This window comes from Haemorhous mexicanus, chromosome 6 (genome assembly GCF_027477595.1).
Source record: "Haemorhous mexicanus isolate bHaeMex1 chromosome 6, bHaeMex1.pri, whole genome shotgun sequence".
Lineage (NCBI taxonomy): Eukaryota > Metazoa > Chordata > Aves > Passeriformes > Fringillidae > Haemorhous > Haemorhous mexicanus.
Genome location: NC_082346.1, coordinates 62,487,682 through 62,630,619, shown reverse-complemented (window position 1 = coordinate 62,630,619; position 142,938 = coordinate 62,487,682). Strand labels below are relative to the sequence as shown.

Sequence of the window (142,938 nt, the reverse complement as noted above, 5' to 3'; positions counted from 1 at the left end):
AAACAGATGAATGAATAAATTAAAAAATTAATAAATGAATAAATTCATGAATCAATCAGTAAATAAATAATTATAAATAAAATGGAAATCTTATATACATTGTAATTCTGTATAATATATATTTATATAGAATTATATAATAATGTATATCATATTATATATAAAATTACATGATCTCTATACTATAATAAATAATATTTATAAATAAATAAATGAATATACAAACAAATAAATGAAATAAATGCACCTCTGGCCATATGCTCTTAAAGCCCATCCCATTCCAGCCCGCTGCCATAGCACTGTCCCAGGTTGCTCCAAGCCCCATCCAGCCTGGCCTGGAACACTTCCAGGGATCCAGGGGCAGCCACAGCTTCTCAGGTTTGTGGCACACCCTGGGCTCTCTCACCTGGGCTGGCTGTTGCACAGAACTGTGGGGAATGGGAGAGAGGATTCCATGCCTTTGGGAATACAAAGGACAAGCACTGCTGACAGGAAAACACTTCTGTGCAGCAAACCAGAAGACACACAGCTGCCCACTGGAAGATTTTAAATATACATGATGGCTATTAAACATGCAATCAGAGTCTTGCAAAGTGCAGCAGGAGAGGAAAGGTTTTATTTTATTATTATAATTATTTTCTGTTATATTGGCATTTTCTGAGCAGCCTGAAATTGGGCAGGAAGCTCAGGGGAGTCTGGGAAGTGACACAGGCAAAATTCCTGCTGCTTTTGCCCTAAGCTACAAATCTCTCTGTGTTAAATGTTTTCTTTAAACACAGATGCCCTCACTGCTTTATCCTGGGGCTATGAAATACTGAGGCATTGTGAAGAGAAGGGAGACAACCCCTTTTCCAGGGACTCTCCAGCTCTGTGGCAGTGCCAGCTCTGGCTCTAGAGCGTGGATTGGAGCACATGCTGAAGTCCCAGTGATTTCTGCTTTACTAAACATGTGTTCCTTAAATATGTGTTTAAAGTTAGGCATTTACTAACCTGGGACCTAAAAGATAATTTTGCCCCAATCCCTTTCCATGAGCAAGGACATTTCCCACTATCCCAGGCTGCTCCAAGCCCTGTCCAACCTGGCCTTGGATACTCCCAGGGATCCAGGGGCAGCCACAGCTTCTCTGGGCACCCTGTGCCAGGGCCTGCTCACCCTCACAGCCAAGAATTCCTTCCCAAAATTTAATATCTTGGAGCTGCTCACCAAATGGTCTTCCTTGCAAAGAAAAATGACTTTTCATTCCAGGTTAAGCAACACTATTCCTTTTTTTCTACAGCCCTGCAGTTTCTTTTTCATTATGTCTGGGAGAAGGGAACACAAATAGAGAGACAGGAGAAACCTGACAGAATTCAGCCTAATAGGGAATATGGGACAGCATTTTTGCTTTTAGATCTGCACTGAGCCTCTCATCTTTATTAGAGGAGTTGACAACTGAGCTTATTTCTCTGTGTGATAAATCCACTGTAGTAAAAGGCTGTTTCCAGATGGCAATAGCTGGCACACAGGAGTAAGATATAAGCAGAACATCAGATACACAGATATAAGCAAAACATCAGATACTCCCAACCAAAACTGTTGGCTGGTCAGAAATTCTTCAGTTTTAATGGTGTGCAAAAAGCCACGTGAAACACATTCCCTCAATAAAAATTGTGGGGGATGTTATTTTCAAATGAGCTCTTTAATTAAGAACTTTTTCTTCAGCCTCAAAGTTTTCACTTGGTCCCGGATCAGCAGAAAAAAACCAACACGGCTGATTTTATCATCCTGACATTGGAGGATTGGAAAGCTGGGGGTGGGTGGTGGCAGGGATAATTTAGGTTGTAAAGTGCTAATGACCTCCTGGGATCATCAGAGTGTTTGTTTGGCTTCCTTTGGCTACAAATGCCTTTGCCATGAAGGCACAGAGCTGCTCTCAGGGTGGGGAAAGGCAGAGGATGCAGAGGCTGTGCCTGTGGAGGAGGTCTGGTGGCAGCAGCACTTTGCTCCCCGTGGCATGGACAGGGAGCTTTCACAGCTGGAACAAGTTTTTCAAAGCAAGTTAAATCTCCTGCTCTTCATTCCTGCATCATCCACAGCTCCACGCTGGGATGGTCACCCTCACATTCCCAGCCTGGATGGGAGGTGGGCAGGTTTGGGAATTTGAGCTGTGTCCTCCTCCCCTTCTTCCCTCTTGCCACGACTTTCTCCTGCTTCTGGCTGCAAGTCTAAGTCTAATAAAACAAAACCCTGTGCATTATGCAAAGCCTTTAATTTAAAATGCTATCCATAAATCCGGTCAGTTTTATTTTGCCACGGATGGGGTTTTAGCTATATTTTGCTGGTTTGTTTTTTTTCCCCCTTAGGATTTCTGCTCTGAATCCTTTTAGAGCTGTGGTTGGGGTTTGCTCTAGGGAATGTCTGCCCTCACCCTCCAGCCTTCAAACTCCTTCCCTGTGTAAACCCTTCCACGCAGCCACAGAAATGTGCTATATATTATGTGCTATATATTTTGTGCTATTATTTTGTGCTATTATTTTGGTTTTGTGCTATATATTGGTTTTGTGCTATATATTGCCTCTGTGTTATATATGCTCTGTCTGCTGTACACGGCCTGTGTGCTTTGTGGCCATATATTAACATCCCAAATACATTTTCGTTCCATAATTGTTATAGAGACTCCTACAATGGTTTGGCTTGGAAGGGAATTCAAAGCCCATCTCGTTCCAACACCCTTGCCATGGGCAGGGATACTTCCCACCAGACCAGGCTGCTCCAAAACTCATCCCATCTAGCCTTGAACACTCCCAGGGATGACAATTTTTGCTCAGAACCCCCCAGGTTTGGTTTATTTTACAGAGGCAGCCCCGGGCCTGTCCTCAGGCCCACCCCAGCCTCCCGCCTGCCGCAGGCCGAGCGGTTTTTGCAGGCCGAGTGGTTTTTCTGAGGAAAACTCTCCAAAATCAGCTCTGGCTCCTACTCAGAGCGTATTAGTGTGTGGATTACGTGTAATGCAATCCATTCTGCAAGGCAGCCGGGATGGCAGCCGGGATTACAGCCCGAAAACCCCCTGGAAATGCGGGTTTAGCAGCGCTGGGCCCTGAGGCCGCTCGCGGTGCACGGAGAGGAGGGAGCTGAGCTGAGCTGAGCCTCCAGCATTCCCTCCCCAGGGACACCCCTCCGAGCATTTCATGGAATCACAAAATATCCTGAGCTGCAAAGGACCCACAAGGATCAGAGTGCGATTCCTGGCCCTGCACAGACACCCCAAAAATCCCACTGAGGGCATTCCTGAGCTCGTCCCAACTCTGGCAGCCTCGGGGCTGTGCCCATTCCCTGCTGTGAAAAATGCCTAATTTATGATTGGCTTTTTGCAAATATTAAAATGAATATTAGATGTGTTTGTGTTAGAAAGTAATGCTGTATTAATTCTCTTAAGTAGTGTGTTAAATATATGTTTAGGTTATAACAAAATGTTAAAATAGAAACTGTGCTATGCAGGATACTTTTTTTCTAAAGAAAGGACTCGCAGTGAGATAGCAGGCATAGGACACCCAAATCTTTCAGGGAAAGAGAATTTCTTGCTCCATTATCAGAAGAAATGAACTTCTTCCTGCCTCGCTTATCCATGAAGACGCCGTCAGGATTCAGAGGAAGAAGTTGACACTGACTAGACAGAATCCTGTGTTTGAATGGAATTTATGCATCATGGATGAGGTGTATGAATATACAACAGGATGTTGTTTTTAAGGGTTAATCCTCTGTTAACGTGGGTCCTTTTTTGGGCTTATTTTGCCCAGAAAAGGTACCCGGACCATTCATAACTCTTTGTTTCTATTGTCTCATATTGTCCTAATCCAAATTGTCCAAATCATTATCACTCTAATTGTGTTAATATTTTTATAACCATTTTATTACTATTAAACTTTTAAAATTTTAAAACAAGTGATTGGTATTTTTCACACTGAGGAGCCTTTTCAGAGCCCCACCACCCTCTGGATGAAGAATATTTTCCTAACATCCGACCTAAACCTCCCCTGACTCAGCTCCAGCCATTCCCTCAGGTCCTGTCACTTGTGAGAGTGAAGAGTTGGTGCTGCCCCTATATAGGAATGTTCCCCCTGTTGACAGAGTGACAAAACTATCCTCTGTCCTCTTAAAAAGGAAATAAGCCCAGAAGTTTTCTCTCCTCAATGAGGTGAAAAGACATCTCATAGGACCTGGGGGACTTCACCTCAAACTTAAGGAGAGACAATTGGACAGGAGCCAAAAAGTCCTGCCTGAGCAATTTACTAGAAAAAGAAGAGAACAAAGAAACCAATGGCTTTTGTGGGGTGTTTTACCAGGGGCAGGAGGACCTCTTGCACCTGGCTTGGTTTTTCTCTGTAAAGAGTTTTGTTATTTTGCCTTTTAGTAAAACCTTTTTGTTTCCAACACTCCCACAGAAGCCATCCTGCTGGTTTTATGCCTTCTGAGGTGGCTGAGCAATCTTGGGTGTGAAATAGATCTCCAAGAGCTTGTGAGACCTGGCTTGAGGAGACCCAAATTTCACCCCTCTGCCTCCCCATGTGAGGATTTTGGAGGCTGCAATGAGGTCTCCCCTCAGTTGGTGTTTCAGCTCCTGGTGCACATCCCAGCAGGAATGATGGGGGATACATCCCTGCCATAGGGTGCAAAGTCCTTTTACAGCATCCTCAGGTCCTTGGTGAATCCTCTCTCTGCTCAGTCCAGAACGACACAGCTGGGACAAGGTCAGCTGTAAGGTTATGATGTTTGTGGGACTTTTTTTTCTCCTTTTTTCCCCCTCCAATCCAAACCCACTAACTATTTTTATCCCTGAGCCATCATAGCTTTGTCCTTTGCCTTTTTGGAGTATCATGCTAATTGGGTTGGAACAGAGGCTTTCATTACCAAAAGCAATAGCTCACAGAGTGGCACCAATTATTTCCCAACCAACTGCAGGATTATTTAATCCAGGGCTGGATTTTGAAGCCAGTGACACAGAGGGATGGGGATGTCCCACTGGCCTGGCTGTGGAGTCACAGGGATGGTGATAATTATCTGAGAGAGGGACATAGGCAGGGCATTGAATGCTTTTCAGGTAGGATTTTGGGGGTTGAGGAAATGTCAGATTTGATGAAAGGTGACTTGCTGCAGAATCCAGCCACTGTCAGGATTTCCTGAGGCTGAGGTATGACCTGTTCAAACCTGTGTGAGTCTGCAGTGGAAAATGACAGAAGCTGGAACTGCAATGCTTATAGGTAATGGAAGAGCTGGTAGGGGGATTAATATCCCTGCTTTCACAGAATCAGAGAATTATGGAATGGTTAGGAAAGACCTTAAATCTCATCCAGTTCCACCCCCTGCCATGGGCAGGGACACCTTCCACTAGCCCAGGCTGCTCCAAGCCCCATCCAGCCTGGCCTGGGACACTTCCAGGGATCCAGGGGCAGCCACAGCTGCTCTGGGCACCCTGTGCCAGGGCCTCCCACCCTCCCAGCCAGGAATTCCCAATTCCAATCTCCCATCCATCCCTGCCCTCTGGCAGTGGGAAGCCATTAGTGGGAAGCCATTCCCTGTGTCCTGTCCTTCCATGCCTTGTCCCCAGTCCCTCTCCAGCTCTCCTGGAGCCCCTTTAGGCCCTGGAAGAGGCTCTGAGCTCTCCCTGGAGCCTTCTCCTCTCCAGGTGAGCACCCCTAGCTCTCCCAGCCTGCCTCCAGCCCTTGGAGCATCTCCATGGCCTCCTCTGGACTCACTCCAGCAGATCCACATCCCTCTTATTTTTGAGGCCATGGAATTAAGTGTAAGGTTAAGCTTAATTAGATCTCTCTGTTAGATGTTAGGATGAAACCTCTCAGGAGGGCTGGAGCACCTGAGGGTTTCTGCTTTCCAGCCCCAAAAGCAATGGGGATTTTTTCCAGCCTGCCCAGTCAGCCCAGCAGCACTCAGCCCCTCTGTCCCCCCTCCCAAATTGGGATCACTGAAGGCAAATGGTAAAGTCACTAATGCATAGAGGAGAACCAAAATGTCCTACAGAGGAAGGATTTGGTTGGCCAGCACCTGTCCAGGTTGACACAGAGGAGTGGAAGCTGCAGAGCAGAGGCTGTAAAATATCCTTGATCCAGGACAAACACTGCTCTGAGGGGCTGCAGGGCATTAGGAGGGTACTGAGCTGGGCTGTGGAATAGGGACAGAAACCCCTGAGCTGCCTGGTGCCTGCAGAGCCAGCCCTCTGCTAATCCCTGACCCTGGGCAGCTCCTGCAGGGAATCCAGGGGGTGGACACAGATGCTCTGCAGGAACACCCGACACATTGGGTTTTGTTCTCCAGAGAGCTGCTCCTGGAGATGGGGAGAGAGGGAAAGCAGTGAGGACTCCTCTGTGATTAATGAAATCAGGGTGCACACATCCACAGGGATCACATCAGCCCCGGTGGGGATGTTCTTCAGGGCAGGATTAATCCCCTGTCTGTCTCCTCCAGCACCTTGCACTGATCCTGGCCACAGCCAGATGTTGCTGGGGAAGGTGTAAGAAGTCTGGGAGCAGGCAGACAGCCCCCTACCCCCAGTGATTTCCCTTCTCTGCCCTATTTCTCTGCCATGCAAAGGGGACTGTGATGGGTGCCGTGCTCTGGGCTGGAGGCTTTCATTATTTCTTTTTGGTTCTGAGTTGCAGGCACCAGAAGATCTGCATTTGGGGCTGCTGGCTGAGGTTGCAACGTGACCCACAACACTGGGGACATGGTGGGGACAGTGGGCTCTGAGACCTTGGCTGTGCTGCTCACTCCTGGGGACACCACACTGGCCCAACCTCTTGTCCAGGAGCATGGACATAGACTTACAAAGTCCAGCCAGCTCAAGGAGGGGATCAAGGAAGGGAATAGAAGCACTTTTCTGCATTTTTTGGTATTTGAAATTCTCCCTGGCAGCTCATACTTGGCAGGTTAAATCCCTTTTACTCTTTCTCTTGGCACTAAGCCCACTGGAGGCAGAGCTGCAGGCCCAGCTCTGTCCCCAGCCGTGGTCTCAGAGGACATGGACATGGATTTTTCCGAGTCCTTCCCTCCAGCAAAGGCAAATGATGGGTGAAGCTCAGGCTGGGGACAGGCACGGGGTCTGCACTGTGTGCTCCTGCCTCCAGGGATAACCTGAGCACCTTCCCAGCCCCAGGGCAGGATTGTGGCTCCATCTGCCCCTACTTCCACCTTATTGCCCTCCTTGGCACCTGGACCCTGCCACTCTCTGCAGTGCAAAGGGCTGGTGCCCATCACACTGCTGCTGCTGCTGCTGAGCCTCCTTGACTGCAGCTCTGCTGTAGAAATGCTGGATTTTTTTTTTCCCTAGAAAAAAGATTCATATTTTCTTAGATCTGCAAGGCTAATTGAGCAGAGGAATTGATTACCATGGCCATGAAAAATGTCTTATCTCTTTAAGTCTAGAAAGGACTCACGCTGCTGTAGTTATGAAATACTTGTGAAGTCCCTGAGGTGTGTTCTGCCAGAGACCAGAGCTGCTGGTGGGGTCCCTTCCCTTGAGAAACACAAAATCCAGGCAGCTCTGCCCATTGCCTGCTGCCTCTCCAGCAGGGAGCTGTGATTTCTGTCTCAAGTGGCTCCATGTTGCTCCAATCACAGGACTTGTCCTTGTCTATAGTGGTGGAGAACACAGAGGCAGCTTTTAAATTGCTGGGATGAGGCTGATGCTGGTGTGTCTCAGCTCAGCAGTGCTGGTTATCCTGGCTTCACCTCTACCCCTTGGCCTGAAAACGTGGGACGTGCCAATCCTAACCATGCTAGAAGCAGAGATACTGAGACACTCAGATTCACAGAGTCACAGAATGGTTTGGTTTGGAGGGCATCTCTTAAAGCTCATCTCATTCCACCCCCTGCCATGGGCAGGGACACCTTCCACCATCCCAGGGTGCTCCAAGCCCTGTCCAGCCTGGCCTGGAACACTTCCAGGGATCCAGGGGCAGCCACAGCTTCTGTGGGCACCCTATGCCAGGGCCTCCCCACCCTCACAGGGAAGATGTTTTTTCCTAATATCCCACCTGGACCTGCCCTCCTTGAGCTTAAAGCCACTTCCCATTGTCCTGTCAGTCCATCCCTTGTCCCCAGTCCCTCTCCAGCCCTCTTGGAGCCCCTTTAGGCCCTGGAAGGGGCTCTGAAACCACTCTGGAACCTTCTCCAGGCTGAAGAGCCCCAGCTCTCCCAGCCTGCCTGCAGAGCAGAGGGGCTCCAGCCCTGTGATCCCCTTCATGGGCTCCTCGTGGTTTCTGAGCTCCAGGAGGAAATACAGTGAGAGATCATCCCCTGGTGTATTCAGGCAGCTCTGATGTTTCAGCTCTGCCTTCTGCTGGGAGCCTCAGCATCCCTTTCTGACACACACACCTGTGCAGAGCCACGTGGAGAATTACAGGCACCAAGTATTACAAAGCCAGACTTGGGGATATTCTGTGTATTTAGGATGAATCCTGAGCCATTATTAGGATGAATCCTGGGCCATTAGCAATAGCTCCATTTTTTTTTTTCCCCACCAGGATAGTATCAGCAGCCTAAGTGGATGCTTTCTATTTAATTTTTTTTTGTGTGTGTATTCTTTGTGGTGAGAACAACGTAGTGAGCAATCTGTGTGCTCCAAACAAGATAATGCAGAGATACAGCAAACCCCCTGCTTCGCTGGAGATTGCTGGATAATATATGGCATTCTGGTGAGATAATAACCCCAAATGGAGTGAGTGAGGTTTTCTCCCTGCAGCATTTACATCAAATACTTACGGTAGCCTTTTGTGGACAGAGGAGTCAGAGGTGGTATCATCTGACTGGAGAACAGAAAAGACTTGAAATAGGGGGATAAAAAGAGCTAGTCATTGAGATGATTTCATTTTCTTGAGCTTGCAAGGCTTGGGAGGCCGTGGGATAAAGGGGATGGAGGGAATAATTGGAGTTATGAAGTGTGGGCAGCGAGCTTGCTGCTGGGGAAGTTAATGAGCTCTATGAAAATTAAATCCCCAGCATGAAAACTCACTATGAGGATGCTTCCCCTTGGTTTTTTTTTTTCCCCTGCTGGCTGCCAGCAGGTACTAGAAAATGGGATTTTGCCATAGATGATGCCAGCAGCCAACCTGCTGTCACCAGATTTCTTTCTTGGAAAGGGAGCAGAGTTTCTAGGGAAGGCAAATGCAGAGTCTGGAGTCTGCCTGCCTTCCCTAAAGCACTGACCTGTGCTGGCAGGAGGGTGCAGAGTCTGAGGGTCAGCGCTGCTATTGAGGTCTGGGGAAGGGCTGTGAAATTAAGGGGGTGGGTTAGGGCTGGTGTAAAACGGGGCAAATGCCATATTGCAAAGGGTGAGCTCTGGGATGTGAAAGAGATTTTCTGCTAAACTGAGGGCTGGTGAGTGGAAATTAAAAGGAGAACAAAGACCTTGGTGCATTCCCTATGTGCTCTTGATATGGGATGCTGCTGGGAAACAAGGAAAATGGGACCCTAAAGTGCAAAAAAGCAAAATAAAGATGAGGAAATATTTAAGGACTCTGCTAAATGCTGGGAAGCGTTTTTGGGAATGTGCCTCAGAGTTCTGGTGGTTATCCCCAAAAAGGGTGAGTTGAAATGAGAACAGGTGCAGCACAGGGGCGTTGGGAAGGGCAGGGGAAAAGGGCCTATTTTAGGCAAGGAGCTGAAAAATATCATCTGTGTTTGTCCAAAGATGTTGGGAGAGGACACCATGCCTGTCTATAAATACAGAGGGAATGTAAACACCAGGGAGGGAAGCAAACTGATTTAACTGGAAGGGCTGTGTCAGCAGAAAACCAAATGGCTCTGAAGCAGGCAGGAATAAATCTGAGAGGGGATCAGCACATGGCTGTGGGATCCTGGGGTGGCTGGGGCTAATGGGATTTCTGAGGGTGAAAGACCTCAAAACTAATTTTGAGGCAGAGCTTGTTAAACTGATGAAAGATCTGACAGGGCTGTTCTCTGCTGGCAGCAGAGTGGAGGCTGAGCTGGGAAATCCCTTTGGGGGTGAATTACTGTGAGCTCCCTGACTTGCATCCACAGCATCCCAGTGACCCTGAGCCTATGGTAATAGGAGTAGGGACTATTCATAGCACTACAGGGTTCTTCAGTTGTATTTTCCACGCCTATCCCATGCTATTTGTAAGGGGAAAAAAAAAAAAAGGAATATTTGAAATTAATACAGGAATATCTGAAAATGCCTCCTTGCCCCAGGCTGGATGGATGTCAGGATTAGCACAGGGGCTTCCAGCAAGGTCCCTGCTGGAGGTACAAAGGAGCTTGTGAGGGTCCTGTGCTGATGAGCAGAGGATGCTCGTGCTGGGGGATGCTCAGGCCTGCCTGAGATAGGATATGTGGGCACAAACCCACTCTGAGCTGCTGCATATTGCTCCTCTCATGGGAACCACAATATTGCATTAGCACCTTATGGTAGCAGACCAGAAGTGGGCAAAAATTTACTTTTTTCTCAGTTAATCTGAGCATTTCCTGCAACCTGAGAGCCTCCAGACAGATGGGTCACAAAGTTCTTGGTGTTTTTTGGCATAGGCCCTCGCTGGGAGGTTTGTGGGCTGCCAGCCACGCTTGAGATTTTGTAAAGGGTCGTGTGAGGGAGGTGGGAGAGGCTCCCCAGGGGCAGGAGGGTGTTTGTTCTATAGCAGGAACAGACCCAGGAGTGATTTCCCTGTTTTTTTCCCCTAGGCATTTCAGTTTTGTTAATCAGAGGAACTGTTAATTCGTTGGGCTGGAATTAACCTCGTGATGAGGGTGTTTGGATAAAGCCTTTGGGAGGCTGTGCTGGTTGGGCACAAAAGGGGTTTGCTGAAGCTTATGTGGGGTCACAGTGGCCTAATTAGGATTTAGGGGAAATGGTGTTTTTTTGTAAATGGGTTTTTAGGTAGAGGAAGGAGGTGGCTGGAATGTGCTGTTAGATGTGGAGTGTAGCATTAAATGAGGATGTAAATGAGATGACTCTCATTAGAAAAGGGCAAGTTTGATGAACAGTTCCTGAGAGCTTTCCCTGGAATGATGCCTTTGACTCCTGCCTCCTGCCTTATTATGGCAGGACAAGGAGGCTGGGAGGGTAGGAGGGATAATGAACTGCTGGGAACACTGGGAGAGCACAGCTTTGATGCTGGTAATAAGGAGCAGTCTTTTCACCTCTGAGCCCAGCACTGGTAAATCTGAGCCTCATCCCCAAAATTAATCTGCTTGAGAGTATGGCAAAAGCACCATCAGGGGCTGAGGTTTGGCTGGAAGTTATGGTCAGTGTTGGTGGAGGTTTCTGGCAGGGCCCTGCTGGGGCTGGCATGGACAGGTGAGTCTCTTCTGAGTGTGTTAATGTTCAAGCCTAGGGTTGCATGGGAAGTTCTTCCCAACATCTCCCAAAATTCTCCCCAGGAGCATCTCAGCACCCAGGCCTGCCACAAGCCATGGGGGAGAACAAGGCCAGAGTTACCTCCTGCACTTGGGATGAAGCAGTGCTGGCTTTTTCCTGCCTAAAATAATCTTGACTATTAAGCCTTGAGCCCTAGACCTTCTCAGCCTGACAAGAGCACTTCAAGATGATTCCCCTTGAGCTCCCTCCTTGCTGAAACAACTTGTGTGTGCAGGCTGTGTGCTCCAGCCCAGCTGAGTGCAAAGGCTCCAGGGATGAAAGCAAAATCCCATTTGTCTTTCCTGACTGCAAACAGTTAGAGGATCAGACATCTCCATCCCATTTAGAAGCAGGTTGAGGAAATTTTTAGGTGCAGGGAATGTATTTTGCTGAACAAGGTGTTTTTTTGTTACCTCTCCTTCAACTGAAGATGAAAATCTTCCTTCTCATCAGCTGCTTTCCTGAATTTGGAGATCACCTCCTTTAGTTTATTGGAAATAGGCTGACAGACATAGGGAGAGCCTCAGGGATTAATGGAGTCGAGCTGTCCTTATGGAATCTCTGCTGGATCCTCCAAGTGAGGCTGAAAAGAATTTTCTGAGCTCCTCAGCCCTCCTGGAGGAGGTTTTAAGCTCTGAGACACATGTCCAGCCAGATATCCCCAGGTGATGTAGGTGTTCATGGTTCTCCTGGATAACTTTCCTTTGAGACAGGGAGATTGATGCCCCGAGCATCTGGGAGACCATCAGATCAAAGCATTTTCCTTCTGGGCCTGTGTTCTTCTGGGTTAGAAATGAAAGCTGTCTCATGCTCCCTCCAGGCTGCTTTTCCTCATCCCTCCTGCATCCCTACCCTCTAACTGAGGGTTTGTCAGGGCCAGGATTAACCCCACAGCCAGGGCAGGTTTAGGCAATGAGGTCCTGGTGTTGGTTACACCCCTCAGCAGGAACTGACATTCCCCAGTGCTGGAAACTACAGGAACCAACCCTCAAATTGCAGCAGCTCCCACGCTGCTCCCCTGACTCCAACTGCAGCCATTGGCAGCCCTGTAATTGTCACTGTAATTGCAGGGGACTTGGAAACCCTGAGCCCTGCCAGAAACATAGCTTAATCTTTCCTGAGCTGTTGCTTTTGAGGGCTGAGCGTGGGGATTTGCTCTTCTCGTGGTGGCAGGGGATCAGTCCTGATCCCAGAGCTGGCAGGGAGGGTCTGGGTGCTGCTGCTCCCTCCCAGGCCATGACAAGGAGCCCAGGTAAGCTCGTTACAGGGGCTTATTCAGCAGATGGACGAGCTGTTGCCAGGTAGATCTCATTGCTCATTAATATGCCATTGGCCTCATTTGTGTGCCCTGCTCACCTCTGGCTGTATCCTCATGTGGTGCAGGGATTGTGTTTCCAGCCCAGCCTGTCCCTGGCATCCTGTTCCCATTGTTCCTCACCTTCCCAGATGGCAATAACTGGTGAGGGACCTGGATATGGCCATACCCAATCCTGGGGCTCGAGAGATGTCCCCAGTGTGGCACTGGGTCACAGTCCCAAGGCTATGGAGGAATGATGTCCCATCCCTGGATGAGGGATGGAGTGACAGGACGATGGGAAGTGGCTTTAAGCTCAAGGAGGGCAGGTCTAGGTGGGATATTAGGAAAAATTTCTTCCCTGTGAGGGTGGGGAGGCCCTGGCACAGGGTGCCCAGAGCAGCTGTGGCTGCCCCTGGATCCCTGGAAGTGTCCAAGGCCAGGATGGACAAGGCTTGGAGCACCCTGGGATAGTGGAAGGTGTCCCTGCCCATGGCAGGGGATGGAATGAGATGAGATTTAAGGTCCCTTCCAACCCAAACCATTCTATGAACCAATGATTTGACTGCAAGAGGTACCAAAGGGTTCTGTATCTTCTCCAGCTGTGCTCTCCCAGTGTTACAAAAACCCCTGGGGAGGGTGTTTGTGAGCATGCTGACATGGGGACAGGTGGGTGACACAAAACACCTCGGCCTGCAGCACAGCAGGGAGCAATTTGGGGCTGGGAACCTGCTGCATTCACCTGCAGCTTCTATCAAAACTCCCCCAAAAAACCAAAGCCTGGCAAAATCCCTCCTCCTGTGCCATTCTTTCTTAAATGTTTGCCACCAGTACATTTGGTTCTCCATTTTCCCTGGTACTGAAGTGAGAGATTTCATAATGATTCACACTGTGTTCTGCTGAGCAGCTTCAAGCAGCAACTGGGGAGTCTGTTAAACAGGCATCCAGCCCGGAATATTTTGTACACTATCTAAATGCAGAGCTGTAATTAAAAGACATGCTTGAAACAAATGACAGAGGGCTTGGGGTTTGTGGTTTTTTTCCCTCCCTTTTTTTTTTCCCTTCCCCAAGGGAGATAGGAAGGCGGGTGGAAGTTGCACTGAAGTACCAAAAGGCACAACAAGCACAATTGAACAAATAATATCCAACAACACAGGTCGACAGAATTGCTTTCAAATGCTGCATGTTCAGTTATCACCCAGGGAACTTTCTGTCTGATTAAAAATAATTATTGCTGGCATTAAATCTGTTCAGAATTACTCAGCGCAATTCGTCTCCTGCCGCATGCCGCTACCATATGCCTGGTCTGTTGAGTGAAAAATGTCTCTTTTATTCAGAGAAATAATGCTTTGTAAATATTTAGAGATGAATGTTCTGGATCAGTGAGCGGCTATTTTTTTCCTGATGACAAATATGTGCAAATGAGCTTGTTTTTGGCAGTGGCTCCATTTGAGGCAGGCACTGTATGGGGCCACATTAATCCCTAAGTGAGCGTGCAGGGGATGTGCCAGGATGATTTACCATGGGGACACCAGAAGGGTCACAGAATCATGGAAAATTTTGGGTTAAAGGCCATCTCTTTTCCAAAATTACTGCAATCAGCAGAGATACCTTGCCCTAGAGCAGGTTGCTCCAAGCCCTGTCCAGCCTGGCCTTGGACATTTCCAGGGATCCAGGGGCAGCCACAGCTTCTCTGGGCACCCTGTGCCAGGGCCTCCCCACCCTCCCAACCAGGAATTCCTTCCCAATATCCCATCCATCCCTGCCCTCTGGCACTGGGAGCCATTCCCTGTGTCCTGTCCCTCCATTCCTTGCCCCCAGTCCCTCTCCAGCTCTCCTGGAGCTCCTTCAGGCCCTGCCAGGGGCTCTGAGCTCTCCCTGGAGCCTTCTCCTCTCCAGGTGAGCACCCCCAGCTCTCCCAGCCTGGCTCCAGAGCAGAGGGGCTCCTGCCCTTGAAGCATCTCTCATGGCCTCCTCTGGACTGACCTCCTCCTCCATGTCCTTCTGTGGGGGGTCCCAGAGCTGGATGCAGCACTGCAGGTGGGGTCTCATGGGAATGAAACAGAGGGGAAGGATCCCCTCCCTCACCTGCTGCCTGAGCTGCTTTGGATGTAGCCCAGGACACGTTTGGCTTTCTGGGCTGCCAGTGCACATTGCCAGGTGATGTCCAGCCTTTCATCCACCAGCACCCCAAACCTTTCTTGGCAGAGCTGCTTTCAGTCCCTTCAACCCCCAGGTTGTAACACCAAGGGTTGCCCCAGTCCAGGCAGAGAACCTTGCACTTGGTCCTTGCACTTCTTCTGCTGAGCAAAGATTTTTTAAAATCTTTTATTTAAAGATTTTGAAATCTGTTAACATACCTGCAATGCCTTCCAGCCATCCATAGTTGCAGGTACCTGGAAGTTGGGCAAATGCCATGGATTTCCCTTGTTCCTGCTGCTGAAGTCCCAGGAGGATCCATGGGACATGGGCAAAGGTACAAGAGCTGGATCCCACACTGTGCCTGGATCTGACCCTGCTCCCCAGTATGCCTGGAAGGAGGGTTTGTTTGAGAAATGGGACACATGAACCTCTTGGCATGCCCACACTCCTGCCTGATGCTGACAGAGGCTCGTGGGACTGGATGGGATCATGGTTTATAGCTCCTGGAGCCGCGTGATGGCAGCGGAGCTGACATTTTGCATCTTTCCCCTTTTACACTTCAAAAGTGCTGCAGGGGAAATGCTCATCTCGGTGCCAAAAAACGTATTTGCTGAGCACATATAACCTCCAGGACAGCTGCTCTGGCTGGGTCCTGGTGATTAATGGAAAGGGAACAGGGCTGCTGGAGGATGCACAGAATATTTAAAGCAATGCAGTTGTCACATGTTTTGTCCAGAGGCGTTAAACGAGATGAGATCTCTCCCACAGGTGAGATAACGGGCTCTGCGAGGGGTGAGAGTTAGCCAGACACATCCCTCCGCTCCCAAAATGCCTCCCAGGGAGTGGAGGTGTTGGAGGGCACATCCAAAAGATGAATTTCTTTCCCTCAGGATATGCACAGGAAGAGGGATGCAAATCCCAGGCCTCCAGGTCTGCCACCTCTTCACCTCTGTCACCTCCTTCTCCCAGGCACATTCCAAGTGGCGGGAGATCCTGGCTGGTGCTGCTGGCCTCCGTGAACACCCTCTGCATGTTTTTGCTCTGTATTCCATTTAAACATGGAGGCAAACAAGGGGCATTAATGAATTCCTTCGTTTATGATGACAATACGTTTTTGAGTCCTTCTATTGATTTGCCGAGCAAGCTGATAAAAAGAGCAAACCTTGCAGTATTTACCGCCCCGAGCCTAAGTGTGATGTCTGAATCAACAGAGCCTGTTTGCTTTTCAAAATTCAAATGAGGACAAAAATAATCTCCTTTTCAGGAGGCCAGCAGGCCCCTGCAGGAGGGGTTTTTGCCAAACTCACTCGAAGAGGTGTCACAGCCTGGTTGGTGTAACTGGGATTTCCCCGAGCTTTGGGGTCTGTGCTGATGCACACAGCGGCAGACGCTGGGTCAGGCTGTGAAAACTGGAAACCAGAGCAAAAAAGCTTTTGACAGTCAGCTGAGTCATCAGCTCCACGTGGTTAATTAGGCATAGTTCCTAATCAAAGTCATTATTTACCTTGGAAAGCAGGAGACTGGGCTGCTCTAGCCTTCGCTGAGTGCAGGGCTGGGCTTTGATGTGTTTTCTAGGGAGGACAGTGGGAAATGGAAGCACATGGTTCCTTTGGGTGCATGGAGACCAGAAAAAACCCATGAAATGAAGAAATTGGAGTGACTGGGAGGGTCAGTGTTGCTCCTGGTGCTCTGGATTTCCTCCACACTGTGCCATGTTCAGTGGGAGCTGCAGGATGGAGAAGGATGAGCAGTGTGAGCCCAGCTGGCCATAGGCTGGTTTAAAACCGCCCCGCTCAGATTAACTACAAAAGAAAAACAAACCAAAAATCCAAAGAGGATTAAAGAATTTCCTTTTTCTCTCTGGAATATTGGAGACCACAGGCCATGCTTCTGCCTCTGTGCTCACCCTGAGAGCAGATGGAGCAAACCCATCCTCTGCTTTGTGCTCCAAAATGCAGCAGCATGCTCAAGCCTTGACCAAAGAGGCAAGTCAAAGCCTTGATTTAAACCAGCTTGTTCAAATATTTTCATGCTCCTTGTGGTTGGATTCCAGACTTATATTCCCTGATTACTTTAGCCTGGAAAAAAAGGGAGAAAAGAAAGGCCCAATTCAGTGATGAGGGCATGGCACTGCTGAGCACAGGGTGCTACAGTTTCCCCAGGAATTCTTTTGGGTCTCAGAATGCCCTGCAGTAAATAAAAACAACCAAAGATTGGTAAAGATTGAGGGAGATAGTTTTGCCTTCTTAACAAGTTATAGGATGCCTTCTGGGAGAGTGAAGTTTGGGAGATGCTCCACGGACACTAGTAACTGTTGTGGTTATTAATGAATATCCTGGGCTTTTGGCACCATCAGATTGGTTTTGTTCAGGATCCTGAAGGGACTTTGGGTTTCTTGACACCTCCATGGAGAGTTGGGCTGTGAGGAGTCTTCCCATGTTTTTTGTTCCTCTGAAGTGGCAGCTGTGGGAGGGCAGGGGAGGCTCTGGGACTGTGCTGGCTCCATCAGTGACTCCAGCTTCACTCACAAATTATTTATGTTCATTACTGGCTTCTCATTCTTGGTGTCATGGACATGCTCCACCAGCAAAAACCTTCCAGTGAGCTCATCTTAATGTCCAGATTCATATATTTATTTATTTCTTTTTTTCTGCAGCCAGGAATGTGCTGGCAGGATGCCCTTCAGAAGCCACGAGCTTTGACATCCAGGGGTGACACTGGAAGGTCTCCCCCATACCCTACACGTGACAGGCACTTGTGTCCTTGTTCCCTTTGTTGGAGGCCTGGAGATTCCCTCATGGTCACAATCATCTCTCCAAGGCCACAGAGTAGGCATGGGATCACTGGTTTTTGTTTTTTTTTTTTTTTTGCAGATGATTTTTAGGAGGAAGGAAGCAGCTGATGGTGGTGTGTGCTCTTCCCAAACAAAGATAAAGAAGGGAGCTCCAAATAACTCTGTTCTTGCTGGCAAGGGGTATTTTTAACCAGCAACACGACACAAAAATAACACAGACGGCTGGAAAGAAAAAGGAACGGCTGCTTTGCTGGGAGAGGAGTTTGCTCTGTTTCATGGGAAAGGCAAGAAATATTTATTTTGCAGCCCTCTCCCAGCTCCTCATCAGCCATGCCATTCCCAGGAGGTGTTACCCGTGGTGTTTGCATGGACATGGGGGATGATTTTAAATGGCTGCTATAAAGTAATAAAGGTTGAAAGGTCAGGCTTGGGTACAAACAGCCCCCAGGAGTCTGTTTGTACACCCTGGCCATGCCCTGAACCAAAGAAAGAATTGGTTGACTTTATGGGCTCCTTCCTCCAGAGACACTTTGGACATCTGAGTGTTCTGGTTAATGCTGTCAAAAGGCAGAAAATACAGCTCTGACTCAGTGCCAAACCAAGAAATGACCTTTTTCCAACCCTCCTTCCTGCAGCCTTCCTTCCCCACTGCTGGACCGTGCTGGGAGCAGGGCTGAGCCTGCCCATGGCAGGGAGAGAGCTCTGGCACAGCCTTTAGGGTATCTGGGCTTTTCTAGCTCTGCTCAGAGCCTCCATGGCTTTGGGGCAATTTCTGTGCAGGCTTGGCAGCTGGCTTTTTCCCTTAGTAAAGAGCAGGAAATGAGCTGGGGTGAGGATGGGATGTGCAGCGTGTGGGGGAAGTTTTGGAAAGAGGCTCAGACCCCAGGGCTACACAAGGCATGTGGAGACTGTCAACATGCCTGTTGATATTCAGGTGGAAAAGTGGGAATATCCCCTTGCAGGTACATGCCTGTGGAGTTTTTGTTGTCTTTCTGGTTTGTTTTTTTTTTTTTTTTTCTGTTAAGATTGGGATTAAATATTGAATGTCTGAGATGGTATTTTTTGTTTGGACTTAGATGTTTTTTAGTTTTTATCTATATCATAGTTTCACAAATTGTGAGTTCTAGGGTACTTATTTTAACAAATTAAAAATGGAGCTGTATTTTTTCCTCTGTGATGTTTTTTAAGGATAAACTGTCTAATTAAGAAATGATACTTACATTATTTTTATTTTTAACTTAATAGCTAACTACTTGTGGTCTGTAATGTGGACTTTTAAATTTAATTACACAATATTACTTAAACTCATGAAGAAGAAGGTGAAGAAGGACTAGTCTCTGCTCTAAAACTTTAATCTTGTTTTATATATATATTACTATATTCTAAAACTTCAAACTTAAAGGTTTTTACTATGTGATACTGTACACTTCTATTTAAACTACATACTCACAATCTTAGTTCTATCATTCAGTTTTGGAAGCCTTCTTTATGGCCTCAGGTTAAACGCAGTGTTTTCTTGGGGGTTAGTGTCTGTCAGCACAGAAAGTTTAAAATTCTCAGTAACCAGGGCCCTAACACACACAGAGGGGAAATGAAGGTTGCCTGGTGTTTGTCAGAGCATCCTTTGGGGAGAGCAGTCAGGAAAAGGAGCAGCTGTGGAGGAAAATCCCGGTCTGTGCTCACGGAGCAGCCCCAAGGCTCCGGTGCCTCCAGCTCCTCCCTCCGTGGTCCGTGATGTGAGTCAGGTCCTTCCCTCTGCCTTCCCCTCGGGGATGAGTTATGGAGCTGGGATAACCTCTAACGTGCCCTGGGGACTCTCCCAGCTCCTTGTTTGAAGTGTTTCATTAGCAGGGATCGGGATGGAGTTAAAGTGAAATGTGGAGGTGTCTGCTGGGGGTTCCAAGGAGATCCCCCAGGAAAAGCACCCTCCCTGCATTCCGTGGGGAGGGAGCCCCATAACTCAGCTTTCCTCTAACTGCAGCAACCCCCAGTAAATCTTATTTGTGTTTTAAGGCTTAAAAGCTCCAGTGGCTCCATTGCTGCAGTGTTGAAGCACCTGGAGGGAGCCTCTGCCCAGCTGATCCTTGTGGTGCCGGGGCTGTGCCTGCAATGGGGTGGCTGCCTGCAGCCTGGCCTTGGAGCAGCCCAAAGGCAGCAGGGATTCAGTCAGAGTGAGGACCAAAAGGCACCTTTCTGGCTCAAAACTGGCCCCTCGCTTTTCTCAGTGCTTCACAGTTAGAAGCACAGAATCATTTAGGTTGGAAAAGACCCTTGAGGTCATCCAGCCCATTGTTCACCCAGCACTGCCAACCCCACCACTCAGCCATGACCCCAAGTGTCATGTTTCTGGCTCCATTTGTTTGTACAAAGGCTTGAAGAGGTGAGTCCTGGCCTGTAAGTGGGACATTTTTACCTTCTGGGGTGCAAATAATGACCTCAAGCATGATGGGCTGAGTCTGGTGGGTGCTGAAATTTCCATAAATAACTCCTTTATTGTGGGAGAGGCACTCATACCAAGCCCTCTCCCTTTCAGGATTACTACTGAATTGCATGGTGTGGTTTTTAGGGTTGTCCTGTGCCAGGAGCTGGATTTGATGATCCTTCTGGGTCCCTTACAATTCAGGATATTCTGGGAATCTGTGATAAAGAATCTCTTCCCCATAACCAGAGTGCCAGAATTGCACTCAGGTTGGTGAATCAGAGGCAAGCAATTTATGTCAAGATTTCTCCTGTCTTGCAAATTATAATGTACTCTGTTATCCTTATAGGATTATGATTATGTCTAATAAGCAGGAATTTTGGGTGCTGGCAGCTCTTTAAACTCCTCTGTAGGGATTTCTTTGCTTGTCCCGAGGCAAAGGCAGGCAGCAAAGTCACATGGACGGAGAGGGCTCTGTGGTGGCCCAAAATGAGGTGGAATTTGGAGGTCAGGATGAAAGGGACCATTGTGGGGGCTGGTCTGCTGCTCAACACGTGAAGGGCATGGTGTTCAGCAGGGCTCATCATGTGTCAGCTCTGAGCACAATTGCTGACCCTTGATTTGGGGCCAAGGGGTTTGTTTGATCCCAGGGGTGATGCTCAGCCCATCCAACAGCCCAGGGAGGCTCCAGGGTTTGAAGTTGTGGGGTTTGGCAGAAGTTTGTGATCATTCAAGGCAGCACAAGGCCTGGGTCAGGGGAGGTTTAGGTTGGAAATTAGGAAAAGATTCTTCATCCAGAGTGTGGTTGAGAACTGGAACAGGCTCCCCAGGGCAGAGGTTGTGGCATGAAGCCTGTCAGAGTTCTGGAAGTGTTTGGCCAGTTCTCTCAGGCACATGGTGTGACTTTTGGGGTCATCCTGTGCAGGGCCAGGAGCTGGACTTGGTGATCCTTGTGGGTCCTTTCCAAGTCAGGATATTCCATGATTCTATGATTCTGTATGAAGCCTTTTGGGCACATGGGCTAATTAAATTCCTCCACTACCTGCAAAAGAGTCCTGCATGGGATATTTAATTGTATTATTAATTTCTCATAGGTACTGAGCAGTTAAAAAAGATGAGATCTCAAAACACCAATGTCAAATATAAAAGAAAAAAAAAGGAAAAGGTGAATGCTTTCTGTGATTTGCTGATCTTTCCAGTGTCATTCTTAAGATTTTGGGGGCCTTGGGGTAGACTTTATTAATTGCAGTTGGTAAGACTGGATTTAAAGGGCTATTATTGGTATATTGAATTTCTGGTATTTAGTTATGTGTCATTTGTATGAAAATTGAAGCCACCTTCTCCCTCAGATCTCCTGCTAATAGTGTTGTTTTAATTTAGGCTTGTTAATGGGCCGTGTAATTTAAGGACAAACCCCTGTGTTTGAAGCATTCCCAATCACTTCAAGTCCCTCATCAGCACTCAGGACTTTCCTGCCTTTGCAGAAGGAGGCAGGTGGAAAACACAGGGGCCTCCAGAGGCAAACTGCAGGTGGATTTCTCCACTCCAAGAAAGGGTTCTGTACATGTACCTGTGAGTGCCCAGGATATCAGGGATCTGTTCTTGCCCCATCCCTGGAGTGTCCAAGGCCAGGCTGGACAGAGCTTGGAGCAGTCTGGGATAGGGGAAGGTGTCCCTACCCATGGCAGGGGGGTGGAATGAGATGACCTTTTAATTCCCTTCCAAACCAAACCATTCTGTGATTCTGTGAAGACATGGAATGTCTTTGGGAAGGTCTGTCTCCTTGTTGGAACAGCCCTCAAACCCCAGAGTTCTGGGATAAATTGTTGGGACAGGGTAGTCATGCCCAGCTCAGCAGCTGATGCTCCAACTAGGAATTCTTCTCCAAGATTTCATCCCCTGGGCTTTTCCTTCCACTGCCTCCCTGATGGTCTGCTGGGCTCCTTCAGCACCAGGAGGAGAAGGAGGAGAAGGAGGAAGGCTGTCACACAGCACTTGCTCCTCTGAGGATTTTACAGCACCCATATCTGCTCCTGAGCTTCTCACCACATCCTTCTCCCCTGCAGGAGGGTCTCATGTTCTGTGCTGCTGTCTGGTCCCATTTCCCCACCACAGCTCCCACCTCACTCTTGGAAGGGAGGCTCTACATCTCCTGTGGCTTTAATTCATCCACCTCTCACCGTGAGAGACACGAGAGCACCATTAAGCACATGAACACATCACTGATAATTTATGGTCCAGCTTGGGAACTCCGTGGCTTCTGCTAAGTGGTTCTGCAAGTGAAATAAATATCAGCCCTTCAGGATTCCAGCTGATAGCTTTATTTTAGGTGTTTTTCCCAAGGGGAAAGCATAGAATCTACACTTTAATTCTTCTCTGGTACCTGTTCCTCCTGAAAAATGTTGTTGAACTGAGTTAGGAGGAGAAGAATGCATCTTGGTGCAGAGTCAGTTGCCACCACCTGGGATTTATGCCATGGAAAACACCATTCCATCAGGACGTAGCTGCCGTGGGCACCTCATCAGCATGATGGGAAGTTGCATTTTTCCTGTTGTGTGGATGCAAAATGGGCACCTCCACGATAAATCCAGTGCCAATGCCTCACTGGAGGATTTCGTGCCTGTGGTGGTGGGAGGAATCTCATTAACACGAACTTCAGAGGATCCAGCCCTGCCAGCCACAAGACAAATGCAGCAGTGCTATCATCATCTATCAAATGGAGAATGACCTTTGCTATCCATTAGGATGAAATGAAAAGCTTTGGGCTTTAACTTGGTTAAAATGCACATGGCTGTCTTTTTAGATCCTGGAGCCGGCTCATTGCTGAGATTAATCAAATTGTGCATTTTGCAAGTGCTTAAGCAGTATTGTTATGTAACTCCATCTCTGCGTGGCTTCAAGACAGAAAGCAGAATAATTACACTGAGCCTGCCTGTGGAATCATCCTGCTGTGGTCAACAGCTGAGGAGGCAGGAGGGGTTTGGAGCCAAGTGCCAACCCCATGTTCTTAAATCTTGAATTCAGCTTTCTTCTGGTCAGAATTAAATATGTGGGTCTCTAAGTCTGTGAGTGCCCAGCAGGGCTCAGCTGAAGGACATGGGTGCATCTCATGGTGGTCTGTCCTAAATCTCCCCACAGAAAGGGATGTAGGAGTGGGTTTTTCTGGTATTTCACTTTGAAAAATGATGATGTGGCAAGGAAATGTAGCCATGCTGAAAAGAGGGAGAAGAAGGCATTGCTCTGCTGGCATTGGCCATTAGAGAGGGGGCCCACAGAAGGAAGCAGGGCCTGGTGGGTGTCTGGAGAATGGGCTGGATGCCAGTGAAGAACATGCCTGGAAAACCCTCTTTCTACCAGCTATTTAAGCAAGAGAGCTCTGACCATGGGTCTCTCCTCTTTGATCACACCTTGTCTCTGAGACAAGCACAAATTCAGCCCTGCCTCAGTGTCCCAAAGGAGCTAATCCAGTGTTGTCCCTCAAGGGATGGTGTTGGGACTGGTTGGAGCTGGATGATCTTCAAAGGTCCCTCTCAACCCAGCCCACTCCATGGTTGTAAATCCTCACAATCCTCCTGAGCTCCTTGGCCTCTGTGTGTATCCTGCACCCAGTGGCTCCTTGTGTGTGCCTTCCCCTCCCTTTCTCCTCTCAAGCTCTTCCCTGCTTTTCTCCTGGTCACAATGGAGCCCACCTCCATCCTGGTGCTATGTGGGCTGATAATTTGGGACCATCTGTGGCATGGGCCACTCTTGATTCTCCCATACTAAAGATCAATCTACTTTTTCTGCATAACCTCTCCAGTATTTCCATTTTCTTGGCAATTCTTGGCATAAGGTGCAGACAATTCTGCCAAGCCAGGCAAGGCAGTCAGATGGTGCCTAATGCCTTCTTGTCTTCACCTGAGAGCTGCACCCACCTCTGCATCCCTGCATTTTCAACCATTGCTGCTCCATGGGAAGTTGGATCCTGTTGTACAGCCAAATCCCATTCCCAGCTAACTTGAGCAAAAGCAGGAAACACTTGGAGCAAACAAAACAAACCCCAAAAGTCTGTGCAGCTGTGTGAATTAAGTTGGATAGAATCAGTCTGAGGTCTCACCTTACCGTCCCTAGTTGGAAAAACTGCTGTGTTTATAGGTTGTAACCCCACCTGCATTTATTTCAGTGTCAGTCTAAGCAGATGCTTTACTTAAGCCTATAAATATCTTTTTTTTTCCCCTGCTTAAAGTATCTGCTTATTTACAAACAGAAATTAAATCCAGTTTAGAGGATATGATGTAACAGGGTCTTACACTGAAATAACGACAAGCTTTGGGTTCCAGCTGGTGTAGCTCAGCTGGCAGATAAGACCATAATACTACTGCACAGAGACCAGTCTAGAAGCAAACATATATTCTTGTAGCTTCAGTGCAAATGGCAAGAAAAAGTGATGATGAGGAGAGCTGGAGCCTTGTAAATCAACAGAGCACCATTGGCTGATCTGACAGGAGTTGAACAAAGGGGAGCTGATAGCTCAGTGGAAATCAATCCCTTAATGGACAGTTCCCTTGTCAGTTCCTGGAGTTGATGCAAGTCTCTGGGAGGATCTAAAATGATTAGCTGGAAATACATCCTTGTTTGAGCAGGGTCCTTGGGAAGTGCCTCTTTAGCTTAATTTGTGTGAACTTGCAGTCTGACATCAGATAAATCACCTCTAAAGTGGGCTCAGTCCTGGATTTCTGTTATACCAAATCTGGAGGAATTTCAGGTTGTTAAGCATTGGAATGGAGTGCCTGGGGAGGTGGTGGAGTCCCCATCCCTGGAGATGCCCAAAGAATTACTGGATGTGGCATTCACTGCTTTGGTCTGGCTGACAAGGAGGTGACAGTCACAGGTTGGACTCGATGACTTCAGAGGTCTTTTCCAACCTAAATGATTCTGTGATATAGGATGTGCTATTTATGTCTGAGTGCTGGTAATAAGCAAGTTTGCATCATGCAGTCACAAATCCATATGTAAAATCCATATGTAAAATCCATTTCCAGTGTGGTCCTGGAGGAGCTGCGTGGCACCGGATCCACGTCCTGCTCGGACCCTGCTCTCCCCTGGGAATGCCTCTGCTCTGAGAAGCTGAGCTAGGAGCTTTGAATGGGAACCAGTGACTAAATATTAACTCAGAAAAAACAAAGACCCTATTTAGATGTAAATGGAATTAGGGGAGGAGAGGGGGAAGCGGGGGGGAGAAGTAGGAAGGAAACAGAAATACATAAAATAGGAGACTACAAGCAGAATTATTTCTTTGCAGATTCTGTTTTCCAGATTTCCCTCAGTGAGTTATCAGCAGCACTCCACATAATTGTGCAGCCCAATAGCTGTGAGGCACGAGTCCATTCTCCAGGAATGGGGGGTGCAACTGGATGATCTTTAAGGTCTCTTCCAACCCAAACCATTCCATAATCCTGTGATTGCAGATCTGAGCATGGACATCAGCACTGGGCTGCTCCTGAGTTAGAGAGATGCCTTGTGAAGTCTGACCTAGAACAGAGACTAGACAGGGTTAAAGAATAAAGTAGGGATTTATTAAAAGGCCTCAATGGATCCACCTTGGGCAGCACACGAGCCCAGCCAGGGCTACAGCCAAGATGGTGAACCCAAAATGGTCACAAAATGCACAACTGGTCACAGGGTCTCTCACTTTTAAAGTTCTGCTCCATTTGCATATTGGAGTTAATGGTCTAATTCTAGCTTTACCCCATGCAGTCCCATCCTTCTTGTTTTTCTCTCTTCAGTCCATCGTTCTTTATGCTCTTGGGACTGATATCTGGATGGGTTGTCCTTGGTCCCCAGCTAGAGCAGGAATTGTTTTGTCTCCCTACTCTGTGCACAGAGCTTACTATCCCTTAATATGAAGCCCAGACCCACACACTAAAGTAGCACAGAATGTGAAAAACAGAAAAGCTGAGGCATCAAGAGCAACAGGAAGATGTAGCAGGAAAACCCTGCAAATCTAACAGAGTAGTTTCCTCTTTGCCAGTAACACAAGATGCACCTTGCTGGGAAGTGTCAACACTTCAGCATTTGCAGAGCAGGGTCTGTCAGACCTCTCTGCACGAATGCTAATTGCTTTTAGTGGTGAGGCTGCTCAGCTCAGTGGACAGATCCAGGAGCCTTTGGACCTGTCTCAGCTCCTCTGTGATCAGCCTGTCCTTGAAAAGCAGGTTGTCCATTGGTGCCACCCATCTGTCCTCCTTTGGGTGGGGAGCTGTCACCCCTGGGTCTGAGAGTTTGCAGCTCCAGGAACGGCTGCAGCAAGCTGGAGATCAGATCTGAAAAGGCAGAGCTCATTTGTCTCCCTGATCAGCAGAATGAGTGCTCAGGATGTGCAAAATGAGGTTAAAACAATGTAATATATATTGTTCCAGCTTTTCTCCCCCTCTTCCTTTGGTGTCACTGGCAGTAACTGACCAAGACAGAGAGGAGATCTGGGAGAGAAGGAAAACTGTGTGCTCAAGGTCAGTGTCTTTTCTAAGCTCCAGTGGGAAAATAAAAAAGCAAAAAGTCAAACCTCTGCCCCAAAACCCCGAGCCCACGTGGCAAATTAACACCTCTAAAAGGGGTTTCTCCACTGCTGCTCACATCAGTCCAAGTGTTGGCATCACACCTGTGCTTGCACAGCTGGCTTGGCTGCAGGTGTGAGGAGTTACCTGTGTCCTACCCTTGACAAGCAGAAACACCCTCTTTTTCTATCTTATTTTTTCCACTTGCTGGGAAAATGGGGGCAAATCCAAGAGTCTGTCATCCAGGTGCATGGGATTCAGCAGCTGCTCCACACTGGGGGCACCAACACAAGCAGAACGTGCTCAAGAGCTTGGCCAAGGGACCCTGCTCTGTCAGGGCTCCCAGCAAACCTTGTTTATTCCTGCCTTGAATTTCTCCTGTGGATGAAAAGCATATTATCCTTGGAGACACAACCCAGAGCTGTGCTTGCAAATTGAAATCCTGGGCCCTGCATGCTTCCTGGGAAGCATCAGATCAGTGGTGAACACTCACAGCACGCTGCCCTTCACAGGGGCACATCTGCAGGGGCTTTGCTGCTTGCAAGGGTCTCCTGCTCTACAGCGGGGGAAAACGTGGTTTTCCTCTGATGGTTTGTTGGTTTTTTTGGGTTTTTTTTTGGTGAAAGGCTTTACAGGCTGGGATTTGGAAGCATTCCCAGTTTTTGCAAATAAAACAGTGAGTCTGTCTGAGAGCGTTGGAAGAGGAATCTCAGGAACGTGGGAGCGTTCTCCCTGGAGCCGCTCTTGAGTTTCTCCTCTTGTTGCTTCAAAATATTCCTAAGGCGGTGGTTGTTCTGCACACCTCCAGGTGCTGGAAACAAAGGAGATGTGAGACCTTACAGCAAGTTTGTCTGGCAAAAAATTCAGGCCAAAATTAAAAGCAGGATTTGCTCCTGCAGTTACAGAACCAAAAGAAGGAAATATCAAACTCCGATTCTGAACCATAAGTGAGGATAATGATGGAACAAGTTCCCCTGAGAAACTGTGAATGCTCCAACCCTGGAAGTGTTCCAGGCCACGGTTGGATGGGGCTTGGAGCAACCTGAGGTAGTGGAAGGTGTCCCTGGCCCATGGCAGGGGGAGGAATGAGTTGATCTTTAATGTCCTTTCCAGCCCAAACCATTCTGTGACTCTGTGACAAAATATGAGCAGTGGTTCCTGTGTTGGTGACTGCAGTTTGTGAGAGACCCTCAGCACATCATTTTGCCCCACTTTTCATATCCCACTCAATGTCATGACAGCTAAAGAGCCTCCAGACTCGGATGGCACTTGGGGAAGCCAGGAGACATCCAAGGAGCTGAGATAAAAGGCTGCAGTTGTCTCCCAGGCTGTCTGCATTAAAATGAGAGACGTTCCTTGCTTGTTGTTCCCCATCCACATGAAGGATATGATGAGTTCCATAAAATTTTATGGAACAAAAGCTCACGGGCATTTTATTCGCTTTTTTGTGACTTAGGAGTCACAGACAGTTCAGGAATGTGATGAACCCTGAGAAGAAGTTTTATCTTCTTAACCAAGGACTGGAGCCGCGCAGTACCACCGGCAGGATAATCTATTTCCTCCAGGCTGCTGCCTTAAAAATGTCAAAAAGTTAAAGGGATTTGAGTAAAAATAGAAAACGACATCCTGGATGATGGGGGAAGGCTTTGTGTCCGGTGGGAAGCCAGGGAAGGCAGGAAGTCACCAGGCAAAGCCCAGCACCAACAGGGAACCTGGATTTCATGGGGACCTGTGGGCTGGGATGGGAGGATTAGGAACAAACCTTGTGGAAAGTCAAAAATCCCACCTGGCCGTTATTTTGGGGGGGAAATGGGGTGGTTTCTGCTTGTTCTTGCTACTCTGCCGTGTGCATGGGGCCAAAATGAGATGGGTGCCAGGGCTGGGTTGGCTCTTGGGGGGACAAAACACCTTCTGCTTCCCACAGCAGCATCAGCATAAACAGAAACCTCTGGGATTTATTGCTCCAAGGCCATCCCAGCAACCAGGAGCTCTTAGAATTTCCATTAGAGCAGCAGTGGATGGGCAATGCCAGTGATCCTGGGATGGAGATGTGGAGCCATGGAGAGCTGAGGGGTGGCCTGTTTCCAGGGCTTGGTGCTGAAATGTTGTCTTGGTATAATTGAGTGAAGAAGACTCAGCCTGTCCTCTAACAGCAAATTAAACACAACTTTGTGGGTTTGGTGGTTTGCTGCCAAGGGCCAATACAGCTCCATATTAATGGCTTATGACAGGATTATTCTCCCTGTTTTTGGCAGGAAGCAGCTCTTTGGCCTTAATCCTGCTTGTGGCTGAGGGAAGAAACCCAGCACATCCCATGTATTTACCAATGGTGGAACTCCCAAATATTGCTTAAATCCCAAATTTTCAGAGAGGAGCAGAGCAAAATGACCCTGCATCAATCCAAAAATGATGCCAGGAGGCAGAGAGAGGTGAGGACCCTTCATGCCCATCCCAGGGTGAAGCTCAGCCTCCCCCAAGAACAGGAATTCCCCTGTGTAACTGTGGGCATCCATCCTCTCAGTATAATATATAAACTTCACAATAAATAAAAAAAATTAATATTTTATATAGGTACAAAAATAAGATACGTAAAAATATTTGTGTGAGGTTGTTAAATCAAAAACCTCTAAAATTATTTTAATATCAGTAGAGAGCTCAATATTTAAATGCCTAAAAGGGGTAAATCCCCCAAACAATGGGGTTGGAAATGGGAAAGCAAAAGGGGTTTGAAGCGGTAGGCTTAGGAGAGCAAAGTACTCAGCACACAACCAGGTCAAAACCTCTTTGGGGGGCATCTGGATGAAGGCTCCCACAGCATTAATCCTTTTTAAAATTCACAAACTCCAGCCAGGGACCTCAGTGGTCACAGAGGATCAATTTAGAGTGAAAATCTCCAAATTACACACCCAGCATCCCACCCTTCCCTGTGCTTGCAGCAATGAGAGAGCGGCCAGAGAGGCTTCAAGGGCTTGATTTTGGGAAAAGCTGAGTTGTCAGCACTGGCAGCAGAGCTTCACTGAACTGAACTGGCAGCATCACTGGAAATAAAAGCAGGGTTGGGTTTTTTTTCATAATTTCTCCCTGCTTGTTGAAGTTTTGGCTGGGTCTGTGAGGATCTGCTGGTGTGGGCAGCAGGGCTGGGCTGCACTGGAGGCTGCTGGACTGGTCAGTGCTGGGGGTGGGGGGAGGACAAAGATACGTGTGTGCAAACCACCAAAACCTCCAGGAAAAATGAGGACAGGCTTGAATTTTTATAAGGAGGTCAGCACAGCCGTGGCTTTGTGCTTCCCACGACCGGCGGAAAATGTCCCTTCTCACTGTTACACATTTGCAAAGAGGAGGAGGGGAAAGAATAAAAGTCAAACTTTGTCTCCTTCGCCTTGCCGTGCCAGCCGTGCCCTGTGGGCATAGAGGAGGTGACAGGGTGGCTGGGGTGGAGGTGACACCCCGCAGCACCAAGCTGCCATCGCTGCATCCATCAGCAAGGCACAGAGACCATGCGAATTTTGGGAGGTAGAAATGTTTATCTTGACTTCACGGAGTAACCAGGAGTCAGAGCATGAACCGCTAACGAGAGGGAGAGAAGAAAAGAAAAAAAAAATAATAAAAAAGAACCCCAAAGCCCTCAGGACGCTTCAGTCTGCTTTAGAGTTCTCATGTGGCACGAAACAGAGACATCTGCACTTTTTCTGTGTTTCCTTATCTTCCCAAAAACAGAGGAGCATTTGCCCACAAGAACACAACATTTGTGAGAGGATCCAGGCACAGACACGCTGAAATATTTAAATGTAGCACCATGCTCAGTCAATGACCTTTGCATAATTGCAGCTCTTTCTCTTTCTGATCATGGAAATGGCCTGTGGCTTCTGCCTTTGTGCTGCCTGCTATAGTCTCCATATGCTCCATTTGCATCCTGGAATTATCGATTGCCCTGTGTCTCAAATGTAAAGATTTATAAGCAGCCCTGGCAGGGTTGGGGATCCCAGGTGGGGGGGTTGAGGTCACCGAGGCTTTGGCTGCTGCAGATGGGACCAGCAAAGGGTTTGGCTGCCTAGGGCCTCGCTAATGAGTTGCAGGTTGGGTCAGCTTTTGGATGAGGAGGCTTCCTATGGCTCTGTTCCCATCTCTTCCCCAAAATCAGGCGAACATAACACGAAATAAATAAGATAATACATAAAATGAATCTTGTGAAATGAAAACTTTTGGGGCAAGGCCAGGCTGGATGGGGCTTGGAGCAACCTGGTCTAGTGGAAGGTGTCCCTGCCCGTGGCAGAGGGTTGGAACAAGATGAGCTCCAAGGTCCCTTCCAACTCAAGCCATTCCACAACCCTGTGATTTTGCCACCACCAGACTGGGATTTATAAGGTTGCTTTTGCTTTCCTGGATGCTTGGATTTGACTAAAACATATGACCCAAGGACTCCTTCACTCCAGAAGGCAGATGGTGATTTTTATTAGCAAGTGGTTTCCTGCTCTTTTGATTCCTTCAATAATGCATTTTCTGTTGCTGGGGTTGGATGTACTCCCTGTATATGATTGCTAACCCTTAGCAATGAATTCATGTTGATTTTCTTTCAGCTCAAAGGCTTTCCTCATTCATCTTCTCTCTCTTAATGGCAACAGCAGGTATGTCTGCGCTCTTTTTGTACCAAAAAAATGTATCACACACTTTTCACAGATTCTTCTGGTGTTTCCAGACAAAATCTTCCCCTCTTTAACAGAGCTGGTAAATCTTAGCCACGCGAGTGCATTTTCCCTGCCCAAAAGGCAGGAGCTCTCAGCCTCTTCCATGATAACTCGGCTCCTTTGTTAAGGAAAGCATTATCTGATGAGCTACAAGGCATCTCCATCTCCCAGCCATTCCAGGAGCAATCGGGGCTCACTAGGATGGTGTTTCTGAGCCATTACCTGATTGCTGTGAAGCACCGTTCCAGCCCGTCCATCTCCTAAAGAGCCCATAATAAAGACAACTCGACCGGAATCCCGACCCTGCCGACAATGGCGAGCCTTTCAGCTTGTAAAGATAATGACTTACTAATTACCCAGACGGAGGAGAAGTGACCATCTATAACCACCCCTGCAAGCTCCCACAGCCGGCGGGAAGGCAGCGCTCCGGATTTTGGGAGCTGCCGCTGCACGTTGATTTTACAGGATGCTGCAGGATGTCGCTCCTTCTGCCACATCCTCCCGACATCTGCGCGCCGATGGTGGTCGCTGCTTTTTGGTGGTGTGTTTGTTGTGGTTTTTTTTTTCTTCCGATTTTCCTCCCTCTTGCTCAGATTTCAAGGGGTTTAGAGGCTTTAGAGGCTGCAGCATCCTTTTTTTTTTTTTTTTTTTTTTTTTTTTTTTTTTTTCTTTTTTTTTTTTTCTTTTTTTTTTTCTTTTTTTCCTGAGTTTATACACTGGCTGGCTGAAGGCAGCCTGGAAGCCTGCCAGGGGCACCTGGCAATGCACTCAGTAAATTACAGCAGTGAAAAGAATGTCAGATGCTCAGAGGGAGTTATAAGGCTTTACTGGTGTATACATTTTGGAAGCCAAATGCTGCTTTTATTACATATTCAGGTATGACCTGGCATCTCTTTACCCTAACAAGATGTAGAGGAGGAAATGATGAATTGCCAGGTCTTGCTGCCCACGAAGACAGAACTCCCAAGTTGCTGTTAACCACAGAATGGACTCACAGAGTAGTTTGGGCTAGGAGGGATCCTTTAGGGTCATCTTGTCACCTTCAACTAGAGCAGGTTGCTCAGAGCCCTGTCCAACCTTTGCCTTGAATGTTTTCTGTGCTGGTCACCCACCACCTCTTTGGTCAACCTGTTCAGTGCTCCACCACCCCCACCATAAAACCTTCCTCAAAGAACACGAGGTCCCACCAAGATCCCACAGCCCTTTCTGTCCCACCGAGTCCCAGAGTGTTTTCCTTTTCCAAAATCAAAATCTTGCTGCAAAGATTGCCAAAGGCAGTGATGAGGAATTTGGGGAGACAAGGGGATGGGCTCCCACGGGCTCAGTGCTTTTGGCTGTGGAGCTGAATCCTGCTGGGGAACAGCCCAGGCTGGATCTCACTGGAGATGTGGAGGAGGTTTCTGTAACCTGCTGATTATCTGCTGGCTGAATGGGAGCTGGGGGAATGTCTCTCGTTTCTAATATGCAATAATTTCTAAAATGCATTTCATTCTCTGTAGCAGAAATATGTGGAAGTGATGTTTGATTTTAAAGTGTCTTTGTGGGTGTTCATGCTTTGCTGGTGGGTGAAATATTTTGGCATCTGCAGACTGGGGAAGTTTTGGGTCTGAGATTCATAGTGCTGGTACTGATGGCTCCCATCATCCTGAAACTCCTCGAGCATCCCCTGCAAAGGGGATTTCTTGGCTGATAAAAATTGGTTGGGTGATACCAGCAGCTAGAGAGGGTTTTCAGGGGTCAGTGCAATTGGATGACAAACCTTCACCAAGGGAGCCTTTCACATCAGAGCCAGGCTGAGATCACAGATCTGTGCTGTGCCAGAGCTCCAGTGCTTGGAAGGCAGAGCTCCTCTCCTACCCCATATCCTGCAATGATTTGGGTGCTCTCATCATGTCTGACTGGGGGAAGCCTGGTTGATTTATGGGATGGCTGAATTTCTCTTTGTGCATGCGGACCCAGCCATCTGCTCTGGAAGCTGCTCCCCTGGGGGATAGGGACCATCACTGCCAGGGATGGCTCCTGCAGGAGGATGATGTGGTCCAAGCCCAGGGATCCATATTCACCAGTTTTGTCTGCTGGGATAAATGTCAGAGTAGCAGAATTTCCCTTAAATTAGGTACAAGTAAATTATAGGGAAACTGTGCCCATCTTTTGCATCCCACCATTGTATTTGTGTTAAATTTGCAATGGAGGCAAAATTAAAAAAGGGGTGAAATCTTGAAGAGTAAAAGTCCATTCCCAAACCAGCAGCTGGGACAGGATAGAGGGATATGGTGATTTGAGAGGGCACTTGGCTCTGGGCTGCAAGGTCCTCAGCAGGAGTTGGAGCTGTGGCTGGACCTGAATCCTCCTGGGAAAAGTGTAATAAAGGCAACACCGAGATTTGGGATGCCAGTGTTCTGATTTTGGCAGGCACACACAAAAGGTGTTTATTTTCACTGCCCCTTAGCTAACACAAGTCCTTCAGGAACTGAGCTGCAAAGTGAGTGCTCAGTGCTGGTGTCCCAGGAGAGGGGGGAGCTGTGGGGCACAGGAAAAGGGACTCAGAACATCCCTCTGGAATAACTCAGGTTCCTGTAAAAGACCTACAGAACCATCTGGGCACATATTTTGTGACTTAGATCATTCTTTTTCAAGAGAAGGACCTGTAGTGCCTGTCACACCTGGGGATGCCTTTCTGGAATGACAATAGCTCAATTAGAGCCAGCCATTAGACAGATATGGCTAAGGTCATCTTCTATCTGCTTTACTTGGACATTTTCTTGCTGGGTCCTTCTAGAACTCCTTGCAGTCAGCTTAAATTTTTTTTGGCTTGTCAGCAGACTTTCCCATTAGGAGTCAGGAGTCTCCTCAGGAAAGGGGGGAGCTGTGGGGCACAGGGAAAGGGAATCAGAACATCCCTTTGGAATAACCCAGGTTGCTGTTAAAGACCTACAGAACCATCTGGGCACGTTTTGTGTTTTAGACTTAGATCATTCTCTTTCAAGAGAAGGACCTGTAGTCCTGGGGCTGCCTTTCTGGAATGACAGTAGCTCAATCAGAGCCAGCCATTAGAAGATGACCTCAGACATCTCTGTCTGTCTCCTTTACTTGGACATTTTCTTGCTGGGTCCTTCTAGAACTCCTTGCAGTCAGCTGAAAATTTTTTTGGCTTGTCAGCAGACTTTCCCATTAGGAGTCAGCAGCCTGGCCAGGGCCCCACAAAATCCCAGCAATAACCTCTCCCCACTGTGAAAATGAAAACTGATTTCCAGCCTTTGGTTTCTCTTGTCTCAGCTGCTAATCCATGCAGCCCTTTCTTTATCTCATGCAACTTTTATCTCTTTGACAGCTCTTGTGGTGCCAAAGCTTTGCTGAACCCCAGGTATGTGATACACATGCAATCACCTCCTCCAACATATTCATTGACTGCTTTAAGGGGTGTGAATGCGTTATTAACTTTGACTTGTTTCTGCAAAAACTTCCTATTGCCCTTTCCCTGGTGTATCAGATCTTCCCAGTGCATCTCAGGTATCCATATTTACCTGAACTCCATTGGATTTTCATTTGTGTAGTGCAGGTCAGACTTTGACTCTTAAAGTTTAATTTTTTAACTTGCTTCTTCAGTAAAGTTTAATTTTTTAAACTTGCTTCATCAGTGGTCAGTTTGTTACTTCTCATCCTGCAGACAAGTGCAACCCTTCACAGAATTGTACAAATGCAAATATATATAATAATATATTTTTACAATGTTTTATGGAATATAATTATACAATTATTCATATAATTGTATTTGAATTTCTTTTCAAGTCTTGGGCCAGTGATATCTCACTCTGGAAATGTGCTCCTCTGCCAATTTACCTTTTTATTCCAAAATTTTCTTGGTGATATTTATATTTAAGAAGCTCATCAAAGCCACTGCAGAAAGAAGGGTTTTTCTCTGGGAGTCTCATGCCCAAACACATGGGGAGCTCATTTACTCAGCCCACCAGTGTTTTATTTCACCCCAAAGCTCTTGCTTTCACTGCCTGCTGGTCCCAGTGAGTCCCTGGTTGAACTTCTGTCTCTGCTTTTTTTATGAGCATTTTTATGCCTCTGGTAAACTGCTTTGAAATATCTTCTCCACTTGCCTTGCTGTGGTTTTATATTTGCCAGTGTTTGTGCTATATTCCATTTCCCTCATTTTTGACAGCTATCTTTTTTGTTCCTAATAGCCTTCCCCACTCTGCTACTTAACTTCTTTGCTTTTAAAAATTCCTTTAGGGTCTTTATTAAGGAATGTTACACATTAGGCTGGAGCCTGTACCGTATCTTTAAGCTGCTGCCAGGGTATTTGAAAGCATTTTATCCTTTTAGCTTTTCCACTTATTTTTTAATGCAATTCTTCTGTCTAAATTTTAGGTGGTACGATGAGTCAAGACCATTACACGCCATGGTGGAAAATTAAGGCAATAGAACAGATTCTCAAATGGAGTAAGGAAAAGGAAATCTGTTTTAGCCTGAACTAAGTTAGGCACTGAACCCCTGAAACACGGCCTGAGAGGCTCCCCCAAACATGCTAATCTTGGTGTTGCATCAATATGAGCAATCACATCTTATTTTCCCTGTAATTTATTTATCAAATCTACTTTTAAAACACCTGCTGCTCTTTCTTCTGCTATTTCTACTTGGTGGCTGCTTGAGAGCCTTACTCACCTGCCAGCTGGAGACTTTCCAGCCTGAAAGGTATCACCCACCCAGGAGATACCTGCTTGATCCTAACCTTAGAGCTGAGAGAGTTCTTCTCCTTTCCTGGGGTTTATTCCCCTCTCTGGAGCACCAAATCCAGGCTGTTGCCATCCCAGAGTTTAATTTTCCCAGCCCCAACCATCCCCACTGATGGCTGGACATCAACCTGATCCCAGGCCTGGAAACCTCTCTATGAACCAGGACTGGGAGTGGAAACTTTTATCCCTATTTATGCTCTGATCCCATGTGCCATGAGTTCCACGTGCAGTGGAAGCTGCAGGTGTGATCCAGGGGCTGTTCAGAGGATCCCAAAATGGTTTGGGTTGGAAGGGACCTTAAATCCCATCCCATCCGACCCCTGCCATGGCAGGGACACCTTCCACTATCCCAGGGTGCTCCAACCTGGCTGTGGACACTTCCAGGGATCCAGGGCAGCCACAGCTGCTCTGGGCACCCTCCTCACCCTCACAGTCAAGAATTTCATCCCAATATCCCATCTAAACCTCCCCTCTTTTACTTTAAAAACCTCTTTCAGTACTTTTGAAGCCCATTCCCTAAGCCCCAATTCATAAAAGCACTGAAGTACACTCAGAGTCCAGCACATCTGGAAGTACTTTGCTAAATTAGAGACTTATTAATCTTCCTGCATTTAAAATAACTTTTTATTACATTTTAAAAATAAATGGGCATGTACTATTTCTTCATGTTTGAGATTTTTTTTTTCCCCAAACATTGATTTTTAATGCTTGCCTGGCTTGGCTGGATATTCCTCCACTCAGCCAAGCAGCTGCTCGTGCTAAACCTGGGAGCAAAATCCCTCTTTCAGTGTTGATGCAGCCTAGAAGGAGCTCCAAGTTATCTGTGACTCCCACTTTTAGGTTTTTTTTTTTGGTTGGAAAACAACCCAACCTCCCTTCACTGCTCTGAAAAGCCACCCTGAGACACCCCAAATCCAAAAAGGAAGGATGTTTTGAGCTGAAAAGTAGCAGAGTGCAGCTGTGGGATTATTTCCCAATTATTTCAATGGGTTTGGGGAAAAATGCCAGCCAAGTGTTGCTTGTACCAGTTGCAAAAGGAATTTTTTGGAGCTGGGGGAAATAGAGGGTCTGGGATTTGGGGTTGGGATCTTTGTGGCACAGGGGGCTGTGTAGTGTGTGGCAGAGCTGCTGCCTCCTCCTGGCTCTGCTTCATTAGCCAAAACGTAGAAATTTTAAATATTAAACAATTCTAAGCAGGTTTCCAGTGCTGGCAGCTATTGGTCTTTGGGAATTGAAATGAGAAAACCTAAAATTTCACAAGAAAAGACTCAACAGCCCTCAGAACACCTTATGGAGCTGGGGCTGACTTCTCTCAGCCTAAAAAACCCTGTGGGCAGAATGAAGAGATTGGACATGGACAAATGAAGCACATTTCCAAGGAAAAAAAATAATGGACCAGCCCAAGGTCAGGGTTTATGTCACAGTGTCCCACCACAGGTCCATGGCAGGTGGGTGCCCCTCACCCCAGCACAGATGTAAACATTCCTCTGTGAATCCCACTGGGATCTTTTTTCCCCCCTGAACATTCATTTTTCAGCAATGCCAAGAAGAGCATTCTCTGTGTTTAATAATTTTTTCAGCAGTGCAAACCAGTGCATTTTCTATAGTCATGGAGTGGGAGTCACTTCTCTGTTTAATGACAGCAAATGCCCTGGTTTGTGTGCTAGGAAAGAAACCTGCAGGTTTGGGAAAAGGGTGCAGAGCTGCCCAACTTCCCCCCAGTTTTCCAAAAAGAGAAAATGAGGAAGTGGAAAAGAGGGGCAAACTCAGACCTCCAAGGTCCTTCCTCATCCCTCCATCCCCAGGTGGGAGCAGTAAAAGATGCTCCAAGTCCAGACCCATCACTGACTTGTGGAAGCCCATCTGAGCTGAGCTGCTCGGGAGCATTTTTTGGAAATTATTGGAGTTTGTTAATGTCATGTGAAAGCCAGGCTGCTGGGAAGGTCTTGCTTTCAGGGGAGAAATGCAGAAATTGAAGAGGATTCAGCCAGGAGCTTTGTTTTCCACGCTGTTTTGGGGAATTTATTTGTTTCCTTTGACAGTGACTTACAGCCCGGCTTTCTTTTCTATTTTGTTAGAGCAATAAAGAAGATAAATCTATAATAATTCAGCTTCCTGTCTTCAATAAAATCTTGTCTTCTTCACAGAGCCCCTGGGAAGGTCTCCATTTTGCAGCCCTTCGAGATTGGTTGTGTTTTTCCATTTCACCTCTTCACCGGAATGACAGAAAAATAATATTACCAGTAAAATTAATAGCTAAATACAATTTCTGGCAGAAGGAAAGCTTTCAGCAGGAGCAGCTGGGACTGTGCCGGCCCCAAGGATGCTCTTCAGCAAAGGTGGATGCTCCCATTGCTTTTGTCTTTGATAATGGGTTGGAAACCACAAATATCAGCTAATGAGAATTTCTATCTTCAGCACAGATTAACATCAAGCCAATCTTTGCTGGTTTTGGGCTTTAGTCAAGTGCAGAGGACAAAGGAGGAGAGAAGGGTGGTGAGGCAGACACGGAGGCAGAAAAATATCCTTGGAAGTCATCGAATGGGTTGGGTTGGGAAGGACCTGAAAGACCAGTAAAGAACAAAGGGGGTGAGGGCATTTCCATCCCCTCAGACAGAAATTTCTGTCCCCTCAGAAGGAGGCAGAAGAGGCTGGAATTGGGCTCCAGGGATGAGGGACAGGATGTAGGACAGGGGAGCAGGACAAGGGCAGGGTCGGACGGTGGGAGCCCAGGGAAGGGGCAGGGGCTGGGCGGCGGCGGCGCCGCTCCCTCAGGGGCCGGAGCGGCCCCGGGAGCTCTGCGGGGATCTCGGGAGCTCCCTCAGAACCCCCAGCCCAGACAGGAGGCGACGCGGCCCCGCAGTGACCCAAACCTGGGGCAGCGCGGGTCTAGAGACACGCCGTGGATCCCGGGGGCAGGAGGGGATCTAGAGCCCCCCAGGTGATGTGGAACCCGGGCTGAGGTGACCCAGAGCCCCCGCTCGGAACCCCTCGGTGATCCCGAGCCGTGGCTGCCGGTGCGCGGCCCCTTTAAGAGCGGCCGGGTCCCCTTTACTCTATGTTTACATAACACGGCCGGGCCGTACCACTGCCGCCTGTGCGGGGGGGGGCGCGGCGCGCGGGAGGGGGCGGGGCGCACCCTCGCCCAGCCCCGCCCCGTCCGCCGGCCGTTAATGGACGCGGGGAGGGCGGGGCCACTCGCAGCCTCGCGGGGGGGGGACGGCGCTTGGTCGCTCCTCCCGCCCCCCCGCGGCGGCGGGTTGGTCCGTCCCCCCTGTGGCCCCGCCCCCCGCGCCCCCCGCGGTGTAGTGGCCGTTGCCGCTGGCCGGCGGCGCAGAGCGGAGCGGAGCCCGCTCGGGACGTGCTCCCGCACCGGCGGCCGGGACGGGGCGGCCCCGGCTACCACAGCGGCGGCCCCATGTTTTCCTCCAGCCAGGAGGAGCTGTGCGCGCTGAACAAGGAGCCCGTCAAGTATGGGGAGCTGGTGGTGCTGGGGTGAGTGCTGGGCAGGGACTCCGGGGAGCGGCGGGGGGGAGAAGCGCGGCGGTCCCGGGGCGGCGGGAGCGGCGGGGTCTGCTCCCTCCCGGCCTGCGGCTCAGCGCCGGCCGCGTCTCCGCGCTGCGAGGGAGCGCTCGGAGCTGGAGGGGGGCGCGCGGGGGCGCGTGGCGCTTCCCGCCTTCTCCCCGGCCGAGTGCGCGGCGCGGCCGCTGGAGGCGGGGGGGTGATCCCGGAGCCCGAGGGGAGCAGGGAGGGATGGATGGGGGGGGGTCCCGTTGTCTGAGCGGAATAGGGAGGGATGGATGGGGGGGTCGCAGTGCCTGAGAGGAGCGGGAAGGGACGGAGGAGTGAAGGGGGGCGAGGTCCCGGTGCGTGACGGGGCGCGCGGTGCGGCCGTTGCGGGCTGCTGGCAGCGGAGGGGAGCGGGGAGGGTTGGAATGGGGACGGGGACCCGGCGGCGAGGGGAACGGGAAGGGATGGGGCAGAGACGGGGACCCGGCGGCGGTGGGGAACGGGGAGGGATGGGGCAGGGACCCGGTGCCGGGATGGATGAGGGGTGGTCCCAGTGCCGGAGGGGCCCTCGCGGCTCGGCCCTTGCGGGGTCCCGGTGCCGGAGGGACCGACGGAGCGGGGTCCGGCCGCTCTCGGGTATCGAGGTCACGGCGGGGCTTGGGGAAGAAACTTCTTGCGGGGCCTGGGGGTGCGGGGTTATGGCACACAAACGCCCCCGCTCCGCGCTGCGGGCCCCGTTCCTCCGCCGATGCCGCCGTCCCTCGGCCGCTGGCTGCGGGAGACGGCGTCCTCCTTGCAGATGGCAGGGAGATGACTTTGGAACGAGGAAGGTGAAGCGCTTATATTCAGATTCGTCGTGGAAATGTTTATTTTCTCGGCTTGATATGGATCTTAAAGTAATCCGCTTGGCATTACGCTGTTGCCCTGCTGTTAAAGCTCGCAGCCGCTCTGCTGAGCGCCGCGGAGGCAGATGAGGGAGAAGCGTCTAAGCCCTGCTTGCTGAGAGCCCTCGCCAACCTCAGAAGAGACGCTTAATTTTGGTAGTTCAGTACGTGGTAACGTGTGGTTAATGGTGTAGTTTTTCAGCGCTAAACACAACGGAAAGGTTTGGAGCCAGCCGCGAAGCAGCACGGTCACAGCCTCGCTGCGTTACTCAGCCTCCCCCAGAATCTGGTACATATTTGCTGCAAGGTCGTAGAAAACCCTGTTCTGGTTTCTTCGGGGTTTTTGTTCTGTTTCGGTGCTTTCCTAAAGAGCCGTGTTCACCTTTGCAGAAGAACTGTTTGAAAAAGAGCAGTCCAGGCTGGGTACTCGTATCCAGTAGTGCAGCTTTTTTCCTTAAGGATGCTAAATGTTTCCTGTCACGAGACTGGGTCAAGATGCAGTTACCGTGGAATAAAACACAGCTGCTATCATGAACGGGGTGTAGCTGGTACTTGAATTCCTTGTATTTAAGTCCCTTGATTCGTGAGGAATACCCATATCACACTGAATTTAATAAAGGAACGTTCTTACTGTTTCATTTGTGGCGATGGAGGGCGAGCTCAGCTGTGCAACACTGTCTCTGGCAATAAAGTCGTAGTATAATGCAGAATCTTTAATTAAATTAGAGTGCATAAATTGATGTTGTGCTGCAGAGCCTCTTTGTGCACAGCTGGAAGCATTTTCCTTTCTGTTGCTTTACTATTTTTAGCAGCAGTTGAAAGTGCAGAAGTATGAAATGTTTTGGCTCTGATCTTAACCTGGCAAAGTCTGGTGCGCTTTGCCTTTAGTATGGGGACTCATTGATCTCGGCTTATCGGTTCTGCTGGGCTCTTGATCTTCACTGTCTGTGTTGAAACACGCCAATAAAATCGAAAAAAAATGTATATGGCTGCTGAGTTTGGGTCCTGTTTGAGTTTCAGCCGTTCTCTAAAACTACTGAGGCTGCATCTTGTAGGTGTAAGATGTACTGAAAATGCAAACAGATGCTGTTGTCCTTGCAGTGCAGCCAGGGACAAGAAGTCTGTGCAAGGGAGCTGAGTGTCCCTGTGGCTGCACTCAGACAATGGGGCATTGGCTGTCACTGCTCACACAATGGGATGTAGGGCTAGGTAGACGTGATGGAAGCAATCCAGGAAATCTCATGACTTCAGTAACTGTATTTTTAATTTTTAGACCGAAGATTGTTGTTTTAAGAGCCCTTTGCAGCTTCAGGAGTTGACTACTGCATGTCCTATCAGAGGTGTCTTAAATATTTGTAGTGCCATAAATAATGCAAACATCCCTCTCTTTGGTGACTCAACATTTGTGACTAGGAACTCTTGGAACAGCTTAAGCTGTTCAGTATGCTAAAAAAAAAAAAATCACTTAATACCTGTTTTGTATTAAAATCTTGTAATCTGGAGTTTCATTTAAATAAGACAATGTAAATCTGCTCTCCTCCCTGCAGTGAAACTGAGACCTGGGGACCAGCAGAAGCGTTCTGTTGCAGCTCCTGTTACAACTGCCTGATTAAAATTGATAGAGCAGCCTCGCAGCTAGGTTTAAAAAAAAAAAAAAAGCTGTTTTGAGACACTGTGTGGGTTGTTTTTTTTTTTTTTTTTTTTTTTTTTAAGCCTTGATTGTGATGTTGATGAATAACTTGTGTCTTGAACTGTGAGACTTTTAAATTAGGTGGTGAAGAGGATGATGAACAAAGGAATTGGCATACCTGGCAAATTGCTGAGCTCCTGTTTTTAAGATGACAAAACTTTCCCTTTATCTTCTGCTCTCACTCTGCCTTAGCACTATTAAAGTGGGGTTGCTGTACCTTGACCTTTAATTCGAGGGAAAGGTGTTTTTTTGGCAGGAGGTGGCTCTCCCAGCAGGGCACGTTCCTTTTGTCTCAATAGTTGGGATTGTTCAGTCTGCACTCAGTGTGAGCCTCAGTAAAGCCCGAGGCGTTTGGTGTTTCTGATAACCTTCTCCCAGCTCTGTGCTGTGTCTGTGCTGGCAGTGATGTGGCAGCGTGTGTTTGGTTAAGGTTTTGCCGAGGTTTACATAATCAATGTTGTAGTGAATAGAAACAGTTTATGTAAATCGAGCCAGACAGGTCAAGATGGCTGGTAAAGAAGAGATCATCTGCTTTATTGTGAATCTGCTTGTGTACATCTGCTCGTAGCATCATCTGCTCACAAAAGGCTCTGGATTTCTTGGTGAAGCAGAAACATTCATATTCTAATTCTTTTTGAAGAAAAAAAGAAAGCAGCTTTGTTTGAAGTCCTGTCAAAGTAATGGCTCATTATATATTTCTTGGAAGGTGGGGCTGGGGGGAGTTAAGGAGATGCTGAATGCAGTACCAAGTACCTGAATAGTGTCAGGGTGTTTGTTACTGCCTTTGTCAGTAGCTTTTGTTTGACTTCCCTGGTGCCTTAATGTTTTGAGGTGCATGTCCTGGCCCCTTTGTCCCCTAACTTTGAATTGTGCCCTGAAGCCTTTATTCCAGCAGTGTCACTTCTGCTAAATGCTGGAGGAGCCGGTCCCTGGCTGCAGGGGGTGGCTGTCACTGAAGGCAGGTGTCAGTGGCCTGGTGCTCTTAAATCCTTTGGGACTGCACGCTGGGGATGGGCAGCTGTGACCTCCCAGGAAAGTCACTTGATTAAAATGGTGTAAATTGAAGGAGGAACAGCAAAGAGACATGAGCTGTAGTCAGTGGCTGAGTTCTGAAGCAGTGAAAGATTTGTACCTGCCATTGAATGCTTTTTTTGGATGGAGTTTCAGGTAGTTGTGTGCATGTAAAGGGAATATTTCTTACTAACCAAGGGCTTTCTTGGTGTTTGCTACTCCTTAGCAAGGAGGTACAGCCTGGTGCATCCTCAGCTGAGTAAGACTTTATTGTACAGACTTACTGGATTTTGCAATATCTGTTGCATTTTTTAAATTTAACCCAACAAAACTTTAAGGGCTGTCCCTCAGTGTTGTTACAGTAGTCATTTTGAAATTGCTGCCAACATTTTACATGTAAAGTTTTCATTGGCTACCATTAAAATAAATGAATTGGTTAATTTGGAGGCTTCAGTGCTGAAATAAGACTCTGTGAGTTATGTGAGCATTGTTTAATGTGGATTCTTGGACATCCTTGAATAAACAGGCTGTATTTTTGCTTAAATTTAAACTTTTGAGAAAGTAGAGTAAAAGGGTAGGTCTTGGAGTAGTAGCCTGGTCTGGTGGAAGATGTCCCTACCCATAGTAGGGGTTTGGAACTACATGGCCTTTAAGGTCTTTTACAACCCAACCATTCTGGGATTCTACAAAAATTCTCACTTGTGTTCACAGTCAGACATTTTGTAGTAATTTTTTGGGAAGCTCTTCTCGTTGATGGACCACTTTATAGTTGAAGCAACTTTAGATCTGAAACAGTCTTTTTGTGTTAATCTGAAGGGACATGCATTTTTAAACTCCTATTTTTCATACTGTCTCTTTCTGACTGATCGGAGTTCCCACTACCACTGCCTTCTTGCTGAGTAAATAAAGTTTCTGAAGTGTCTTCTGCTTATAAACACATTTCTGTTTTTTTTAACTTATCTGTCTGGCTTTTCACATCACTCTTGCTCATCTCTTGCTCTGCAGTTCAGGAAGAAGCCAGTGCAGGTTTCCAGTGATGTTGACAAATGCAGAAACAGTGTGGGATCTCTGCTTGTCCTTGAGTGCTGTTTGCTGCTGTGCATGGACTGAAGGAGGAGGAGGGAGAGTCATTCTGGCAGTGGAATTAAACTGGGACTTAGTTTGCACATAGATGGATTTGCTGATGCCAGGCTGAGGCTTGGTTTAATGACTTGGTGATTTCCTGCACTATCTGCTATAGATATATTGGTGAAACTGCTTAGGTGATTCAAGTTCTGCTTTTAAGCCTTATTTGAAAATGTACTTTAGGTTTCATTTAAAGGAATGACTGTAGCACATAATAGGAACTACCAGTTAAATGTGTTCAAGGTCATGATTCTCTGAGAATCATTGGCTCTAGCAGTCATAGCTGGAAGGCTGCTGTTCTGGAGAAATAGATTTTGGTTTTTTTGTTTTTTCTTTTTTTTTTTTTTCTTTGATATTGACTGTGGCTTCTTGGTGACCTTTATGTCTTGTGCTGGGTTTATGGTGGATTTTATATGTGCATATTGCAAATGTGTGATCAGGGTCAGTTCAGAACTTGCAAGGAGATTAATCAAACACCAGAAGAATTGTGTCTGAATAGAACATTAACTGCAGCATAGGAGAACAGTGGAAAGGATTATATCTGAGGAAAGGTCTGTGGATATTTTTGGAAAGCTTGTGTATGGCTGGATAGAGCAAATATTTTGCTTCATTTAAGCTAAGAAAGAAAACATACTTGAGTTGGTTTTTTGCAGCTATCCTATTCCTTGGAGTACTTTTGACTTTCTCAGAGTGCAGATTTGTATCCAGCTGTAGGCTTTATTCACAGCGTCTCAGTACTGATGTAAAATCAGAGAGCAGAAACGTCAGACTCTAAAATCTGTTTATTGAAGCAAATCACAGCATCAAACATCTGCATGTTTAATGTTTGTTAGAAAAAGGAAACTGAGTGCATTCTCGAAGTTTAACTAATCCCCTTGGTGTGTACAGGCAGGAGGTCACACATGTGGAAGTGAAAGACTCAGGGTTTTTTCTTAAAATATGGAAGACCGTTTACTCTGAATAAACAAGTCTGGGAAGTGTAGGACTTTGCCTTTGATGCACTTCTTGTGTAGAACCAAGTAGCTGTTCCCCTTCAGCCCTGGCAGAATCAGGGATGAATAGTTTTCCATTTTCAGCTGAAATTTGTAAATGGGTAAATACTGTAACAGTCCACTTGGTTACTTAAAAATACGCATATAAACCAAGAAATTACTTTCTAGGCTGTTAAGGTTTGGGTTTTGTTGCTGAAAGCAGTATCTTGCTTAAGTTATTTCATGTTCCTTCTTAACAACAGGCTGTTCTTTAACTGTGATTATAAGGTTGTTTGAGAACAGATTTTTCCTAAGAAGTCAGGAACTTATTATCCAGTTCAAACTGAAATTGTGGCTGGTTTATGCTTACAGATCTAATGCTGCTCTCTAACTTGCTGGGTAGTGACAGAAGGTATAAACTTTGTTATCTTAAAGCATCAACTCCTCCTTCTGTACCCTAATGAGATGTGGAGTGTAGTACTGAGCCTGTGCCTTGCTATAGGTGGGGTTTGTTGGTTCAGGGTGCCAGCACAGAAGTTTTACAACTGCTTGTAAAGTCCTACAGAAGAGTCTTGTTTCCTGTTGGTATTGTCTGCACGTTCCCAGTTTGTCCTGAGCATGTGTGGCTGTAAAACCTTGCACAGATGACTCCTCTGGTGTGTTAGTTGCAGTCTTTGTTTAGTGCTTCTTGTGGTGTCATCTCAGTCTGGTTATTCTGCACTGTCATACTTGTGGCTTATTTGTCCTGTGGTCAGCAAGGCAAGTGAAGTAGAGGAGGATTTGGTCTAAGCTCCCAGCTTGAAGCAGGATCTTGAGCTGGTTTCCAGTGTACTTTGTGCTGTCAAATCCTTTTTTGCCTTTACTGTTTGATACCCTAAATCTCATTTGTGTTGGGGATGCTTTTTCCTTTATCAACAGAAATCCTTATGTTTATTCTTGCTCCGTCCCAAGGTCACCACTGGAAGCTTGCATGTGACTTGTCACGAGTTTAAACCTTGAGGGACAGGAATGAGGATGCTGGCATAGGGACTGTGCCTGCTTCCAGAGACTTCTGAGGCAAAGCTGCTCATTCTGTTTGTTTGATAAAGACATCACTAAATGGTGCCCTTGCATTTTTCACTTCACCTGCATAGACCAATATTTTGAGGGACTCCTGCCTTTCCTTCAGAGAGCTTGTTTCCCTCCTGATAAAGTGCAGTTCAGAATTTTATGCCTCCCTTATTTTTGCATCATACTTGTTTTTAGGCATCTCCTGGTGTAGCTTTATACAGGTTAGTCCTGAGTCTTGAGTTCATAGTGACATCCCCATACTTTGGGGGACCAATTCGTGCCTTGTCTGACAAACTGTAAGTAACATCTGAGATTAGACTGCTTTAATCCTATTACTTGCTAGCCTGGAATAGTCTTGGTGCTCATGTTAAGCAAAGAGTACAGTTGAGAGCAGTGGGGGTTCCAAAGCAGAGATTAGTGAGCTCTGAGGGCTGAGCAGGAGCAGTGCTGTCCCAGCAGCTGTGCCCCCTCTGTGCTGGCTCCTCTGTTTGACCTCGTGATGTCACCTCCTGTGCAAACACTCTCCCTGGGTCTCTGCAGTGTCCATGACTGAATAATGATTTAAAACCAGACAAAGAGCAGGGGAGGACAGTGGGCAGTAAACTGATTGTAGGGTTTTCTTAAAGTCTGAGTAGGCATCGTGGTGCTGGGAGTTCAGTACTAGGAGTAACCTGTGTTTGGGTTTGCCTCAGAATAAACATCTCTCCTGCCCTTCCCACAATCAGCACTTGTTGGCTGGAGTTAAAAGATCTTAGGGTTCAGGAAGACAGTCCTTGTAGGAAATCCCTGTATGGTGAAACTTCAGCAGTTTTAAATATTTGGTTTTTGATGACTTGTCCCTGAGGGGCTGTGTGGTGGGAGGATGCAGCATTTTAGTGTGATGGGGTTATGAGTGATGTGTGAAGAAGGTGACTCTGGACTTGCATTGTCTTCATCTAGACAATGCTTCTACATTTACTCCTTCTGATTAGTGTAACCTCTGTTCCTAAAAATAGCAACTATCAGCTGGTTTGCAATGAAATTTCACTCAGTCCTTCATGTTCCAGCCTTGGAAGTCCTCGTGTGAGGTCACTGGGAAGCACGCCCATAGCTGGGTAGTACAGCAGTTATTGGCTCATGGAGAAGTGAGAGTAATTCAGCTAAAAGCTTTCCTCTGTTTCACAACAGAAATGTCATCTGGAGGGAGCACATTATAAACAGCAGTTGTGAAAATGGATACAGACCACATCTGCAGAGCTGAAGAGTTTGTTGTGTTAAAAGCAAAGTGGTTTGGAGATGAGCTCTGTTTGATGAGGAATGATGTGAAGGTGCTGATAGCTGAAGGACGTGTTTAGGCATCCTGCTTTCAATAGCAGCTTGTTTATGCAGGAGAGAAGGAAAGCAAGCAGGCTCTGTTTTGTGTTTCTGGAAGTGATTTACTTCAGGTCATTTAACAGTATAATTTTCTATATTTCATGCTGACCTCACTGTAGATACAACTCATGTTTCAAGGAGGATGGAGTAGATGTGGGCTGTACCTAATCTGGGTAGCACAAGGCTTCCTGTTCTAGGGAATTGGTACAAAAGCCACACGTGCCCTCACTGAGTGTTTGTCCATAAAGAGCTGATGTTCTTCTGTCATATTTATTGCTTGTATTAACTACGATACAGCTACATTGCTGTGTAGGAACTGATTATGTTTACCAGAGGTGCCAGCAGGCAGCTGTGCAGTGAGTCAAGTACTGTGTAAAATGTCTGTTGTGCTGCCTCCCCAAAGGAGTGGGGACAGGCAAGAAAAGTTAGGAGACAGCTGGCACATAGCAGGTTAAAAGGAGAAGGCCAAGAATCATTGTGGTCTTCTCCTTGAGTACTGTAATGTTAACTGAGCCCTGTTGCAGAATTTTTTTTCTCTTTACATTCAAGGAATTGAGGACAGAAAGTTCTCAGTGTTTCTTTCTGAGGAATGCTTTTTAACTTTCTGAAGCACTTACTGAACTATAATGATGTGTTTAGTGGGCTTTCAAATTACTCTTCACCCAGAAATGTGTGTGCTGTCTTTAATTTAGAATCCAGTACATAAGCTGTCATGAAAGAATTTTGTTCTTCAAACTGGCTGACTAGCAATGCCTCAACAAACAGGTAGACTTCAAACTTCTAAGGTATATCCTCTTAAGGCATGGAAATGTCCTGGGTGAGGACAGAGTGGGACTGACAGTGAAGACAATTAGTCACTGTCTGAAAGTAAACAAATTGAAGTGAATAAAAGCTTAAATCTCTGCTTGCCTGTTACAAATAATCTGGAGCCCAAACGTGCAAACCCTGGAGCATGTGCCCCTAGCAGGAGTGAAAGAACTGTTTAGTCTGGACACAGAAGTTAATGGGCTGAAACTCTGATATAAGCACAGCTGTATTTCTTCACGTGCAACAGCATGAATTGATTTTGATTGTTGGTGTCTGATTTAGTGCTGGTGGAGGCACAGCCTTTGAAACAGGAGTAGAGTTTGTGTGTGTCCTCCTTTCACAGGAGACGCGGCGCTGGTGAAAGATAGCTAGGGCTGGGAGGTTCCTGCTTCCCAGCACATCCTGTGCCAGGGTTCAGCACCTCACAGACTGACTGTGTTTTTTATAGAGCATTGGCTAATATACCAAAATGTTGCTGTACTTTCAAGTTGCCTTCCCCCTAGTGCACGCTTGACCTCTGAGAGCAAATAGCTGTGCAGCTCAATACTTGGATTCAAAATCATTTTGGTGTTGAAGACAAATCTTTCAGACTTGATAGGATTCGTTACCTTGTGCTTGCCCTAACCATCCTGCTAACATACATGCAATACTTAATTTGAATTGCATTCTGAATCTTAAAATTTGCTGGAGTAGTTTCTCAGTGCATCAGGGAGTTTTTGCTTCATGAGTTTGGTGTGTGGCTTTCTCTGCTGGGCAGTGGGCAGAAGTCCCATTCCAGAGCCATGTGTGATGGGAGAGGTGGCAGTGCCCTGCTGCAGGTCTGAAGAATTTGGAGGAATTCTTCCTAAGTGTTCCCTCATCTGCCAGAAGATTTAATTAAATGGGCTGTCAATACCTTGGTGGCTTTTGCCAAAAGACTGCTGGCAAATTAAGCAAATGGAATGATTTGGTGTTGGGGCAGATCTGTGAGGAGGCAGATTGCTGGTTCATGTGAGCAGCTGAGTAACTTCTTCCATCAGAGCAAAAACTGGAGAAGGAAGTTGGGCAACAGCTAAATGGACAAACCTTGAGTGGTTGTTTTACTCCACTTTTGTTTTAGGCTGGGCTTCACTGGAGGAATGAAAATGAAAGATGAGAGATGCCTCAGAACAGTACTGGTGGTGCAGCTGCCCTTGGAGAGTGCTGGCAGTCTGGGAAGTTGCAGGATCTGCCTCCATGGGCAGTGGCCATGGAAGCTGCAGTGCTTTATTCTTACTGACTGTGCTGGGATTTGTTCCCTAGGTGAGATGCCTTGCTCAAGGTGCCAGGGTAGAGACTGCAAGCTGCTTGTTTGCTTTTAGAGATGTACACTGCAAATTTTCCCTGTAATTTCCATAAATACTTTCTTAATACCCAAATGTTTTTTTTTCCTGCCCTTTTTGGTAATGAGTCCCTGTGCCCGTTTAAAAGACTTGGATGGAGCTTTCCCAAGATCTCTGCATATGTTCCTTCTTTTGACTATGAAAGATAACTAAGCTGGGTTTTTTCCAGTAGTTGCAGTCTGCTTGCTGTCAGAGCAAAAGAGCTTTAACTTTTGACTTGGGTTTGGTGCCTTTTTCCATGTTTGAGCACAAAATGCTGGAGTTCCATTGCTCACTTAGCTGTGCCTTATCTCTGGTTGTGCAATTCCACTTCCAGCTGCAAAACTGAGTGCATATATCCAGTTTTATTGCAAGTTCAGAGTTTCCAGCATGCAGAGACTGGTGTTACCCAGCAAACAGCTCTCCATGTAAGGATGCAGGGAGACTACAGAAAGTACAGTTCCCTCTGTAAGCAAAGCCAGGGTTTAAGTGATTAGCAGGGTCAAGTCAAGCTCTGTGTACCCTCCTAGTTTATTATGTGCAATGTGACTTCACATTCAGCTCAGGAATTGGCCTCTGATCACATATTGCTGGTTTGCACCTTCAGCTCTTTGGAGGAGGCTGGTTTATGTTGTGGCTTTACCTACTGGCGATCTCTTGGTGTAGAGAGAAAAATGGTAAAATGATGCTTTGTGAAAGGGTAAGCAGATTGAGGCAAAAGTGATTTGCTCTTTCACCCCTGGGCATTCTGTGGCCAGTGCAGGTGGGAAGGAAGGAACTGGATTTGGGGTTGGCTGGGGTCCAGTTGCAGACACTATTCAGACCCAAGCCAGAAGGAGTATGGTCTTATTTGTAAGTTTTGGGCAGAGATGACAGTTGAGAAAAAACAGCTGTCTCACTTTTGTGAGCTGATGAAATTAGTTATGAATATGTCAGGTGGTAAAAGTGGGATGCTTTGTGCTGTGCAGAGACTGAGAAATGCATTGAAGATCAGTTTGTCATGCCTGAGTCAAGAGACCAAAACATTTAGCCGAGTTAAACTAAGAGAGATAAGAATGTATGATGCTCTTTAATATCCAGAAAATAAGTGTATTCATTTGTAAAAACAAGTCATTTATTGTAACCACGAGTCCAAAGGGAAGTTGTCCCACCTCCTGCACCATTCTTACTTGTGCAAGAACTAAGTGGAGCTTGTGTAAGTGATTGTGAGCAGCCTTTGGTTTACTTAGTCATTATTAAATCTAAAGGCTGGTCTGGGTAGGGATAACACACGTTTTATTTTCCTCCTAGACTTTTCCCTGTATTTGGAGAAAGACAGTTTATTTGATGTACAGACCTATGCAGTTTGACAGTTACTGTCAAAATTTGGAAAATATGGTATAGAAGCAGAACTTGACAGGACCTTTTAGTTTCCTGTTATTTGTTGTTTGTTTTGGAAGAACAACAGTCCACATAATGACTGTTTAGATGGGCAGTTTGTCTTGGCATAAATGAATCCTGGTTGAAATCTGGAGAAGTTCTGAACCAGGTGCTTCTTTCACTGATGGTCATAACTGCTTGTAGTGATGCTTCAGGTTTTAGCTTTTCTATTTTTTGGATTCTGTGCTACTTTAGTGTGTGGGTCTGGGCTTCATATTAGAGGATGGTAAGTTCTCTTCACAGAGTAGGGAGAGAAAACAATTCCTGCTCTAGCTGGGGACCAAGGACACATGATCCAAATCTCAGGCCCAAGAGCACAAACAACGTGGGCTGAAGAGAGAAAAACAAGAAGGATGGGACTGCATGGGCTAAAGCTGGAATTGGACAATGAACTCCAAGATGCAAATGGAGCAGAACTGATCAAAGTGAGAGACCCTGTGACCAGTTGTCCATTTTGGGACCATTTTGGTTCATCTTGGGTGCAGCCCTGGCTGGGCTCTTGTGCTGCCCAAGGTGGATCCATTGAGCCCTCCTAATAAAGCCCTACTTTCTTCTTTAACCCTGTCTAGTCTGTGTTCTAAGTCAACTTTCACAAGGCATCAGTAGCCTCTGGAACTGCTGCTGTTTGTGGTGTGGGATAAGCTGTCTAAGGATCTGGTGTTGAGACAGAACAAGGTGTCAGTTTTGGGCTGGTGATGCCACAGCTGGAGAGAAGCAGTCACTGCTCCTCTCTGCTCCTGGCTGCCCAGGCAGTTTTCTTGCAGGACACTGAAGCCTCAGCTCTGCTGGCACCACGGGCTCCCTCTCCCAGTCATTTTCCATCTGCCTCTGGTGAATATGCTGTGATTTACTGAGGGATGTAGTGACAGGTGAGGTTGTAGTCTGTAACTGGAAATGAAGGATGTCACTGAACTGATTTTATTCCACAGCCTCCCGATGCTATTTGAGCTCTGGTGAGGAGAGGCTGTAAAGATGAATGAGCTTCCTACCCCCCTCCTTGTTAGACATCAGGGAATCCATGTGACTGCTTCTCACCTCTGAGAAAAAGCTTCAATTGGAGCTGTCACCTTAGTAGACAAAGAAGGAATCCAACTGCAAGACATGTACCCAGAGGAAATCATGCTTTGCTGGTTCCCTGGCTTATCAAACTCCTTGTTTTTTCATTGTTCTCCTTGTCACTACCAGTGCTTCACCTCTGCTGCCTGCAGTAGTAATAACAGTGTTGGGATGTTGAGTTTGAGTGAGTGGGAATAGACAAAAATGTTCTGCTACCCCAGGTAACTGAGGGATGGGTGTAGGGGAGGTTTGAGTGTAGAAGAGAATAACTCTGAGTGTTGTCTTTTCTTGGAAAACCAGCTCTTTGGAGTTATTTTGAACACAACCTGAAACTGCTTTGAGAATTGTCAGCAATGTCTCATGTAGTTTAGCAGCCTCATATTTTTTGCCTCATGGATGAGCTCAGTTCAGAGCTAAGAATAGTATTCTGTGTTACTCAAACATTTAAATTTTCTGGATGTGGAAAGTCCTCTTTTCCTAGTGGTTGTAAAATAGCCTAGTGGAGGATTTTTGTCCTTGGCTGAAACTCTAAAAGGAAAAATTTGGGATTTGTCCAGACATGAATGCCTCTCCAGTAGATTTCAGGCTTGTTCCTTTCTAATGGGCAGTTCCAGGAGATTTGCTGCTGAGTTTCACAGAGATACTGAAACAAACTGATGGGGTGTGAGTATTTCTGGATGTCATTCTTATCTCCTGCTCCCCCTCAAGGTGGTGCAGCCTGAGAGATTTCTACAAATGCTTATTTTTGATAGGGCTGTAGGAGGAAAGGAAAACTGTCCCACAGTTGTGAGACACCCTTAGAGATATTACTATGAGTATAATGCCAAAGAATTGCCAGAGTAGCAAGGGTTTATGTTCTGAAATGCACATGCAGCACCTTCAGCTGGGCAAGGGAGGACAGGAAAGAATTTGGTATCTGCAAAACCCACATAAAAATGTGATAGTACAGACATAATCTGAATCTTGCATATCCTCATGCACTGCAGTGGCTGCAGAGCTCTTCAGCATTGTACCACTCCCCTCTTTAGCTGGAAATAGTGCAGCATGGCCAAGGTGCCCTTATGGAGAGTGATGTCAGGTATAAAAACTTGAGGGCAACAGGGAATCTCTGCAGCCAGGCAGCTGTAATCAATTACTTGATTTCTGTGTCTCTCAACTAGCTCCTGCAGTCATGCTTTGCTGGGCAATGCACTTCCAATTTCAGTCTTGGGCTCATAAGCTTTATTTCCACAGCTGAATTTCCATTTGGCTTGCAAAAGCTACTTTTGAGTCCTGTAATGCTGTTTGATATTATGGCCTCTTCTTGGGGAAACATTGCTTTAAACAGATCCTCTGTTTTCTTGGTCTGGTTTGCCCCATAGGGTGTCCTTGCCTTTAAAATCAAAGGAGTCTAGAGAAATAGAGAGAAACATATGGGGTGGCTTGTTTTCTTGAAAGTTGGTGAACAAAAATAGTAATAGTATGCTGTCTGTCTTTGTGGGTGTTGGCAGAGAAAAAGAGCTGGATTTCCAAAGGAAATAATTTGAGGGAGAACTATCTGTGGTTTTAAACTTATTTTCTTTTCTACAAGCCATTGTGCCACTTGTGCACATTACTTAATATCTGTTGGAATGAAACTGCAGCTTGCAGAGTTTAACCAGAAGTAGGCAGGCTGGAATGGTCCTGCCAAGGAGCTGAGTGAGAGTTTTCCTCTAGGAAACTTCTCTGCTTTAGAGCCTTCAGTGTGGCTTTAGGGTTTCAGAGCCTGCATCTGTGTGTGAACACAGTCTTGTGTGGTTGTTTTGCACAAAAGTCTCTTGCTGTTTCAGTGAGGAGGAGGTGCCTTCCCATCTGCAGAGCACAGCAGTGCAAGATCTCCTGTTCTGGCACTGCTGCATGAAGCTCTGTAGTGAGATTCTTCAGAGATCAGAATCTCTGAGCATTTGGACCTGGAAAAACATTAGGAGTTCATCACTTCTGTTGTTTTGATTCATTCTTAGTAAGTGGTGTTTTCTGAGGCCTGTGAAAGGTCAATGTTTATTTTCTGTAGCATTTTGGGAAGCCCTCTTAAGGGAAGCAAAATCTGAAAATTCTGTCGGTGAAAGTGTGAACCTGAAAGATTTTACTGTCATGAAGGTACATAGATCAGAATTCATTCTGCTGATCAGCAGTAAACACCTAATGGCTTTGCAGAAATCTTTTCCTGGCTAGAGATGTCTGATTAACTTTGTTACAGATGATGATAAAAGCAAACACCCAAGGTTGCTGTGAATTAGTAAGCTGTCAGCGTGTTTTAAGTCTGAAGAAGATATATTGAAGTCTAGCTCTCTGCACTGCTGCACTGTTAATTTCTGGTTTATTAAGACTTTTTTTTAATAACCCCCACAGTTACAGCAGTGCTGTGATGCCTGTGTACCAGTAGGTTTCAGGTAGATCTTTCAGACAGGGTATGAAGAATAATTTATCCTGGATAAATTTTGGATTTTAGGACACATAACACACTTGCTAACCAAGAACAGGCAGAAAGGTAATTCTTTGCTTTTTCTCTTTACTTACCCACTCTAAACATGCTAGGAGCAGGCAGTGCAGTAGATTATCTTCCCTTTGACAGCATGTGCCACGGAGCAGTTGATATAGTGCAGAATCAGTGATATTAAGGAAGCTGCTGTGTTCAGAGGCAGCAATGCTTGCAAGTGCTGCAAAGAAGGAAACCCAGTTCTTTATTTTTTGTTTCTGAGGCAAATATTTGGGATTCTCTTCAGCAGCTGGGGTTGAACTGGGACCTGTGCATTTGTAAGGGTGTTTTTTTCCCCTGGGAAATTAAAAGGAATGTTAAAATTGATGGAATTAGACTTGGATGTTGCAGGTCAGGATGCAGTAGTTGAGTGCCTCACTTTCTATTCAGTGCACTGCTGGTGAGATCACCTATGTTCACAAAATGGATGCAAATTTTATCTCTTCCTCTGTGCTAAATGGTACTGAAATCAACCTAAGACTATTCTTGTTATGCTTGAGTGTTTGAAAAAGCTGTAACAGACATCCTGGAACTTCTTCCACTGTCTGTGAAATCACAAAAATGACATTGTCACTGCTTGTATTTGGAGGTGAACTGAAGTTATGAGGAAACGATCACCTTTTCTTATGAAAATGTGAGCTATCAAATAGTCCTTGGTAGGGTTTTAGGGAAAGAACGTGATTTCTTAGGAAATGACTGTTGGGACTGTGCTTTTATTTTCAAAAGGCTCAAATGGTCCTTTGAGTGAAATGTAGTTTCTCCATAATGTATAATGTAGTGCAGTTTCACTGTAACGTGGTGTTATTACTGTTCATTCCTCAGGCTAAAATTTGAGCAGTTTGGTTTTGCACCTTGGAGCATGTGGGAAGTACAGATAGACTGGGGACATGTTCAGAATGTCAGGGCAGGTGGGTTTTGAGGTCTCTTGTCCCCTTGCATGTTATGAAGTCTAATTTGTCTCAGTTTTGAAACTTGCAGCCTTTTCTTGATGTGATGTGTAAGAGCAGATTGTAAATAGTTTCCAAACAAAGCTGTGTGGTTCCTAAGCCTCTGATGATGTGGATCAACAGGATTCCTCCTTCCCTTCTTTCCTCCTGTGCACTAAACCCAGCTGTGTGTAGTACTTTGCTTTGAGAGGGATTTTGTGTTTTTCTGACTTGTTTTCAGTGCAGTGAAAGTCAGGCCTCGCTTTCTACTGTATCTGTGTGTATTTAACCAAACACCCTATCCAACAATTCTGGTGGCATTTCGTGGATTATGGATCCTTCTCAGATGAGTAGCATTTCCTCTGTGCTATGAGAGGTTTAGGGTTGGAAAGAGGATTCTCTAAACATGGTGCTTTGCCCACCTCTTGTGCTCTTTTAGCTGGAATAAAAAGCATGCTTTGAAATGAACCTGATTGGATTATACCCTGTATTTTGCTGTGCACTAACATTGCTGGTTTTCTGCAGTGGTGAATGGTTTTAGCTGGCAGCTTTGGAGATGGGCTTAAAGCACTCAATAAAATTGCCTCCTTGTTAAATGAATGCTGGGGGGAGCAGTAAAAATGTTGAAAATAAGGATTGTTAAGGAAATCATTATGTGAAAGAAGAGGTTTCCTTACCCCTTACCTTTTGCTTTCTGAAGGGAAACCTCTTGCATTCTAATGCTCTGCTGGCCTATTACTTCTATTTGAATTATATAATAATATATTAAATGTGGGGGTTTTTTCCTGTTAAAGTTGCTACATTTCTTTTTCCCTGATCATATCATGGTTATCTGTGTTTTATGTTGAGAGGCTCAGGTCATCCCTGCCTAGGGAGTTTTTAGCTATTAAGTTGTTTGGAACTTCAGGTTATTTGACTGCTTTACCTGAAGCTTATCCTAATGCTCTAGCATTCTGCATCAGCATGTTCTTGGGTTCTTCCAGTGTCAGCTTTTAATCAAACTACTTACATAGCTGTCTTTGATTTCACAAAACCAAAAGTAACAAATTATTTTCCATAAAAATGATCTGGGACAAGTAACAAGCCACTTGCTAAGAAAAAATCAAGGTGGGTAAGAAGAAGTTTCTGCAGAAAGTTTCTCCCAGCCCAGGAGAAACACCAGCTCTTCTGTATTCCTGACTGCATCTCCCTGGTCTTCTGTGCCAGTAGCTGCAGTAATAAAGCACTGACTCCTGTGCCCCTCACTTTTGGGACTGGTTGCTTCTGTATTATTTTACTCCAGAATTTCTTCTTTTGCTCCTCAGTGAGAAGAAGAGTATCAAATAGCCAAGAGTTTTGGGAATCTTGGAGGAAGCTGGTTGTGTGGTGTAAATAAAGCTGTTTCAAAGCAGTTCTTGCACAATCCATTTGGTATTTGCAAGCCAAGAGCATCCTTTAATTTTCTGTGTAGAGTGAAATTAACACAGATCAGGTGGGTTTTTCTTCAAGTGCCTGTATTACGTAAGCTAAACATGCATGAGGATTAGCCAGCTGTATTTTCTATAAATATTCTCCTGAACCAAACTTGATTTTTTTATTTCTCTTATGTTACAGCTGTTGTAATAGCAGGGCAGTCCTGCTGGTGCTGGAGGGGGATGTGTAGAGTGGAATAATTAAAAAAATATGAGTTAACCTGATCTCTAGGCTACCAAATCCTTTCATCTCTTGATGGGTGGAGGTGGGGGGAACAGGAGGAGGCCACAGCAGCCAGGAATAGCCTTTCCTCCCAAACCAGAAGAGTGACCAGTTCTGCTCCAGAACACCAGGGAATAATTAAGGTCACCCTGGAGAACCTCAGCTACTGCACATGTGACTTCTTGTGGTGTTTCCAGCAGATAAGGTTCTACTTAATTTGTATACTCTGGGAAGGAGGAAAGTGGGTTCTAGCTTATCTGATCTGCAGTAGGTGCCTCTGAAGGCTTTTTTTTGTGGTGTACATAACCTTTTACTGTGTGCTCAGCTAATCCATGGGGCTGGCTGGGTGGATGTGAGCATAAAAGTTTTGTGAGTGTAGTGTGAGGCTTTGGGGTGGCTCAGTGCTGGGTTCCTGATGGTAGAAGCAACTTTAGAATGGTAGCTAAAAAAGTAATTAAAAGTAGCTCCTAATCATGAGCCAGTGATGCAAATCAACCTTTTCTCTGAAAAAATCTGGGGTCATGGCACAGATCAGGCCAGGCTGCATTTCACTGAATCACTGCAGCCCCTTTGAAGACTGGAGGGCAGTACAGGGAGCAGGTAACAAAGCAAGGAGTACTAATATTTGGTGCTGGGGAGGAGAAGGCTTGTGGTGAACCCACAGGACTGATCACTGTGCCAGGGAGTGTTCCAGAAGTGCTGGAGAAAGGAATGCTTCCTGAAGTGTTTTATGACAGTAAAATGACTTCACAAATGCAAGTTTTAAGAACAAACACTTGTCTCAGAAGCAAAGGAAAAAAAACACACCAAACTGATTATAGCCACAATTAATAACTCCAACATACCTTTCTTATGGATAATCAAGTTCACAGATGCAAAAACATTGCTTTTAATTGGGTGAAGAGATGAGATTATTTGGGACTTTGGAACTTGTTGGTTTGGATTTTCTTGCTCTGCAGGAAGACTGGCTTTGTTAAGCTGTACAACTGGTAGTGATTAGAAAGCATTTATGCCTATGGAGATGTCTTAGCCAGCAGAGTCTGAGGTGGGACTGTGTCTTTCACTCAGAACTTCCTCCCAGGTTGCATAAACCCAAGGGCTTGGATCAGTGTTTTTTGTTAATCAAAGGATGGAAGCCCTTTGGTTATCCATGAGTTGCTTATTGCTGTAGCCTTTCTACTTAATTCTACTTCAGTTTTGTATTTGTAACTACTTAAAACATTTTCCTTCAGAAAGAAAGCAAAATCTGGTGGTTTAATTAAATTTTAAGATTAAAATTAAATTTTAAGATTAATTTTAATCTTCTAGCACATGAGCCTGCTGTGAGAAGGAAGATAGAACAAGTTGTTTAAGCTCTTTGGTGGATTTGGCAGGAAGTGCAGGAGACTTGCTTGCCCTGGATCTCCCGTGCTTGACCTGGATCTCCCGTGCTTGACCTGGATCTCCCGTGCTTGACCTGGATCTCCCGTGCTTGACCTGGATCTCCCTTGCTGTGTGCATGGGGAAAGTTTTAACTCTAAGGATGTTGTAACACAGTGGGGAGGCCTGGATCTTCCAGACTAAGTCAAACAGGGGTGTCATGGGTCAACTGGATCAAACCTTTGGGTTGGGGATGGAGCAAGTGACGCTGCCAGCTCTGTTTTCTGTCCCTCAGAAAACAGCTGTACACTTTTCCAAAGGTGCAGTGGGGAAAGGGAACTTTCTGCTCATTCAGGGCTTGTTGAGCTCCTGGGAGTGAGGGCAACAAGGATAAAACAGCATAAATAAAACAGTATCTTCCTTCCAGGCCTCCAGGAAACCTCAGCATTAAAGGTGTTGCCTGCAATGTGCTGTAGAGATCTGTGCAGCCCTGACTGTTGAAGGAGCAGCCATGTGTTCACTGCCAGAACTCCCCAACAGGAAAGGGATTAGCAAAGCTCTGGTGGTGGAGCTGCTTCTGGGACACACTGGTGCATGCCATCAGCTGGAGACAAGCTGAGACCGAAATTCATAAGGAGTTAATATCTGTGACACTGATAGAGCACCAGAGAACACAGTTCAAAGGAGGAAATGAACCAGGAGTATCCTGTTGGTACAGAAGTACTCCTTAGCTTTGCTTTTGCTATTTGGCAACTATTCCCCATGAGATTGAGTTTGAGAATAGCTTCACTGTTCTGTTTCACTGCAATTCTCAGATAAATTGCCAGTTGCAGACAGCAGCTGCTTGTTTTCTGAAGCTGTGATGCAGAAAAATGTGTTTGAAATAATTCTTGCCTTTTTTTTTTAAAGTAAATCCTTAGCCATTCTTTTGCTGAAATATTACTAGACACAAAATGAATTGTTGAGGTTGATACAAGGGAAGGAGGGCGTAAAGACTGTGAAGAACTGGCAGTGGTATTATATAAAGGGAGACACAAATACTCTTATTTTGTTGTCAGCTTGGTGTATGTTGAAGCTCTCTGTTTGTGTTTTGCTATAAAAATGTGACTTTTTCCCTTTCAGTGTGTGTTCAAGGGAGGGGGTGGAGTGCTGGATGCTTCAGCAGCAGAGGGTTTTCCAGTTAGTCAGGACTTGAATGTGGAGCTGTGAAAAGCTCTGGGACTGGGTGTTATAAAGGTGAATAATGAATCTTTAGCCTTCATATATGGTGGATGTCATGAAAGCTGTAGACTTGTAGCACTTCCAAGGGACTCTCTCCTGCTCCCTGCTGTTTTCCATGTTGGTGATACAAGTGTTTCTGTGGCTTTGCAGTGGGCTGGAGAGTGAGGAATGCGGTTTTAAAACTGAACTTAAAACATAAATCTAGTTTTGTTTCCCCTTCATGTGAACCAAGGAGAGAAGTAGTGGGAACGAATTAATAAATGAAAGGTGAGACTGCTGCTTTTGGCAGCACTGTGGGACCACACTGGTTCAGGGAAGGTGAAAATACAGTGTAAGCACAAACTGTATTTTACTATGTGTGGAGTATGTTCTACAGGATTCTACCAAATATGGGATCAGAATGTACTTACAAGGGAAGATTTACTCAAGTCTGACTTTGCTTCTGCAGCCTTATTGTTTAGTGAGCAGAGATATGCTGTTTGACTCACTAAAACTATGGAAACAACTGAACTGCAGCATCTCATCTGTTTATAGCCAAGTCTGTCATTTGGGATGGTTTTCATCCAAAAACGATGAGGTGAGCTGTAGAGCTGTCAGTGACAGACAAGGAAAGCAAAGTAAAATTATTCTTTTTTTGTCTGGGGGAAATATTACCAGTGAAAATCAAGAATTGTTCAGTTTTGGTCTTTTGGGAGGTAGTTTGCATAGGTATGCAGAAGTATTTAAGTTTATGATGGCTTGTATTTTGATAGCATTGTAAAAAAGAATCAGCTACATGCAGCACCTTCAATGTCAGCTAGTAGACACCTTAATTCTAAGGATGACTTCGTTGAGTTGAAGTCAAACTTTCCAAGGTGCAGGTCATGATTTGGAGCTGTTGTACCAAGTAACAGAACTGTCATTTATTCTTTACCACTGTCTAGGCTGGAATTTTTTTTAAAAACAAAATCAAAATAAACATAAACCAAAAAAGCTTGTATAACAAGCTTTCTGACAAACAGTTCAAAGCTTGTTGCTAATCTCTGAAGTAGACAAGTCCTTGTAGTAGTACAAGTAGTACAAGACTTGTAGAAAGTAAGAGCTTGCCACAGTGGACTGTGGGAGAGTGCAAGTGTAGTCTTGCTCTCCAGACAGCCCTGAATCCAGGAGGAGAGGCTTTCATTACACATCCCAGCCATGGGAAAAGCTTAATTGGAGTTTGCAGCTCATTGTATACCAAACTCTTCAAGTGTTTGATGTAAATCTGTAGGAAACTGGCTTTGGTAATTATGGTGCCCATAGCCCATGCCAGCACCACTCCCTTATTTGCAAGGAATAGTGCTATCAACTGAGATAATTATCCCAGGAAGTTTCATGATGCAGCTTGTCCCAGTGCTGCTGTCACTGAGAAGCATTTGGAGAAGTTCAGGACTGCTCCTTCCACGTGTGTTGGTCTGATGAACATCTGGAGAACTTCCAAAGTGCCCCACAGATCTGTGTGTGAGCAGGGTGCTCTCAGAAATGATTGTTCTGTTGCTGTGAAATAGATTTTTTCCTAGTTTGTCTATTAGCTGGAAATAACATTTGTTCCAGGGTTTTTGGTAGGTGAAGGAGAGTTGCAGCTGTAGCTTCTTTTGGCCTCCTTGTGAAGCAAAAAGTTATGTGCTGATGTGCTGGTCCCTAAGCTGATCCTGGAGCAATTGGAAGAGTGCAGAGGAAAAGGGAAATGGCTCCTGCTTGTGAAGTGGCTTTGTGAGAGGAAGTGTTTGGTGATGGGGAATTTGTGTCCTCAATCCATGTCCCTTCTCCATAGGGGATTCCATCCTGTTGCTGCTCAGAGGGAGGTGCTTGGTGCTGGCCCAGGCTCTGCTCAGTGGAAGAGCAGAGAGCGATGGCGAGGAGAGGGCAGGGTGGGTTTTGTTGTAGTTCTTTGTGCCTGTGCTTAGAAAAGCTGACTCAGCAAGGTGTGGGCAGCTATTCCTCCTCCAGGGTGCTGAATCCAGCTGTGTCCTGTGGGCCAGCTCCTCTTGGGAAGGAAGGCAGGGACAGGCAAGGCAGTGGAGCTGCTCAGGAGCAGAGCATGGAAGGTGGGAGGGAGCTGCCATGGCTGGCAGGATCCCAGGGCACCACTGCCAGGTCACTGGGCATGGATGGAGCTTGCTCAGGGGTTGGAAGCAAAGGTGTGGCTGCAGTGCCATGGGGAGGGTTATTTTCTGGGGAACAACTTGAGAGGCCTGGCCTAGGAAAAATGAAGGTGTCTGCTGGTTGTGGAAAGAGGCAACTTCTCACACCCTCCTCTTTTTTTTTTTTTTTTTCCCTTTTAAAATATGTCTATGTCCCTAGGAATTGTCCCAGCTCTTTCTCCCACTGTTGGATCAAAATCAAACTTGAGGGTCTATAATTGAAGCATAACAAATCATAAACTACCACTCAGCTCCTCCTGCCCTTTGTAGAAATGGGCATAAGGAAAACCTTCCTGAGAATTTATCAGTGCAAATTAGGAGGAATGAGTTCAGTTTGCTTGTATTTCCTTCCTATTTGAAGACTCCAAGAGGTTTTTTAACTTTGAGCTTCTTTATTTATGTATTTCAAAAGTAATTAAACCCCACAGAGACCTGAAATGAAATAGAGTGGGCTTCCCCAGTTGAAATTGTGTTCTGAAAATGAAGGGAAAACCTCCCCAAATAATAAAACCCCACTTGCCTGGTTTTAACTTCCAGTGGAACTGCTTTAATTCAGTACTGTTGTAATTCAGCAGTTACACAAGTATAAGAAAAATCCATAATTACAGGATATAAAGCTGGCAATGGTAATCTATAGTAGTTATATATTATTTCTGAGGGAATTGTTACTTTTTTAGGTTTCCAGATAAAAATACTTGTAGAAAGAATGTTGTCTTCAACAAGTTAAAACTTGCTGGCATATTCCTGGTAGTAGTGTCTTTGAAAGAAAGCATGTGCATATGCCCAGAGAGATTCAAGTGCAGAATCAAAAAACTCCCATTTGAAGTGCTGGTGTTTAAGCTGCCTGTGGAACATTTTGATGTATCATTCTAGAGATTGGTCTCTTGTGATGAGGATCCACAGGCTGCACTTCTCTGGAGTAGAGTTAATAACAAATTTCCAAGGTGCAGGTAGGCCTGGCATGAAATAATAGTGATTTACTCCTGTTGGTTTTGTGCTGTATTAGGGAATCTTTAATATTCCAGAAAGACCCAGTAGTCTTCCCTGTGAAAATGGGAGTGAGAGGACAGGTTCAGCTGGAAGTCTCTCAGCTCTCTGTGGCTTTAGCATCATGTATTAAATGTGCATTTTTTAAATAACTGGGTTTTAAGTTCTAGAGCAGTGAGATTTGAGGTAATTTTTATCTTAAATGTGTTCTGGCTTGTGCTCAGTCATTCAGCAGTCCTGCCTTTGGGATTCCTAGAAGGGTAGGAGGCTCTCCAAGTGCATTCTCCTGTTACACAAATATACAGGATGTAATATTTCTATCATTATCATTACATACACAGGATGTAATGATAAAAAAAAATAATATTCTGGGTTTTTGCATTGCTGCCTCTTTCCTTTTCATATTCTTTTTCTGCCTGCAGTGTTAACCTGTAATCATAAAGATAGTAGGAGTGGGATACATGAGATCAGTGTAGGACAGACCTCACCAGTAAGACAGAAGAGATTTATCAGTGGAATAACCCAGATCTGTAGTTTCTTGGGAAAAGTCTGAAATCTCTGAGGATCAGGAATGGAAGATTCAGTAAAGTCCTGAAAGCTCTTGCAGCTGAGAGCTGGCAGGGATGGTGTGAAAAGCCTCTACCTGTCCTAAATCTTGGGGGTGAGGTGAATTCTGTGCTTGTGCGCTGCAAAGAAATTTCCAGTTGATCCCTTCCCTGGGGAAGGAGCTCTGTCCCCCTGAGGCTTCAGACTTCTCTGAATAATTAATCCATTGGGTCTGTGTCCTCAGGGAGAGATGAAAGAACTGTCAGGGGCTCCTGTGTTACACCTGATACAGAAAGTCATTAGTGAGGCTTCAGATAGTCACATAAATTAAAAACACTTGCATCCTCTTTCCTTAATAATTAATAGATGAAGCCTTTAGGATTAAAGTTTTGTAAAAAAAATGGGTGAGACACAACTAGAAAAGCATTGAGTAAAATTCCTTTCTCATAGTTATACTTGCCCATAAATTACTTTGGTTTTCCATGTTGCCCCTGTTCTTCCTCCAGTCCTGCATGAGATGTGGGCAGATGGGTGGTAGGATAAAAACATTTTAGAACTCCTCACGTTCTGAAATGAAAGTGAAGGTGTAGAATTTGTTCTTCTACATTCCTTTGATTTTAGAGATGAAGAAGTGTCTCTGTGGCTGAAAAACTGAGTATTTCATTTGTAGTTAATTACCTTTTAAATGAGAATAAAATTTTAACCATTGGTAGGTAAAAAAATATTTGAATGCTCAATTCAGGAAGCAAAACTTAGCCTGTTACTTTTTTTTTTTTTATTTTGCCCCATGCATTTGATGATACCAGAATATTGTGGCCAAATTACCTCTCTCTCTCCTTTGCTGCTTTCCAGACTGGTGGTGTTTTATGCTAAACTTTTTTCCTTTATTTCCAGGTACAATGGATCCCTCCCTAATGGTGACAGGGGGCGCAGGAAAAGCAGATTTGCCCTTTATAAACGATTAAGAGCAAGTGGAGTTAAACCCAGCTCTGTCCATGTCATCTCTGCTCCTCAAACTTCAAAGGTATGTGACACTGGCAAATCCTGGTTTTTGATGATCCTGGGTGGAGAGCAGCTCAGGTATTGCTGCTGATTTACCTTGCTGCCAGTTTATTCTGTGCTTGGAGGATACTTCTGTTTAATGAAGAGGCTGCAGTGGATTTGCGTTCTGGGGTATATAGCTTTAATCCAGTTACCTGTTTAAAATAGTCTGTAAGCTCAGGTGTGAGAAAATCTGACCTTCCTGCCCCTGTTCAGAAAGCTGGCTGTCAGTGCTGGCTGTTTTATCTGAGCCATAGAGTACATGGGATAAAACCACAAAAAGTATTTTAGTTTCTTTCTCACTAGAGTGAGATTTCTTTCCTCTTCAGGGAGATAACTGACATGCTATAAAAAACGTTCTGATCCCTTTGGGCCTTTCATTTTTCTTGCTAATAATGATATTGTACAAACTTTTACCTGAAGTTGAGTGTGGGTGAAGGAGGAAGAGCAGCAAAGTTAATATATTAACACAGCAATGTATTAATGTATAGAACTGTCCAGGTCAGAATTCTGGTGGTGGAATGTATTTCAGGCTGCAAAAGCTCTTCCTATCTCTCTTCTCAAAGCCTTTTTCTTAAAGCAAGAAGCGAGTAGAGTTTATGCTAAACTGGAGGAGGAGTTAAGTGGTGGCACTTACACAAAAGGATGGTTTGTAAGAAATGTCCTTCACTTAAATATGTCTTGGGACAGAGAGAGAAAGAACCTACACCATACTCAAAAATGTGTTTTCTGACTTGGACCAAGAGAACAAAGTTGTTTAATACATAGTATGGGATTGTTTTATTTTCCAATACACAGTATATGCCTGAACTTAGCAAAATACACAATATCAGAGCCTGTTCTCTTTGAACACAGTATAGGGCTTGCCTGCTGCAGGTAAGTGTGGAGTCTTCTGGTTTAAAAGTTACAGGAAATATTTTGCAGTGTTTTTGTTATCAAAATGAAAGCTTTTGTGAGTTAAATCTTCCTGGTGAAATCAACCTTCAGAATAGAGCTGTAGTATATGTTGGTAATTCTAGTCTGTTGCTTAAAATGTAACAAATGGGGGAAAATGTGTTTTACGTGGTGGATGAAAATATACACATGTTCTCACTGGATCTTCAGCATTTGGACTGCAGATAGTATTTCAGCATTTGAGTTGCAAAATGTTTAAATACCTGGCAGACACCACAAGGAATCTGGTTAATGTTCATCTGTGGTGTTATTGTAGTGCAGATAAAATATGTGTGCTGTACAAATTAGTGCCCTTATAAAGAAAGCAGAGGATCTGGAACATTAAAGCCTTTCCTCTGAGCATTTGAATTCAGGTAGATGTGTCAAGTTAAATGTATTTTGCACTTTCTCTGAACCCTTAGAAAAGAGCTTTTGTCTATTTGTGCTGCTGTCTGGGGCAGGGCGGGTGGATGTGTGCCAGAACAGTGGTGCAGTGGCTCTCAGTGAGTGCTCTTCCCATGCACAGAGAGGACACTTAGATTTTAAAGATGCTGTCATCAGCTTTTCTCACATCTTAGGCTGAATTGTTTTACTGAGAATTGTTTCTGCATGTAACTTGTGTAAATGCCTGAAGAAATATGGGCTAATAAAGAGTGAGCTGCTTAGTTCTTAGAAAATAATGGGCAACTTGACCTCAAAAGTTTAGTTGTGCTCTCAGTCTTTCAGTTTTGTATTTAAGAAAGATAAACCAGCAGAAACTTGTGCTGCATAGGATGTTAACAAGTTTCCTCCCTTTACATCCTTCATTTTAACTTTCCAGCTACCAGTTTTCTGTTTTGTTCTGCTTGTCTTATCACTCTAAACTGAACCTGTGAGTAAAAAGACAGGTGTAGGGCACTGATGCTTTTTGGGTGGTGGATTTAGCAGAGGAGGGAGAATCCCTGACTGCCTCCATTGGTTTTGTCTGTGACAGAGGCTTGAATAAGGTGCATGGCTGGTTTTGTGTTGATTGCATTAATGCAGCAGCTCAAGAACTGTAGCTGTCACCAGTTTTAAGTTCGTGTGTCAGCCTGAGCACTGCAATAGATGGAAAGAGGATGCTTGTCATGTTCCATTGTCCCTGCTGTGCAGGTGTCAAGGACAGCTGGAGTAGCAATGGCTTCAGTAGTAAATTTAGCCTAGCTAATTGCATATGAATCACTGCCTTTTGTTTTTTCCACTGAGCACTTGTTTTTTGCCAATCTGTCTTCTGAGGTGCTGAAGAAAATTCAGAAATATTTGGCCTTCTGAGGGTATATGGGTATTTTTAGGGGAAAAGCAGTGCATAGGGTATTAAGTCTCAAGTTTTTTCAGAGTTGTTGTAATTGTTAAAATACAGAGGAGTCTCTTCAACGTTATGCATTGGACTTTAAAACCTATATTAACTCTGTGCTTAGGCACCATTCAGTAAATTTTGTGGTTACCCCTATTTGATTTTTTCCAGCATTGTCAAAATTGTTTTTACTGTAAAACTCTTCTACTGTCCTAAGCTTGTCTGTGTGGACCTGTCTGGGATAGGGGTTTGGGGAATGGGGGACTGAGTCTTCATTAACTGAGTATGGATCTTCATCAAGATTTTGATAATCCCCTTTGCTGAATTAGAGAGTTTCTTTCAAAATCATCTAATCACAGGAGAGGCCATTCCTTGCCTCTTGATGTGGGTCTCATGATAAAGAGGAAGGTTTATCAGTCATGATAGCAGAATTTGTGAAGATCTTCCTCTGACTACCAAACTCAGAGGTGTAAGTTTACTGTTGGCTCATCATAATGTAGTTAGGGTTGGTGATTTTTATTTTCAAGCTACTGGAGCTGTTTAACAAAGTCAGAGGTCAATTGTAATGTTTATTTCATTTAGTTGAGTTGTGTTAACTATTGTTTTCATGTAGAATATTTAATGCTGTGAAACTCCAGTCACTGTCTGCTAGTGTCTGAAATGATTTCAGGATTTACTTGGGCAGAAATTCTCCAGTAAGTGCTGAACTTCAGGTGAGAGTGGGATGAAAGGTTGTCTTTAGAATAATCACCTGGGAATGATGGGATGCTGAATTGGACTTCACTGGGTTTTGGGAGGAATAAGGGAGACTTTCATAAGGGTTTTTTTGTGTTTTGGGGGTTTGTGACTTTTTTTTGGTTGGGGATAATTGTGTCTAACAGGGAAAGAGGTGTCTGAAAATGAAACTGGTTTAATACCACTGTGGAATAATATTTGAGGACACTATGTTTTTCTAGCAGATCTTAAGCAGGTCGATAATATGCTGTGGAAATAAAACTGTATGATCCCAATTCCTGCAGAGTGTGGATGTTCCTGTTCCAGTACACATCCAGTCTCTTGATTCAGTGCATCACTAAATTACCACTTTACCTTGTCCAAGCATAGGTGAACCTTCACTCCTCAGTGCTCCTCTTCGTGACCAGCCCTGGCTTCTTGCTGGGTGTTTTTAGCTGGAATTCTTTTTGTGGAACCGTGGGAGAGAACTGCCCCAGTCCCATCTGAGAGGAGTGCTGGCAGCTGGTGTGAACACTGAGCTCACTGGTGTTACTGGGAACTCTGGTCTTGGAATCCCCCATGACTTTGGCTCTGTGGGCATTTGGATTTCTCTGTTGGCTTCTGATGTTTCAGAATTATTTCCATGGGCGTGAAGTTTAGAGAAATGAAGAAGGGGCTTCATGTACATTTGAATTACCTGAAGTATGGTATTAGGAAGCAGGAATTGGTGACAGTAGCCCTCCAGGATTCCCAGGATTACTCTGGAAACATGACTGAATTTCCTTGTTACAGCTTGGATGGTAATTGAGACTTTCCAAAGTACTGAGTCAGTGGGCAGAAGAGTATAACTGCTGAGCATTGGAAGTATTCCTTTTTAACAAGGGAATGTTGGGTTTTCCTAAGTGATTGCATGTGTATAGTGACTCCAGAAAAGATTCCAAATGCCTTTTGAATTGCTGAGGACTTGAAAAACTCCACTTTTAAAACCTCTTTATGGCGGTGTGTCTTGGTATTTATTATGTCTGCCTTTCTTAGGATCAAAGTTTTCCTTTGGTAACCTGTGGTAGATAAAGGCAACCTATTTTCTCCCCTATGAAATTACTATTTCAAGCTGACTGAGGAAGATCTCTCTTGACTTCCAAGTCCAATTACCTGCCGAGTTGGCTTCTGCTTTGTGCTATCACAACAGCAGCTTGGATAGTCACTGGCTGGGTTCCTGCAGCTCTAATCAAGTTTCCTGCTGCTGCTGGAGAAGAACAAAACACAGCCATACGAATAATTATTAGGTCGGGGAGAGCTGCAATTTGTGCTTTGAGTGACGAGAGAAAATGAAAGTATAGGATTCTTGTGATTAGTTATCTACTGTAGATATTGCATCTGCTTTGACGTCCTTTGAATTGGGAGTAAAAAGGCCACAAATCCTTTTGGCACTGACAGCTTTTTGGTGTTCATGCTGAATGAGAGCTGTAGAGCTCAGCTGCTGTCAGGAGGATGCTGTGTCTGTCAGTGGCTTCTCTCTTTCCTGTTGGGCTTATTTATGGTCTAATCAGTTCATGGAGCACTAATTTGTTCTGAAGTAACTTAATCGCATAGGTGTCTCAAGAGCCCTGGCTTGTGCAGAAGCAGCTTTTTCTTGGCTCATCAGACTGAGTCTGCTTGAATAATAGTTTCCTTGGTGTAATGTCCTTTTCTTCTATTAAATGAGCATCATCTTAACCTGCTAACTCCCAACCCCTGTGCCCTTGCAAATATCAGGGAATGGTGGGGCAGGAGAAGATGGTTACACCAGTTTCACTGGTAGGGCTGAATAAATAACAACCCGTACTTGGTTTGAAACCCTCCCTCCTGAGCTTTTGGGTCTGTGTCAGAGGTTTTGGAAAATCATTTTATAGTGTTTTCTAACAAAACCCAGATGTTTAGTGAAGGAAGGGGAATTAAAAATTGCTGAGGTCTACAACAATTATTTTTTTATGACTTAACGTTGCTTTTTGTTTTCATGCTCTCCCTTCAGAGGATAAAAAAAAGATCAAAAAATGCTTTCCTTGTAAACTCTCTTTAAACTACATCTGCTCTAAATCAATATTTTAGAGCAGATTCTACTTGAATGTGGTGCCCTTTGAAAGCAGAGGAAGATGCAGGGATCACCAGGCTGGTGTCAGGAAACTGGGGAACATTTCATTTCCCCATACGCTTCCCTTGGCTTCCCGCAGGGAGCCAGGCTGTGGGAGCACTGCTGTGCAGGACCTGTCACTTTGCAGCTTCCTTGACCATGTCAGAAATAACCTGGGGGGTTTGGGCTTTGTGAGAATGCAGAACCAGGGAAAGGAGAGGCTGCATCTCAGCTGAGGTTTAAATGCTGTAGTGTAAGGTCAGATACTGCAAATCCTGCTGCCCGTCATGGAATGTCCTGGATTTCTTTATGCCACGGGAAAAATGATGAGCAGGATTGTACTGGAGATGGCAGAGCCACTTGTTTCACTGGAAGATGAACATTTCACAGCTTGAGCTTAATGTAGCATAACTTGTTTAAAGCTGTCTTGTTCCAGTTTGACTGGTTCCTGCATGCTTCCCCACCATTCCCCAGAATTTAGAGTGGAAATTTTGGACCACCTGCTGTAGTGGTGAAGCTCTGTCCTGTTTCATGTTTATTCTGTTTGGACTCTCAATTGGCTAGAATGAACCTGATCTTAGAATTACATGTCTCCTGAGAGCTGGGCTGCTCTGAGCTTCCTAAAGGTCAGGAAAACTCCCCAGGCTGGTGTGGCTCAAATGAAGCTGGATGGCCTGAGCACAGTATTTCTGCCTGTGTGCTGGTACTGTCTTTGGGACTTGTTGGGGATAACTCACCCTGCAAGCTGGCAGCACTGAGGGAGATTCTCTTTGGATTATTAAAGTGGTGGGGATCTTCTGTGGTTTTCAGGGGTTGGGTGGACTGTAGCACAGCTGGGAACAGCCTGAATGACTGCAGAGCCTTGAATACAACTGTGAGAGCCTGGGACTGTCAGCAGCTGTAATACAGGGATTCCTCTTCTCTGTAAAGGTTGTTTCATGCTCAGAAGAAAGTGCCATGGCAAAGGGAAAGTGCAGCTGATGATGGATATGCTTTTCCTGTTATCTCAAACTAAATTGTCTTAAATGGATGGAACACTGTGTTTTGGAAAAGTCAGGTAGTGTGTACTCAATCAGAGTATGGAATTGCTCTCCTGGAACAGGGGAGTTGGAACTGCATCAAAGAGGAGATGAGACTTCTCTGCTCCAAGGCTTTGTTGAAAGGGGCAATTATTTTGAAAATACAGAAAGCAATTGAAGCATCATGGGCCAACAGCAACTTTCCAAAGAAACAAACAGCTGCTACTCCTGTTTTACAAATTAGAAAATACTTGTTTTCCAGAGTGCTTAGAGATTTTGTTGATGGAAAGAACAAAATCTAAATATTTCTCTTCTTGGGAGTCTCTTATGACTCCATCTGTAAAGTGAGTAATGTTAGCTGTTTGCCAAGAGAAGAACTAAGAGGGGTGACTCTCTTGTGACATTCAAAGATTCCTCTTTCTACTTTGTAGGTCTCTTGTCTGAGACATGTTTATGCTTTCTTTTGGGTGTAGATTTACTTTGTTTTGAGATCCTGCTGGTTTGCTCCTATTCAACACCAAAGACCTCACAAATATTTTAGGAGAAAGCAGGGAGTACTTTATCTGGATAATCTCTTTAGAAGGGATGTATCCCCAGCAAAGTGCTTATTGGCTGGATGCTCCAAGCCCTTCAGCTCTGCTTGCAGAAATTCTCTGGCAGTCATAAAGCAATCCAGAATTCTTCAGCACTGTGGCTTTGCTTCTACAAGATCATTATCTGTTTTTTTTTTTTTTGATCATCCCTGAGGTGTCCTTCCATGAAAACAAACGAGTCCAGCCACTGGACCTACATCAGAGCTTGTACTTAGGTGACCTCTGTGTCAGACTGAGTGTGTTCTGTACAGACTTGCCTTGAAATTCTGCATGTCTCTTGTCCACAGTGATTCTGCCAGTTCTTCAAGAAGTTCTGGACTCTGCAGATGCCTGCTGTGAGATAATGCTTGTGATAATCTATACTTTGGGCTTCTAATTTCAGTAGCAGCAGATGCCTATCGCTTTGACTTGAGGAAGCTCATTAAAGGCCCAGCACTCTCAGCTTGCTCTGTTCAGTCTTCCCCCAGCTCTGAGAGATCTCCCTTCCACTGAGTTCACCACAGCCAGGGAGTGATGGATGCTTTCTTCTCTGCTTTTTGGTACCAGGGAGGAGTATCACTCCCTGGCCACCTGAAAAACTCTGGGCTTGGTGCACCAAGCTGAGGATTGCACATTTCTTGGGACTCTCACTCTGGGGACTATGGCCTGAGAACAAGGCCAGTGTCCGAGCAGGGATCTGTCTCAAACTGGGGTCATCCTGAATTGTTGCCCTCTCAGCCTTGGATGTTGACAACAACTACCACTTTTGTGGTCCCAGAGATTTTCCTGGGAAGTTCTTGTAAGTTTAAGATACTGAGAGACACGTTCCTTTCTCTTTTGCCCTAACCCAGGATAAGAAAAGGGGAAGCAAGTACAGGTTTGATTTCTGTATATTTAATTTTCTTTCATGAAGCTCATGTGGCCAAAGAAGCTCTGTTTCCAGGGCCTGTAGCTGCACAAATCTGTTTCTCCTCCCAGACTTCACAACTGATCGAAGGCTTGGATGACAAAGCACTCCCAGTTTGCAGCTTGGAAAACTCTTGTGTCTAAACCAATTCTGTTCAGTGTTGGTCAGGGGTGTTCTTGAGCAGGGGAATCTGAAAAGAATGTGGAACTTCCCTGGTGAGATAAACCACATTTTATATTTGCACTACAGCAATGCAGATTTCTAGGTTTTATTGCTAACCTCAAAGCCCAGGGAAGTTTAACAGAGAAGATGCTTTGTTTTGAAGTATCAGATGACCTCTGAAAATCAGGGCTTCAAGGGACCAGAGCATACACATTTACACCCTGGTGACCAGGGAATTTCTGAACCTGTAGCAGCTTGCTTGTTCTCCAGGTCTCTGGAAAATTCAGTGGAAGCTGTTCTTTGAGTAGTGAGTTAGAACCTCTGAGGATCAGAGCTTCTGCTCCCTTCCCCAGACAATACTCTTCCTGACAGTGCTGCTGCTGTTTCTTTCAGCTTTATTTCAAAATGAGTCCAGAATGAGTCTGAAATATTCTGCATGAGTCCAGAATTCCAGAAGAGGCAATTAAAGAAATCATATTTACAGAAGGTGAGGCAGAGGTGCTTTTTTGTGCTTGAGGTTTTTAAAGAGTTTGTGATTATTACTAAAGCAGAACTTCTTCTGTTCTTCATAAATGCAAATAAAATTGTGCAAATGATCAAGAAACCCTTCAGTGGTTATGGACTGATTTCTGTAGTTTGTACCTTTGAGGCAGTGGATTTAAATATACAGGCCTAACTAGTTTTGAATTTTCTGCAGAGGTTTGGAGGGAATGTTGAATAGGACAGTGAGAGCAAATGCAAAAAAGCTGGAAGGGGTCTGAAAGAAATTTTGGAGAGGCTTTGTGGATTACTTTTGACTTGTAGCCTTCCTATAATGGCATTTACAATTATAAACTTTGGACAAGAGGCTACAGTGTAAAACATGCAGAAGTTTTTCCTTTTCTCTGTTATCTCTACATTAGCATTTGGTTTTCCACACCCTCTGTCTCTTCTTCAGCTTACCAAAAAGTAAATGCTGAAGGTCAGGAATGAGGCAGTGCCTTGGTGGTCCAGGTGTAAGGCAGGGAGGAAAAGCTGACCTTGCTTCAGCATGGTCAGCTGCTCCCAGATTGTTCCCAAGGAAAAGCTGGCCTTGGAAAGCTGGATTGTGAAACTTGCAATAAAGCACATAAAGTGTTCTCCCTAACTCATCCCTCCTCCTCCTCCAAGCTTTCTTGAATCTTTGTTTGGTGTTTTGTCACAAAAATTGACTCTGCTGCTACTTGAGTATAATAAATAAACTGCAGAAGTCAAAACAAAATGTTTGCAATTTTGTTCGAGAGACAGCCCATGTTGAATGTCTTAAAATATCCCTGTGTTATGATCTTGCCTGTTACTGGAAACGCTCTCTCCAACTCTCCTTTTCTTTGGTTAAAAATACCTTGGTTATTTAATGATGTCTCTTGGTATCTTTGCATTCTGGTAGCAAATACTGCTGGGCTTGAAAGTATCACTGTGCCATTATGTGATGCATATAAAAACAAGGCTCTTTCTGAGGAACCTTTTTTCATCTCCAGATGAAGATGCACTTGCTAAATTTAGAGGTAGGGCTCTGATTTTTCTCTGACTGCTGAGAAATTCTGTGTAGGAATCCTCTGATTAAAATTGAGCAATAATGCTAAATAAAAATCTATATGTGCATTCCAAACACAGCATGCCAAGGGAGAACACCATCATACAGTGTGGCTCTGTGAATGCACTGAGGTTTTACCAGGCTGAAGTAATAATTGGTTTTTACTTGGTGGCAGTGAGTTACCTCATTTAGCCTTAAAAACACTAAACCACTTTGAAACAGGAGTGTGGAGGCACCTTCCTCAGTCAAAGGCTTTGGTGGCTTCAAACACATCTGTGAAAAGGAGAAGATTTTGAAATGTAACAACTGATGCTTCTGCTTCAGGTTGGGCTGGGGCTATGCAAAGGCTCAGAGGTGATAGTTGCCTCCACAAATGGATGTTGTAAGAGTTTCCATGGAACTGTAATCCATTCTGTTCAGTGTTTACCAGGCAATGTTTATCTGCAGCACTGGTGGTGGAGCAGTAATGTGAACTGGAATTATTTCTGATAAAGAGTCTTGCTCCCAGCTCAAGGGTAACAATCCTGCCTACATTTATTCTGAATAATGCACTTTGCATTAGGCAAAACCCCACAGCAATGCTCAAGGTCCAGCAGTGGAATCCATCCATCCCTGTGGCAGCCCAGTGGAGAAAGCAGTGTCAGGGTCATGGAGGCTGAGGCTGGAGCCTGTGTTGGAACATTTGCTCTGGGTGGGAAGATGCTGAAGGCGTGGCTGGGCAGGTTTGGGCTCTGCAGGCTCAGGGGGGGCTCAGCTGAGCAGCACGTGCTGCTGTAGAGCACATGGATTAGGTCAAGGCTGCAGTGACTCAGCTGTGTCCACAAGGCCATACCAATTTTGGTCTCTTAGTTGCTGATACAAGCCTGGCTGAAGGTCACTCCAGAAGGAACTGTAGCCAGTTTGTGTACATGGGATATTTGACAGCTTGGAATCCATTGTCCTTCAGTCATTTTTCTGCCAAAACCTTGAGTGTCTGCAGAGTCATTTTCTGAACTCCAGCCAAGATTTTGGTGCTCTCTGTTTTGAAGTCAAGGAAGTTGTTCTCAAGGAAATGTCATATCCAGAATCATTTGTTAATTGTGCATAGGCTGTCTTTTAGCAGTACTTTCCCAGCTTTCCCTTGCCAGCTTGTGAAATGTGTTGCCAGCACCAGTAGAAGTTCATAAATCACAGAATCTGTGTATCTAATCAGCCTGTCCAGTGTTCCAGGATTATCTCAGTCTTGTGTTTCTCAGGTTTGATGAACAGGAAGAAGAGAGCACTTAGGACACTTGTTACAGGTACATGATGTCTCCTCTTTATCACTTACACAACTTTTTCCTGTTGTGTATCAATGTGTATTTGAAGAACAGTGAAGATAAAAAGGAGATTTTCTTTGAAACAGGAGTCCTCCTCATTCAAATATTATGTATTCCCTGTCTCCAGACTGGTAAAAGCTTGCACATTTATTTGCCATGATGGTTTGCTGTTTATGTGCTTTCTTTATTTTGTTTTTCTTTGTTTGTTTATGCTTGAATCTAGATACAGTGTTCCTCTTATTACTGAAATAGATGAGCAGTGTTAAAGAAGAATTATTGGGAGGGAGAATGTAATTTACAATTATAATTCTTTGTCATGAAGCATTCACTACTTTTAAATCTATTTATTTAGTGCCTGCTAACTATAGGCAGTATGATGATGATTGAATGCTTTTTCATGCAGGCTCATGGAGACTTGAAGTGGAATAAGATTCACCTTTGGAATTCACTGAGATAACTTTGTCAACAGCAAGAAATTGCATGCAAAGTGGAAAGGCCAAGAATGTGCTGAATGTTTTGGCATCATCAGTACTGTATTAATCTAATTTCTGATTGTGCCTTGCTGTACTAGTTCTCTATTAATAGCTTCTTATACCAAAAGTATGTTTTGCTCTACACTGGGGGAAAACACCTTGCCTTGAAAGTAGGGGCTGTGGTTCTATTAAAGTGCTTTTGGCAGAAACTAAGATTAATACCAGTCTGAGGCAGGTTGTGTCTCCTTGTCAAGTGGCAGATGGGTTGGTTGTCTGTGTAAACAGTGAGACTTGCTCTCTGATGTGGTGTTCTTGCTGCAAAATTGTTGGGCTGGGACTTAATTCCAACTTTACCAGGATTTTAAAGCATCAAAAATTGGGGCTGAAGGGGTTGAATTGAGCTCTTTGATAATAGACAGAAGAATCTGGTTGTGGAAGGATGTATAGTATGAACTTCTTATGAGAGGATGACATTTAATGTGGAAATCAACTGACACTGAAACTTGTGCTTTGTCTTCTTCCCCTTATGCATCACCTCCTCTGCATCTTATAAATGCAGACACAATACAGAGTGTAAAGAAGAAATAGACTTCATGGATTGGTTTGTAAGCCTGGGTTAAAGTCCTGCAGTTATTTTCCTTCCCATCAAACCTCTCCTCTCCTGTCTCCTGCCACTGACCTGTCCTGTGCTGCTCCTTTGTCCCTGGGAAGTGAGGGACACCAGGAGTTTAGATGCTGGATTTTGCTTTTTCTGGTTGGCCTAGCAGTGAGATGCCTTTGAGCTTTTTAGGAAAACATTGCTGAACATTTTCTTTTTGGAAAGAAAAATGTTAAAACTGTACTCCTGGGGCTTTAAAAGGGAATTTTCCTTCTCATTTTGCATTTAATATATAAAACATGTATACACTGTGCTTAGCACTCACTACTGGTGTAGAGCCTTGCTCCTACTGGAATACACATCAAGTAAAAATAGGCTGGTATGCTCAGGAATTGTGAGATTTGATGTGTCCCAGTTTTCCTTTGTGACAACACTTGAACTGTGTTGGTCTGTCACTCCATGTTGGTAATATTTTGATTTTTATTTCTTTTCTCTTGAGCTGGCAAAAGGAGAACCTTGTTTTTGCCATAACGAGTTTCTTTGCTGGTCTCTGAACACAAATTGCAGCAGTGCACCAGCAGAATGGTGGGGATGTCTTGACAGGGTGTTCCATACAATATTATGCTATATTCCATATAATATTAGAGCCAGAAAAGATTTTTAATAATCTAAAAATACAAAACTACAAATCTACCTCTTCATCATTTGTTTTGAATGCCTGTGTTCATGAAAGTAGTTCAGAGCCCTGATGGTTCTGGCTTAAATCCTGAAATCTTCACTGAGTCCTAGGATTGAATTTTCATGAATAAACAGATCTGAACTTTGGAAAGCAGGAAATGATAGGATTTTGTTGCATTGCTGTTTTTTCACCTTTCTGTAAAGGGGAATCCTGGCCTGAGAGACATGATTCTGTAATTAGAATATTAGTTACACTAGATCACCTCTTTCAGCTTTACTGAAAATCCGTGCTTTTCACGCTTTGCTAAGTGAGATGCCCAGAGACAAGCACTAAAAATTACATGTTACACTTCAAACTCTTCCTCTGTCTTGATATTTTCCTTGGTACTGAGGCCTTTTGCTGCTGAAGGGGAAAAATGTAGGATACATGCTGTTCTTTCATAGTTCTCATTTCCTCAAAACTATGATTATTTTCCTGAAGCCAGTTTGAGCAGAAAGTGTCAGTCATGGTTCTGTGTGTCTGGTGGCACAACACTGATGTGTCATCTCCTGGTGTCACAAATAAATGAATATTTCCAGGTCAGGACAGAATTTCAGCTCATTTCTCCCGGAGTGTTTGCACTGTAGAAGCCTCATAGTAACAACTCAGCTTTTTTTTTCCTCCAGGAGGAATGTCTGCCTTTTGTTCTTACAATTCATTGTTCTTTTCTGAATGCCTTCCCCATGAGTGCCGTGTGGGTTTTTTTGTTTGTTTTTCGCTAAAACTGAAAATCTTGAATTAATTTGTGAAATGATGTTTGAACTTCCTAACAGAAGTTAGTCAGGTTGATGTGCAGTGAGACAAAGCTGCAATTATCTCTATTTTTGTACTCCCAAGGGGCTTCATTACAGCAGCTCCTCTCTCCCTGCTGCCGTGTCCTGGCAAGGTGAGGTTCAGGATTCAACAGACTCAACAAATTATTATTTTCTGTGTGTGTGTAGTATTTCATCCCTGCTGATGGAACATTTAACTGGGGGTTTGTTTCTAGTTTTTTTTTCTTGCTGTTGTTGTAGTAATGGGAGAATTTGTGCGAGTTCAGACAGACTTTGTATTATTGAATACTTGTCTGGTAGTTGTCTTGGTTTGTAAAGCCAGGTGTGTGCTAAGGAAGGCAGGAGCCTCCCCTGAAATGGAAAATGGAAACCCCCTCCCTCTGAATTGTTCTAATTCTGAAATTAAGGGGCTCTCAGGGAAAGATATGGGAGCAGGAATAACAGTTCTTTACTAGGGAAGAAAATAAAAATAAAATAAACAATGCAGTGATACCAACACTGCCAGAGTGAGAGCAGCAGCTGACCCCCTGTGTGTCAGGGTGGTGGCACAGTCCCATCCCTGGGGGGCTCAGGGTGGTGGCACAGTCCCATCCCAGGGTGGCTCAGGGTGGTGGCACAGTCCCATCCCAGGGAGCTCAGGGTGGTGGCACAGTCCCATCCCAGGGGGGCTCAGGGTGGTGGCACAGTCCCATCCCAGGGGGCTCAGGGTGGTGGCACAGTCCCATCCCAGGGAGGCTCAGGGTGGGGGCACAGTCCCATCCCAGGGGGGCTCAGCCCTCCTGCAGTGCCAGCTGTGGTTCTGCTGGAGCAGGGATCCTGCACAAGGGGGGAGTTTTCCTCTGCAGCTCCAGGGCTGCTGGAGATGGGCCTGCTCTCCCTCTGGGAATGCAGGGCAGCAGAAAGCTGCTCCTCTGGGAATGCAGTGGGCAAAGGCTGCTGGGCTGTTCCCAGGGCAGATTGGATCCAGGTAGGAATGCTTGGCTCCTGCCCTGGGCGGAGCATCTCCCCATGGGATGGTGGAATTTGATCAGCCCTGCAGGGACACTCAGTGGCCATGGACAGCAGAGATCTCCTGGAGGGAGGGTTGGCTGTGGCAGAGATAAAGAAAACTGCCCCATGAACAGAAGATTAGTGCCCCACAGATGGGAATAGAATACACACCCCAGTTCCAGCCTAAGGCAGTAGTGATGTGGCAGAAGTATTGACAGTTCTGCTGCATCAGCTCCTCCACTGCTGTCAGCCAAAGACAGGGACACTTCAGCCCCAGAATGGCTTTAAACTGCTCTGTTTCTAGTATTGCTTAATGCAATTTGACTGGCACATAATGCTCTAACTCTTAAAGCCTCTAACAACAATTTCATGATGGACTAGTGTGGGTTTAAGCAGGCTTTCCTGAAGTTTTAGATTTGCTGATCCAACCCTGAGGGCAAGTACTTAATACTTCAGACCCTCCAGACTGTAAGTTACACTTCATAGTTAACATTTCCTTCTTCAGGTAGTGCTTTGTCTTTTCATAACACTTAAACCTCCTTTAATTTGACAATTTTATCTATCAAAGCTGAGGCTTGAGTGATAGCATGAAACTGTAATAAGAATACATTTGGTTACAGACACAAAAACTGTCTTACATTTATACTTTCCTCTGCAGAAAATTGTCTCTGTTGTTCACCTGTTGTTTCAAGACACTTTAAATCTTTTTTTTTTTTAAACAAGTAAATGCTTTTTTGGCTCATATATTTTAGTGGCACATAGTTCTCTTTTCATAGTGATATCTTTACCAGCATTTAAGTATTGAGTGCAAATCAGGGGAACTGAATATTTTTTTCATGCATTTATAACTCCTTGTAAAGGGAATGTCTATAATATTTTGAAAAGAATGTACTTAAGTAGCTACCTGCAATTCACAGAGCTCTCTGCCTGGAAAGTGAGCTTTAGCTATTGTTCAATATTTATTTTTAGAAATTGTGGTAATGTGGAGAGGTCTATTCAAAATATTTTACTTAAAAGAGAAGATGTCAATATATAGATTGCAGATCCTGGCTTTCTCAGATGCTCTCAGCCAGGAGAGGGGGGAAAAAAGTACAAAAACCATTGAAAGTTAAATGCTCTGGTGTTGTGCATTATTTTGTTGCATTTCAATGGAAGATGGATTATATGAGGGATGACCCCAGCAGGTCAGGGTGGGATTTGTCACTGGGGTTGAAGACAAGGTACAGTACCCAGGTGAACAGTCTGTGGTAAGCAGTAAATGGGAAAAACTCATTTAGCCAGCTCTAGTCCCAAAAATTCCTTGCCTGCCTACATCATAATGTGAGGAATCTGACATTTCTGTGACTTGCTGGGTGTAAATGAGATGTTGGTATACTAAAAGACACTTTGAGAAAGTGTATGAGGATGCAGTAAAGAGGAATTCTAAACTGTTTATCCTCGTGTTCATGAGGGAGGGATCAGTTCCTCATCCTTTTGGGTTAGATTGGTTCCCTTTTCTGTAATGAGGCATTCTCTGAGTTGGCTGGGAGCAGGAGAGAGCCTGGCTGTGCCTTTCCCAAAGCTTGCACAGCACCTCCCTGCTGCCTTTTCATCCCTCTGCACACATTTTCTCCCTGTGTTTGGGGAAAACAGCAGAACAGCAGGTGTCTGTTCACGGCAGGGTTAGAAGGTGAGTCCTGGTTTATTGAGGACTTCCTAGAAATACCATTTTCTAAATGAGTGTGTTCCCAAGGATCCTAAGTGGCTAAAGAGAGAGGGAGAGAGCACCTGCTGGCTTGGTAATTGATTGCTGGAGTGAGAACAGTGGGGAATTCCTGAAGAGCTTTAATGGTCCTCTAAGAGCTGGAAAAGGATAAGGAGAGAGCAGGTCCCTGTGCAGGATGGGAATAGGGCTCCACTGAACACAGGAATGGAAAGTCAAAAAGAGAGAAATGGAAAGGAGCTTTAGGTGATATTATCTTCACTGTTATCAGCTGGCTATTAATTAATTTAAATCCCAGTAAATTATTTGTGAAATTGGAATTCCTGAGCTGGTTATTAATGGGATTCCGTAGTAGTAAGTAATTTTCCAACATTAAATGCATCACATGAAAGAAAACCTTTGAAAAACAACAAAGAAAATGCCAAATAACAAACCCCATAAATTTCATGTGATAAAACTGGTGGCAGTTCAAGTGTTAGAAGGGTAAATAAAATGAAACAGCTGCATGGAGTTCTTGCCCATTTAAAAATGGGCTTTTTAAAAAACCACATTAGCTAGAATTAACTATAACCAAAATACTAGCAAAGTGAAATATTTGGAGGATTTCAGTATCAGCCTGTGGGTATTGTAACAGGGGCTGTGCCTTGGAAATGAGAGTTGTCTCCAGCTGGTAAAAATGTAATTCTGTAAAAATGGGTTCCTGGAGTGGGATGAGCAGGGAATTGTGGAATTGAAGAGTCTGTGTTGATGAGGCTGCTTTATCCAGTACAGATCTGCTGTCAGGTGTTCAGAAGGATTCTGAAATACTGGAGAGGATTCAAACAGGAGTAGCAAAACTGATTTGAAGGAGGGAATGGAGAGACTGTGCCTGGTATAGCAGCAAATGAAAACTGGCAGCTGAAATGAGCTATTGCACAAGTTACTCACCACAACTGCCCGAGAAACCTGGCACAAAGTGCCTCAGTTTGATTCTGAACTCCAGCAGCTGCCTAGGAATTTCCACATGCTGCTGTATGAAAACTGATTGCTTTGAAGAAATCTGGTTTTCTTTTAATTTAATGTATTTTACACTTCATTGATGAAATCAAATCAGCATGAAGCAGATTGACATATTTTAGCCAAACGTGATGCACTTACACCAGTGTGGGGGACAACAGGGTGACTTTGGAAAATAGCTGGTAGGGGGAAAATTTAACCTGATTAGGTAATTCTGTTTAAAAATCTAAATTATAATTTCTTAGAGCTCTTTTGGAGAAAATATTAAGTGTGCAAAAGTATTTGGTTATTCTGAAGCAGGTGTTCACTGTTGTCTTTAGGGTCTCAGTGCAGGGTGGAGTGAGTTGTATCCCAGTAACTGCAGGGTTTTGAAAATGATGGAAAATGTTCCTGTGTGTTGTAGTAGGCAGTGTTTGGAATGGGAGGGTAATGGCTGTTGTAAAAATAAATTAGGGCTGTTTGTCAGTAAGTGCTAAAATGGAACCTTTTTTTTTTTTCAAAGGTGTAGAAAATGATGATGCTTGTAGTGAAAGTCTCTGTGTGCATAATGTGGGGAAAAAACAAACCTGGGAAGCATTAGTGTGGGAAGATGAAAGGAAGATCCCATCTTTAGAGCCCATATGTGATTTGTAGCTCCAGCTCTGTCTGCAGAGACATCAGGGAAGGGGGTGAGAGCCCTGAGCCTTGATGGATGCAGGGAAACCCTCACAGCTCTTGGGGCCTTTTGTTCCTGATGCTTCATTAGGCAAAGCAGATGTGAGATTTAAGGGATTATTTGCTACTCTTGCAGAGGCTCAACAACAAAATCCAATACCAAAAGACCTCAAACTCGAGTTTCTGTTTCATCTGGGGAATTGTAAATTTGGAATGATGCTGTATAAAGTGTGAAATGTAGTTTATAATCAACCACAAATTTTGGTTTATGGCTTCTGTGCCATCATTTAAAGTCCCTGTTATCCACACTCCCTGACCTGACTTAACAGTCAGAGGGCAAATCTTCTGAGAGGAAATAACTTTACATCAGTTACCACATACAGAAATGAAAAGGTCAGAATGAGATACTGTAATGAAAGGTGTTCTGAATTACCTATTACTTGTAATAGCTGTATTAATAATAATAGTAGAGGTTGAGAGAGCAGGATGGGTTAATGTAGCTGAATAAAACACCTTTTAGGTGTGAAATATTTTCTACACATTACCTTGCTTGTTAAAGAACACATGCCATTATCCCAGAGATTTAATAAAACATTGGAAGGTCAATGCAAAAATGAATGTTTTGATAGGAGAAGATACACTGAGACAGAGGTAGTTGGAAGTCATGCTGCAAGTGGGGAGTGCATTCAGTTATTGAGACACTCCAACCTCTCCTTCAATGTTTATGGAACCCCAGAGAGGTTTGCTGCAGTTTTCTGACAGTAATTCTTTAAGTGAAGCCAACTATAGGTGTACAATTTGTAGGTTAAAAGAATTTTTGTGTTGGCACTGCACTCTGTGGTCTGCATTTCTGCAGCATTGCTGTGCTATTAAGTTCTTGTTTTTAAGGATCAGTGAATCTGTACCAGCTTGCTGGGTGGTTGTTAGAAAAATGGATAATTTTTCTTTTCAGTTATAATTATATTAAATGTGAATTTAAATATCCTCTTCATTTATATTGACTTTGAAGAGATTATCTTTTTGGATTTCCATTTATTATATTTGCTCTAAAAATATGTAAGCCCTTAATTATTTTTTTTTTAATCTGGCATTTGATCTGGATTGCCATTTTCATCTGTTGTCTTTAATTAGGCTTCCTGCTGGGTTTTGTAGCTTTACAGTTCATACCTTGTGAAAGAATCAATTGATTTCAGTGCAGATTCCCACGGTTACTATTCTTAAATTGCTTTCTTAGCTCAGCAGAATGGTGGCAGAGTTCTTGCAATTTGATCTTCACAGCCACTGCTGTTTATTTTAAAAAGCAGATTACTCATGATTTTTCTACAGCCTGCATGAGATGATTTGATAATTTATTTGTAGGCAGTGTTTGCTCCAAGGAGTCACCAGAGCTGCTTCTTAATTCACTCATCCACAGTGTCTTGGGGCTTCCTTTGGATGCCATCCAGATATTCCAGAAGTGCACAGGAATGTGACTAAAATTCCACCCAAAGCATGTGATTTCAGTGTTTTTAATTATATATATATATATGAATATATAGATGTTTTTCAAATCGTGTAACAGCTGTCAGTAGGTGTTTAGTCAAGGGACTGTAAAGGGCAGGTAGGTCTGGAGATGGAGGTTTCTGCAGAGGAAAGGGACAGGGGAAATGATTTAAATGATTCTGGGATTTATGGGACAGCTCTCTGGAAATTCAAAATGGGGTTGTTGGCAGAGGGTTGCAGAAGGGAAACTTTCTTCTTATCTCCAGCATAAAAATGATGGGTGAGTAAGCAGTGATCTCTTGAGCTGTGTGTGAAATGTGTAATGGCTGTTCCAAGTCCTGCTCTCAGTAAACCTATAAAATTGTGGATAGTGAAGTGGTTTGAAACATGTCAAATACTTCTCTTAAAGCTCTCAGGAACATGTGTGTACATTCATGATTTTTTCTTAAATTAACCAATAGTACTGAACACATTTATCATCTTTATAATGGGCAGCCTAATAGTGCTGTGTGCTAAATACCCTTAACTGGCATGAGATTGGGATTCAGAACTCTGCCAGGAGAGGAATCAACACAGCAAAGATTTTCCTTCCTCCTTGCTAAAACCTAGCTCAAACAACTGATTTAAGAAATCAAGTAGTTTAAGACACCAAATCAAAACCATGCTTTAAATCACTTAATACTGGAAAACACAATTAATTTTTATGTCAAGAACTTCTACCCAGGCATGCTGAGGGGGGAAAAAAGGGTCCTTGAAGTGCTTTTTGCTGCATGTAATTTCATAAACCTGTTCTCCACATAAATGTGGGCTGCTTTATCCTAGGAAGCACTGGATATTCTATAACCCTAATTAAAACTGTGCCTTATTAACACTGTGGGCCTGCTAAGTGCATTGTGTCATTATTTAAGACTGTTAATCAGTGTTTGTTTCATTCACTATAAAGCCCCAAATCCCACCTGCCACTGGGAAAATTGTATTTTTCATAGAATTAGTGACATATCCCATAGTTTTGCTCCTGCAACACTAGATTTGTGCTCTACCTCATTATTTTAAATAAAAAAAATGTAAAAGTATAATTTTAAATATTATAATCTTTCTGTCTGTGTGTGCGTGTTCAGATAATTTGGGTCTTATTACTAAAGATACATCTGGGAAAAAAGTGTTAATATGGGATGGAGTTGTGCCTCACTTGTGTCTGAGCCAGCCTGTTTTGGAGAGGGGCAAAGCAGGTCATATCAGTGCTGAAATCATGTTGTGTGAAGTGCAGAGCTTCTGATGAGCTGTTCTCTTATCTGACATTACATATGAATAGAAAGCAAGTTGCCTGTAAAGCTTGCTTTAAATTTTAATAAACTGTAGAAAAGATAAGTGGTAATTTCCTGATGTGGATGCATCTAGTAGAGCCTGCTAAACCCAAATTCCAGGATCATAAATTTTAAAATGAATCTTTGTGGCTTGAATTTTTAAGCTGGCATGATAGATTTAAATTTTAGGGAAATAAATTTCCCTTCCTCTCCTCTGTCTGTATCAATCTCACTGAAAAACGACAGAAGATTCAAATTTGAGAACACAATGAAAATAACAGGAAGGGAGAGCAATAGAGGCCACTAATCCTCTAATTACTTTCTCTGAACACTGGGAATTGGGCTGCAGAATATCCTTCAGTACAATCTAGAGTAAGCTAAATTTATTCCATTCCAAAGCTGTAAAGGGAAGGATTTTGCTACCAACTCAGAATAGTAATGGGCTGTGGTGGTCTTTATCTGATGGGAGAGAAGCAGATGTGGCTGCTCTGTGAACAGCCTGTCTGCAGGTTGGGATTTTTCCTGCCTCTTAATTGCCCTGTGCTCACCCTTTCACACCCTGGGGTTTGAAATGGAGCTAAACAATTCCATGATTTTATAAACCATGGGGCAGAGCCCTCTGCTCTGGTCATGGGGGCTGAGGATGGGGCACATTTACAACAGAATTCACAGAATGGTCAGGTTGGAAGAGACCTTAAAGATCATCAAGTCCAACCCAGCCTCAACAGCTCAACTAAACCCTGGCACTGAGTGCCACATCCAGTCTGTTTTAAACACACCCAGGGATGGTGACCCCACCACCTCCCTGGGCAGACAATTTCCAGAACTTTATCACCCCCTTTCTGTAAAAAACTTCTTCCTAATATCCAGCCTGTATTAGGAAGTGACTGTGTTGGGTTCTCCTATAAATTCCTTTTGGCTGCACACTGCTGTCAGAGCTGTTTAGTGGCAGATGTGACCTGTGTTTTGGCTCAAGTGCTCTCAGCCAGTTCTTTTGTGCTTGGCTTGCTTTGCTCACTAGTGTGCTGTTGGTATTGATATTTTCCCCAATCCCTCATTCCACACTGAAGTTCAATAAACACACAGAGATGCTGAAGTTAAATATGTGGCTTTCAGCTGAACCTCCCTCTGCTGGTGTTGCTTGTGTTTTGTGCACCTTGCTGGTGTCTTGGATAAATTCTGGAGTAATACTCAGGGACAAAACCTTCTGGGATAAATGAATCCTAAATTTGGTTGTGAGGACTTTGTTGTGGTTCTGGTGAGTGACTGAATATGGGATTTGCTTTCTCACAGTGTTTCTCAGTTTGCAGGGTGAGGAGGCAGTGCTGGTCCCACATCCTCCAGAGCCCTGACACCTCCTGGCTGCTGAGATGGTCTTTTTTCTCTTCCCTTGTATAATTTAGAAAGGTTTGGGAATCGGGGCCAGCCTTGTTTTGAGTTTGGCACAGATTCAGACAGCACCAAAGGGGTTTGCAGTCACTTATGTTTTGGAATGAGCTTTGCAACTGCACATGTGGAGAGGAAAGCTCCTTGCTTCCCACTTGGTAGCAACTTGATTTTTCAACTCCAGTGCAGCACGTAAATCAGGGTTTAATTCTGACTGCTGTTTAATGTATTATCTTGTTGACTTAAATCACTTAAGTAGCTCAGCTAAACACAGTTCAGAGTGAGTGTGTGTTTTTAAATACACTAAGTTGTGTGTAAGGAATGTGAGTAAGCTCTGAACTTTGCCCAGGAAGATGGTTGGTAATGTGTATAAATGAGAACTGGAAAGGTTACAAACACTGTGTTCACTGTGCACTTGTAGGGCTGAAGAAACCCAAAATGAATTTTATTTTCCCACATGCAAGATGTGGGCTGTTAACTTGTTAGTGAACTGAGAGGTCAGATCATCCCTTTTATCCCTGTAGGAGCCAGATCCTACAGATTTACCTGGTTTGTGCCTTCTGCCCCCAGAAATCCCTTGCAATAAGGGTACTCTGTTTGAAAAAATGGGCTTAACATACTTTTGCCCAGAGCTACTGTCAAGTTTGCCCAACTTGGTTCAAGCACCAGTTGAACTATTCTACAGGATATTTTTTTATTATTGAAAGTCTCCACAGAGGAAATTGCCACAAAGTCCAATTTGCTATGGCTTGTTGCAGTTCCTGCAGCAATACCATACCAGTAAGAAAGAACCTGATTGCTTTTGGGTTTGTTTTGGCAGAGTGTTTTCTATCAGGACAATATTCCATAGTGTGATTTCTAGAAAGCAGCTTCTCTCCCTTGATGGGCTCTATAAAATCTAACTGCTTTCTAGAAGCACTGAGTGGCTTTTTGGCAAGATGAATTTGCTCCCCCCCCCTTGAGAGAGTTTTGTTCAGCTGCTTAACAGGTCTGTTAAGGTAACTGTCTGGAGAGTCTTTGGCTGTCTTAATGTAAAACTGACTCATGTCAGATGCAGTTTATGGATTCTGGGAGCTGTGGAATGATCTGCAGTTTCTCCTGGGGTTATTGTGTGCTCTCCTTGGCAGGCAGGCACAGCTTGGTGCTCAGGGGTGCTTTGATTCACGGAAGCATTCACTGCTGATGAGCCAAGAGTACAAATCTTTCAGGCTATGGATTGATAGAAGCCCTTGAGGGGACTTTATCACTATATTTCTTTTTCTTTTTTTTTTTTTTTTCCTTTCTTTTTTTTTTTTTTTTTTTTTTTGTCTGGCTTTTAGTTAAGGATTCTAATTTGTGGCTATTTTGTGTGCTTGGCATACCCAAATACATGAGTGTAGCCAGGCATCTGCTGCTTTTGTTCTGATGTGTATAAATGAATTGTAGACTGTTGGCACCAGAATGTTCAGTTACAAACACTGTTGCATCCTTCTCTAATTACTGATATTTTTGTGGGTGTGTCAAGAGTTTTGGGGATGTGATCCAGCTGCAGTGAAAAAATCATGTTTATGCCTTCATGTTTAAATCTATAGTCTTGTAGTCTTCCTGGAGAAATCCTACTCTTAAGAAAATAATGCCAGGAGTTTTGAAGTCAGAAGTTTTGCTTTCCAAAAAGTCACACATGAGGGATGGTCTCACTGGTGTCCAAAAAAGTATCCTAATAATTTGAGTGTAATCTGTACTGAGAGGAATATGGAAATCTAATCTGTAATACAGTGGAGCATCCCCATGTAGTCTGTAGTGATCAGTTAAGACAATGAAAAGAGAATCCCTGCTGGAATAAATAAGAAATAGTGTTACTCTTTTTTTTATTTTTTAAAGTATGGCTAAATTATTGTTGACTGCAAATATGAAAAAAATGCAAAACTTCCAAAAATCTGCATGTGACAGTTAAATAAACACCACTGAAGGTCTCCTATGAAGCAGATGAAGCTCTGCATAGGACAGTGATAAACAGAAATGTCTCCTGAGGCTCCAAAGCAGCTGAAATTGTCCTCAACACAGGATTCCCAGCAGGCAACTCTAGAGCAGCTGTGATAAAGTGTCACAGCAATGTGCAGGCACTGATGTGTCCAGAGGAGCATTCTGGATTTTGGGAAGGATGATTTATGCTTTGGGTAGTTGATGTATCTGACATTGCTGCAGTTTTGTGTGATGCCTCTGAGCTGTCTCTGGCTCTGGTCTCTTTGGGGCAGGAAATTCAGCAAACTGACTAAAGGAGGAAAAACACAGATAATTCCAAAGATGGATGAAAGATCACTTGTAATATAGTGTTACTGAGCAGAAGAAAATGGAAGGAGAGAAGAAAGATCTTAAGGGCTGGAAAAGTGAAAAGGTGAGATTGGGACGAGTATGATTCATAGGTTGGTTCTGTAAAGTATTGTTTCACAGCCACCAAAAGTTGGTGATTTACAAAGCAACTCCTGAGCTACTGTGTCATGAAGTTGATGTGTGTTGGTATAAACTGGTGTCTGCTTTGGGCTGCTTTTACTTATTAGGGGGAACAACTGGGCTTGCAGAGCTGGTCAGGAGTCCTAGGAATGAGAAGGGACTCTGGTCTGGTCAGTGGCTGCAAAAATGATGGTTTGGACCCCTAACTTCAATCTGTGCAGTTTCACCAATGCCTCCTGTGCATTTTGAAGATGTTTTGAGTACTCCCTTTTGTTTGAGGAGTAGCCTACTCTACATTCTTCTGAAAAGCAGAGTATAGCCAAGTGTCTTATCAGCCCTGACTTAGCTTTACAGTAGCTTTTCTAGGAAAACTAGAAAGTTTCCTATCTAGGAAACTCTTCCCTTTCTGCCTCCTTCCTTGCTGCAGGACCCAACCAGAGAATTAGGGAATGGCATGCTTTGATGCTGCCTCTCTGGAGAGGGTGCTGTGTGTGGTATTGGCTGGTTGTCTAAAACAACACAGATTCAGCAAATGGAGAAAAGGGTTTAACATCTGCCTGTTGAGTTGATAAATGGTGAAGTGCTCCAGTGGCAACACACAACCCCACATGTGCACTTGGAGCAGATGGCTTTGATGTGTGCTCCAGACAAATGTGCTGTCCCTTGTGTCCCCTCCAGCCTCAGCAGGAAAGGGTGCACAGAACAAACCTGGGAGTGCTTCAAAAGCCATAAAAACATGAAGTGTAAATAAACCACACTGTGCTGACTTGGTTTTTGTGTAGTCACTGACTTTGAGTTTTGGGGGGTGATCTGCATTCAGGAAAGGGAAATGGGGTGGGTGACCTGCTCTTTTCATGCTTCAGCTCCTTCATTGTGACAGGGATTGCAGACAGTGCCTCACGCAGGTCGTTTCAAAGTGACAAATTTAATTTCTTTGGGGTGGCACATTTCCTTCCCTACATGCAGTTACTGGCTCTTGGTCTATTTTTTGGCCATTTCCTAACACTCGTTTAGTTGTCAAGAGAATATTGACAGCTGAAGTATTAGAGACAGACAAGGTGTTAACATTGATATTTCAAAAATGACTGCATAGATGTTGTTGCAGTTGCAACAACATATAAGAAAAGGGAAAGGGAAGGGAAAATCCTGGAAGAATGGGATTGTATGGAGCTGTGCAGGAAGCAGATGCAGAGTTAAAAGAGCTGGCCAGTGGTTCTGGTTGATTCAGGTATTTCAGTCTCTCCTACAGGCACATTAAATAAACTCTAAGTTTTCCATAACAATGTGTCTTTCTTTGCAGAAGGCTGTAGGAAAATTGCAGTATATATATAATAGCTGTATCAGTAGGCAGAGGTCAGTGTACATTTATTGAAATGCTGTGTTAGAGAAGCACCAATTCTGGGCAATTACTGTTAGGTTTAAGACAGAGTAAAATTGCAAACAGTCTTTAGCTAATGTTCTATGAATTGCCATTTGTCTTAATTTGCTGGGAAACTTCCCAAGTGGTGGACATACTTTTCTGATGTGGGTAAAATATCAGTGGCTCATGCTCAGGAGCTTTTGTTACGTTTTCTTACTATAACTCAGAGTCTGCTGGCTCTGGCAGCCAGTCTGTCCAAAAATCCAGTGGAAATGGGATGTGTTCTTCACTTTTGAAGGCTTCCTTCCTTGCTGGCTAAAGCTTCCTTTTAAGTTGCAAGATCTTTTGTCTGACATCCCTGAGTGTTTCTTGTGTTCTCTTTTTATAAAAGCAATGGAAGGCTGGCAGCCAAGTCTGAAAGCATTTAACTCATGAAGGCTCTGCTGTCATTAATTTTAAACACGTCACTGCGGTGTCGGTCAGCTCGACTACCAACAAAGAAAACTAAAGTGTTCCCATAAATCATTTTATTGTCCTAATCCAACCTAATTAACTAAACTAAAAATCCTATTCTGATGAAGCAGCCCTTCCTGTGAGACATCTGCCTCTTTCTTAATGGATTTTAGCTTTTATTTCTGCTGTGGTGAACAAGAGTTGGTGACCGTAATAACGTTTAAGTCCCTCTTGCCCTCTTTGAGGGGCTCACCTGCCACAAGGGAATTAATTTTAACTTTCCAAATGCTGAGATTTTTTTTTTTTTTTCATTCCTTGGAAACATGGTTTGCAAGCCAGGAGGAAGCAATAAAATCTCTATTTCTAGAAGTGGATTAGACTTGTTCCCTGCAAGCTTTGCAAGTAAAGGCTCTGAGAATGTTGGGATCTGCTTTTGTAGTTCATTGACAGGCTCCTGATATGGAAGGTTTGACTTAACAGTGTTAAGTTGATGTAATCGTGCCATGAGCTCCTGACCTGTTCTTGAACTCGGGGGCTGGAGGTGACTCGGGGGAATGAGCAGCACTGTCAGTGTGCAGGGCTTTGCTGTGGCACACCAGGACATGATCCCAGGCTGGGAACATCTGGCTGAGCACAGATATAAATTCAGTGTAGGAGAAAATGGTGGAAATTCTGCCTAAAGAGCTATTTCTGTTCTTGGGGATAATCTGTTGAAGATTTGTTAAGTTCTAGTTTTGTTCCCTCCTTTTTCCTGTATCTTGGCTAAAAAAGCAGAGCATTAAGAAACACTGGTTCTAAATATAACCTTTATATATTCTTACTCCCTTTATCTACGAGGTGCCTTTACATGGGGTGAGGCAATTTGATTTTCTCCCTTCTTGAAATGTTAAAACTGATAGCATCCCCTTTCCAGGGGAGTGAGTGGAGAGCAAAGAATTCAGATAGACTGAGATATTCCAGGGGCTGCCAGAGTTGCAGTGTTGCTGCTGGGAAAGCAGACTCTGTTTGATCTCTATTTGATCTTGGCTCCTCTGAGACCTGAGAGATTTGTAAGTCATAGCCTTTAGCTGCTGCTTTGATTGTGAGGGCAAAGTGCTGGAACGAGGTTTTGTTCTCAAAACGGAGAGAAAGGAGCAAGAATGAAGAAGTGTGTGTAAGGAGGCAGGGAAAAAACCAAGGCCAAGTGTAATTCCAGCCAGCAGGAAGGATATAACTGGAAACTTGAGCTACTAGCAAAGTTGAAAAATGAAAAATAAAAAGTAAAAAGGAACATTTGCTTGGGCCTTGTTGTTGTGAGGTCATGGGCCTTCTCCATTCAGTCTCTGTTAAAATCAGGCAGTTTTGATCCAAAATCACCAGAACACAAATTTGAGGTAATGGGGGGAGCTGTGGGGGTTTGCCTGGAGCAATAGGGAGGAATCTTCCTGCTCACCTGAAGAGCAGGCTCAGCATCCAGTGAGGCTTGGAGCCTCCATCTGGGAAGTCCCATGGGTGGATGGATTGCTGTGCAAACGTGAGCCCTGTCTTGGCAATGCCACGTAGAAATGGCACTCAGGGTTCCCTTCCTGCTTTTCTTTGGCATTTGGACTTTTAAAAATCCCTCATCCCCACCGTGGACATAGTCACTAGCAGTGGAATTATTCTGGAAAAATCTCTTGCTGCTGTTTGTTCCTCCTCTTCCTCCACAGGGTTATTGTCAGTTCATCTTCACTTTGCTCTCTGTTTCCTCCAAAGGAAATGACTTGAACTCAGCACTGTGAGACAGTTAAATGGAGGAAACCAAGTGCTGTGTAGCAGCTGAATTCACCCAGCCTGTGTTTCTCCAACATTCCTGCTGGACAAGGTGTGGGATTTTCTGTGGCCAGCCTGGTGCCACATGGTTTGGATTGGCTTGGTAGGCTCAGGCTATGGATGTTAGTGAGGTTCTTCCAGCATTTGTATCTGTTGGAAGCTAATTCATGGTTTTTGGGTTTTTTTGTTGTTTTTTTTTTCCCTGTTCAATTTATAATTTTCATGAAACTTTTAAGAACCTGAGAAATAGGAACAAACTGCTGGAGTAAAGGAGACCAAAATGCTGGAAGTGCCTGAAGGAAGATTTCCCTTCCCTCACTACTCAGGTGAAACCACAGTCCTGGGATTTATGGTTGGAGTTGATGATCTTAAAAGTGTTTTAAAACTAAAATGATTCTACAATTGCACTCATTCAGAAGCTTAGTGGATTCTAAGAAGAAGCTTTGAAAATGCCTAGTGTTGCTCTCTGGTGGATCTTGGCAGCCTTGGAGTGGAGGATAAGAGGCAGATGTAGAGTTTAGTGCCAGTTTCTTGTTTTTCTTGTTCTTTTTCCTGCCTGGAAGGTGGACGTGGTGTTGTCCAGCCTGAAATTCTGAATTTATCAGTCAGAGCTTGTGAAGCTGCTGTAATTCTTGTGGGAGTCAGGGCTTTTCTCACCTCGGGCAATTATGTGACAGCATCGAGGGGTTTTGAGGAGGGAATCCTGCTGACAGGAAAAACAGTCTGAAAATTTGAATGCTAAAAGCAGTAAAAAGGCAAACTCACTATTTTGGTTGCAAAAACCCAGATTTGTGCAATCAATCTCCAGACTCTTTTGGGACTTGTAGTAGTGTGGTTCTATATTTCCTCAAGCAGTTGAAATCCTTCATGATGTTGCCTGTGTCTGCATTCCACTTGCAATAGTGTTTTATTAGGAGTCTTAACTTCCACTGTTTGTGTAGTTCCTAAAATACTGTTACTTGTCACTTTTTTTTTATTTCTTGACTTGGAGTTGCCAATTGCTTTGAGACCAGCACTTAAAATATCTGTAAAATGTCTGAATTGGAGTAACTGTTGGTGCTGAGCAAGCTGTGAAAGCACACAAGTTGAAACATTTCTCATGACGTTCTTGGCTTTTTCCAAAAATCATTACACAATTCCAGGAAATTAAATGTAGCATTTCTTCACTGAAAAAAACTGGGTATAAATAATGGAAAACAAAGGGGAGGGGGAGTAGATGGGAAAGAAAAGTTGGGAGGGGAAAGGAGCACACAGAGAAAAGAAGATTATGTCCTACCCTGGAATTTCAGAGGACACGCTGACCCTGGTCAGGATTATTAATATATCTGAGCCCTGAGCTCTGTAGGCGTAGAGCATGACCTGACTCAGTAATTCAGGAAGTCCTTTTTGTGTGTTTCCCTCTGTGTTTTTTCCATCAGACCTTAAAACTTTCAACTTGGGTTCTCAGCAGAGCTTCCAAGTGATGCAGGAGCTTGTCTGACATGGGGATGAGCTCGGGGCACACGTCCCTGCCTGGGAGTTTTGCCTGGGTGCTGGTGGCTGGAGCTGCAATCAGGACTGTCACATTTACACTCTGTCCTCTGCTCTATTCCAGCTGCAACTGAGATTTGTGGAAATGAGTGAAATCTTGTGTAGGAAAGCTATTGCTTTCTGATCTTTGAAATGCTGATAGCTGATAATGAGTATGAACTGATTATTAATGTATTAAGCTTAAATCTTAAGGTGTAAGGATCTCCTGTCAATCACTTTATTTCTTTTGTATCCTAGGAACACCTGAGACCTGCCTAGGGTTTGAGATCCCTTTCTTAATGGTCAAACAGGCACAGAGGAAAAACTTTGGAGAGCACAGCTCAGTGTCCTGGCAGGTCACAGAGTGTTAGTGACTTAATCCAAACTGCATTTTGCTGCCATTTGTTCTTTGAACTGTGTGCCACTGTAGTGGTTATTACAAAACACTATAAATCATCAGAATCTGGCTATTACTGATTACCAAGTGTGTTCACATCACTTTTCAGCTGTTCCAATGCCTAGACTTTGTCTAGTTTTGTTAAAAGCTTTATTGCAGAAAAGAAGTACTGAGAAAGGTCTTCTTGCCTAATCATAGAATGGTTTGGTGGGAAGGGACCTTAAAGATGTTCCAGTTCCTCCCCTCTGCCATTGGCAAGGACATTTTCCACTAGAGCAGGTGCTAGAACTTCCAGCAAGAGGCCCATTGTAAAAGCATTGTCTGGTTGTAAATGCATGGAGGTTTGCAAGAAACAATTCTTCCATTACGTGTTTTCAATAATTCTGTGTCAAATACTCTTGCTAACCCTTAGCAGGCTTTTAGTATGCACATAGATGTTTTTAATACCTCCAGCATTCAGAAGGATTTTTAATGATTTGTTCAATAATTGATGGAGCTTTGGCATAATTTAGGCTTTTGTGAGGGATGGCAGGCAGATGAGTAGAATATATTTAGTTGTTTAGTTTAACCATCCCTATCCATGAATTCTTTAGGTGAAAAGCAGAACAAAGGAAAGGAGCAACTGAGAGAACTTCTTGGAGGAAATTATCCCCTTAACTGGAAACTGGAGAAAGCCTTAATTAACTTATTAATTCATTGCTTAAGTGTCTGCAAAGTGTCTTCTGAGCAGTAACAGTCATTACCTTCCAGAATTGTGTGTGGTTATATGGACCTTTATATTTACATCTATTTCCCTGGTAGCCAGGAGATTCAGTTTCTCAGCTCGTTTCCCTCAGTCTGGGTGAGATAAACAGGAGCTGTCCTCTTCCTGTCTTCTTTTAAATACTGAAATCCTTTTTAATCTTGGATGCTAAATCCATATCTGTAGTCACCAGTCTACTTTGACAGGTAGTAAGAAGTATCCTTAAATGAGGAAAATCACACTGAAAGTCTGGATTTTGTCACCAGTTATATAAAATTGCTGGGCTCTTTCTGATGTAACCAGAAATTTACTTAACCTGAAGTCCTGGCTTTTAACTGGAAATCAGTTCTATTGTTCACTTACTTCAAAAATAAACAAGCCAAAGCTCCCTCTGCTCCAAGTCTTTGCTAGGGTACAAGTTGCTGCAAGGGTTAGAAATTGAATATAATTTCAGAGAAAAAAGGTGTTTGGAAAAGAATGCAATATTTTTTACACACAAAATACCATATAAAAATGATATTCTCTATGTACAAATGTATATAAAAATGTAAAAGTATTGGGTGCTTCTGAACTAGAAACAAACAACTGCAGCTTGGGGTTTTCCATTACAAACAAACAAAAGAAATCCTATTGTATGTGCTTACCCAACCTTGTAATAACATGTTACGATACACTGCTTTTCCTGATCACAGCAAAGGTGTTTATGTAGAAAAATGATTTGATTACAATATTTTTGGGTGTAATAGACATCTTTATTTTTTAATCTACAGGCAATCAGCTCAAAAGGCCACCACAGCATCTCTTACACATTATCCAGGACCCAGACAGTTGTAGTGGAATATATTCATGACAGAGAAACAGACATGTTTCAGGTAAGGCTCTAAAATACTTGGATTGCTTTTTAAAAGTAACGTAAGAAAGCCCAGTTCTGCCTTATCCTCTGGGTATTCTCTGTGACCTGTGGGATTTCCACAGCCTGACCCAGCTGCATTCATATGGGAGCACTTGGAAATTTTGCATTATTCTGCTCTGCAAACCCACAGCAGCATCTGTTAATATTCTTACTGCCTTACTCCTTTAATTGTACTCTGCCTTTTCTCCAGACAAACAGCACTGGAGAGAAAAGTGTGCTCTGTTTGGATTGATGAGTGAGCACAGAATGACACCCACCTCCCTCCAGATAATCATGTAGCTGGAGTAAAAAGGAAGTGGAAGGAGTAGGACATGGGATGGGGAAGGAGGAAGGTAAAAGGAGCTGGGCAGTAGGGGAGACAAACCAGTGATAAATGATATTTATCATTTCAACTCATTGTGGTGAGTTCCTGAGGGGTGTGCAGATCCCTGAGATGGTGTGGGCTGAGTTTCTCTAAGCTCCCATCTATTGTCCAGCACGTGCTCAGTGTCCCCCGTCTGCATTTGTGTTTTTCTGCATCATTTACTTATCTAGTAACCTAAGTGACTTTCCTGTGCCATAGTTATTTTTATGTATAATAAGAACAGAAATTCTGTGTGTACTTAGACTTCAAACTTGGGGAACCCCAACATGCCAGACAACCTTTTTCATTCTAGACTGGTCAGGTCTGTGTTGTTTTGAGCATCTCACCAGGAATTGTTATCCCTCCTCCTTCAGCCTTTCATATTTCAAAGGGTCAGCAGCTGAGTGCTGTTGACAGAGAGGAAATAACTCTTTGGAGGTGTTGTTGCTTCTCTTGACTTCTGTGTTTTGCTCTATATTAAATTTTCCAGTGTGTCTGAAACTATTAGGTCCAAATAGGAATTGATTAAAACCCAGTCTTATTCATTTGCTGCAGAATGAAGGATTGAACAGCCAGGATGAACTGAAATAGGTTTTTCTGTGTTGACTAGTGAAAGAAAAATGTAACCCATCCTTTGAGGTTACTGTGTGATGCTTGTTCAGCTCTTGAGTAGCTACAGCACAATTTTTCCCTGTATATAAATTTTGAAAAGCCATTTTTGAAAGCTGGATTTTTCCTCTTCTTGAGTACAGTAAAAAATGAATAAAGAGTTGCAGAACAGCTGCTTTTTCTGGGCACACTGTATAGACATCTGTTGCACAGTGTCCTAGTGGTGGGTATACAGCTTTTTGGGGGGAAGAAGACCCCATTTCAGTCTTGGGGTGTGTGACTTGATCTCAGTGTGACCTCGAGTGCTGTGTCCTCATTCAGGTTTCTGCTCTCTGGCTCTTTCCTGAGGATTGCATTCCATGCATTGGCCTGCAGGAGTGGTCTGCTGGACTGTGGCAATAAATCCCCCCTGAAGCAGTGCCAGAGCAGCTGGAGAGGTTTCCATTATTTGTATGAGCCATTAGATTGTAACTGTTCTCATGAATCTTTGGAAAAAAGTTCCTTGAGGATGTTTAGTGCAGCTTTGTGGTACATGATGACAAAGTTCATGTCTGCTGATCCTCAGAGTAGAGGTTCATTGTTGGTCAGACATCACTTAGACAGTGCTTGGAGTTTGATGTTCCTTTTTAAATGTGTGTTCTTGGCTTGTGTAGGATGTGGAAGTTGAAAAGGGAAGGATAATTCCTGGACCACAGAATTATCCTGAGCCTTGAGGCCCCACTTTGACTGCAGTTAACATGTATTATCCTGGGCAAATCACTTGGCTTTTTGTTCTTTATTCCCAGTCTGCTTCTTGAGCTGTTGCTCTGCTGTGTTGTTTGTAGTTTTGGTTTTTGAGTTTTTAAATGTAACTATATTTTGGAATCTGTGTGCAAATGCTGCTGTGCACCTTTGTCTCAGTGACATCCAGGTCAGATTTCTTCATTTAATTACAAAAACAACGTACAAATGTTTTCTTCTAGCATCTCCCAGGCTCTATATGCTCCAGCATCCTTGTGCTGCTATAAATGAAGATTTTCCTCAGAGTTTAACCATTCTGCTGATGATGTATTAAGTGAAGCTGAACCTGTTCCTTCATGGTTTGATGGGGTGAAAATGGGTTGATTATATCTGCTCATGCCACTACAAAACCCAAAATGTGCAGCTCCTACCTTAAATAACCACAAGTTTATACAAGAAGCAGGTACATTCAATACAAAGCATTGATTTTTTTTCTGAAAAATGGCCCTTCAGAAGATGCAGAATCCAATTCTCACTCTCACCAGAGTGAAATTCTGTTGAAGCCCAAGAACCTGCAGCTGTTAAATTCTGTGCTGGCAGTTTGCCTTGTCAGGAGCAGGGTATTACTGACAGCAGCAAAGGCACTGCCTGCCTCTGACACAGCTTTAACAATCACCTGCAGAGGACACAACTCCTGCTGCCTCTGCAGCACCTGGCACATTTATGGGTTCTTGTTGGAAGTAACTTGGGGAAATCAGATGACACAGTTAACAAGAAGGGTCCCAAAGTACAGCCTGAAGTTGCCAGAAAGAAGAAAGTCTGCTGTGCTGTGGTGGAAAATGGGAGAGAATTGAGTAATGAAGTGTGTAAAGAGCAGCTCTGAATAATGGACTGGGTCTGCAGTGACTGTGGTCTGGCTGCAGACAGCAGATGAGGTAGAAGTTCTGCAGGGTGGATGTTGATGGCATCAGGTTTTTCATTTATTCCTTAGCACTTGCTTTTCAGGTGATCTCAAACCCAAATTCATGATTTAATACAGAGCTTGGGAAAATTGCTAGATTTTGAAGGCCACTTTTTCAAATAAATTCAAAAGCTGAAAAGTAGCACAATACATGAGACTGATCCTCTAGAAGGCTTTCTCAAGTGGAAAAGGGAAGAAAACCAAATATTGGAAAGATTTGATTTTGCATTGACATACTTGTGACACAAATGAGATAAGTACTGAAGTGTTTATATAAAATACTACACATCATTCTAGAGATTTAAAAAAGCACATAGATGCATTGTTTATAGATCTTAATGGTTCTAGCTAAAGAAATTGGAATTTCATGGTGAATGATGAGTGTAATGTAGGGCTGGGAGCATACACTTGTGTGCTTTGTCATCCTTCAAGGAAAAATGAGGCAGATTTTTCTCTAATTGCTTCTAAAAGCTTTGAGAGAATGATCTATTTCAGAGACTGCAAGAGGCAGAAACTTGTTATGAACAAATTAATTTCATATTTGTTATTGATTATCCTTTAAGAGACTCCACATACAGATGGAGAGTAGTCAAAAGTTATTCATGAGGTTCCTGCTGCTGCTCAGTTCTGACTCTTAGCAGGAATTGCTTTGGATGGGAAATAGAAGCCTGGTAGAAATAATACTGTAAAAGGAAGAAGAATATTGCTTTATAAGATTTAGCTTCAAGTTGTCAAGTTATATAAATCAGAAATATCCCATATTAAATAGTTTCTAAACTCTCTCTCCTTGGTATTCTAGTAGACACTTTCTGTGAGAAATTGAAATGTAGACTTTTGATTAGGCCTTGTTGAGTATTTCCTGTGCAGGGAGCTGATCCCATTTTCTGCCTGTGCTGAGCCCTGTGATGTGGAGACAGTAACTGGATGTGTCACTGGAGACAGGAATTCTGACATGTGTTAGACTGAACCCTGCAAACAGAGCTTGAAGGAGAAGCACAGCAGAGATCCCTGCACTATTCCTCCCAATCCAGTTGTGACAGGGCTTAGGTGTGGATAATATTCATTTCCTTGACTCTTGAACAGTGTTTCTTTACAGCAGGTTTAGTTTGCAGAGATGTTTGTTAATGGTAGAACCATACATGGCTCCCCATCAAGATCTGAGCAGAATGGAACTTCTTGGGGGACAGTGAGATCATGTTTAGTGAGGAGGTTATTTAATATCAGTGTAGATTCCTGATAACTGAAGGTAGTTTCGTGTGAAGAGTATTCCTAATTCTGTTTGATCACAAGGTGTCTGCAAAATTAATATTCTGTTCCACTTCTTGTTCCTCAGCTCCACTTTCCCAGTTAAGCTCAAAGTTGGTGTAACACTAATTTGCCTGTAGAAATATTGATAAAGCCTCACTGTCTGTCTGGCAGTCAGATACTTCCATCCATGCAGTCATGAAGTTTTCTGTCCCAGATGTTTCCAGATTTAGAATTAAAATTTTTAGCTGACAAGACAGAAAAATCTTCCTGCCTACTACTGAGTCTACTGAGTCTTCCTGTCTACACACTGCTGGGTGTGTTTCATTTCTGCTCAACTCAAGAAAGTTTCATGCACATGCATGACTAGGAATAAATTTCAACATAGGGTGAGTTTTCCCTGACAGTTCTTTTTTCTAGGACTACAAATCCTGAAAACATGAAAGTGGGTAGCTCTTTGTTATGACATATCAAAATAACCAAGTTCTGGGTCTAAAAAAAGTCCTTTATTTTCATGGCAAATGTATTTGGAACTGGAAAATGTGAATAAAAGTTGTCAATCCAAGATAGTGCTTTCCTAACTGACAGAATGTAGTGGTAAGTAATTTGCTGTGGCTGGATGAGGAAATAGCAAGGTGATAATACATTTTTTGGTGACAGTACTCTCATGAAACAGATAGTTGTGTTGATCTGTTTCAAGCAAACCTGAACATCACTTGTGGTAAGTGAAAATTTGTCATTCCATCTCTGTGATGTATTTCAGCCTAGGGCAAATGGGGAAATACAAATTAGTCTCTGGCTGGATCTTAACATCCAAAAATTCAGTAGACAGAAGTTTGCTGATGTCATCAGTATTAACCTGGCAAATCTGTGTTCTCAATGCTTCATATTTCTGTGGGTATTTCTATTTATACCATTATCTTTTTTTTTTTTTTTTTTTTTGCAGGTTGGGAGGTCTACAGAAAGCCCCATAGACTTTGTAGTAACAGACACTATTTCAGGAAATCAGAACAGTGATGAAACCCAGATTACCCAGAGCACCATCTCCCGATTTGCCTGCAGGATTGTTTGTGACAGGAACCCACCATACACAGCAAGGATCTTTGCAGCTGGCTTTGACTCGTCTAAAAATATATTTCTTGGTGTAAGTACTTCTAATAATGATGTTACAAGCAAGCTCTGGTTTATATTCTGTTACTTTCAAGCCCCCAAATCTCCTTGTACTTGTTGATAACTTGTACTGTCATTAGACTTTTATTACTCCAATGCACCAGCTGCAGTGTTAAGTAGAAACTGCAGTTTTATGTGCCTGAGTTATCACCAGCAGAGACTCGTGCTCATAATTGTCTTTAACAATGAAGCTGCACTTCAGGAACTGTTAGAGGATTTTCTTTAGGTTGGTGTGATGTATTTCTGATAGTCACTGTCACACGTAGGAAAAAGCAGCCAAGTGGAAAAACCCTGATGGCCACATGGATGGATTGACAACCAACGGGGTGCTGGTGATGCACCCCAAGGGAGGCTTCACAGAGGAGTCCAAGCCCGGGGTGTGGAGGGAGATCTCTGTCTGTGGGGACGTCTACACGCTCCGGGAGACCAGGTCTGCTCAGCACAGGGGCAAACTGGTGAGTGGGGAGTTGTTGGGTTTGGGTCTTTTTTAATTTTTATTTTTGTTGAGGTTGGGATGGAAGGTACTTGAGATGATAGTTCACGTTCAGACTCATTAAACACTCAGGTCTTTATTATTTTTTATCAATGTCACAGTCTTACAGCAGTGAGTTCTGTAGTTTTTCATTAACAAGGCACAAAAATGGTTAACTGTCTCTTGTTATAAGGTCTTACTATCTAATTAAGAAATTACACCTAAATTATTTTCACTTTTAACTTGATAACTAATTTCTCAGAGTCCCCACTGTGGACTTTTCTGTCCAACTACAAAATACCACCCAAACCCATGGAGAAGAAAGAAGGTAAGGAAGAACAACCTGCTTCTGCCCTAAAACTTCTATCTTGCTTCCCATTTATTATTATATTCTAAAACTCCAAACTCTTAAGTTTTCCACCCAGTGATATTACACACTTCTAACCAATGACACACCTGTAATCTCAGTGCTATCAATCAATTTTGGAAGCCTGTTCCACAGCTTCAGGTCAAATGTGGTGTTCTCCAGGAAGTCAGAGTCTGTTTGTACAGAAAGTCTAAAATTTCCAACGTCCAGAACTCCAACAGGAAGTGACTGAAATTAATGAAGGGGTGCTGTGGATGTGACAGTCTGGTCAGAGACAGAAAGCTAGATCAGCTTTCCCATGAATCAGTCTGGGAAGTTTCAGGGAGCTGCAGAGAAAGGATGATAATCAAAAGCAAACAATCCAAAGGTGATGTTTTATGACAAGCTGTTTTCCCATAAGGTTGTTTACAAATGGGTGTCTTCATAATTAGCCAATAGTGATGGTGTTCTGATGAAAGGACCAATCAGGTCCAGCTGTAGAGACCTAGAGTATAAAAAGGAATGGGCTCCTAATAAAATTATTGGCCTTCTGAAAATGCATGGAGTGTGTCACTCTTTATCAGTGTCACTTCTGACTCAACAGTGACAGGGAATTTGTTTTCCTGGCTTTGACTGCAGGCAGCTACAGGGTGGCTGTGGCACTGCAAGTGTGTAAATCTGTGTGTTACAGCACATTTTGCACTGAGTGTATGGGAGAACACTCAGAGCTTTCTGCTAATGCCACTTTTCCAACAGAAATAGCAGAGTGTAAAAGCAAAATAAACTCTGCTCTGGAATCTCCATCTCTGGAATGTTCTCCTGGGGCATGGGGATGTCTGGAAGTTGCTGCATGGGGAGCTGTCTTTTGCAGTACTGCCAGAAGAGTCCACTTTTGTGCAAAAGCAGTTTGGGTGAGGCAGCTTCTGTTTGATTTACCTGCCACTGGGAAGATAAGAGGAGCCCTGGAAGTGTATTTCTGTTTTCTCCTGTGAGGCAGGATGAGCTTTGCCAGAAGTGAGAGATTTCAGCTGCCAGGGACCTGTGACACATAAAACCAGGAGAAAAGTTCAGTGAACTGACTTTGCAACTCTGCCATTGGCTTTGCAGAAAACTGACTACAGAAAGAGTTAGGGGAATGGAGCTGGGCTGCTCTGCTTTCAGCAGACACCCTTCAGGACATAAATTGCTTTGTCACACTGATGGTGGCAGGCAGACGTTGCCTGGGGACCTGGACAGATGATGTGGCAATTGCAGCCTTTGTACGTGGTTAGCAAAACACCTTTTTAGTGCTGCTGAAGAGAGGCACAGCAAAACAAACGAATCCCCCTCCCTGCACCCAAAAGGAGCTGAATTCTCATTTAAATAAAATTGCATGGCACACTGGTATTGATGTGATCAGTATTCCTTGATTGGGTTCATAAAACCAAATGCAGGCTGTATAATGAATTGAACACGTTGCATATGAGGGAGCTTTTTGTTTTGCTGTTTGTGAAGGAATTATCTGAAAAGAGCATCAGATCAAGGCTTCTCTCATCTCTACTTGAACCACTACATTTTTCTGCTGGGATTACTTGGCACTGGTGACCTCTCATCTGTAGTCTGTATTGTACCACGGAGGTGTTTTGTGCAAGGATGATCCACAGTTAATCTGTGAATTTAAACTGGATTAAAATGTAAATGCTAAATTGGTTGTCATTCATAGTATTCTTAGGCAGATGTGATGATTTCATGTGACCTACTTCATGGATTTGTTTGTATTTGGCTGTTTGTTCTGCTTTAGAGGTATTTTCTGCATACTTTCTGTGCATAAAGCCTGGCAGTAGGTCTGTTTTTCTCTTTAATTTTATAAAGAACCTTTTTAATATATGTTCATCATTAATGAACTGATAGCAAAAGCATGGATTGCTTATATGTTTGTGACATTAAAAATAATATTTCAGTCAAGTACAATGTGTGTTTGGCATAATCCCCTGAAAATGTTGTAAGTACCTGCTTTTAATCAGAGAGAAGCCTTTAGGCAGTGCATGCTGGGGCTGTGTTTGCTTGGAATACCTCATTAAATAAGAGGGCTAATGAGTGGGGTGGGTAATTGTTCATAAGCTGAGCCTGTGTGACTTCAAATTTGTCACCTGAGAAATTCAACTGGTAATTCTGTCTGCTGCAGTGCTAAGCCATGCAGGTACCTGTGCTGCTGCTGAGACCCACTCTGGGAGCTCATGCTTCTGCAAAATGCTTGGCCCTTGCCACAACCCCTGAAAAAATGGCTTCTGAGAGGCAGGACAGCTGGCCTGTCCTGGGTAGCAGTTTTTAGTCCAGTATTTTTATTTTTTTAGTGTGTGAGCAGCTTCTGTCAGTGTTATGTGGGCAAAGAATTCCAGGAGAGAATCTGCTAATGCAGCCCTCAGGGAATGGCACGTCTTTTCTTCAGTCTATCAGGACTTACTGAAATATGACAAAGGCACAGAGAATCAATATTGGAGGAAAAAAATTGCGTGCTCAGGGGCCCAAAGACTGTATAATAATTTATATTGCAGCTGCAAATGCAAATCCCCTGTACAAGCACAGAATAAGAGAACAGTGCTTGTTATCCTAGATGTAGGTTAGGAGGTGAGGTGGATTCAGGACAACAGTAAAACAAAATTAAGCAGGTTAATGCTGAGAAAAGTTATGTGGTGTCTGTGTGGTCTATGTGAGGTCCCCAGGATGAGGTGAGAGATGAGATGCTGACTTCATGTTCTCAGAAGGCTGATTTATTATTTTATGATATTATATTAAAAATGCCATACTAAAACTATACTAAAGAAATAGAGAAAGGATACATCAGAAGGCTGATTTATTAGTTGATGATATTATATTGTATTAAAAGAATTCTGTACTAAAACTAAAGTAAAGAAATAGAGAAAGGATACATCAGAAGGCTTAACAAGAATGAATAATAAAAACCTGTGACTCCTCAGAGCCTTGACACAGCTGGACCGCGATTGGTCATTAAATTAAAAGAATTCACATGAGACCCATCTCAAACAATCTCCAACCACATTCCAAAGCAGCAAAACACAAGGAGAAGCAATCAGATAATTGCTTACGTTTCTCTTGGAGGCTTCTCAGCTTTCCAGGAGAAGGAGAAGAAATCCTCTCCTGGAGAAGAAATCCTGGCGACGGGATTTTTTTTCAAAAAATATCACGGTGACGAAGGGATTTTTCAAAAAATATCTCGGTGACAATGTCTGTAAAAGCTCTTTGTGTCCTGCCACCAGGTAGAAAACGAGACCAACGTCCTGCAGGACGGCTCCCTGATCGACCTGTGCGGGGCCACCCTGCTGTGGCGGACGGCGGACGGGCTCCTGCACTCGCCGACGCAGAAACACATCGAGGCGCTGCGGCAGGAGATCAACGCCGCCCGGCCCCAGTGCCCCGTGGGCTTCAACACCTTGGCCTTCCCCAGCATGACCCGCAAGGACGTGGTGAAGAAGGACGTGGAGGAGAAGCAGCCCTGGGCCTACCTCAGCTGCGGCCACGTGCACGGCTACCACAACTGGGGCCACCGCAGCGACACGGAGGTGAACGAGCGCGAGTGCCCCATGTGCAGAACCGTTGGCCGCTACGTGCCTCTGTGGCTGGGCTGCGAGGCCGGCTTCTACGTGGACGCCGGGCCCCCCACGCACGCCTTCACCCCCTGTGGACACGTGTGCTCGGAGAAAACTGCCAAATACTGGGCCCAGATCCCTCTGCCTCACGGCACTCACGCCTTCCACGCCGCCTGCCCCTTCTGCGCCACGCAGCTCACCGGCGACAACTGCGTCAAGCTCATCTTTCAGGGCCCCATCGACTGAGGAAGCGCACGGAAACGACCACAATAAAAGTTTTTCTGAACGGTTTACTGTGAAGATTTTTTTGCCACTAATTCTAGATTTTACCTTTTTTTATAATGTTGTTAATACAGGGGGGGTGGTAGGGTTGGGGATGGGGGAAGCGATGAGGAGATGGAGGGACCGTGGTGGGATTGGGATACATTGATACCTGGAACTCGACAGATATCAGTGGTGGTGCATGCTCGAAAGCAGCATATTCATGGAGTCTTCTTGGTCAAATTGTAGTATATTTGTAATCTTTTTATTAGTACCCTGGATCAGAAAAAGGTGTCTTAAAATGATTTTTTTAAGCTAAGATTTTTTAATGGAAAGGTTTTTTCTTCTAAACTTTGACAAGCCTTTAAAACCTATTTTTCAAATCTAGAAGGAACATACAGAATGTATCTGTCTTTAATTTGCAATATAATTTAACTTGAATAGTTTCTCAAGGAGCAAATACAGAATGTGTGGACAACCATAGGTGAATGTTCACTAGAGATAATTGGATATGTAAGAGAAAAATTAGCTGCCTAAAGTGTAGAGGATAAAAGCTATTAAAATAACTATTATGGTATAACACAGCTGGCCAAAAAGGCATCAAAGATTACTTGAAACTGAGGAAATCCTGTTTGCATTGATTTCCTTTCAGTGTAGTAGATATCCACTGGCTATTAGGTATGGGAGATGGCTCATTATTTTTTGCTTTGTTTTTTTTTTTCCCATTTAACCTGCATCTGGTGAAACCACTTTGCTCTTTTCCATACTTGGCTCTGGGGTTTAAGCTGATGTTCAGTGTATGTGTGGTCTGGCCTTCGTATTTCTGCTTTGCTTGCCCTCAGTGCTCCTTCCCCAGGACCTTTGGGTGAGTGGAGGCCACAGATTCCCAAAATGGTTTGGGTTGGAAGGGACCTCAAAGCTCATCAGTCCCACTCCCTGCCATGGCAGGGACACCTTCCAGTGTCCCAGGGTGCTCCAAGCCCTGTCCAGCCTGACCTTGGACACTTCCAGGGATCCAGGGGCAGCCACAGCTTCTGTGGGCACCCTGATGGAGCCAGAGGTGTGTCCAGGCTTTGCTGCAGTGATGAAGGGTGGTGCCACAGCAGGAGGTTTAGGTACAGCTGGTGCAGAATTTATTTCCATAAACCTGAATTCAGGAGAGCACTTAGTCTGTCTTTAAATCTGAGCCCATAGCTGGGACTGTTGAGATTCTCAAGAGCTTCAGTGCATTGTGGTTATTTGCTGTTATGTTTTGAAATAAAGAAAAAAAAAGCAATTTAAAATAAGTTATTTTTTAAGCTCACTTTAAAGCATTTTCACTAGAAGGGAGAGCATCATTTCCACTTCAGCTGAGCATTTTTGTTCACTTTTCAACTTGCTGCCATCTGTCACCTTTTCTTTTGCAGATTGAGTTGTGTTTGTATCTCTTTTTCCCCCCAAATGTTTGCAAATCAAACAACATTCAAATGTAATCAAATATATGCACTGGGGTGGTACATCTGAAGTGGATCACTTGAAATTCGTGACTTTTTAAGAGAGCTGATAAATGTTTACTATGGAAATAATTAAATCAGAATTTCATATGAGGTGTACCCTGCCCACTCTTAGGCTCATTTCATGCAGAATGAGAACTCTCTGATTTGTGGGGTTTTTTTTCCTTTATGCTTTCTGTACTCTTGGTATCTGAGGTATCAATCTATCCAGGTTTTAAAAAAATAATTTGGGAGAAATCTATAACATCTCTAGATGAAATTGATCATTCAAGCTCAGTTCTGTTTAATCAACTATAGCTTTTTGCTATATTTGTGCCCTTTGTATAAATATATAATTTATATGATTTTAATATATTCTGTATATATATATACTTGAATTGGCCTGTTCATATTTTGGTTGTAAAATTGTTTTATAGTTAACCTTATAAACATTTTACATGTCCCTTGACAATGGGGATGGATTTTGTCTGCTGCTGTTTTTAGTATAATTTTGCTGTATACGTGTTCAGCATTTTAATAATTTGAAAATAGCTTTACTTTTCTTTTGATGCTTTTGCTGTTAAAAAAAATACAACTCTGCAGCATTTTTTTTTTCTCTTAAAGCCCAAACTGTACAGTTTTTGTCCCACTCAGTGATTGGAAACAGGATAAACCTTGTTAACCTACAACTATATGCTTCTTCCTAGTGCCTTTTCAGAGAGATCCTCTTGTGATTCCATATTCCAAGTCCTTTCTCCCAGTCTTGTGGCTCATCTCCACAGAGAGCAGCAGCCCAGCCAGGTGGGGGAGAAACCCAGCCCCAGAGGTGCCTCTTCCTCACCCCTGAGCCCCCCTGCAGGTTCCTCAGGTGCCACAGTCATTCCTGGTTAGCAGATACCTCATTTGGGAGAGGCAGCCTCACTCCTCCCTCCCTCCCTGCTGGACTCACACCCAAGAGATGCTCCTGGCTGGGTCCAGGCCCTGCTGCTCCCTCCATGTGCAGCATTCCCTGAGGCTGAGCTCAGCAGGGTCTGCACATGGGCTTGTCTCCTCTGAGCCCCCACAGACTGGGAACACCCAGGCACCACCTCCCTCCCTCCCTCCCTCCCTCCCTCCCTCCCTCCCTCCCTCAGCTGCTTCACTCCTTCCCTTCACCATGCAGTTGAATTGCTGCTTCAGGGCTTCATCTCCCTTCTGCTCCCTGTGGAAGGTGAATGTAAGGTGTTGGAAGAATCCTCTCTGGAAACACAGCACACCATCAGGCTTGCTGTGTTTGCCTTGTGTGAAGCAGAGCATTGGATGATGGTTTGTATCCAAGGGAAGTGGCTGTTTGAAATTGTTTAAACAAGATTTTTTTTTTTCCTTTTGCTGTTGGCAGTTCTGTATAACACAAGGAACACTCTGAGAATCCCAGAATGGGCAAGGCTGGAAGCGACCACAGGGGCTCGTCTGGTCCCACCTCCCTGCTCAAGAAGGGCCATCCTGGAGCACAGGGCATGGAATTGTGTCCAGATGGCTCTGGAACATCCCCAGTGAGGGAGACTCCAAACCCTCTCTGGTCTCTGCTCAGAGCTTGGTCACTGCACAGGGAAGTTCTTCCTCATGTTCAGGTGGAACTTGTGGGCATCAGTGCCTGCTCGTTCCTCTTGTCCACAGAGCAGGGCCTGCTCCATCCTCTTGGCACTCCTTTTGGATGTTTATACACATTGATGAGGTCTCCTCTGTTGTCTCTTCTTGGGGCTGAACATTCCCAGCTCCTTCAGCCTTTCCTCCTGAGAGAGGCTCCACTCCCTTCACCCTCGTGGGAGGATTTGCCCTCTGCTGTTCCTGCCCCAGCATCTCCGTGTCCCTCCCGTCCTGAGGAGCCCAGAACTGGGCACAGCCCTCTGGGTGTGCCTCAGCAGGGCTGAGCAGAGGGGCAGGATTCTTTTCTGGGAAGCAATTTCCCAAGGTTTGTGTGGAATTCAGGGACCTTGCTGTTCAAATTCAGGGTCAGTCCTGCAGAGTTGGATTTGCTGGGGAGGCAGAAAAGTTTGTGACATGATTTTCCTCAAAGCCTGCTCTGGTGAAATGATGGAGCATTCAGCTCCTAGCCCTCACCTTCCCCCAGCTCCATAAACACCTCCTCTGCTCTGGTACCTCTCTAGTAAAAGGAGTTTGTGGATAAATAAAATTAGAGTCAGTATACTTGAGAAGCACCCTCAGGTTTATTCATTATTTCAGTATTAAAATGTTCCCTGCATCCCATTCCCAGTGCTGGCAGTGTATTCCATAAGGATTTTTTTATCACCTGTTACTGTTGATTCTGTCTGAATGCCTCAAAAGCAGCTTTGGCTGCATAACTTAGAACTAAAAGTATTTTTCTAGTCTGATTTTTTTTAAAAAGATGATATTTGTCAAATCCATGCACACTGGAGCTGGAACCCTTCCCTTTTCCCTGGCAGCTTTCTGGGAGAGTGCTGAAGTCTAAATAAAATGAGTGGTGAACTCTGTTCTTCCTGGGAGTTGTTGTCCAGTTGTACAGGAGAGTTCACATGAGACTGTGTTTTACTCAGTAATTTTTTTCAATGTGCTCATTTTGTGCATCAAGCTACAGTCATAGCACTGTACAGGTCAAGTAATTAAAGAGGAATCTTTTTTTTCCATTGTGAGGGTGGGAATGGGGATCAGAAGAGAAGAAAGCCATAGTTGAGCTGGTTCCAGTAGGGACAGAAGCAAAGGAACTTGCTTGGAAATCTGACTGGAGCTGTTCCTGCTTTCAGACCTCATCCATGCCCTGCAAAGGACTTTCCTGAGTTTGTTAGGAAGTTCTGGGATGCTCTGTGACCTTCCAGTGAGACACTCCTTGGTGTTCTAGTGGCAGTTCCTGGAATTTGGCTTCAGAGCCTGAGAGAGGAGCCAGAGATGCTGAGTGTGTCATAGTGAGAAACTGCAATAACAGAACTTAATTATGGTTTAGTGCTTAATTACATTTTAGGGCTGTGGTCATTCTCTGTTTAGTGCTCTTGCAGTGGCTGGTGGGTTCCTCACCATTTTTTCATTCTTCTGGAAATGGAAGGAAACTTCTCCAAGAGCATCATGTTTCTGTTCCTCCATCCCACAGTCTTGACACTTTCCTGTGGCTGGGGAACCATTGGTAGGGATGTGGCTGTGGTGAGCACTGACAGGCATTTAAATCCATTTTTAGCCTGGTAGGAAAACTGACCTGACTCTTCCTCCTCATTTCCTCAGTTTTCACCCTCCTGTGAGTCCTTGGCTCCTCATTTTCTCTTTCTCCACACAGTTGCAGGTACACAAATAAATACAGCTTGGAAGGAAAACAAGGAAAACACAAGTCAGGTGTTTTTGCAGTGTCTTTTGACAGATTTTTCTCATTATTCTGGGTTTTCTAAGCACTGGTCACAAGTCTGCACACTCAGTGTTGTGAGGTGAAAGGACAAATGTAGAAGGTAAGGCTGATTTTGGGGGGTGGGGGGAGGAGAGGGGGTAGTGTCTAGGATGGAGTCACAGTGGGCACTGGATCTTGGAAGAGCAGTGGAGTGACCCTGGGCAGGCAGTAGAGACAGAACTTCACTGTCTGTGCTGCTCAGTGTTCATTTCTTGGCAGCAGAACAAAACTTGGAGCTGCTTGGACACCCAAACACCAAAAACAAACCCCAGTGTCTGTCCAGATTCCTTCACTGGGGGCTTATTTATGTTTTCCTGGTGGGCAAGCCAGCCTCCAAGTCAACTGGAGTCCCTCCTGCTGCTGTCCTGGGGATTAGGGATGGGAATGGCTCTTGGATCCACCATGGAGAGCCCTTGGAAGGCAGCACAGCTGTAGGAAAAGCCTCTCCCACAGCGAGCCCTGTGTGATGGAGGGTGATGTTTACCTTAAAAGCAGTGTGAGCAGCTGTTCAACTTCTGGGTATATTTGTAAAATTGGTCTTTTTATACACCGTGTGAAATGGACTGGAATAATTTCTTTTGCTGTTGTACCTGTGGAAGTACAAGCCATTTTACAGGAAAAAAAATATAAAACAAATTAAAATATTATCTCAGTATTGTCACTGACTCCTTCAGTTTATTTTCCCTGCTGGTTGGTTGTCAGAGCTTGACTTTGATTTGCAAAAAACCGTATAAACAACTTGAAAAATAAATGGTTGCTTTTACTCTTTTATCCCCTTTCTACTCAGCAAACAAAACCTGAAGCCTTTGATTGAGGATTGTTCAATATTGGAGGTAGTGGAGCGTGTTCAGGTGTGAGTGCCCTGGAATTTCAGTTAATTCCCTTCCCTGATTTTTAAATTGAACTGTTTGTTTTCAGTGCCAGCTGCCTCCTTGCAGTGTTAACATAATTGCTAAATAAAAGCAATTTCCAGGAATAATATGCTTTGTGACTCTTAAAATTAATTTCCATAATGGGAATTCAGTGGTTTGTTTTCCATCTGTGTATTCTGCATCCCCTTTTTGCAGGTGGTCCCTGTGACTGCAGGAGCTTCATTATTTTAAAGGAACTGAAATTAACTGTCAGCTTTTTTTGGGACTTGGAAAAATAAGTGTTGGTGTGAGCACAGGGAAGGGAAATAAGGATATCTGCAGTGTTTTCCAGATGTGGTCACCTGCCAGCTGGCTCTTGTGCTTCCATGGAAGTCAAGAATGCTGAATCCTTTCCAGGGACGTGCTCTGGGTGAGTGTGGGATGTTTGGGTGTGACTGTGCTCCCCTCCCAGCAGAGCAGTGAACCCTTTCCTGTGGGATTGCTCTGTGCAGCTTCACCCCAGCACACTGGAGGTGCACTCCTGAGGGCAGGGCTGTGCTCCTGGGGCATTCCTGGGCAGGAATTCTGTGCTGGGAGAGAGGCAGTGCCCAGGGGAGCAGACAGGCAGGGCCCTGCTGGTTTAAAGCAGTTGAAGGCTGTGGGTTGGAGATGATCTTTGAGGTTCTCTCCAACCCAAACCACCCCAGGGTTCCAAGGCAGCCTTGGGGCAGTTCTGCTGGGAGCCTGCGTGAGGGAGAAGTTTCTGCTGCTCCTGAGGGGAGGGAAGAGCCTCCAGGCAGGAGCAAAGGCTGAGAGAGAGGAACAAGGAGAGTTCAGAGCTGAGCTGCTGCTGCTGCTGTAGCCCCAGCCTGGGGAGGGGGCTGAGGGAATCACCCATCTCACGGGCAGGGACCCCTTCCACCATCCCAGGCTGCTCCAAGCCCCATCCAACCTGGCCTTGGACACTCCAGGAATCCAGGGGCAGCCACAGCTGCTCTGGGCACCCTGTGCCAGGGCCTGCCCACCCTCCCAGCCAGGAATTCCCAGTTCCCAATCCCCCATCCATCCCTGCCCTCTGGCACTGGGAGCCATTCCCTGGCTCCTGTCCCTCCATCCCTTGTCCCCAGTCCCTCTCCAGCTCTCCTGGAGCCCCTTTAGGCCCTGCCAGGGGCTCTGAGCTCTCCCTGGAGCCTTCTCCTCTCCAGGTGAGCCCCCCCAGCTCTCCCAGCCTGGCTCCAGAGCAGCAGAAGTGTCCCAGCTCACCCTAAAGCAACCCTCAGGGCTGCCCCTCTGAGCTTGTTGTGCAGATTGTGTGGATTTTGCATCAGTTCTGTCACAGGTTTGTTTTTTATTGAAACCTTCAGCTTTCAGCCTATTCTCCATTCAATTTATGCAAGACAACAGGACCACACATCATCCTAATGATCCCATTCCCTTGCTGCTTTTCTCTCCTCATCCCTCCAGCTCCCTGATTAAAGATGTTGTGGTCTCTTTTTTCACTCCTCTCTGAAGGGAGCATCGATTCCTCTCTGTGTTACCTGGCTGTAAAATCTCACTACTCACTCACTGCAGCTTGTGCTGCTGGGAAATCATCTTTGTGAGAGCTTTCCAGGGCATCTGTGGCTCCTGCTTTTCTTTGCCTTTCAAGGCATGGCTGCATGGATGCATATTTTTAGGAGGAACTTAAGAAATCTCTTTCATGTAAAACTGAGGCAGACAGAAGTTTGACAGAGGAGTCTGAGCCTGATAGTTCTTTTCTTTTCCACTCACTGAAAACCCCTGTCTGAAGAGAGGAGATGAGAAAAGACTTCACAGCAGAAAGGAATTCAGTAGAACCCCAGTTACATCAAGGCTTAAAATCCTAGATGTGCCTGTAAATAATTAAATAATTATATATGCAAAGAAATACTCTTGGGGGAGTATTGCCCTTAAATGCTGGATTTTTAAAGGAGCCTGACCTTTGAACTGAGCCCAAATCTGCTAATTCTGGTAGGAATTGTCCTCTGCAAGGCCAGAAGGGGAGCAGAAAGGGAGCCAGGGAGCAGAAATGGGAGGTGCTGTGTGGCTTTCTGGGTTTCCTCAGGGATGGTGTCTGTGTCCCTGCCAGGCTGCTGGGACCCAGCTGTGGCTCTGCAGTGCCAGCTGTGTGCCAGCTGTGTGAGCAGGGACAGGGGGCACAGCCTCAGCCCCAAGGGGGACAGGATTTGGGCTGAGGTGCCTGTTGAGCCAAGGTCACAAATCCAGCTCAGCTGGGCAGGGAGAGCAGGGAGCAACATCTGGCACATCTGGGGTCTGTGGAGCATCCCCTCCCCTCCCCTCTTTATTTCTCCCTGATTAAATGGAGTGAGGAGCCAGGGAAGGGAGAACAGGCCAGAGTAATTCCCCTGATGAGAGGGCCCAGCTGAGGATTAAGCTGAGCTCTGTCCAGGCTGTGTCTGTACACAGGGAGTGTTTGGGCTTTAGATGTGGTTCAGCAAACCTCACCCATGAGTGGGCCTGGAGGGACCATGGAATGGTTTGGCTTGGAAGGGACTCAAGGATCATCTCATCCCACCCCTGCCATGGCAGGGACACCTTCCACTGCTCCAAGCCCTGTCCAACCTGGCCTTGGACACTGCCAGGGATCCAGGGGCAGCCACAGCTGCTCTGGGATGAGCGTGTGTCTGCCCATGGACACAGCCCAGCCCCTGTCACTCTTTCCCTTAAGCCGGATGAGATCCTTATGGTCCTTCCCACTCAGCTTTTCCTCTGCCCTTGAGACCATTCCTGTGCTTTTTCTGTGCCTTTTCAGGTCCCCTTGCTGGATCTGGGCATGTGGCTGTGCTGCTGAGCTGCTCAGTGGGGTCACATCCCAGCCTTGCAATCCCCCTCTTCCCACCCACAAGGCACCTGGGAACTCTTGGGAGTTGCTGCTGAGCTGAGCTGAGCTGATCCTGGTGGGACTGAGGCTCCCCTGGCTGCAGATCCCCACCCCATGGGGCTGGAATCCTTCCCCACCTGCCAAATTCCCTCTCCTGGGAATTTGGGGCTGATGGCCCATTCCCTCATGGAATCACTAGGGGTGGAAAACACCTCCAGCTTCATTGAGTGTAAGGATTTTGCAGCTCTGCTTTCCAATGTCAGGGCTTTTTCTATTCAAAATCCTCCTGGAATTCCTCTCTGGAATTCCCTGCTGTTGGTGGAGCTCCTGAGGAAGGAGAACACTCGTGTTTGGTGCTTATTCCTGCACATCCTCCCAGTGGAGCCAGTTGGTTTTTGCATTTCTTTATCCTTTGAGCTGAGTCCTGCACTAATACCTCTGCTTTTCCACCTGGAACAAACATTTGGTGGGAAAAAACCTGGGTGATTCCTTTTGCTTTATTCAATCCTGGATCCACACTAAACCACCTTTCTTCTTTTCCAGAACTTGCCTGCTATCCACAATTAATTAATTAATTAGATGTCATTAACAGCATTGTGATGGCTCTGAGAGGTTTCTCACTCTGCACCCAACATTTGCTTTTCACTTTTCTGTCTTTTTTTTTTTTTTTACACAATTCCAGGATTTACAAGGTAAAGCCTCTCCATGGAGAATCCACCAGCATCCATCAAAGTCCCAGAGGTTTTTATTCCCTGGTGATTAGCTGGGTGCTCCCCTGCCATGCCAGGCAATTCACCCATCCTATTTAATCGGATTATGCAAAGTGTTTTGCAGTGAGGACGAGGCAGAGACCTGGGATGAGCTCAGATTTGGGGATGGAGACGTGGATGTGGTGGGAGGGGGGCACTGCTGCCTTCCCTGGGATGCCTGGGGATTTCCTTTAATTCCCTCAGCAAAGAGAGCAGGGATCAGAGCAGGATCCAGAGCAGGAACCAGAGGAGGAATCAGAGCAAGAACCAGAGCAGGAACCAGAGCAGGATCCAGAGCAGTTTTTCTTTTTCTTATCCTGGCTGGAGGAAGCTGCTGGGGGAAAATGGGGTGTCTTGGTTTGTAAAGCCAGGTGTGTGCCAAGGAAGTCAGGAGCCTCCTCTGAAATGGAAAATGGAAACCCCCTCCCTCTGAATTGTTACAATTCTGAAATTAAGGGGCTCTCAGGGAAAGATATGGGAGCAGGAATAACAGTTCTTTACTAGGGAAGAAAATAAAAATAAAATAAACAATGCAGTAACACAAACCAACACTGCCAGAGTGAGAGCAGCAGCTGACCCCCTGTGTGTCAGGGTGGTGGCACAGTCCCATCCCAGGGGGCTCAGGGTGGTGGCACAGCCCCATCCCAGGGGGCTCAGGGTGGTGGCACAGCCCCATCCCAGGGGGCTCAGGGTGGTGGCACAGCCCCATCCCAGGGGGGCTCAGGGTGGTGGCACAGCCCCATCCCAGGGGGGCTCAGCCCTCCTGCAGTGCCAGCTGTGCTTCTGCTGGAGCAGGGATCCTGCACAAGGGGGGAGTTTTCCTCTGGAGCTCCAGGGCTGCTGGAGATGGGCCTGCTCTCCCTCTGGGAATGCAGGGCAGCAGAAAGCTGCTCCTCTGGGAATGCAGTGGGCAAAGGCTGCTGGGCTGTTCCCAGGGCAGATTGGATCCAGGGAGGAATGCTTGGCTCCTCCCCTGGGCAGAGCATCTCCCTGTGGGATGGTGGAATTTGATCAGCCCTGCAGGGACACTCAGTGGCCATGGACAGCAGAGATCTCCTGGAGGGAGGGTTGGCTGTGGCAGAGATAAAGAAACCTGCCCCAGGAACAGCAGAGAACTGCCCAGCTCTGACAGATGCACATAGGACACACATTGCTTTGCAATCCAGGACAGGGAGATTCTCCCTGTCCCTGTTATCCTGTCCCTGTCCCTGTTATCCTGTCCCTGTCCCTGTTATCCACTTCTTGGGATACTCATTCATTCCTGGCTCATTCCACACACATCCCTGCCACCCCAAGCAATTTGTTCCTAGGATTTTACCTGCAGGTTTATGGCCAGCTCCTGATTTTCTAGCAAATCCATATCTGTCAGAACAAAAAGGGACCTGGCAGAGGCCCCACCCTGGTCCCTGTCCCTGCTCTTGGCACAGGACATGGACCCCAAAAACACCCTGGATTCCAGGCAGGATGTTGGATCTGGGGGCTGATTCCTGGAGCTCCCCACCAGCTATTATGCCATCACCCTGATTTTTTTACCCCTCTCCTGTCCTGCTTTGTTTCAAGGATTAACATCTAGAGCTGTGTGAATGTATCAGAATTGCAGCTATCTTTTATTTTCCATTTTTTAAACCCCACTTGGTTGCAGGGGGAAACACAACCCCAAAGAGAACACACATCAAAAGAAAGCCAAATATAGAACATTAAAAAAAAAATTAAGACAATTTTGAATAATAGCAATGTATGAGTGAGGTTTTTTTAAACCTCCACTGACTTTGAAGGCAGTCTCATGACTTATGAATATTTAGAGCTGACAGTCCTGGATAGAGGCTTTTCCTTGAGCTTATTTGGGAATGTGGTGCTAAACTCCAGTGAGTGATGGGCTCAGAGCAGCTCAAGGTGTCAGAGCTGTGTGAACTCAGCTCCTTTGATGTTTGACCATTCCATGGAATCATGGAATGCTTTGGGTTGGAAGGGACCTTAAAGACCATCCAGTTCCACTCTTCCAGGTTGGTCCAAGCCCCATCCAACCTGGCCTTGGGCACTTCCAAGGATGAGCCATCCACAACCTCTCTGGGCATCCTGTGCCTCCCCACTCAGAGGCTCTGAGGGTTGGGAAGAAGCCCACCCTAGGAAAACTGCTCCTCTGAGCATTTTGGGTTGTGGTCCTGGCTTGGAAAGGGGACTGGCAGCTGGTTTAGCCTCCTGCATCCTTAGCAGACCCACCTGGTCTTCCTGAAATGCTGTGAGATGTCAGGAGATGTGAGCAGCAATTTGGGGTTCATTTCCCCTTCAGAGCAAGGGGGAACCAGAATCCCAGAATGGTTTGGCTTGGAAGGGACCTTAAATCTCATCTCCTTCCAAACCCTCTGCCATGGGCAGGGACACCTCCCACCGTCCCAGGCTGCTCAAACCCCCTCCCAAAAAGAATCTGGAGGGTTTGTCCTGGTGACTTTAGCAGGAGAAAAAGTGGAGCTGAGCAAATAATGAGCCAGAGGTGCAGCTCGAGGTTGGTTTTGTGATAAAGGTCCTGGGGGGCTCAATTCCCCAGGAAATACTGCTGCAATAAAGTGATTATAGGTTTTTCCAGATGTATTTAGGGTTAGGAGGCTAAGAGGAAATTCCTAGCTGAATTCCTGTCTGTGGGATAATGCTCTTTCCATGATCCTCCCTGCCAAGAATCACTTAATTATGAGTAATTGAAAAAAATAACCCAACCTATAGCAGGGCTTTGGTTTGGCTCAAAAGTGCTGAGGGATTTGGGGACAGGAAAATGGAATAAGGGAATAAACAACAAAAAAGTATGAACTGAGTGACCTTCTGTGCAGATGGGACTTGGCAAAGAGGGGAGTGCTGGGGGGAAAAGGGATGTGGGGGGAGAGGGGATTTTCTTATCAGGGCAGGGATTTGTCCCATGCCCATGCTGGAGCCAGGGATGCTGTTTGGTTCCCTAAAAATCCACAGCTCCTTCTCACCAGCAGAGTTACTAATTCTGTCATTTCCCTCTTTATCCTCCCTGCCAGACCAAAAAAAAAAAAAAAAAAAAAAAAAAAAAAAAAAAAAAAATCTGTGTTTTCTGCAGGGATTTGGGATTGCTGTGATGGACCCAGGGCTGTTGGCTCAGAGGTGGGTGTAAAAATGCAGCTTTCCCAGGAAAACCTGACGTGTTTGAGCAGGAGCTGGCTCTCAGATGAGGTGAAAAATCTGAGCCCTGGAGCATTTGTGGTCAAAATCTGAGGGGATTCATTTAATTTTCCCCCTTCCCTGCCAGGGATTTGATTATGGACCCTCCAAAATGCAACACTTAAAGCAGCAAAATGATTCCAACACGAAACTTTATCCCTGAGAAATCAAAAGTTTTGCTCAAACCACATCTTATGGAAAACAGCAGAGGGAAGTTTTGAGATTTACACCCCTCAGCTGTGCCCCACCAAGGAAAGCTTGGGTAGTTTGAAAAGTGGGGTTGAAAATGCCCTTTGCTAATTGTTTGGAGATGGGCACCAAACATTTTGGTTTGTTGTTTTTTGGGGTTTTTTTTGAAAGTGCTAAAAAACCACACAAAGATCTGGAGCTGCTGCACACCTGTGCTGGGTTCTGGGGGTGGATTCTCCCATCCATAAATGAAGCATAAACCAAAGTGGGATCTTCCTGTGGTCCATCCGTGCCATCCTGTGACTCAGAGCACCAAGGGGGGTTGGCACAGGGACATTTGACCCTGCCAGGGCTGTGGGGTGAAGCTCCTGGCAAGGATTTCTCCTGCTTTCTGTTGGGGTGGGTGCCCAGAGCCCTGGGATTGTACCTGGGGGGGTTGGATGTGTTTCAGTGGGTGTTGAGCACATCAGACCCATTGAGAGCAAACTCCTGGGCTGAGGGATTTGGAAACATTGCTGGCTTTGTGGCAGAAGGGGAGGGAGCTGGGAGTGATGGAGGAAAAATATGATGGTGAGGGAGGGTGGAAAAGGAGGGATGTTGAGGTTGTGATAACCACGGGGGCAATAAAACAAGTGTGAGGCTGGGAGGGAGCCTGGGGCTCTGATCTCCTTCCTCAGGTGCTGGTGCCTCCATCTGGCTCTGGATTCTGTCCAGCCAAGGGGAAAGGGGGGGAGGGGGCAATAAAGAAATGCTGGTGCCAATTGCATCTCTCCAAACTCAGAGCTGGGTTTGGGTTGGAAGGGACCTTGAAGTTTATCAAATTCCACCCCCAGCCATGGGCAGACACCTTCCACCATCCCTGGTGGCTCCAAGCCCCATCCAGCCTGACCTTGGGCACTTCCAGGGATCCAGGGGCAGCCACAGCTTCTCTGGGCACCCTGTGCCAGGGACTGCCACCCTCTCAGGGAGGAACTGTGAAATGTGGGTGGGATCAGGAGGTCATTGCTCCCCTGTACTCAGCACTGCTGAGGCTGCACTGTGGGACTCACATTCTCTGAACCCGAGAGAAGCAGAGAAAAGAATGATCAAAACAATTCTTACCTCATTTGCTGCTCCTGTGCTGTGCCAAAGTAGAATGCAACGTGGAGATTCTTTACCCAAAGTGGTGTTTTGTTCACCCAAAGTGATGGTGCTTTGTTTCCTTGGCCTGGCAGGACCAAGGGCATGTGCATTCTGTTGGTCAGCAGACACTCACAAGATTCTGGGCAGTGCAGTTGAGCTGTGCTTGTGCAGATTCAGTTTAGATGTAATGTAATATAGTGTAATAAAGTATAGAATAATAGAGCATAATAAAGGAATTAATTCGCTTTCTGGTATCATGGAGTCCTTCTCATCATTTCTCCCTGCCACGGGGGTCTCCTTGAATCTGATCCTGCACCTGGAGTGCTGTGCCCAGCTCTGGGCCCTCAGGTTGGGAAGGACATTGGGACAATGGAACATGTCCAGAGGAGACAGCAAGGCTGGTGAGGGACTGGGAACACAAACCCTGTGAGGAACCTCTGAGGGAGCTGGGGGTGCTCAGCCTGGAGAAAAGGAGACTCAGGGCTGGCCTTATCACTCCCTACAACTCCTGAAAGGTGGCTGTGCTCAGCTGGGGCTGGGCTCTTTCTCCAGGCAGCACAGACAGAACCAGAGGACACAGACTCAAGCTGCACCAAGGGAAATACAAGTTGGATATCAGGAAAAAGTTTTTTACAGAAAGGGTGATAAAGTTCTGGAATGGCTGCCCAGGGAGGTGGTGGAGTCCCCATCCCTGGGTGTGTTTAACAAAGACTGGATGTGGCACTGGGTGCCAGGGCTGGGTTGAGGTGTTGGGGCTGGGTTGGACTTGATGGTCTTGAAGGTCTCTCCCAACCCAGGGATTCTGTGAATTCTGTGGATGCCCAGATCCAGGGCAGAGGAATGTGGGGAAAGCCAAGTGTTTGGTGGCCTGAAGGGACCCACTGGTTGCAGTTTGTCCCAAGAGCCAGGAGCATCCTCCTGGAGGATTCATCCATCCTGACTACTGTATTTGCAGGGTGCCCAGAAGAAGGGAGGAATGATGAACCTGACTCCTTGTTCTCAGAAGGTTAACTTACTATTTTAAGATACTATATTATATTAAAGAATACTAAACTATACTATACTAAAGAATACAGAAAGGACACTTACAGAAGGCTAAAAAGATAATAATGAAAACTTGTGATTCTCTCCAGAGCCCCGACACAGCTTGGCCCTGATTGGCCAAAGAGTGAAAACAACTCCCAGCAGAATGCACTGGAACAATCACCTGTGGGTGAACAATCTCCAAACACATTCCACATGAGCACAGCACAGGAGAAGCAAATGAGATAAGAATTGTTTTCCTTTTTCTCTGAGGCTTCTCAGCTTCCCAGGAGAAAAATCCTGGGTGAATGAATTTTTCTAGAAAATGTGAATGTGGCACCTGACTCGTTGCCCCCCCATCATCCCTCTGGGACCACTGGGAACAGCAAATTGTATCCTCACTCCCTTTAAAAACCCTTTTAAACCTTTCTGCAAAAGGCCTGTAGGTTTTGTAGGTTCTCCTGGTGTAAAAAGCCACAGCAGCTGTGTGGAGCAGCCCTGGCTGAGATCCTGAGCTGCCTGGGAGAGCCAGGGCTCACGGATGCCAGTGGAATTATAAGGATGTGGCTGCTGCAGAGGGCAGGAAAATTTATTTTTGCAGGGCAGTAAAACCCGCTCAGTGCCAGGCTCTGGCAGGAGCTGAGGCTCTGATTTTCTCCTTCCTCACCTCCAGGTATAGTTTTCCATGGATTGAGCCCTGCACATTCCTGCCATCCCCTCCTCGAGGTGCTGCTGGGCAGGTTTTGGGGAGCTCTGGGAAGAGGATCTCCCACAGGGAGCTCAATTTGTGTTTAACCCTTAAATTTGTGTTTAATTAAATTTGTGTTTCACCTCCACCTAAATCATGGAGGAAGGGTTTAAAGGTGGCTGTTGCAGAGAGGGATGAGGGAATTTATCATGCTCTGGCTGTTGCCAGTGAATATTTGGGCAGGGCTCTGAGTGGTGAAGGATTCCTGGATTTATGGGAGAGGGAATACAAAAGCAAGGGGATATTCCCGGATCAAGCAGTTTAACCTGCAGAATTGAAGGTTTTTAGGGATGGAGCAGGGGCACAGGGAGGGCACATCCAGGGGAAAAGCAAAATTTTCTGATGCCAGGCAGCTGCACTGGGGAGGAGGGGAGAGATGATCAGGGTTTTGGGGTGGGATTTGATGCCCAGCACCCAAGGAGCTGCACCCCGATCCTCAGGAAGGATGGCTGGAGGTGCAGGACAGGAGCAGAGGGTGCCTGCATTTCCCTCTGGCCATCCCAGGCTGTGTCCCAGCTCTGGCTGCTGTGCTCCATCCCCTCAAGCCAAAGCTGCAGCCTGTTTTTGAGCCCAGCTGGGGTTTTGCAGGTGGGGAGGGAGGTTGAGCTTACCTTGAGCTCAATAAAAGCTGTTCTCTCCCAGGATTCACCTTTTTCCTGAGCACACTGAAATCCTGCTGAGCTGCTCTGCAGCAACCCCAGCTCTGCACCTTGTCCCCAACTCTTGCAAGCAGGTCCTGCCATCCTGGCTGATTTTCCATTTTAATCTCCTGTACTTTCAGTATCTTTGAGTCTTCACTGGCTTGGAAATGTCTTTTTTTTTCATTCCCTCTCTCTCTCTCTCTCACCCTTCGTGCTACCATCAGCTTTCTGACACGAGGGTTTTATTGGAATAAAAGCAGATTTTTATCTCCCAAGCCTGTTTATTAAACTCTCTCCCTTCTTCCACAGTGAGCCACCGCCCACCCTCCCGGACGTTTGTCGATTCAAATCAGGTTTAATCAACTCACAATATTGGACACAGTAAAATTGGATTTTTGAAAGCCCAATAAAGTTGTGCCACTGCTCTGGAGGAGCTCAGATTTCATCACATCGTGTCAGCAGCCACAAGGAGCAGCCCATGAGGAACTCATCTGCAGGCAGCAGCAAGCTGCTAAAAATGGATGGAGCCTCTCCTGAAGAAATATTGACTATTAGTATTCTTATTAACATTCTGCTGTCAGAAATGACCAGTGGTAATAAATACAGCTGTAGCTTTTCATCCCCCTGCCCATTCATCACTGTCTGCCTGAGCTTCCCTCGCTGCCCAACTGCTCCCCACTGTGCCCATGACCCCTCACTTGGCCCCATCTCTTCCCCAAAGGAGCTGTTTGCCCTCATGTTGTGTCATTATTATCATTATCATTATCACTATTATATTGTTTGGGTTGGAAGGGACCTTAAAGCCCATCTCATTCCACCCCCTGCCATGGGCAGGGACACCTTCCACTATCCCAGGCTGCTCCAAGCCCTGCCCAGCCTGGCCTTGTGTGGTATTTTTGGGGTCCCCCATCTTGGGGAGGAAAGATGAATCTGACCCCATGTTCTTAGAAGGCTAATTTATTATTTTATGATCTATATTATGTTAAAGAATGCTACACTGAACTTTAGTAAAGACTAGAGAAAGGATACAGCCAGAAGGCCAAAAGATAATAATGAATCTTGTGACTCTGTCTCCAGTCTGATGGTGGTTGGTCATTGAGTTTAAACAGTTCACAGCAGAATCCAATGAAACAATCACCTGTTGGACAAACAATCTCCAGCCACATTCCAAAGCAGCAAAACACAGGAGAAGCAATCAGATAATTATTGTTTTCATTTTTTCTCTGAGGCTTCTCAGCTTCCCAGGAGAAGAGATCCTGGGCAAAGGGATTTTTCCAGAAAATGTGACAGTGACAGCCTTGGGCACTTCCAGAGATCCAGGGGCAGCCACAGCTTCTCTGGGCACCCTGTTCCAGGGCTTCTCCACCCTCACAGCCAGGAATTCTTTCCCAATATCCCATCCATCCCTGCCCTCTGGCACTGGGAGCCATTCCCTGTGTCCTGTCCCTCCATCCCTTGTCCAAAATCCCTCTCCAGCTCTCCTGGAGCCCCTGGGAACAGAGGCTGCAGATCCTGATACTCACCTGTGCATCCCAAAGTCTCCACAAGAGCTTTTGTGTGTCTGTGCTTTTGTGGAGCCAAACCTTTGGAGTTTTGGGCTGGGGATTCAGCATCACTTGTGCATTTAGCTGTGGGGTGATGGCATGCCTATCCCAACATCCCAATGTGGCCAGCAGGACCAGCTTGGAAGGGACTTTGCTGCTCTGAAGGAATTAAATATTCACTGAGCAGTGAGTGAGTGTCTCTGCTGCTGCAAAGCAGCATTTTAATGGCTGGGAACCACTGGTGCCTGGCCACTCTGGGGTAAAAAAGGCCATAAAGGCAAGCCAGGTTGTTTTGGTGGGGCTTTTGTGATGGGATGGGCTTTGCTGGGCAGAGCAAGCAGCTCTTGGCCCTCCTGTGGTCCCGAGCCAGCAGGAACAGTTCAATTTTTAATTATGAAGAAGCATTAAAGCCCATTTTTAAAAATATGTTTTGAATGGCTGCATCATAAATTAGGGTCAAAATACAATTTCTAAATTCTCCAGCTATGATGCAGAATTCACTTTATTGATTTTCTGTGTGATTTGTAGGAGCTCCCATCATTGTTTTGACAGTTTTATCCTGGAGCAATAGACTTCCTTTTGGATAATTACAGTTCCTACATTAAATTTCAATCTTCTGTCGGACTCAGATAATCACACTTAGATCTTGTTTCTTTCTTTAGCTGTACATGCTCAATAAACTTCATATTACAGCACTAATTGTTGTAACACTGGAATTTCAGGGCTTACAGAGGCAACTTCAAGGGTTAATCATGCAAAAAACCCTTTAATCTCCAGCACTGGTGGCAACACTCATTTTTTTAAGCAGTGAACATCTATTTTGGGGAAAGAAGCAGCCAAACAGGTGCTGTTGATCCATCACAGAAGAAATTTAAAGCTGATTAATTGCACGTGCCCACTTTGAGTGTGTCCCTGTGTCACATCCTGGGTCACACAGGGTCCCCAGGTGGTGACAGTGAAAGTGCCACCACTTCCCTCTCCCAGCCCAGCACCGTGGGTTGGTGAGACTGTTCCTTAGCCTCCACCAGAGTAAGAAAGCAGGTTCTCCCCCCAGAGCAAGCCCAGGAAGGTGTTTCACACCGTGCCAGGGCTATCTCTGCATCTCCAGCCTGCAGTGATCTCTCCCTCCAGTGCCTGGTTATTGAAAGGAAATGAATTTCAGCAGGCCCTGACGTAAGTAAACTCTCTGATTCCTGCTCTGTTGTGACTGTTAACCAGCTAGATCTCTCTTTAATAGCTTATTTAAAGCACTGGGCTCCTGACAGGCCGGGTGATGGATGGAGCTGTCAGCCCCCCTCCCTTTGGAGAGGAGAGGAACATCTCTTCAACCACGAGCTCCATAAATCAAAAGGATGAAAAGCAGCCAGTGCATTTTCCTGGACAGGAGAGTCCTTCTCCCTGCAACAGGCACAAAATTGAGGCTGGATTGATTTAGTCTGGAACCCCTTTGGACAGGTGCTGGAATGGGAGGGAATGGGCAGGGAGCAGCAAAGCCACACCTTGGGCACCCTGACACTCACCAGCAGCAATTCCAGTGTCACTGCTCATGGAAACAGGGAATTGGTGCTCTTCCCTGTGCTCTGGGGATGTGATCCCTGGAGGTTTGGCTCTGCTGGAAGCACCACTCTCGTGCCAGTGGGGAAAGCTTTGCCTGGGGAGGTGGTTCTGCCCCTGGTGCATCCCATGGAGCTCAGGCAGAAAATGAACTCCTGGGTTTTTCCTGCCACAAAACCACCACCCTATGGCACCAAGCTGAGCAAAATTGAATCCCCATCCCAGGAGGGATTTCAAAGCTGTGGATGGGGCACTTGGGGCCATGGGTTAGGGGTGGGCTTGGCAGTGCTGGGGGAAAGGTTGGACTCCATCTCAGAGGTGTTTTCCAACCTTAATGAATCTGATACCCCAAATATTCACAGGGCAGAGCATTACTCCTCCAGCTTCTGCCAGCTTTGAGACCCTGCTAGCACCACAACCTTTTCTCCACATTTTTTCCAGGCTGCCTTTCCCAGAGAGCTGATGGATGGGAGCAGGAGCCACCCCCACCCCCCTGCAGATGAGTTATTCGCAGCGCCTGAGTTTTGTTTAATATTGAAAGATGTACAAAGCGTGGCTCTGACCTAGATTGGAGCTCTTGGGGGGAAGGCTGGGGAGCAGCCAGAGGAGGCAGGGCCTGTGTCTTGCCATGGAATGCTGCTGCTGCTGCTGCTGCTGTGATAAAATAATCATTTAGGGATGGGAATTAACCCACTTAATCAGTGCTGCTCTGGGCTTGCTCCTCGGTGAGTGCTCAGAGGTGACTCGAGGTGCACAGACCCTGCTGGGCCCCAGTGGTCCCTGTGGCTGCTCCCACCCTTGCCTTACTTCCAGGATTGCAAAATGTTTGAGCCTTCCTTTTTCCCCTTTTCCTTTTCTTTTTCTCCTTCCCATTCTTCTTTCCCTTCCCCTTTTCTCCTTTTCTCCTCTTCTCCTTTTCATCTTTTCTCCTTCTCCTTCTCCTCCTCCCTCGCCTTACCTTTACCCTCCTCCTTCTTATTTTCCCCTTTTCCTTTTCTTATTTTTCTCTCCCATTTTCCCCTTTCTGTTGCTTTACTGGGGCTCCCCTCTAGCAGCCCCCAGATCCTTTGGGATCACCTGCCCTGCCACGCCAGGAAAGCAGAGAGGTCCTTTAGATTCCAAAGATGGACATTTTTTAGAAAGCACACCCAAAGAGCTCTTTTTAGGTCAGAATATGCATTTTTAAACACTTCCCATCACATCCCAGTCATCACAGAGAGGTTTGTGTTTGACATAGAAACCCTGGAATGCTCCCACAACTCCTCCAGATTCGTCCTGAATCCCTTGGTCCGTCCCTTTTTGGGAGGAGGAGGAATTTTGTGTCACAGCAGTGGCAGATTGTGGCTCCCTGTTTGTCAAGTCCAAGGGTTTCACAGCAGAGCTGTTGAAGGAGAAGGGAAAACTGGTGAACCACATAATTAGTTTTTGATTCAGTGATTAATATCACTTGCAAACAGGTGATCACAGCCCGAGCAGGCTCTTCCATGATGTTCCTCCTAATGAACCCTCGTGGCTGGCTGGTCCTTTGCCTTTCAATGGGAACACACATCTCACATTCACATTTTATGAAAAATCCCTTTGCCCAGGATTTTTCTCCTGGGAAGCGGAGAAGCCTCAGAGAAAAAGGAAAACAATTCTTATCTCATTTGCTTCTCCTGGGTTTTGCTCCTTTGGAATGTGTTTGGAGATTGTTTACCCACAGGTGATTGTTTCAGTGGATTCTGCTGTAAATTATTTTGACTCAATGGCCAATCAGGGCCATGCTGTCTCCCTCTCTCTCTCTCTCTCTCTCTCTCTGGAGAGAATCACGAGTTTTCTTTATTATCTATTTAGCATTCTGTCTGCATCCTTTCTGTATTCTTTGGTATAGTATAGTTTAGTATTCTTTAATATAATACAGTATCATAAAACAATAAATGAGCCTTCTGAGAACATGGAGTCAGATTCATTCCTGCCTTCATTGGGGCACCCAGTGAATACAATACACAAACACTGGGAATAAACAGAGGCTGTAACAGGGAAAGCAAAGCTCTTCCTTCGGGATCAGAGACTGATATCCCCCAGCATCTCCTGGCCTCTGCCTCATCTGACACCATCCCCTTGCTGGTCCCCAGCCCAGCACCCTCCTGTCACCATCTGGCAGTGGCAGTGGCCCTGCCAGCCTTCCCTGCCCACGGAGAATTCCCAGTGCTTTTCCCTGGCAGCCACCAGCCCGTGGAATCTGGGACCAGGGCTGCAGTTCAGAGCCTTTGTGCTTAAACCCGGGGCTGGTGATGGGTGTGGGGTGGTGATGGCTCTGTAATCTGTCCTGCAGTAATCCCAGAGCTGCAGAGCCCCGGGCTGGGGCCTGCCCTCATTTAAATGTGATTTAGCCAGGCTGGAGGAGCTCTGACTGCTCTGGGGTTTGCAGGCAGGTGGTGTGGCCATAACAATAACTGGGGGGGGGAAATGTTGTTTTGGGGCTGAGCAGAGGAGCTGAGTGTCTGGATGAGCCCAGGGTCAGCTCCAGAGTATTCCCAGCTGGGATGGATGCCTCAATCCCCATCCCAACAGCTGGAGCTTCCAATTTTTTTCCTTCCTCTCTTTTTCCTTCCAGGTGAGTTCTGCAGGGTCACCAAGAGCCCCTTCCCAGGGATGTTTTGGGTGCTGGGTTTCCACGGGCAGGCTGTGCCTCTCCTTCCCTCCCAGCAGAGCTCAGGGATGCGGGGATTGCAGAGTGACCCCATTGCTGCCACATCCCAGCACTTCCCGGGCATTCAAAAATAGCAGCAGCAATAACGATCCGTGTCTCCACCCAGCCCGGAGGGGAAGGAGCTGGATGAGCTTATGGATCTCCTGTTTGCCCAGGAGTGACGGAGGAGGTGGGGATGTGCAGGGGGAAACCGGGGAGCAGCCAGGAGGGGAGATCCCCTGGGCACATCCATGGGCTGTGGGGTGTCTGGTGACCCCGTGGTTTTGTCCCCAAAATCTCGGGACTTTTGCTGGCCAGAGTGACCCCGAGGTGCCTTAGGAAGTCTCCTTTCCCAGCCTGGCAGCCAAAGGAATCAGAACTCTTCTATTCTTGTTCTCAAGGTTGTTTATTGTTTCTCATCTCTAACATTCTTTCTCTGACCCACTGGTCTGTCTGGCAGGCCGGGTTGAGGCACACTGCCCGTCCTTGGGGCTGTGTTATCTTTTATACTAAAAACTACTTGTACATTATTTACCATAACTTCCCAATACCTATCACCTCTGTTAGACAGTGAGCTTCTACTCTAAACCAATCTAAAAGTGCCAACATCACCCAGAAGATGGAGGCTAAGAAGAATGAAAAAGGACAAGGCACGCCCAAATTCCTTCATCTTGGGACCCCAAGCCTTCATTCTAAAAACCCCAAAAATCTATTTTTCACCCCGTGACAAAATAACTATTATTCTACTGAAACTCTTTTGACTTGTAATTCTTCATATAAAGGCTGGAAATTGTTTTTTCCAAGGGCTAAATCAAAGGCACGGGGGTCGTGGGCTCTGTGCCAAGGTCTCTGAGCCCCCCGGCAGGGGCTTGAGCCATCCAGGACAACCAGAGGAATTTCCTGGGTTCCCACACCAAAATGCCCTGGGAGGGTGGTTTTTGTGGGGTGTCTGCTGGTTTTTGTCCCCAAAACACCCTGGGAGGGTGGGTTTTGGCTGGTTTTGGAGCTGATGGATGAGCGGGAGCTGCGAGCACACCGTGATGGATGGCAGTGGGACACGGGGGACATGGGCCTGGGAGAAGGATGGCAAATGCAGGAATTCGGGAGCTGGGGCTGCTCAGTGCCAGCCTGCCACGTGTGCTGAGTGCTGTGGATGCCCTGTGTGCCACCCCTGTGTCCCTGCTCCCAGCCCCAAGGTCCCCAGGGACGCCCTGCGGGGTAAGGCTGGGCTGCTCCCTCCGAGGAAAAGCTGCTTTGCCTTCCTCCCCAAAATCCACGGAGCATGTGGAATCTGAATATTTTCCCCTCAGGGAAATCCCCAGGGCATTGGAAAGACTTACCAAAGAGGTTTCCCCCCCTAGGAGGGCAGACTTCCCATGGAGTCTTGCACAATTCCTTTCCCTGAATATCCCAGATTCTACAGGTGCAGGTTATTTTGCTCTCTGGTCCAAATAAACCCCCCAAGGGATGTGTGAAAAATGCCTATTTTATGATTGGCTTTTGGCAAATATTAAAACGAATATTAGATGTGTTATGTTAGAAAGTGATGCTGTATTAATTTTCTTAAGTAGTGTGTTAAATATAGTTTTAGGTTATAAAATAATGTTCAAATAGAAACTGTGCTATGCAGGATACTTTTTTTAAAGAAAGGACTTGCACTGAGATAGCAGCCACAGGACACCTAAATCTTTCTGAGAAAAAGAATGGATTGCTCTCTTTTCGAGTTCCTCTCGCCTTGCTTAGCCCTGAGGATCCAGAGGAAGAAGCTGACACTGCCCAGACAGAATCCTGTGTTTGAATGGAATTTATGCATCATGGATGAGGTGTATGAATATGCAACAGGCTGTTGCTTTTAAGGGTGAATCCTCTGTTAATGTGGGTCCTTTTTGGGGCTTATTTTGCCCAGAAAAGGTACCTGGACTGTCCATAACTCTTTGTTTCTATTGTCTCGTATTGTCCTAAATCCTAATTGTCCAAATTTTTACTACTCTAACTATATTACTATTTTTATAACCATTTTATTACTCTCAAACTTCTAAAATTCTAAAAAACAAGTGATTAGCGTTTTTCACAGGATGTGAGTGGGGAAGGACGAGGGGATCCCACCCAGGTGGAGTGGAGGGCTCAGGCATTCCCTGGCTGGGGATGATCGGAGGGATGAAGGCGGCTCCGTGCCCCCGGCAGGTTGGAACGGGGAGCGGCACTGCCGGGAAGCTCCCGGGATTCAGAGAATGTTGTCTCCCCGCGGCCGGGGAGGGCCTGGCCACGCTTTAAAAAAAGTGATTTATGCTCTAATCGGTCTTGAAGGTTCATTATTCCCAGCATTAGCGTGTCTGAGCCACTGGCCTTGTTTGTTAATGCACCGAGAGCGAGCGGCAGATGCGCTGCTTTCATCTGTGACCCCATCAGCTCGCTGATTCATCCACTTCCATTTTCATTTCCCTGTCATTGATTTATTAATGATGTCTTACTTCTCTGGGGCTCCTCTGGAGGGCTCCTACAGCCCAGGCCCCACAGATGCTGGAGGAGCTCTCTCCCCCTGCCCAAATATCCCGTTTTCCAAACCATTTTTGCCATCACCGTTGCAGAGATCAGATGTTTCAATCATTTACTAACTGTGGCTTGTACAGTTTGTGGGTGATTTGCCTGCTGAGACAACAGCATCCCCTTTTTTCCGTGGCAGACAGGGTACCCCATCCTCCAGGGATCCATTTGGGAATGAGAGTCCATCCAGGACTCCGGCCAGGAGCTCCACAGGTTGCACAGGGAGAGAAGACTGACTGGTTTTCTTGCTTTTCTCTTCTCTCTGGGCTGGTCCAGCCTGGAATCATCCCAGGGGCAGATTTTGTGCAAGAAGCTCAATTCCCTCCTCACTTTGAAAATCTGGTGAGGAGCTGGATCAAACTGTGGGGAGGTTCTGTGGCTTTCCCTGGCCAGGCACGTCCTTTCTACACTGCCTGCTTGACCTGGGCCATGATGGAAATTATTTATTTTCTGAATTAATTCAGAATTTTCTGAATTAATTTCAGAAATTATTTATTTTCTGCATCCTATTCTGAAAAAATACCTTTTTCCCCCACCTGTCTTAAGAGTGAGCCTTGAGCAGGTTTTTGGTTTGCCTTTGCCTTGCAAGGGGATTTTCCTCCTCCTCTGATCCAGTGATGGATCTCCTGGACAAGCCACAGAGCAGAGGGAGCTGCAGGGACCTGGGATAAAGCTCTGGCAAGCTCTGTCCCATGGGATGTTTGTCCCAGACTTTTGGCAGCTCCCAACCTTTTGGCTCCTGAACCTTCCCCCCCCCCCCCCCCCTTTTGGCATCTCACTTTGAGCTGCCCTCCTTTTTTCCTCCACTCTTTTTTTCCCTCCCCTCCCTTTTTTTAAAATCCTTTGCCCCCTCCTTTTTTCCTTTCTTTTCTTTTTCTTTTACTTTTTAATTTTCTTTTTAAATTATTTAGTATTAATTATAATAAATATATTACATAAAATATGTAAATATATAAAATATAGGAAAATATTTTTATTTTAATTTTATTTTTATTTTTATTTATTTTAAATTTAAATTTAAATTTAATTTAATTTAATTTAATTTAATTTAATTTAATTTAATTTAATTTTATTTTATTTTATTTTATTTTATTTTATTTTATTTTATTTTATTTTATTTTTTATTTTTATTTTTAATTTTTATTGTATTTTCATTTTTTAATTTTAATTTTTATTTTATGTTTATTTTAATGCTTATTTTTAATTCTTTATTTTAATTTTATTTTAATTTTTCTTTTTAATCTGCTTGCTCCTAGCATCCTAACACCTCGGTGTACATCCCAGGGAAAAGCCAGGCAGTGATGTGGTGGCTTGGGCCGCCCTCTCTTGGCACTGCTGAATGTTGCACAGAGCAAAATCCTCAACTGGGGGAAAAAAAAAAAATATCCCCGTTTCTTGACAGCATCTTCCTGCCTGCAGCTCCCTCCCTGCTGGAGAAGGGCACGTTTGAAGCTTCTCCTTTCAGCCCGTGCTGCTCAGGGTCCCTGTTTGGAGGTCAGGGACCACATTGTGACTCTGATTCGGGCACATCTCTCTGCAGCTTCCTTCATGAACACTTCCAATCTCGCTCTTGGCCCGGCTGCAGCTCTCAAACGGCCCTTGGGGGAGTCATTAAGGATTTGTTTTTTTTTCCCCCACCACATTTGTGGCTGTGACCTCCTGCTCCCCCCGCTGCCGGTGCAGGGGGCTGCGGTGCCCTTGTGATAAATCCCGAAATTCCCCCCAGGGCTGGCTGGAGCCTGGCACATCCTGCCACTCCTCCTTGCCAGGGTGGCTGCACAATCTCGTCAGCCAGACAGAGAAAGGGCACAGCCCAAGGCTGTAACCGAGCTCCTCTCTCTCTCTATTTTTAAATTAATTAATTTATTTTTTTAAAATAAATTCGGTTAGTGTTGATCTGGCTGAGTTCTCTCAGCCTGGTGGCTTTTCCAAACTCTGCAGGAATGCCAGCCCCAGCCTGGCCTGGGACAGCTCATCCGTGCTTTTCTCTGCCTTGTCTCCAGTTTTTTGTGGTTTTTCTCTCTATCAGGGGTTTGCATTTGCAGAGAAGGGGTTTGGAGAGGGTCTCTGCTTTTGGCAGGGGGTTGGAACCAGATTTGGGTCCCAAACCATTCTGGGATTCTCTGCTGCTAATACAGCAGACACTGAGGATCAGCAGCTTTCCTTGGGCTCCTGGAGCAAAACCAGCTCCAAAAAAAAAAAAAAAAGAAAAAAAGTGATTTTTGTTTTGCTGAAGCAAAGAGTTTCCAGATTCACTTCATGGCCCAGCACCCTCTGGGCTTGAACCTGCTGCTTGAACCTGCTGCTCCCTGCAGGAGCTTGGGTGAGGCTGGGTGTTTGCAGAGGTGGGACCAGGAAAAATAAAACTGAAAGTCACGTCCTGTCTCTGACCTCTTTGGGAAAACAGCCCTGTGGTTTCCAGGCACCCCTATCACTGAGGGGCCAAAGGACACACTGCTCCCTGTCCCTGTGTTTGTCACACAGACCTGATAAAGCAGCCTGTGATTGCTAATTTCTCTGCTGGCTTTTTCTCCGGGGCCCTTATCAGGATGGCAGATAAGATAATGTGAGGCTGAGAGAGTGGCTGTGTCAGATAAAAAATATAAATATTGTGCTCTGCAAGTTCCCTCCCACATCCATGACTTTGCTGCAGCAACAGCCCAGACTCCTTTTTCCCTCCACCAATTTTTTTTTACAAAGTAATGATCTGTTCCTGATGGGCACAAAACCAGAGAACTGGGGGTGGAAACATGGTTATTTGTGAAAATACCCATCCTAGAGCTGCTCCCTGGCTCCTGGCACAGAGCAGAGAGAGCTGCAGGGACCTGGGATACAGCTCTGGCAGGCTCTGTCCCATGGGATGTCTGTCCCAGGCTTTTGGCAGCTCCCAACCTTTTGGCTCCTGACCCTTTTTATTTTTTTTCTTTTTGGCATCCCACTTTGAGCTGCCCAGAGCAAACCCTGCTTCTCCTCACTGAAAAGCATCTTCTCACTGAGCAGCTCTGACCCAACACCCTCAGGGCTCTCCAGAAACCAAATTCTGCCACGAAACACACCCAGAAAAACCCACGGGATGGGTCTGGGGGCACTCCTGCCCTGCAGCTCTGAGCCAGCTCCCAGCACTGGGGTCACCCTCAGGGATCCTCATGGAGCAGTGGCTGCACGTCCTGCTGCCACCCTGAGCTGGGGGACACCTCCCCTCTGCCTCACCTGCACCTGGGGAAAGCACCCCCAGCAGCTCCTGAAGGTGAGGAGCTGGGGGGATTTCTTCACTCAGGCCTGAGACCTCTCAGCACTTTGCTTTTCTGGCTGGCTGCTCGTGGGAATGACCTGTTCTACCCCACCACTGTCCTGGACACCCTGAGCCAACTCCTGACCTTTCCGTGAAGAAATTTTCTCTCATATCCAACCTAAACCTCCTCTGGCACAACTTGAGGCTGTTTCCCCTTGTCCTGTCCCTGTTCCCTGGAGCACAGCTCGACCCCCCGGCTGTCCCCTCCTGGCAGGAGCTGTGCAGAGCCACAAGGTCCCCCCTGAGCCTCCTTTGCTCCAGGCTGAGCCCCTTCCCAGCTCCCTCTGCCTCTCCTGGTGCCCCAAACCCTTCCCCAGCTCCATTCCCTGTCCTGGACACGCTCCAGCCCCTCCATGTCTCATCATGAGGGACCCAAAACTGCCCCCAGGGCTGGAGGTGTCCCAGCAGTGCCAGCACAGGGGACAATCCCTGCCCTGCTCCCTCTGGCCACGCTGTCCCTGACACCAGAGATTTTCTGGAGGCCACAGCCAGCAGCACATCCACATCTGGGACAGCTCTGCCAGCCCACAGCTCTTCCCAAAACACTTTCCTCTCCTTTCCCAAAGTGCTGCCTGTGCTGCAGGGCTGGAGCCATGACCCTAAAGCCATTCCTGTCCCTCGGTGCTGACCCAAAGCCATTCCCAGCTCTTTATGGTGCTGACCCAGAGCCATTCCCAGCTCTTAGTGCTGACCCAAAGCCATTCCCAGCTCTCAGTTCTGACCCAAAGCCATTCCCAGGTCTCGGTTCTGACCCAAAGCCATTCCCAGGTCTCAGTGCTGACCCAAAGCCATTCCCAGGTCTCAGTTCTGACCCAGAGCCATTCCCAGCTCTCAGTTCTGACCCAAAGCCATTCCCAGCTCTCAGTTCTGACCCAAAGCCATTCCCAGGTCTCAGTGCTGACCCAAAGCCATTCCCAGGTCTCAGTTCTGACCCAGAGCCATTCCCAGCTCTCAGTGCTGACCCAAAGCCATTCCCAGCTCTCAGTTCTGACCCAAAGCCATTCCCAGCTCTCAGTTCTGACCCAAAGCCATTCCCAGCTCTCAGTTCTGACCCAAAGCCATTCCCAGCTCTCAGTTCTGACCCAAAGCCATTCCCAGCTCTCAGTTCTGACCCAAAGCCATTCCCAGCTCTCAGTGCTGACCCAAAGCCATTCCCAGCTCTCAGTTCTGACCCAAAGCCATTCCCAGCTCTTTATGGTGCTGACCCAAAGCCATTCCCAGCTCTCAGTGCTGACCCAAAGCCATTCCCAGGTCTCAGTGCTGACCCAAAGCCATTCCCAGCTCTCAGTGCTGACCCAAAGCCATTCCCAGCTCTCGGTTCTGACCCAAAGCCATTCCCAGGTCTCGGTGCTGACCCAAAGCCATTCCCAGCCTCCGGCTGCAGGAAGGGGCTGTGGCTGCCCGGCTGCTCCATCCCTGGGCGCTGCTGCCATCTAATGCCCACGGCCGGCACCCCGCAGGAACATTTTGTGAGCTGAGAGAAGGAGAATGCCCCTCCTCCTTTCAGAGGTGCTGTTTGTGCGGGGAAATGATGCTCCTTTCCCAGGTACCAGCCTGATGGATAGGGATGCAGGGTAGGCTGGCTGGTTTTAGTTGGTTCTTGTGGCTGAGGACAGCTGAAATTTGCAGGAAGAACACCTTCCAGCTCAGCACAGCTGGGATTTCCTCCTGGAGGGGCTGCTCCCCCTGCCCTTTTTCTGCCAGGGAGGGAGAGATGGTTTCTTGGATAAAATAATAGAATACAATCCTGGAATTAATTGGGTGGGAAGGGATCTGAAGGAACACCTCATTGCAGCCCCCTGCCACGGGCTGGTGGCTGGGAGGAAGGGCTGCATGGGAGATCTGTGTGTGGAGAAGGGAGCTTTTTTCAAGTCAGATCTTCATTAATCTCTGATAAGTGTTGATTACTGTAATTATATTTTATTTATTTAGTACTCATTGAAGCACTTGGGACAGGTTCCATCCATTCTGTCACCTCTGAAGAAGGTTTATTTTTTGTCATTTTTTTTAATATTCACAATCATCACTCCCCCAAATAACCATGGGTGGATATGAAATGGATTAAAAACTTGCTCTTGTCCTTCCCAAAGAGACCCTCAGAGTGGGTTCTCTCCTCCTGAGGACCTTCCAAGGGATTTTGGTGATTTCACATTTCCACGAAGGATGCAGAGGGGATCTGTGTGGCTGGACACAAATAAACACAGAATTTTTCACAAATTCTGTGTTTGCTTCCACAAATAAACACAGAATTCGAAGGTGACAACATTCAGGGTGGTCTCTGTCTTTTGGAAAGGTGCTGCTCACCTGGGGGGTGAGGAGGGCAGGGATGAAGGCTGCTGGTGCCTCTGGAGCTGAGGGGGTCCCACCTATGGGTTCATGGGACCCCCCCAAAGGCACTTCCCTGGACCATGCCCAAAATCAAGGCTCGATTTCCTTTAGTGGCATTAAAGAATTTCACCTGTGTAAGGTAACTCTTTACCTTAAAGAATTTTACATGGTGCCCCTGGTGGGAGCTCCTGGGCATTGTTCCAGCCAGCTGACCCCAAAATGACACAAAAATCATGGAATTGGGCATTGAAACAGTCTGTGGCCTCCAGGCTTACTCCCAAGTAGGAGAAAAGCTTTTTTCCTTTATTTTGTCCTTCACCACTCTATAACCCTCATTTCACACACACCTCTGGTGGTCACAGGACATCCATCCACTGTTTCTGAAACTCCCCTTGTACCTCCTGCCAGGAAACCCTTTTTTTAAAATCTGTTGGATGAGCCCAACATAAAAAGATGTTTTCACCAAAACTCGATGAGCAGATATTTCCATTTTTTGGATGGAGCTCCCTATGAAGGAATGGTGACCTCGTCCTCTGTGAGGACAGGGCCACACCATGGTTCTGCAGCAAAGGGGACCTTTGAGGGGGTGTTTGGATGGGGCTGTGGGGACCACACTGTGCCCTGAGCCTGGCCAAGGCTCCCTGGTGCCCTGTCCCTGCCAGCAGTGTGTGCTCAGGGATTAGGTAACACCAGCTCTGTGTTTGGGGTCTGAGTGCTCCTTTCAATTTAGCTTAACTGGGTGAGGAATTGACTTAAACTAGATTGATATAAGCCACTCTTAAAAGATTTAAGCCCCACCGTAAGAGGATGTGCTCATGGGTTTACACTGTATTAACCCAGGCTTTTAAATAACAGCTCCAGGCTAGGTCTATACTTGGTTTCTATACCAAATTACTGCAGCTCAGGCCTGCCTGGTGTTTTAATTGAATCAGTGAGAAACGTTCATGTGGATTCCCTTACACTGGTGGGGAGTTGTCTTACAGTGGGAGAGCTCTGGGAGTCATCCAGCTCTCCCAAGAGTGGGAATCAGGAGGGCTGCATGCTCAGAGGGGAGAGGGTCTGTCAGGGAGAAGAAAGGAATCTATATTTCAATTAAAAAAAAAAAAATAACCTCCTTCACTTTTTCCTGTGCTCAGTAGCCTCTGAAAAGGAGGGAGGACAGAGATGTCCTGATTTATGGGGCACACGGGACACTTGGCTGGGATGGAGCAGTAATTCCTGTTGGGGGGTGGTTTCCCCACAGTTTCCAGTTCTAAACCCAACGATTTTGGCCAACACTTGGTTTTTAACACCCTGCCCATGGCTGTGCCAGCAGCTCACCCTGTCTCAGCTCTGGCTGAGGGTGATGCTGGTCCCACACCGGGCTCAGCTGCACAACCAGCAAGTTTTGGCTACTCCCTCTCCTAGCACAGCACATCCCTTGCACCAACACACCGCTGCTCTCTAATAGCATTAATAATTCTCCCTTTATTTCTCACTCAAACCCTCTTGGAAGGATCATCCAATTTAAATCACAGCTTCTCTAGTTAGCGCGTGTCACCACGAGAGGGCAATAAATCATCTAATTACAGTGATGGAGCCGCTGTCCTTCCACAAAGCCACCCATGATGAACCTAAATGGATTTTAAACATTAATATAATAGGCATTTAGTAAAGAATGGGAAGGGAAAAGAACATTTTAAACAAGCCAGCAGGTTCCCCTGAATGTATTTGGGGATGAGGAGCTCGGATTGGCCACCAAAACCATCCTGATGTGCAGGAATTAAAACCGGGGAAGGGAGAGCTGCCTCTTTGAGATGCTAATTCAGGTAAAAGCTCATTTTGAGGAGTGCAGACGTAGTGACCCTAATGATTCGGAGCTATTTGGAGAGCTAATGGAGGGTTACTAATTTCAAAGCATATCAATCTCATAAAAAAGTGAAAGGAGATGGTTCCTCACCCGGCTGTCCTGAGGAATGTCTGGGGGCTCCCTGGCCCTTTCCTGAGCCCTTGCTGGCTCCACAGGCCAAACTGCTCTGCTACATCCACTGCTAAGCCTTGGCCCTATGGAAACCAAGGAAAAGTCACTTTATCCCCCAGGCTGATGCTGCCAGGAACAGGTACTCTAATCCTGGCACTCTGACCCCAGCCAGGGGAGTGTTTTTGCTGTAAAATGGTCCCACTCTCTGCTATATCCCCCAGGGTGAGGTGGCAGGGTCTTGGTGGATGTTTTGTGGCCACTGGTGGTGGCAGGAGCCAGGTTCCCACCTCTTTTGGGATGTGTTTTTGTGGTGACCTTGGCTGGTTGCTGGCTGGGGGCTGCTTGAGGGGCAAGGGTGGGAGATGTCACTGAATCAGCCAAATCTTCTCTTGGCATTCATCAGCCTCTTCAATGTCCTCATGAGGAGTCGTCCCAGTTTCCACATCTTCCCATGAGGCAGGAGCAGAAATCCATCAGAAACAGCCATTCAAGAGGTGTGGGAGATTTAAGGGCAGCAATACAAGATGTTGCTGGCATTTTTGGGTTGTTTAATCCCTTTTATTTGAATTCCCACACTTGGGTGGATGAGACACCGAGCTGGTGCACCTGTGACTTTTGGAGATGGGGAGAGAGCAGAGCTTTTCTGCAGGAATCCAAAATAGACCTGGATGAACCAAGGTCAGAAATGAGCATTACAAGTTCTCAAAGCCCAGGGCTTCTGGGTACATTCAGGAGAGCAAAATTAGGCACACAAGCATGAAAGGGAAAGCAACAGCATTGGGGGCTGGGTTGTGGAGGCAGAACAGATCACAGCCTAAGGCTGATGGGACAGCAAAGAAAAACTCATTTGGGGTGTTTATTATAGAGAGAGTCACGTGTGAGACCTGGCAGGGACTGGTCCTGCCTTGTGTGCTCCTAGCAGGCATGAGGGAAGCCTTGTGTCCAGCTGAGGGCTTCAAAACCTTGTGAGCAACTTGTAGGGAGCCCAGAGGGAAGGAACAGAAGTGAGGTGAGGGAAGATGGGCTACGAGCCTCCCAGAGTAGTGTGAGAAATGGATTTGTAAGGGATTCTCAAATCTGACAGAAAACTCATGCATTCTTGTACATGTGTTTGCAAACTGAGATAAAGTGTGCTGACTTAGGAAGGCCATGGAATAGAGATGATGTTGTTGAGAGAGAGAGACTGAACTAGAAACAAGTTTCAACAAGTTTCAAAATATGGCCTTGCGAAAAGACCAGATATTTTAGAGAATTAGAACTGTGGAAGATGCATTGTAGCAGGACCACATGGGGTAAAAATGTGATTGGTGTTAGAAGTATTAGCAGTATTTTGTGGTAAAAGCTAATAGGCTGAAAAACATTTATAAGGTATGGTGACCAGGAAACAGGTTGGCTTCTGACAGAATGGGCTTGAGTTTTATATCTTTACATCTCACTCTTCATCAAGACTGATAGTGGAATAAAATCTTTTAAAATGCCTCTCGGTTGCCCCATCTCTGAAAAGCTGGGAATAACCCAACAGAGTAGGATTTGCCTCTCCTGTTCCTTGGGGAAAGGCCAAAGCTGCACTCAAGGGAAAACTGGTTTGAGCTGGAAGAGCAATGACATGGTGAGGGGAGCATGTGCAGCCTCTGCCTCGGAGCTTTCCAGAACAGGGAGCTCCTGGGGAGGGTCTGGGTCATTCAGATCTTCTCCACTCTGTGGCCAAATGCTATCAGCTGCATCCTGGGGCCAGAGCTGGGGAGGGTTGGGAAATGCTCCTTGTGATCCCTCTGGAGCTCTCCTGCAGCTCTGCATGTGCCTGAGCCCTGTGGCTCTGCACCAGGCTGGTGCTGGCCATCAACCATGAGGAACAGCACTGAATCCAAGGTTAATCTGGCAACAAGACCTACAGCCCAGCCAGTGCCCCAGTGCTGCAGGAGAAGGGAGAAGCTGCCAGCAGGAGAAGGAATTGGGACAGGATAATCCTGCTCTGAGGAGGTACCAGGGAACATTACCAGGGGACACAGGAAGCCCATGTTAAAGTTGACTTGAAAAATAAGGGGATGACAAGAACTGAGGGTCACCACTTCCCACAGCAAGTCCTGATGTAAAGGCTTAAAGAGCTGAAGGTTATGGGTTCTTACACAGATTTATCCTCTGTGCTGATATCCATCCACCATGGAAGTCATGGTCACCATGGGGGTCACCTGGCTCCTCCTGGCAGAACTTTTCAGCCTTTTCCACTGGAATGAGCAAGGGCATGGAGGAGAACAAGGCAGTTCAGGTGTGGTGTGGGTGATGGACACCCTGGTAGGTTGTTTGAAGCAGTCCTGGGTGGATATTTCCCTGGATTTCCCCTGGACCAGCACTGGCATGTTCAGTCCTGAGCAGAGCATGAAACAGGGGAGGAGAACATGGAGACACAGAGCCCAGCCAAGTTCTGCACTGATTTTCATAACTAATAAAGATCCGCTATGAATATGAGATTGAAAGGCCTCAAAGCTGATTAAATCTGTTTGATATTTGTGGGTTTCCTCCCCCTCCCTCCCCTTTGTTAAAGGACAGTCTCCTCCTTCAAAGTGAGTGATGGTCTAAAGTCGTAATGCCGATTATTGCTGAGATTCTCACACAAATGCGGTGGGGAGAAGGGGGGGAAGAATAAAAATCCCTGTAGGGTAGTTTAAAGTCGGCGTGAGTAGTGTGTAATCTACCCAACAGGATTGATCCAGGTCAGGCATTAAAGGCTAAAATGGATTAAACAAAAGACATTCCCCTTGTAACAAGAAGGAAAAACTTCAAAGGTGGGATTTGTTCTTGTTATGACAAAGGAAGTGGATTTACCAAGTGCCTGGGGGCACACACCCCTCCGCGGCTTTCAATTTGCTCGAGTTGCTCTGAAGAAACAGGACAAAATGCGTGGGGGTTTTCGCCGTGTGCCTCCACGCTGCCGGGGCCCTCCCCGGGGTAGGAACGCTGGGTTAAGAGGATCGGCTTGGCATCGCTTTTTCTTGTTTTGTTTTGTTCGCTCTTTAGGGGGAAAAAAAGAAAAAAAAAATAGGAAGGGAAGAGGAAAAAAAAAAAAAAAAAGAAAGGGCGGGGCGGGAATAACAAAAGGAGGGAGAAAGGGAGGGTTGGTGTGTCAGAGAGATGGGGTGGGTGAGGGTGGTGGGGACAGGTGGGACTAGGAGTGAGATGGGATGGGAAAGGGAGTTTCAAAGCAAAGAATGACCCAGGTTGTCCCAGAGAGGGGTGAAGAGCTGGAGAAAGGGGCTGCTCCTGTTTTGAATACCAACCACCCTCTGCACGAAGATGCCTTTTCCCTCCTCTTCCCCACGGCCAAGGTGGGTGCTGATTGTCCCTGAGCAGTGGAAATCCAGCTCTACATGGACCACGAGGAAAGGGAACGAGACCTTCAGGCCAACAAATCTCCCCAGGCCAACAAATCTCCCCAGGTCTCCAGGTGAGCGTTACAGCCACTTGTTTTTACAAGATTTGCACCCTGCTGGGGTGGGGGGAGGATTATTCTTTTCTTTCTTGTTCTTGAACCTGCTCCAGGGCGAAGCTAATTCTCCTCCCTGGCTGGGAAAAGGCACCTGGCAGTAGCCATGGTGACAGCAGGGCATGGTGGCAACCAGTGCCTGCAGAAACATTCCCTCCATCACCCCCAGGTCCTGCCACCGCTGCTGGGACACGCTGTGACACCAAACACCTGCAGGACTCAGCCAGGACACCCATGACATTACAAAGCTTTCCAGGACTCAGACAGGAGACCCATGACACCCCAAAGCTTTCCAGGACTCAGCCAGGAGACCCATGACACTCCAAAGCTTTCCAGGACTCAGCCAGGACATCCATGACACTCCAAACCTTTCCAGGACTCAGCCAGGAGACCCATGACACTCTAAAGCTTTCCAGGACTCAGACAGGAGACCCATGACACCCCAAAGCTTTCCAGGACTCAGACAAGAGACCCATGACACTCTAAAGCTTTACAGGACTCAGCCAGGAGACCCATGGTTTTCCTGGCATGGTGCTTCCACAAAGCCTGAAGGGCTCCTTGGTGTCTGGTGCACCCAAATCTGGAGCATCTCCAGCTGCTGCAGGGCAGTCCTGCAGAGGTGCTGGATGGTGGGAACCTGGTAGCTTCCATGTTGTCTGTAATTGCTTGAAGTCAAACTACAGCTTCTTTGGAACCACACCTGTGTGATTTTGAGCTATTTCTTCAAGGGAACAAGCCCCACACTCTAATCTGTGTGATCACAGCAGGGGTAAGTTGAATGTGCCCATGCATGTGTTCAAGTTTTCCACACTAAAGCCAGGCTAATTCTGTTAGGAAGTGGATCCTCACTCTGGTGCAGCACAGGGTTGTTGTATTTCTATCTAATTACCCAGGTAATGCAATTAGAAAATCAGGTCTAAGCTGACATCAAGAGGAGAGGTCCCCAGGTTTGCACAGCAACAGGACTATGGCGATTAAAGGTGCCACACTCAATTATTGACACGTGAAAGCATCTTTGGGAAACTCCATCCCCACCCACATTCTCTGTGACAACCAACAGGTCTGAGCTGCAGCTCACTGCTTTGTGGACAGAGAAGGATTTTATGAGGGCCTGGAGGGACAGGACAAGGGGGAGTGGATTCAGACTGGCAGAGGGCAGGGTTAGAGGGGATATTGGGAAGGAATTGTTCCCTGTGAGGGTGGTGCAGCCCTGGCATAGGTTGCCCAGAGAAGCTGTGGCTGCCCCATCCCTGGAATTGTCCAAGAATAGGGCTTGGAGTAACCTGGTCTGGTGGAAGGTGTCCCTGCCCATGTCCCTCCTGCAGGGAGGTGGGAATGAGATGAGCTTTAAGATCCAAACCAGACTATTCTGGGATTCTGTGAACAAGAACTCCTTCTCCCAGAGTGTCTGGCAGTGGGCTGACTCACCTCTTCAGAGTGTGAGGGACAGGGATCACCTCCAACTGGAAGGACAGTGGGGATAAACAGCAAATAAAGGTGCTCACAGTTAGCAGAGAGCCCCTTTCCCTCTCCTGCAGCACAGTTATTCCCACAGAGCATGACCAAGTCCCTTTACACACAAGAGTAAATGGCTCCTGCTGAGGTGAGGACAAATGATGGAGCTGTGGATCTCCTCAGGAACCCAGGCAGGTCCAAAGGACCACACCTGGCTGGAAGCAGGGGCCTGGCAGAGCCATGGAGGTGAATAAAAGGTGTGAATTCACCACTCCATGCTTAACTTCTGACCTCCAGCAGCAGCTGGAGAGGATGGCTGGTCCT

General features: G+C 45.6%; 1 protein-coding gene across 1 annotated transcript; it reads left to right on the top strand.

Moving 5' to 3' along the window:
- The first annotated feature begins 39,279 nt into the window (after window positions 1-39,279).
- PELI2 (pellino E3 ubiquitin protein ligase family member 2) lies at window positions 39,280-107,509 on the top strand. Its single transcript, XM_059850577.1, has 6 exons — window positions 39,280-39,470; window positions 64,455-64,584; window positions 95,709-95,810; window positions 100,676-100,873; window positions 101,166-101,354; window positions 104,975-107,509. Exons 1-6 carry the CDS (start codon window positions 39,394-39,396, stop codon window positions 105,548-105,550), a joined length of 1,272 nt encoding a protein of 423 aa, XP_059706560.1. The 5' UTR covers window positions 39,280-39,393; the 3' UTR covers window positions 105,551-107,509.
- The last annotated feature ends 35,429 nt before the right edge of the window (window positions 107,510-142,938 follow it).

Excerpts from the sequence above, each read along its gene's own strand:
- PELI2 (XM_059850577.1), top strand. The coding sequence starts at position 39,394 with ATGTTTTCCTCCAGCCAGGAGGAGCTGTGCGCGCTGAACAAGGAGCCC. Across the intron at positions 64,585-95,708 it reads CTGCTCCTCAAACTTCAAAG|GCAATCAGCTCAAAAGGCCA; the intron begins GTATGTGACACT and ends TTTAATCTACAG. Across the intron at positions 101,355-104,974 it reads CTCAGCACAGGGGCAAACTG|GTAGAAAACGAGACCAACGT; the intron begins GTGAGTGGGGAG and ends TCCTGCCACCAG.